The sequence below is a fragment of the Prionailurus viverrinus genome, chromosome X, assembly GCF_022837055.1.
Source record: "Prionailurus viverrinus isolate Anna chromosome X, UM_Priviv_1.0, whole genome shotgun sequence".
In the NCBI taxonomy this organism is placed as follows: Eukaryota; Metazoa; Chordata; class Mammalia; order Carnivora; family Felidae; genus Prionailurus; species Prionailurus viverrinus.
In genome coordinates, this window is record NC_062579.1 from 93,285,266 (window position 1) to 93,429,444 (window position 144,179).

General features: G+C 36.9%; 1 non-coding gene across 1 annotated transcript; it reads right to left on the reverse strand.

Annotated features, from left to right (window-relative positions):
- Positions 1-48,746: 48,746 nt before the first annotated feature.
- TRNAL-UAG (transfer RNA leucine (anticodon UAG)) lies at positions 48,747-48,831 on the reverse strand. Its single transcript has one exon. It is a non-coding gene; the product is annotated as a tRNA-Leu (tRNA).
- Between the last annotated feature and the right edge of the window lie 95,348 nt (positions 48,832-144,179).

A 144,179-nucleotide genomic window follows, 5' to 3' on the forward strand; every position in this document is an offset into this window, starting at 1 on the left:
TGCTATAACACTGGATGGAATATGTTTTATAGTGGGTCTAGAAATTGGGTAGTACAAATCCTAAGGGTTTTTTTTTCAAAGTTGTTTTAGCAATTCTAGTTCCTTTGCATTTTCATATGCATTTTAGAATTATCTTGCTGTTTTCTGCAGTAGTTCTTTTGGAATTCTCTTTAAGATTTTATTCAACGTATAAATGCATTTGGATAGAGTGGGCCATTGTAACAACACTAATTCTTGAAATTCATAACCAGACCATATCTTTATTTATTTAGGTCCTCTGGATTTCATTAATTATTATTTTGTATGTTTTTGCCTACAGATGGTACACATATTTTGTTAGATTATTACCTGAGTATTTGGGGTTTTTTTGTGTGATACTATAAACTGTACTTAAAAAAATAGATTTCTATAGGCGCCTGGGTGACTCGGTCAGTTAAGCGTCTGACTCGGGATTTTGGATCAGGTCATGATATTATGGTTCGTACTTTGAGCCCCACATCAGGCTCCACTCTGGCAGTGTGGAGCCTGCTTAGGATTTCCTCTCTCTCTCTCTCTCTCTCTCTCTCTCTCTGTCCCTCCCCAGCTCACACACACACACACTCTCTCTCTCTCAAAATGAATAAACACACAAATAAATAAAACGGATTTCTAACTTTTCATTACTAGATCTTATAGATAGATATAATGGATTCTTTTCTATATGAACCTGTATCTTTGACCATAATAATTCTAGTAGTGTGTTTTTGTTTTTGTTGATTCTTTGAAATTTTCTCCTTGTCTGTATGAATAGAGTTTGTTTTATTTATTCCCTTCTAATCCGTATGCCATTTATTATTTATTTATTTATTTATTTATTGCATTATGGCACTGATTAGAACCTCCAGTAGGATATTGAGTTGAGTGGAGAGAGCAGATAGTGTCTGTTTTACAACCTTAGAAGAAAGGCATCCAGCCTCTCACCATTCAGTGTGATTGAAGGTGATTTATTGAAGATGAACTTTATTAACTTAAAGTTCCTTTCCTTTCCTTTCCTTTCCTTTCCTTTCCTCTCCTCTCCTCTCCTCTCCTCTCCTCTCCTCTCCTTTCCTTTCCTTTCCTTTCTAATTTGCTGAGCATTTTACCATGAATGAATGCTGAATTTTGTCAAATGGTTTTTCTCCATTTATTAAGACTACCGGGTACTTTTTCTTTTGTAGTCTATTGATATGATGAATTACATTGTTTGATTTCTGAGTGTTGAATGATCCTTGCATACCTAGAAAAGCCCCCTATTGATCATGATAGATTATTTACTTTATATATGTAGGATTGCATAGGCTGAAATATTTTTTTAAGTTAATTTATTTTTTTAGCAATCTGTACCCCCAATGTGAGGCTTGAATTTAGAACCTAGAGATCAAGAGTCACTAGCTCTTCCAACTGAGCCAGCTAGGTGCTAAAACATTTTTAAGAATATTTGGATCTGGGGCGCCTGGGTGGCACAGTCGGTTAAGCTTCCGACTTCAGCCAGGTCACGATCTCGCGGTCCGGGAGTTCGAGCCCCGCGTCAGGCTCTGGGCTGATGGCTCGGAGCCTGGAGCCTGTTTCCGATTCTGTGTCTCCCTCTCTCTCTGCCCCTCCCCCGTTCATGCTCTGTCTCTCTCTGTCCCAAAAATAAATAAAAAAACGTTGAAAAAAAATTTAAAAAAAAAGAATATTTGGATCTATGTTCATGAAGGAATAATGATCTGTAGTTATAGTTTCTTTAATTTTTTTATCATCATTTTCTAAGTAAGCTCTATGCCCAATGTGAGCCTTTAAATCATGACCCCAAGATCAAGGGTTGTGTGCTCCACCGACTGAGCCAGCCTGCTGCCCCTGTAGCCATATTTTCTTGTAATGAAATTATCTATTAATACTGCCCTCATAGAATGAGTTTTGAACTCTAGTTTCTTCTTCAGATCTCAGAAAGAGTTTTTTGTATAACTGATATTATTTTTTCTTTAAATGAATGATAGAATTCCATGGAAAAATCATCTGGGGTTTGAGGAGGTGGTGCGTGTGTGTGTGTGTGTGTGTGTGTGTGTGTGTATGTGATAGTTTTAAAACACAAATTGATTTTTTATGCATACAATGCAATGTATGTTATTTGTTTTTTTTTGAGTGATCCTTGGTATTTTGTGCCTTTTAAGAAATTTGTTTCACCTATGTAGTCAACTGTATTTGCATAAAATTATTTATAATTCTCATTTATTATCTTTCTCTTTGGTGTCGATAGTGATGTCCCCTCTCATATTCTTAATATTGATAATTTGGGATTTTCTTTTTTTTAACTGGTTGATCGGGCTAGAGTTTTCTAAAGGTTACTGATCTTCTCAAATAATCAGTTTTTGGTTTCATTTATTTAATCCGTTGATATTTAATCTTGATATTATGTTTTCTATTTCATTTTTCAAATTCTTTGCTTTCCTTTTTGATTTAGTTTGCTTTTTGCTTTTAGTCTTTTTTTCTAGTTTTGAAAGCTTTTTTCTTTACTAATGTAGATACATAGTAGTATTATTTCCCTCCTAACATTGCATTAGCTGCATTACAAAAATTGTGCTATGCTGTGTTTTTATTTTCATTTTATTCAAAATTCATTCTAAACCTCTCTTTGGTTACTACTTAGGCTCATGGAAGTGTTATTCAGAAGTAGTACCTCAGTTTCTAAATATTAAGTGATTTTCTGGGTATTTGTATATAGATTTCTAATGTAAATCCATTGTGTTCAGATAACAGACTTTGAGTTATTTAATAATTTTAAGTGTAATGTCATTCATATCTTTGTTCTTTTGTACTCATGTGTTTTTTCACTGGCTGCTTTTAAGGGTGTTTTAAATAACATTTAAAAACAATTTTTTTTATTATGTGATTTGATATAATACTGTTCAGAATTCCTTTCCTTTGTGTTCCTTGGTCTTGTTTCTCTATGAGTTTGCAATTGTTGTTAAATTTTATAAATTCGTTACTTATTAAAGTTTTATTATTTATTTAAAAAATTTCTTGGTAGCCTGGGTGGCTCAGTCATGATGCATCTGGCTTCACCTCAGGTCATGATCTCATGGTTTGTGAGTTCGAGCCCCACATTGGTGAGCTCAAGCCCCACTCCGGTTGAACACAGGCCCTGCTTCAAATGAGCCCCGCTTCTCTCTCTCTCTCTCTTTCTGCCACTCATTCACTTGCACCCCCCCCTCAAAAAACCAAAAAACAAAAACAAAAAAATAAAATTTTCTCTTATTTCTTTCTTCTCCTTCAATGACTTCAATGACATGTATATCATGTCACTGGAAATTATGATAGGTCATTGATACTCTGTTCATTTTTTCCATGTATTTTTTCACTTGTTTCATTTTGTGTCATTTCTATTGCTTTACCTTCAGATTTACAAAAAGTTTACTAATTTTTTTATTCTGAAATGTCTAATCTACTATTAATTCCATTTTAAGAATTTTTCTTCTCAGATTTTGTATTTTTCATGTGTAAGTTCAATTGAGGTCTTTTTAATATAATTTCCATGACTTTTTGTAACATTTTTGTTTCTTTATGCCTTCTTAAATATAGAAATATAATTATAGTAACTGGTTTAATGTCTCTATTTACTAATTCTATCATCATCTTTATCATTTCTGTGTTGATTTCAATTGATTAATCTTTTCCTCTCATTCTGTCATATTTTCCTGCATCTTTGAATATCTGGTAAGTGGATGCCAAACGTTACCTTTTTGCATGCTGAATATTATTGCATTTCTGTAAATATCATTTGAAATTTGGGGGGGAGAAATGTCAACTTACTTGCATACAGATTCAACCAAGGCCTCTGTCCTGATGGCACAGCTTCTTTTTCTTTTTTATTGGGCTCTTTATTTCTCATTGTCTTCACAACTGCATGTCATATCTCTGCTTTGCTTTGTGTACCTCCCACCCACATTTTTTCCTACTGTACATAGACCTATTGATAGTGTATTGATTTTGAATACCAGAGCCTCCAGCTTAGCAACTCCACTTAACCTAGAAAGCTTATTTCACCCAATGTATTTATATCAGCCACAGGAATGATTCTGATTTACCTTCTGAAATCATGTAACTATTATTTGAGTTCATCATTGTTGCTCAGAAGAAGAACTGTTATGATTGACCTGGTCTAATCAGAAGAGACAGGATAGGAAATAGTAGTGAGTAGACAATACAACAAAACAAAATATAGTTCTCCAACTGTACTATGTCAGAGTAAGATTATATGCTCATCTATTACTGGAGGATAATTAGGTTGTAATATTCTTTGATAGGAACTCTCCAATATGTATCAGTAACTTTAAAAAAGTTTATATTTATCACCTATAAATTCCATTTCTTGGAGCTCATCTTAAGGAAATAGACAGATATACAAATATATAAAAGGGGCGCCTGGGTGGCTCAGTCAGTTAAGTGACTTCGGCTCAGGTCACGATATTACTGTTCATGAGTTGGAGCTTTGCTGACAGTGCGGAGCCTGCTTAGGATTCCATGCTGACAGTGTGGAGCCTGCTTAGGATTCTTTCTCTCCCTCGCTCTCTGCCCCTCCCCTGATCTCTGCCCCTCCCCTGGTCAGCTGTGTGTGTGTGTGTCTCTCTCTCTCAAAATAAATAAATGAAAAGCTTAAAAAAAGAAAAGAAATATTTATATAAAAGAATGTTTAGTACAGTATAATATAACAAAGGAAAATTGAAAACAATCTTAATGTCCAAGATTAAGACAATGTTTAAATAATATATGGAATAAATATAAAAAACATAATACAATATAATGGGCCATTAAATACTATTTGCATTTAATAATTTCTAATTTATTCATATTACATGAAAACTTGGATTTAAGCAGTAAAACTATAACTAGACTGTGATAACTTATGTGAGTTTACTATGTGTGTTGTACGTACACACATAAAAAACTTTAAAAAAAAGACTAGATGGCAATACACTGACAAATTAATGGTTAATGTTACATGGCAATATACTTATGAGGGAATTTTATTTTTTTAAGTACTTTGGAATAATCCAAATTTTCAACAATGAACATCTGTTACCTTTTTCCCCTGATGTATATGAAACTTAACTATGACTGAATATCAGTTATTTCTATGGTTAAGAACAGAGGCCAAGGAAGACTGATTGGTTTAAGAAGTGAGAACATTACTCCAGCAGGCTCAATCAGACTCTTTCGCTGGCATTGATACACTGTCTATAGACCTTCATTCTACTCAGGTCTATGTCTTTATTGCTCCCCAACATTTCTGCACATGGTTTTCTTTGATTAGAAGAGAGACTTGGGGAAAATTGGATTAATTCAGTATAATTTTGTTCCGAGGCTAGAAATAGCTTCATATGTTGATGATCATTTTAGGCTTATATCTTCCTCAACATGTGACTATGTATTTATCTAGTAAATTTCCTCATGCAGATCAAACTGCATGAATTACTTCTTTTTAATTTTTTTTAAAAAATTCAAACATGCACAGGGGCACCTGGCTGGTTCAGTCAGTACAACATGCAACTCTTGATCTTGGAGTTGTGAGATTGAGCCCCACTTTGGAGGTAGAGATTACTTAAAAAAAAAGACAAACAAACATATACAAATATGGATAAATGAGCCTCCAGATACCAACATCCACTTTCTAGAATTATCAAGTTTTGATAATTGCTTCATCTAGTTGCCCCATTATTTTAGTGAGGGACTTCAAAGAAAATTCCAGACATCTTGTAATTCCACTCCAAAACACTTCAGTGTGCATTTTCAAAACCATGAATATTTATTTAGATAAGCAAAATGTCATTATCACACATTTGAAAGTTGACAGAATTTTGTTTTATACCAAAGGTAGTGGCAGAAAACAAATAACACTTTTCCAAAAGGGATAAAATGAACTTTAATAGAGGGATTATTTATAAAGTCATGGGAAATGTTAGGAAAAACAACAAGGGATAGGATGGTACTCTGCTGCTGGTGGCACCAAGGACCCATTACTGCTACACCTAAAAGACCAAGGAGAGAAAAACAATTGGCGATCTTAAGAATCTAGCTAAATGGAGAGGTTCAAAATGTGACCAACCATCCCTATTTTCCTAGGATTGAGAAATTTATTGAAATGTGGGATTTGGGGTGCTAAAAATGGGTCAGTCCTAGGAAAACTGGGATAGCTTTGCCCCCTAGGTTCACTAGACAGGAGTTACCTTTGGTAGAGAGATGCAACCAACATGCCAATCCTCTGGTCGTTTAGCACATCCAGTGGATAAACCAAACTAGAAACTGAGAGCAGCAGCACCCTTTTATGTAGGTCCCTCAGGTCTGTCTCCATGTGCAGAAAATGAGTGGAGAGTGGATTAGGAGAGATAAGCACAGTTGTATTCACCTTATATCGGTCATTCCTCAAATACCTGATTGCCCAACATATCTACCTGAATTTGTTTTGTAGAATAAGAATCCAAAACATGGTATTTAGTTTAATTTCTTTCAAAGCTTTTAAAAAATCTCTGTAAGTAAACTCTCCTTCTCACGTGGGGCTCATACTCATGACCCTGAGACCAAGAGTTGCATGCTCTACCAAGGAGGCTAGCTAGGTACGCCTTTAAATTTTTTTTAAATGTCTTTTACATTTTAATCCAGAACATTCCTCCTTTGCCCCCCCCTTCTTTATTCTACTGACTTATTGAAGAATCAAGCTTACTTGTTTTATAACTCATAATCAAGATGTGTTTACTTCCCCATGATGTTTTTTAGCTTGTTCCTCTATACCTTTATTTCCTGTAAATAAGAAATTAAGACTTGACTTGCTATAGATTCAATTTTTTTTTGATAAGAATACATCATAGGTGGTAGTTTACAAGTCATAGTGTATCACATCATGAGGCAGGTAATGCTTTGTTTTCCTATACTTACTTATATAAAGTATTCAGTGCATTCAGATATCAGTATAATCCCTTTATTATGGCATTCCCCCCCAAATCTTTCATCTAATGGTTTTATACACTGATGAATACCATTTAAATAAATTAATCCATAAAGGATTATAACATAATTATTTTTCTAAATCTAGCATTTCTTCTACATGTATGAGCAAGGAATCTACTGAGAGGAAGAACTTTTAGTCATAAATGAGGACTATGCAGTTAACCTGAAAGATAGTTTGTACTGTTAAAAGTCAGGAATAAGTTCTTAATTTTTTCTTTGTCTCTCTTGAAAGTAAAATATTGGATACCTACCTACAATAATAACTAATTTTTGTTTGCTTTCTTTCTTTGAGTATTGTTAAGATTGTGGTTTTCTTTTTTATTAATATAATACATTTTTTATTTTCATAGTCTTTGTTGCTTTTGGTTTCTAGATTATATCTTGGAAATACCGTGAATTAGATTTTCTTGTTTTGTAAACTGAGATTTTACATTTAAAATTTGTTAATGTTTATTTTTTATTATTTTTAATATAATTTATTGTCAAATTGGTTTCCATACAACAATTGTGGTTTTCAATATATTCAATAGAATTTGTTCCTGTTCATGAGTTTTAGTTATGTACTTGCTGTAAGTTCAAGTGTTTAGCTAATTAGATATCATAGATGGTAACTTGAATCTTCTTCTCTAGCATACAAACTATACATTCTGGTTCGTCCATGACAATTCCAGTTTATTCCAATTTTCCTATCATAATTATCAATAGCTCTTTCTTTCTTTCTTTCTTTCTTCCTTCTCTCCCTCCCTCCCTCTGTTCGTTCTTTCTTTCTTTCTTTCTTTCTTTCTTTCTTGAATATGTCCCAATTTCAACTATAAATTATATGGTTACTTTATGGTATGGGCAGCACTACTTTAGCTCTGTATCTTACAGTTCTCTTATACCAGAATTGTTCATATACATTAGACCCTGAAAGAGACAGCCAAGAAGGTAGAGGTAGAAGGGTTCTGTACCGTGTTTTTAGGTAGGTACTCTGGGATCCCGGCAGCCTCTGGAATCTCAAGCATTTTTAGCACTGCTTGCATGGTACGTTCATCCATCAGATACTGGAGAAGATTTGTTGATACTGTCTGTATGATACTTGCTATTAGAACTGCTACATTTCTCAAATGCCCAGCTACTCATTAAATTTAGTTCATTTTGTTCTTGCTCTACTGATAGCCTAATGATCAGTGTGTGCCCATGGAAAGTCACTTCAATTGCCTCAGTGCATAACAAGGGGAAAGACAGGCACAGTGTTCTTTCCTTTAAATTACAGGCCATTTTAATACCTTATCTCCAGAAAGGAAGAAAGTTCAGAACTGGTAAATAGCAACTTACATAATGTTTAAGTTGTTAAGGAGTATTTTATTAAGATGCTGCCTTCAGAGAACTGATTTTTTTAAAATGTTCTTTAGATTTTTTTGAAATTCTCTAGAGATCTTGAGTTACTTTCATAAAGAGTTGCAATATATGATAATGCTCATCGAAGCAGGGTGAGGTTGATTTAGGGCCTAAACGACATAGCAGCTCAGTTTTATTTTTGCACCCCTTCCATAAAAAATTCTTAAGTGACCCAATACCTCTAACCTCCTTCCTTCTAAATTGAGCACCACGAAAGGACCACTTTTTAGTGTCATGAGGAGGGAAACAGCATCATTAAATGAGCTAAGATCTTGAGAGGTTCTAAAACCTGTATTTCCATAGTTGCAACTTTCTAGAAGAAAGTCAATGGAAGAAAAGAAAAATACACATTAATTAGCTAATTAATACATTCAACAAATACATATTGAGAACTCATTATTTGCTGAGCACTGTTCTTGGCACTGTGAATTCAGCAGTGTATATGAGAACATACCTAGACATTCCATTTTAATCAGAGACAAAATAATAAGTACAACAGAATGAATAAAGAAGATAGACTTCTGGTGCTAGCTAAGATGGAGTAAGTCACCACAGTCTATTTCACCAATTAAATTACAACTAAAACTACTGTGTGGAATACAAAAAGCAACTGCGTGAAGATGCTGAAGAGTAAATAATGGCAGAGAGGCTGGTTTTTTTTTTTCTCTTCTTTATCACTTGGCTTTAACTCAAATGTGAACCAAATTCCAGAACTGCACTTTGAGTTCACAAAGCAAAATTCTTGTGAGAAGCCATCTTTTTCTAGCCAGAAGACTAGGAAAAGGGGACCCTGCAGGTCAAAGAGTATATGAAAAATTGTGCGTTTCTTTCCTTCCCTCCTCCCTCCTTCCTTTTTTCCTTCCTTCCTTCCTTCCTTCCTTCCTTCCTTCCTTTCTTTTTTCTTTTTTCTTCTCTCTTCTCTTTCTGTCTGCCTATCTGTCCCTCTCTCTTCCCCTTTCTTTTCCTTATTTCTACCAAGGTCTTGCCCTGAGGCAAATTCTAGACCGAAGCTACACAGTTTCAGTGACATTAGAGGAGGCAAAATGGACACCTAATGTCCTGAGGAAAAAACCTGCTTCTCTCTGGCTGAAGGAATCTGGAAAAGGAACCTCTGTGATCTGAAGAGGTGAGAAGTGGTATCCTGATGGAAGAAAGAATGAAAGAAGGGATCTCCAGATTCTTTGTATGAATCACTTAAGTCCCAGGCTCATCCCCAACCTATGCATACATAGAACAGACCCAAAGAAAACAAAGGCTTTAAGAATGGAACTGGAATACACAGTGCCACCCAAGTCCCAAACTAATAGCTGAAATGTTCTGTTCATGTACAGGATTGATAGGAAGAGTATGGTGAAGGCTTTGAAAACCAAATAGACATCTAAACTACTGTCTTCATAAAATGAGAAACAACTTGCAATCTACACATAACCAGATTGATTGCCTGCTAAAAAAAAAAAAAAAGACCAAAATCAACATTCTCAAGAGAATTTTAATAGGACCCAGACTCTTAACAACATAATATTCAAAATCTAAGGTAGAGTCCCAAATTACTCATCATATAAAAATCCAGGAAAATGTGGCCAGTTCTCAAGGGAAAAAGGAAATCAATACACGCTAACACTAAAATGACCTTGATGATAAAATTGTAAAATAAAGCCTTCAAAGCAGCTATTTTAACCATGCTTCATGAGAAAAAGGTGAATACTCTTCAAATGAATGGAAAGGGGACAGTTGTCAGTAGAGACTTACAAACTTATGAAAAAAAAGGAAATTCCACGGTTTGAGTTTCTTGGCAATGTGCTTCAAAAACTATTTTATGGTAAATTACATTTTCAAAATTTTTAATGTTTATAGAACAACATTGTAGTAATTTAGCCATCAACACTATGGAGGGGAACAGTGAGAAGAAATATAATGCAAGATTCAGAGAGCTCTTCTGAGTTAAGCTTTAGTTTTAATTTGAAGTGGCCTGGGTAATCACTGGACTAGAAATGCCAAGCATGGAGTTTTATGTAAAGGTATGGTATCCAGGGATGAAGATATGTAAGGAAGAGTCATTGGCATAGAGTTATATTTAGAGCCATTGTGTTTGTTGAAATCACATAATATGAAAGTATAGACATAATGAATGGACATTCCAGGAATAAGTGTGAGGCACTCAATTAGAGGAGGCAGGGCAAGGAAAATAAACATTTGGAGGAGAAGCTAGAGAACTAGGAAGAAAGCCAGAAGTGTGTGGTGTCATGGAGAGCAAATGAAGACTGAATTTTGAGAGTGGGATAATAATCAACTCTTTTTATGCTGCTGAAGAATGAGAAGATAAGAACTGGAAGGTAGTCACTGGATTTAACTAAATGAAGGTCATTGTTAATATTGAGAGGAATAGTTTCCTCGGGTTGGTAAAAGATGGGGAGGTGAGAAATATTAGCTGCCATTTTAAGAAAATAAATGAGTAGTAGCCCAGTTTTGAGAAAATTTGCTTGGAAGCAGAGGAATGAGGAAGTAGCTGGAAAGGAACCTGCAGTAAAGAGAGGTATCACAGGGTGCTGAAACTGGCTGGACCCAAACAGAGAAACTGAAGTTGAGTCAGGGAAAGTGACAAGCCACCTCAAAATTGGATGGTGGCAGCCAACTCTATTATTTACTATTGATTTTCTTCCTACTTGTTTCTTAAAATTTAAAAGTTAATGTGTTTACCTGTTTATTTTTCTGCATACTGAAAGAAACCAATTCAGAAGATTAAGCTGTAAAGAGGAAAACAGTCTCCTGTGAACTTCTCCTAAGAGCATACGATTAGAGTGCAGTTTACACTCTAATTTTTACAGTGTGAAAGGCACTGTTGGAAATCTAAAACATGTAGAATACCCATCTTCTGTCCTCAAAGGGTATAAAGTGACTATAGTCTTTATGGAGTAAATGAGATGTACATAAATAACTACCTCAAAAGAGAAGTTAATCCTATGTTATTTCTTATTCTTTTATAGCATTTCTTTCATTCTGCATTTTCTGTAATGGTGAGTTGGCTGTCTCTTTCAATAGGCCACGAGCCCCTGGAGGGCAAAACGATGTCTTATCATCTATGTTAGTTTTCTTTCACCCACTCTCAGTACTCAGTACATATTTGTACATAAGAGGAACTTACATTATTGACTTACATTTAATTGGTGAATTAAAATTATGGTGAACATACAATGAAGCTGTGTTGTTGGCTAGATTAATATAATGTTCTCCCACGAACACTTTTTATGATGAATATAGAATTTACCTGTAAATAATTTTCTTAATACATTAACAAGGAATACATTTTTTTTCTATTAGTAGCAGATCCATAACAAATGTCACTTTGACTCCAGTTAGAAACTTAGACTATGGCTTAAGAATTTCCATCATTTCAGGTGCTCAGTAGATTAAGCGTCCGACTTCGGCTCAGGTCATGAACTCGAAGTTCATCAGTTCGAGCCCCGCTTTGGGCTCTGTGCTGACAGCTCAGAGCCTGGAGCCTGCTTTGGATTCTGTGTCTCCCTCTCTCTCTGCCCCCCCCCCCACTCATGCTCTGTCTATCTCTCTCTCTCTCTCTGTCTCAAAAATAAATAAACAGTAAAAAAGATAAAAAATAAAATAATAAGAAAAGAATTTCCATTATTTAGATGTCTCCCCACCAGAACCACCAGACCTAATTTAAAAGTCTCTGCATAGAGTCACATACCCACACTGTCCTTGTGACTTAGGTGGACACAGATTTCCTAGTTTAACATAGGAAGTTTCTCCAATTAAGAATCTCAGATAATAATGCTGTGCTCTACTGTACAATGAAAAATCTGTCAAGAGAGTAGACATCATATTGAGTGTTCTTAGTACAATAAAATACAGGTTTTACGAAAAGAATCTGTTACTAAGCAGATTGGTTGGAAATATAAGTATTACTTTTGTTTTTTTTAACCATTCCTCTAAACTCTCACCTACTTCCATTCATCTTACATTTCTCATATAAAATTTCCAAGGCACAGAGATTTGTGTCACTCATTATTTTCTATCAACTGACTGGTTGGCATTGTGTATAAAGCAATCAGTGAATGTACTGATTTTTTTCTCTATTTTTGGCCAGTTGAAGTGTGGTGTCACATGAAAATAGCCAACAATTCATCTCTAAGTTTAGTGAAAGTTCTTGGTCCACGAAGAAATTGGAAATTGATAATCAGGTTCTCCCTTAAGGAATGAGACAGGATTTACTAAAACTTCCTTAGTCTGTGCTATAGATTAAGTACCAAAAGGGTTAAAGCTACATGACTTGAATAAAATAAATATTATTTGGCCATTGTTGAAATGAATTGATAAAAGGGCAAAAAGAATGAATTTATTTGAAAATTTGAGGTGAATCTTCCCCATGACTTTTAACTGCTCTGAGACAAAATGTGAAGATTTCCTAATCCTCTTACACAAGTTTATCTGTGAAACAGCAGGCTTATTCATGGTGCTCTCAGATAAGTGAATTTAAAGACATATGTTAGAAGGTGGGCAGGAGAATAGATTTGGAATCATAAGAATTCTGTTTCAAGATGGAATCTGATGAGTTGCTATTTACATAAGTGCTTCCTGGTGCTTATTTGAGTCTTTCATGGGGGAGGGGTAAGAATGTCAGGACAAACTCCAAGTGCACGAGAGCTAAAAACTTCTGCAGGATGCTAGCAGAAGGATTGGGACTGGAGGCAAAGGTGGTTTCCAGATGGGACTACTATTCGGTATGAATGAATCTGCTGCCTTTATCAAGCAAAACCAGGTTGGGGATTTTATGTCTTTCTGAGGGATTAGTGAATAGAGATGACTAGGAAGATTCCCACTTTGTATTTAGCAACTTTTACATTGAAATGTTCAAATAGAGTCATGTTTGATATCCTTGAGTTTTCCATGTCTTTGAACTTCACTAAGGTCAGAAAGAGCTTTTAGGCCCACTTTTTTATGTTTGTTTATTTTTGGGAGAGAGAGAGACAGAGACAGAGAGAGTGAGAGAGAGAGAGAGAGAGACAGAGAGAGACACACCATGAGTGGGGGGAGGGGCAGAGAGAGAGGGAGACACAGAATCTGAAACAGGCTCCAGGCTCCGAGCTGTCAGCACAGAGCCGACACAGAGCTGGGATTCACAAACCGTGAGATCATGACCTGAGCCGAAGTCAGATGCTTAACCGACTGAGCTACCCAGCTGCCCCTAGGCCCATTTTTTTAATGGTATGTTAAAAAATTTATTCTTGAGACAGAGAGAGACAGAGCATGAGCAGAGGGGCAGAGAGAGAGGGAGACACAGAATCCGAAGCAGGCTCCAGGCTTTGAGCTGTCAGCACAGAGCCTGACGCGGGGCTCGAACTCACGGACTGTTGAGATCATGACCTGAGCTGAAGTGGGACGTTTAACCGACTGAGCCACCTCGGCACCACCCCCCACCCCAGGCCCATTTTTAAAAAAGGGCCCTCATTGCCCTCCCTGTAGCACAAACCATTTCTCCATTTTGTTACCCAGGGGTAAGTACTTCCTCTTTCTTCAAATACCATAAAGTCATTCTCTGTTTAGAAATGAAGCTGTGCTAAAGAAATGCAGTATAGGAAAGGGACCAGTATGGAAACATTTCATCAAAATATCTGGGTGGGAAATGGTTATAATGTAATGGTTGATAGCAGCACAGTCTTCATTCAGAATAAATTGGTTTAATCTTGGTCTTGCAAAGATAGCAAAATTTTAATTACTCAGAGTGCAATTAATAGGACATTTTAGTTAAGTGAATTTGAGAGGATTTTTTATACTTTGAAAGGAGGAGGCAAAGCATAATATAACAAACTCATGGTACACTGTACAGAACACTACTGAGCATTTGCCCAGGCTTAGTGGTAATGTGTGCTCTTGGAAAAATGTAGTCGTATTAGAAATAGTGATATTTAATTTCCTTTCCAAAAATCAGAGTGGTGACATTTTGCATAAACAAGCGTTTAATACCTAACTTACAAATGACTTGTGCTCCAAAAATTCATTTGTAATAGAGTGGTTTGTTTCTATGGCAAAATGAGTTTTGAGTTTTAATGTTCTCAGTGCTTGGTGCTTAGGCCTTTAAGATTTAACCAACAATATACTTGAAATGTCTGCTAATAGCAGTAATTCAATAATACCTAACTGCCAGTGTGATTTATTTCTATAGCTAAAGCCAGTTTGAGTTACGATTTAGGATATCACAAATGCTTGTGGTCAGCTCTTGAAATACCAAGTAGTCCAGCCTGATAAGTGCCATGGCTTGCACAAGATAGTGGTGGGAAAACAAATTTAGCCATATAGAATTGGGTGAAATTTTGGCAAGTCTCCAAGCTGAGACCAAGATATTTGCTAGTAAATTCATCTAAAAAGTCCAAACACTACCCTGTGGATGTCTGTGGCAAACCTTCTCCAATTTTTGTTTCTGTAAGTCAGGGGGAATAACTGCGTGTGTCTCCCAAATATATGGGATAAGCGAGATCTCATGGAGGGCACAGAAGCGTCTAGAGTAGAATGATGGTAGAGAGTATGACTGTAGGGACAGGATACTTCAGGAGACCAGGATTTTGCATATCTTGTTCACTACCAAAAGCCCAGCATCCAGCACAGCATTCAGCAGATAATCTATGCGCAAACCAACTTGAAGAATGATTACATTGGAGACCTGTGGCGAAGAGAGGATCAAAGGGAGATTCCGGAGTTCTGAGCCACGATGACTTTAACTCAGTTGATGGTTTAGGTCTCATTTCTGGGAATGACTCCTACTGGGGAATAGAGCATGATCTGTCACCCTGGGTTGAGAGCAACACCAACACCTAACCCCCATGTAAAATTTACGTAGATTAGTTGAGCTGTCATTTGTGGAACCTGGCACTCTCTGTTCATAAACTCACGATGTTCTTCTCATCTGGTGACATAATATGTTACTGTTTTAGTTTCTGTGAATTCAATATAAGATGATACCAAGTACTTCAGAGATTTGTCTCTATGATAAAATGCATAAAACTCCGAAATAGCTGGTGATTTGAGTAAAATGCATATGAAATTTAATAATGCTGACTATGTGGGGTGGTATAGACAAAACATTCAAGCAGTTAATTAAAATTTGGTTAAAAATTAACAGGTGACTCAGCATCAAATATAATGCAGATATCTCTATTTGGAATTGTCATTATCAAGAAGCAAATTAGAAAGTTTTAGTGTCCTTTACATGCTATAATAGGAAAGGAAACAAGATTCCCAAAATTTTAAGTAGAAACCTCATTTTGAGGGTAGACTCTACAACATATTCAATTTGTTTCTTTGGTATATTTTTTCCTTTACTGAAATATGTTTATCAGGTTGCTTATAGCTGCAATTACAAAAAAAAATAAGTAGCTAAAATAATAGGAACATTTTACTGTCTCTCTTAAAACATGTGAAACTCTGAGGCACCAAGTTTTGGTTAAGAGATTCTATAATGTCATTAAAGATCCAGGTTCATTCCTTCTCTTCTGCTAATCTTAGCAATTTGACTATTCATGTTTGCAAAATGATTGTAGCATTTTGTGACCCAGCCATCACATTCTCACATATTCTATTTCACAAATCTTTTTTTTTTTTTTTTTTTTTTTTGTGAGCAAGTAAATCTGTCCTGGAAATGTGAGAGAAATACTCTCATATTTCTCTGGGAAGAGAAATGAGATTACCTTGATTGGTGTAGACTCATCATGATTTCTCTCCTCAAGACTGGAGAGAGCAAATCCCTGAATATTTGGCCATGTAATAGCCAAACAAAATTGGGATATGAGTCGCAAGGAATAAGGAGTAAATGTTTGCTGAGTAGGCAGACAATTGGATAACTAGTAGTACATGAGATTGTCTATTATATTAGTTACTTGAATGTTTTTTTGTAGCCTTTGGTTCTGTTTTTAAAGAAAGACCTGGGGGGTACTTGGGTGGCTCAGTTGGTTAAGTGTCCAACTTCGTCTCAGGTTATGATCTCATGGTTCTTGAGTTTGAGCCCCGTGTCGGGCTCTGTGCTGACAGCTCAGAGCCTGAAGTGTGCTTCAGATTCTGCATCTCTCTCTCTCTCTCTCTCTCTGTCCCTCCCCTCTTGCACTCTGTCTCTCTCTTTCAAAAATAAAGAAACAGTAAAAAAAAAAAATTAAAGCGGGGCGCCTGGGTGGCTCAGTCGGTTGAGCGTCTGACTTTGGCTCAGGTCATGATCTCACTGTCATGAGTTCAAGCCCCGAGTCAGGCTCTGTGCTGACAGCTCAGAGCCTACAGCCTGTTTCAGATTCTGTGTCTCTGCAACTCTCTGCCCCTCTCCCACTCATGCTCTGTCTCTGTCTGTCAAAAATAAATAAACATTAAAAAAAATTTTTTTTTAATGAAAGGAAGACCTGGGGCCAGCATAGCATTTAAATTTGTGTGGTTATGCCTGAAAAACTTTGAAGCCACAAGTTCATCAGTTATTAAAGCAGAGTACCTAAGCTAAAGAAAAAAACTGACCTCTATAAATATCTTAAAAGGAATCCTCCATTTTAATGAATGCAGATACTGGCATTTAGAATTGATGAAGGATGAAATGCAATGGTTTATATGACTTAACCTTGGTGATGTCTGTCAATTCCCGGGAGAACTTTTTTTTTTTTTTTTTACCGTTCTCTTTTGATATATTGATCAATTTATTGATGGGATTAAAATAGTCTTGATTGTATTTTTAGTATAAATGAAATCACTGTGATGTTAAAATTTTTAAATGTGAGCAGTGGATTTGGCATCAGGTCAAGAGCATGATTTGTGCATAAGCAGTTGAAATAGAAATACAGAAAAAAGGCAAAAAGTGCTGTATCATTGTTTATTCCTGTATTCTCTTTTCTTGTTCTCACCACTACCAAATCTTTTTTAAAAAATAATAAACTACCTATTTAACAGTGGTGTAGCCGCTCAATACTGACTTCTAATGTTAAACATGTAGGCTGTGAGAGGAGAAAATGAAATTTCCCTTTTGTTGAGAATGTTAACACAAGCTCTATCAAGGATGGCCTCACATAGAAATTGTAAACATCTTCGTATATGTGTGACCTCTATAAATCCCCATATTCTTCCTCACAGGCCTTCGATGACACTACACTTCTCCTTTTGTCTCAATTTTTTGCAACTAGAGGCTTCTTTATACAGAGGTCTATTGCATTTTGTTCCCTCAGAAGATAAAGGATCTAAAACTGAAAAGAAATGAGTCAAAAAGGAATGGAGATTGAAAGGATTCAAGCCAGAGAAAAAAAGAAGAGAATCCTGGAGTAAAAAAGTAAGAGAAGTTGTAGGAATGATGTGGTTGACTCCAAATCTTTTAGTTTACAGACGGTATGTGTGTGCCGGGGTGGGAGGGGTGATACTTCAAAGGGGCAAATGGCTTAACAAGGCTCACAAGGCTCATTTGCAAAAGATCTGGTACAAGAACTCAGGTCTTCCTGACTCTCTCTCTACATCACTTTCTTCACTGTCTTATCAAGGACTTCCTGAGTCCCACTGTCTTACAAAGGACTTCCTGAGTCCCCTCTACCTACTGCCACTGCAGGAGCCTCTGAGCTTTTATAGAGGCGGCCCCTCTGCTGGAGAGGACAGCTGCAGGAATCTGACACCAGCTAGCAAGAACGCACTGCAGCAACTGAGCCCAGAAGGAGTCCTTTCTCCAGCAAACTTCTTGGCAGGCTGCACAATGAGTCATCGATTGACATCGGTGAATAAAGTAGTTGCACCCATAGATTTTCTTTTCTCTTTCCCCATTTTCTTTCCCTTTTAGCAGATTCACTCGCTTTTCATATACATAGTGAGGTAGTGACAGTAATATCTGCCTTATTAAGGTCTTTTTCACACCTGAAGTGTCAAGATCATCACAAATAAGTTTCTGTTATTCCCAGAAAAGATTTAGAAAAACTAGGAAGCAAAATCTTAAGTGAAAGTCTGAATGACATGGAGATTTCATGCTTTCCTTTTATTTTTTTCATGTCTTTGTAATTTATTTATTTATTTAGTTTTTTAAATTTTTTAAATTTATTTTTAAGTTTACATCCAAATTAGCGTATAGTGCAATGATTTCAGTAGATTCCTTAATGCCCCTGACCCATTTAGCCCATCCCCCCTCCCACACCCCCTCCAGCAACCCTCAGTTTGTTCTCCATGTTTATGAGTCTCTTCTGTTTTGTCCCCTTCCCTGTTTTTATTTTTGTTTCCCTTCTCTTATGTTCATCTGTTTTGTCTCTTAACATTCTCATATGAGTGAAGTTATATGATATTTGTCTTTCTCTGCCTGACTAATTTCACTTAGCATAATACCCTCCAGTTCCATTCACGTAGTTGCAAGTGGCAAGATTTCATTCTTTTTAAAAAAAATTTTTTTACATTTATTTATTTTTGATAGAGTGAGACAGAGCATGAGTGGGGGAGGGGAAAAGAGAGGGAGACACAGAATCCGAAGCAGGCTCCAGGCTCTGAGCTGTCAGCACAGAGCCCGACATGGGGCTTGAACCCACAAACCGTGAGATCATGACCTGAGCCGAAGTCAGACACTTAACTGACTGAGCCACCCAGGCGCCCCAAGATTTCATTCTTTTTGATTGCCGAGTAAGATATACCACATCTTCTTTATCCATTCATCCATCGATGGACATTTGGGCTCTTTCCATACTTTGGCTATTGTCGATAGTGCTGCTATAAACACTGGGGTGCATGTGTCCCTTCTAAACAGCACACCTGTATCCCTTGGATAAATACCTAGTAGTGCAATTGCTGGGTCGTAGGGTAGTTCTATTTTTAGTTTTTTGAGGAACCTCCATACTGTTTTCCAGAGTGGCTGCACCAGCTTGCATTCCCATTTAATGTTTTTTTTTAATGTTTATTTTTGATAGAGAAAGAAAGAGACACAGAGCATGAGTGGGGGAGAGGCAGAGAGAGACAGAGACACAGAATCTGAAGCAGGCTCTAGTCCGTGAGCTGTCAATACAGAGCCTGATGCAGGACGTGAACCCACGAACCATGATATCATGACCTGAGCCGAAGTCGGATGCTTAACAAACTGAGCCACCCAGGCATCCCTTATTCTTAAACAACATTGCATGATGACTACAATATAAGTGGCACTACCCATGTATTTTAAATTGGCAGGTGCTGGGGAAAAAAGAAATTCTTACATAAATTTTAAGGCAACAATAATAAAAATGTCTCTCATTTAATTTTTTTCTGTAAGACTTGCCATTGATCTTGTTTCTTTTTCATTTGTTTACTAAAATTATTGGTGAAACTTCACTCTGTTAATCATTATTAGCTCCAAATTGGAGTTTTATTTTACACATTGTGTTGCTTCATTTGCCAAGCCAAAGAAGCTGGCCTTTATACGGATGAGTATGCATTTTCCTTAGAGTTTTAATTTTTTTAATGTTTATTTATTTTTGAAAGAGAGAGAGTGTGAGTGGGGGAGGGGCAGAGAGAGAGGGAGACACAGAATCTAAAGCAGAATCCAGGCTCTGAGCTGGATGTCAGCATAGAGCCCGACATGAGGCTCAAACCCACGAACCATGAGATCATGACTTAAGCCGAAGTCGGATGACGTAACTGAGCCACCCAGCCACCCCTTCCTTAGGGTTTTAATGGCCATTAAAACTCTGGACCCTGAGGGTTGATGGGGGTGGGAAAAATTGGTGATGGGCATTAAGGAGCACACTTGTTGGGATGAGCACTGGGTGTTATAAGTAAGGAATGAATCACTGGATTCTACTCCTGAAGCCAAGACTACACTGTATGTTAACTAACTTGAGAATAAACCAAACAAACAAAACAAAACAAAACTCAGGCCTCTGAAGTTTCTATGTGGGTAATGCTTATTTGTAGATCCAGATCCATAGTTTGGAAACCAAAGCTCATACTATGCAAGGTCTGAGAATTACTTTTTTCATACCTTCTATCAATTATCTGAAAATTTCCAAGGTAGTTTCAGTGGGCTAGCCAATATTGTAGGAGTTAATTGCCATTACTTAAGCCAGATTTCTAAGAAGCCATGCTGTTTTAAAGAAACAAAGAATACAGACAACTAAAGACGGGGAGAGTTTTGATAAACATAATTGAATTCTTTTAAGTACAAGTTGTTGGAACTAGTTTAGATGTGAAACATGTTGGCAAGATCTCTATCTCACATGAAGTTTATAAAACACCAAATGTATTGAAAATTTATAAAAAATTATTGTATAAAATATTGAGTCTACACTTGAATAAGAAGTAATTTCAAGACAAATAAGTAAGTATAGGACACCATGGATTGAAACTCAGTTAATGCATGTCTCTTAAGAAATGGCACTGGCTGAAAATCCACTTTGCCCATTATGGTATTAATCCTAAGCTTGTGATTTATTGACAAAGGCTATGAACTACCACATCATATCTTTTAGAACAACTGTGTGCAAAAAAGTTATCTGGGCTGAATGAACCATGACTCAGATTTAATACCACAAGCAAGACCTTCATTTCATGTGTTAAGTCACATCTGTAGAAATCTATGCATTGTGAGATAGCTTTGCCCTGCTTTAAATGACTGGATGGATTCTGCATAAATCCAAAGAATAATTCACTATTACTTTAATGCCAGTTTATCTGAAATTTGATCACAGGAAAATAAAGCAGTGAACCCATTAGAGGGATTACATTGGATATGAACTTTGCGGAGTTGATTTTGAAAGCCAGAACTGGTTTTCATTTGGCTGTGTCTACATTCTGCTTAGCTAGAGCCTCAGGTTAATTGTTAATCCATTGACTATTAGCACACTTTTATAAAGCATTGGACACTGTGGTTCATTTTGGATGGGTCTAAATGATGTTCCATGGTTGCGCTAACTCTTTCTGGTGATCTATAGATAGCAGCACCTGTTTGCATAGATGCAGGTCTTTGCAGACAGGTCATGAGAAATACCTTTTTAATACATAGTGAAAAGCATAGAGATACAAATTAAATGATAGGCTCTTGTATGGGAGAAAACATTCACAAACAACAACTAGAAGGATCAGCACTTTTTAATGGGTTCCCTTTCTTTGGTTCCTTGGAGAGAAAGTATTTCAGTCAGATATTACCAGCATTAAAATCATTACCCAGTATACGGGCAGATGGCTGGCCGATAATTGTTTATAGGGACAGATGGCAGTTCCTTGTACCCTCTTTCTAGTTTCTGTGTTTTTAAAGCTCAGCAGTTGCAATGTGAAGCCTTCATAGGACCATAAAATACAAACCACTTTAAATAACTCTGAACCAGGATTTTGACTGATGTGCTTAAAAGAAATAGTCACAGTTTGAAACTCAATCTGCAGAGAGAATCTAGGTATATGGCCCTGCAGGTTATAATTTATAGGAATAGCAGGGAAATTTGGGCTAGGTCTACACACAGACACATAAATTGGCATCAATAAAAGAAAGAATACAAACAAGTATTTTTACCCTAAACCAGACAAAGGCAAATTTTAGTAAATACTCAATAATCCAGGGTCCCTGGGTGGCTCAGTCAGTTCAGTGTCCCAACTCTTGATTTTGGCTCAGGTCATGATCCTGGGGTCATGGGATTGAGTCCCACATCAGGCTCTTCACTGAGCGTGGAGCCTGCTTGGGATTCATTCTCTCTCTTTCTGTCTCTCTCTCTCTCCTCTCTCCTTCTCTCTCGTGCTCTCTCCCTCTACCCCTCCCCCACTCACACTCTTTCTCTCTCTAAAATAATAAATAAATTAATTAATTAAATACTCAATAGTCAAACACCAGCATCTGTTGTGCACTTGGCTAGTGTTCACAAGGGCTACAAAAGACGAAACAGGCCTTGTCCTGATCTTAGCTGACAATCCAAGTAGGAAGTGAAATGATACCCAGAGAGAGAACATTTCAATACAAGACAGAGGGTGCTACATGCAAGTAAGTCGCATGGACTGTAGAGCTAGAGAAGTTCAAATAGAGTAATCACTTGGACGTGAGCACTTACTAGAGATGAGTCTGCATATGCTGGGCAAAGGAAGGTTCAGTGATATTTTTCCAGGTGGAGAGAATGATATATGCAAAGTCACAGGCACAGAGGCACAGACCTAGCCTGAAAATCTTGTATTATTTATTTTATTATGTTTATTAATTTCTCCTGTTTTGTCTCATAATGTGGTAAGGGACAGTAAATAATATGCCTCATTGATTAACGTGGAAGAAAAAAAGACTAATAGCTGAGTCTGAAATATGTAGTAACTGGAATTCTGGACTACAGATTTCGACATTGTCCTTAAAATAATTGGCAGTGCCATTGAAGGTTTTGAGACAATATGTGTACGAGTATTATTTTCATAGTATTTTGTCTGGCAGTGCTTTGTGAAGTAGATTGGAAAGGAAAAAAACTGGAAAGAGACCATTTGTGAGATTACTGCCATACTTAAGACTAAAGATGATAAATATCTAAAATAGAGTAAAAACTGGGGGGCCCCTGAGTGGCTCAGTCAGTTAAGTGGCGGACTCGTGATTTCAGCTCAGGTCATGATCTCGTGTTTCGTGGGTTCCTGCTCCGTGTTGGGCTCTGCACTTACTGTGCGGAACCTATTTGGGTTTTTCTCTCTCCCCCTCTCTCTCTGGCCCTCCCATGCATGCTCTCTTTCTCTCTCTCTCTCTCAAAACAAACAAACAAACAAACAAATAAATAAATAAATAGAGTAAAAACCATGGGCAACAGAAGAAAGATGATAGCCACTGTGCAGGAAGCATCAGCTTACATGATGATTGGCTACATGTGTACAGCCAAAATGAAGGGCAATTGTCAGATCAGATGTTTACAACTTGAGTGACAGGAAAACAATTTTCCTTTTCAGTAATAGAAATAAGGGAGACTGAGAGGAAAAGGAGAAACCATACATTTGAATTTGTTTCATATGCTACTGAGAAGTCAGGGTGGCGATGTATTGAAGTCAGCTAGAGAGGATTTGGAGAAAAGACAGATATAGAGGTAAAAATGACAGGGTCAGTTACTGGGAGTAATGGTTGAAATGGTATGTGGATGAGATCACAAAGGGAGAAGTGTATAAAGCAAATAGTGTTATAATGAAAACTAAAGCTTGGAAGCAATATCCAGATTTTAAAACTAGATTAAATGTCTGTTTCAGAGCAGATATTAATTCTTTCTGTGTGTGTGTGTGTGTGTGTGTGGTGTGTGTGTGTGTGTGTGTGTGAGAGAGAGAGAGAGAGAGAGAGAGAGACAATCTTGTGATGTCTGCACATGAAAGCTTATATTTGTGTGTTTTTAGTGAATATAGAATCTTCATTTCTTTCTCCTTTTTATTATCCTACTGGAAATCATGGTATAAAGTCTGCAGGAAAAGCATTCCCTTGACTGGCTGTTACATTAAGAAAAGGCTGCCAAAAACAAAAACAATAACAACAAACCACAACAAATAAAAGTATATAAGTAGATGCTTACATCAACAGAAAAATGTAGTTTTGATTCCACTGAAATTTTTTTCTGCATTTCAAGTGAAGCAAATGCAGTAGTAGTAATGTTATATCAAGGAGTTTCTTTTCCCTAAATGGTTCTCATCAGGGTCTAAAATAATAAATTTTACAGTGAATTTTCTGCAACTCTTATTGTTTTCATCATAGTTTAATTCCATTTCAAATCCCCAGAATCCTTGGCAGATACCAAATTCTGGGTATATAAACAACTCCTCCCATGCCCTCCCCCAAAACACCCACAGACAGATTTTGATATACTTTATGCTTGGGACTGAGCACACTGGAGGAGAAATAGTCTAATGGCTATTTGTTCTCTGGCCCTGACCCAAGACAGTATGCACTGCTTGAACAGGAGGAAGGAGGAAGACATAGAGTGGCTTTGTGGTATTTTATTTAAATTCAGTCATTATATAGAGTTTGCAGGGGCATTAGCATATAGTCCAGTCTCCACAGTGCTTAGGATCTAAGCAAGCAGACAGAAACCTATATTTGATTATTCAAAGTGATAGGGAATCACAGCTATCCAAGTTAGTCCATTCTTTTTCCAAAAACTGAGCAGGAGAAAGTTCTGGACTACATTGAGCTGAAATCACTGCTTGCACTATGAGTGACAGTTTGACATTATATAGAGAAAAAATATTAAGAAGTATTTTGTGCTTTTTTGGTTGTATTTTTTAATGTTTATTTTATTTTTGAGAGAGAGAGCATGAGCAGGGGAGGGACAGAGAGAGGGACACAGAGGATCTGAAGCAGGCTCTGCGCTGACAGCAGAGAGCCCGATGTGGGGCTTGAACTCCAGAACCGTGAGATCATGACCTGAGCTGAAATCAAGAGTTGGATGCTTAACCAACTGAGCCACCCAGGTGCCCCTTCGGTTGTGTTTTTAATTTGGGTTATGAGTTGCTTCTCTGTCTCCTCTTACCAACCAGTGCTTCTTGCTGTAATAAACTTTCCTAACACTCAGTTAATAGAGCTGGTTAGGAGGTGCATGGACAGTAGACTCTGAATTCTCTTGAGTGCAGAGATTATAAATTACTCTTTGTTGTTTCCCCCATAGGTAGCAGCTAGCACAGTGCCTGGCACATGGCAAGTGCTCAGTGAATGTGTAGTGAAAGCCAAAATGGAGGAAGAAAGGAGGAGAAAAAAAGGAAAAAATATATAGGAGAGTATTCATATATCTGCCAATTCTAACTTTTAATTCAGCACAATCATTGAGTGCAGAGTGTTGACACTTGGTTGACACACTTTACATATTTATATAAGTATACCTAAATATGTAATAGTGAAATGTAATATTTAAATATATGCTTAGGGGCGCCTGGGTGGCGCAGTCGGTTAAGCGTCCGACTTCAGCCAGGTCACGATCTCGCGGTCCATGAGTTCGAGCCCCGCGTCGGGCTCTGGGCTGATGGCTCAGAGCCTGGAGCCTGTTTCCGATTCTGTGTCTCCCTCTCTCTCTGCCCCTCCCCCGTTCATGCTCTGTCTCTCTCTGTCCCAAAAATAAATAAACGTTGAAAAAAAAAATTTTTAAATATATGCTTAAATGTCATAAACATGGTTATTCCTACAATTATATTTATATTAAACACATATTAAATATAAGTGTTAATATATAATCATAAATATATGCATTTCCATATTTTATATTTAGTTTGTATAATTTAATTTTTAATCATTTACTATTTAAATGAATATCAATTTATATATCAAATATATATAATATATAATTGTATAAATGTAAATATGAATTTGGTGGAAGTATTCATATAGGGTTTCTAGTATAAACTTATTTTGATCTTTTGTACTCAAGGATGTATTTTCTTTGACAGGTCTTCCTTTTATTTTTTTAAATTTTTTTTTTTCAACGTTTATTTATTTTGGGGACAGAGAAAGTCAGAGCATGAATGGGGGAGGGGCAGAGAGAGGGAGACACAGAATCGGAAACAGGCTCCAGGCTCTGAGCCATCAGCCCAGAGGACAGGTCTTCCTTTTAAAATAATCCCTTGAAATTCCTCAAACTTACCTTTGGGGTTTTATCACTGAATCTTACTACCATTATTCTACCTAAGCACATCAATTCCGAAATGGTATGACCTGAGGGAGTTGTGAGAAACCCTAACAATTCATCACAGCTAAAAATAATCTGAAGGAGTATGGGAATGCTTCCCTGGGTTGGTGGAACTTTGCCATATCTTGTATAGATGGAGAGGGCTATGGGCAGGAAGGTAATTCTTACATAATTATCATGGCTGCTTTGAATTTCATTTGGACATTTTCATGTATAAATCCCAACACAGCGGAAATGCTTATTAGATTTATACCTTGCTCCCATTTGAAATCCTGATGAATAGGGAAAGTAACTGGGAAGTCTGGTGGAGAACCAGATTAGCAGGCAAGAGACGATATTAAAAGCCCCTATTTGCTATATGTCAGCCAGCACAGTAGACAGAGGTATCTTGAGGACATTGTGCTAGTTGAGAAAAATCAACTAGGAAGCCAGCCGCTTTTAGGAGATTTTAAATTTTAGTACATAGTGAAGAGAGCAGGCAGTCTCTTTTATAGCAAATGCTTTTGGGTCACACAAAATGACAAGGATGTTACAGTACAAGGATGAGGAGTACCAGAAAGAGGAATCAAGTAGGTGGAATAGGTGGCAGGTGGATGTCCTGGTAAAGATATTGCAAAAAAAAAAAAAAAAAGTTTATTGAAGCAGGAATATTAAGCAAAACCATGCAATATTCAGTTGTGTCCAAGTGCGATATGACTGTGTACCAAGTATACATACCCTTCCCTCCTACAAATGGATATGGACATTAGCCCCCTCCCTGCCCATGTATACATACATGCCCCCATACTGCCATCAACTCAACTGTAGTATAAAGTCTGCCCTTGTCCATGCTTATCCAAGTGTGACAGACATGTTTGAAATCGCTTCTGAGAAGAAAACCATAACAAAAAAGGTCTAATTTCGTCTTCAGTCGGCAGGATTCTTTTTCCTTTTTTGTGGTTGTTGTCTTTGGTGGTGTTGTTCCACAAAAACTGTATTGTGCTTATTGTATACCAGACACACTTTCATATATGAACTCATTTCATCCTCACAAAAGTCCTACGAAGGGAATATCGTGATCCATTTAAGAGATGAACAAAACATCATTTTACCTCCACCTTTATCTCTCAGGTGTTTTTCTGCCACTCCCGTACTTCATTTACTGTGATATAAACTCTCGGGATGTTTAGGGTGCTCTTTGGGGCCTTGCCTGGAGGAGAGGCCTACTCAATCAAGAGGGATGGGGTGAACCTAGCCATTGGCTAACCTTGTGTCTTCTTTCCTTTGACAAGTACTGTTGACTTTCCATCAAATATTTGAGGAAGTCGAGTTCACTTCCTGCTTTAGTGACGTCGAACCTGCCTATTTTTATCTTTCCTCTTTCTTCTGTCATAGTCCAAAGTATATAAAAAATGCTCTCTTTTGTGTGCAGGTTGGTGTAGTATACATCTTTACACACTGAAACACCTAAATTAAGGGATAGTTCTCCACAGGTTAACCTTTTCTTCTAGCTGGCACATCTCCAACCATCATCTTAGCAAGTAGTCCTTGCTTTGTGAAGCCCCGTAGGTTTTAAGAAGGTAGTAAACCGTACTGTCAAGACAATGCCCTTATTCAGGTAGAAGATGACCTTTCATGGGCACCTGGGGGGCTCAGCTGGACTCTTGATCTCAGCTCAGGTCTTGATCTCAGGGTCATGAGTTTAAACCCTGCATTGGGCTCCAAGCTGGGCATGAAGCCTACTTAAAACAAAAAAAAATATATATTAAAAAAAAAAAAAAGAAGGTGACCTTTCAGACTTGGAACTCAGAGAAACCACTCATCCTATATCTCCGCTGAGACAGGTATAGGTGTCTAGAGGAGCCCACATTTGGGAAAGTGCTAACTGCTGCCTTTCCCGTTACATTTCAATTGTGACGGATCATTGGGAATAATAGGGCAACCACAAAATACTAAATTTTGAACATATAATGATTAACATAGGTGAAACATAAGGCATGGTTAAATCAAAGATTTTCTGGATTGAAAAGAGCCTTAAAGATCACATAGTCCAATGACTTCAACGTCCTTACTTGTGTAATAAAAGAGAAGGATCATGTCTTATTTATCTTTGTCACTTAACACCTGGCATAATGCCTTCCACAGTTGGTATTCAATACATGTTTGTGGAGCTGTTTTATACAGAGAAATGTGAATGGCCGGCCCAAGAATACACAGCTAGTAATGGAAAAGACTGGATCAGAACTCTCGTTTTATGCCCGTGGCTTGTGTTTCTACCACTTACAACAGGATAGGACCTATTGTAAGAGTCACATCTTGAACTCCTGGAACATTACCCCATAGAGCAAGGGTCTGCTCAGTCCTAGATGGCTACTAAGGTGATATTAGCCCTACCCTCTGAAAACTGCCATGGTAAGAGAATTTGGGGCATTTACTTCTAGCCACTCTTTGTAACCTTTGTTTTCAAAATGGAAAGGCCTCATGACTCTCTGATGCATAGCTGTGAGACTGAATTTCTTTTCTTCAGGGATAAGCAGTTTTAAAAATGTATAAACATAAGCAAATTCATCCGGAGAGGACAATGTCCTCATATTCCGGTTCCCTAGGAGTTCAGGCTGGGAAAATACAGCTCTTCATTTTAGCCATAATTAATTACTTTGAGAGTATTACCTATTTCACCTGAGGGACCACAAAGACAGGGTAGAAAGCAGGCCAAGTTAAAACAAGGCATCGTTCCCAGCATATTGCAAGAGCAAGTGACACTTAAGGGAATAGCCACACAGCCTCAGTCAAACAGCGCATTCTCTCAGGTTAATATTATTGGAATTATTAACTTCTGAATTGCTTCTAGGAGGAGCTACTTTGTGCATGACAGGACCCCTGTGGTTAAGTGGAAAGAGAAGCCGATAAATTACCAAGCCGCACACATGATTAAGGAGTGGAGCAGGGAAAGAAAAGGCTTGAGGAAGTTTGAAAGTGTGGTCAGCACACAGATAAGTTAAGCAATAAAGAAAGATAACCAAAAGCCCTTGCGTCCCAGTCTTTGCCTGCCCCAAGCCCTGTCAGGTGTAGTCTTGAGAATGTTCCACCAACCACAGGATCGGCAGTGCTCAGTTCTTGAGGCAGTTCTGACAAAAGCCTCCAGAACATCATTAATAATAGCGAGAGCGATTGGTGCCAGGCATTGTTCAAAAATCTTCTAAAGATGAAGCCTTTCTTTTAATAAAAAAAAAAAAAAGTTTATTTTTGAGATAGAGAGCATAAGCAGGGAAGGGGCAGAAAGAGAGAGGGGGACAGAGGATCTGAAGTGGGCTCTGGGCTGACAGCAGCAAGCCAGATGTGGGGTGGAACTCCCGAACCCTGACATCATGACCTGAGGCAAAGTCGGATGCTTAACCGACTGAGCCACCCAGGTGCCCCTCTTTCTTTTCCTTAATCTCTATGCCCAGCATGGGGCTTGAACTCCTGACCCTCAGATCCAGAGTCACATGCTCTACTGACTAAGACAGCCAGGCACCCAAAGATGAACTCTTTTAATCCTCACAATAACCCTATGAGGTAGATACTATTACCGATTTTACAGAAAGAAGAGTAAACCAAAACACAAAGATGTTAAATAATTTGCCCAAATGTATCAGTTAAGATAATTCTAAAGGCTATAATATTAATTAGTCTCCCCTAAAGCTCAGGACTTAACAGAAGTTTATTTTTCACACACGAAACTTTGCACAGCTTGTAAATGGCAAAGTACCTAACTCAAAATCAGTTGCCTCATGATTGAATTAATTTTCCAACTATTATTTAACCCCTATATTGTAGGGCAAAGACAACTTACATACCTGAAACAAAGAATGAATATATTGCCTGTATGGTTGTGATAATGGTGAGATAACAAATGTGTTTAAGTTGGTATGATAACTACGTAGATTTAAAAATTACTTTTTGGATCAGAATAAAATGTGCCCTAGTTAGTAATAGAGCCCTAGTTATGTGAGGCATACCTAAGTACTTTATTATAATCTCCCAGTTAAGGTAGTTCTTCTATTATTGCTATTTAAAAAGTAGTATGAATGCAGGGCATCTGGCTGGCTCAGTGGGTAGAACGTGCAAGTCTTGATCTCGAAGTTGTGGGTTTGATCCCACATTGGGTGTAGAGATTACTTAAAACTAAAACCTTGAAAAAAATATTGTGAATGTATGCCTCTCTCTAATCAATTAACTTTTTAATGTTTGTACTGTAAAATAAAAAACACAGATTGTAAAAACACACTGAACAAATACATGGCATAATGAGTTATTTACCATAAGGCAAACTCACATGTACCCAACTCAGGTCAGGAAACAGAATTACACCAGCCACCCCAGAAGCCCTTCCATTTTTCCTCCTATTAAAACCTCTTTCATTCCCTTCTAAAGTAATTTCTATGTTTGTTTTATAATAATCGTTTCCTTGTATTTATTTACAGTTTCATCCATTTTTATGACACTTTTTTTATTGAAGTATAGTTGACACACAATGTTATGTTAGTTTCAGAAAACTTATGTTTTAAATGTTTTTTTTTAATCTGTAGATTTTCCTTCATTATTACTCTTTACTTTAAAAATTTATTATGGGGGGGCACCTAGGTGGCTCAGTCAGTTGAGCGACCGGCTTTGGCTCAGGTCATGATCTCGTGGTTTTTGGGTTCGAACCCCGCGTTGGGCTCTGTGCTGACAGCTCAGAGGCTGGGGCCTGCTTTGGATTCTGTGTCTCCCTCTCTCTCTGCCCCTCCCCATCTTGTGCTCTCTCTCTCTCTCAGAAATAAATAAACATAAATAAAAAAATAAAATAAATAAATTTATTATGGGATGAAGAACCCAAGGAATATGTTGCATATTCCTGGTGTAATTATGTTCTTCTGTCTTAGTATTTCCTGTGAATTGGCAGCTGGACCTGAAGCCTGCATCAGACTCAACTTTGGTCTTTTTACTAAAATTCTAGGCAATATTCATGAGGCACCGGGGCACCTGGGTGGCTCAATTGGTTGAGCATCTGATTTTTGATTTTGGCTCAGGTCATGTTCCCAGGGTCCTGGGATCCATCTCCATTTAAGATTCTTTGTCCCTCCTCCTACTTGCTCGCTCTCTCTAAAATAAACAAAGAAAAATTAAAATTAAATAAAAAGTAAAAAATAAATCATGAGGCACCAAATGTTTGCTTCTATATCTTTTTATAATGTTAGCAGCTGTTACTGCTCAGTGTCTAGATTGAGTAATTAACTAGGGATTGGACATGGTAAATATTTGAATTCAGTTTTTACCTATACGTAGTTCACTTATAAGTGGACGCATCCTCTCATCTTCCAATAAATTAGTGAGGGGTAAAATTCACATAGAAGGGGCAGGATTAATACTTTATCTTTCCTTTTATTTACCCATCTTAAAAATTCATTTATTTACTTACTTATTTATTTATTTATTTATTGATGAAAGAGAGAGCACAAGCAGGGGAGGGGCAGAGAGAGAGAAAGGGAGAGAATCCCAAGCAGGCTCTGTAATATCAGCACAGAGGCCGAAGTAGGGCTCGGTCATGACGTGAGCCGAAATCAAGAGTCTGACGCTTAACCCACTGAGCTCCCCAGGCGCCCCTACCCATTTTGATATAAAGAAAGGTGAACTTCCACAGGTGAACAATTTACTTATTATTTAATATCATTTGGTACTCATAGATTTAACATATTTAATAGATTTCAACCCATTGTAATCTTCTTTTTGAAATTTTTGAGATTATATATGTATCACGTAAGATTTATAATTTTAAGCATTTTTAAGTGTACAATTCAATTCAGTGGCATTACATATCATCGTTATGTACTTTCTAGTCTTATGTGTTTTTTTCTTTGTATTAGGCCAGTGTTGGATTATGTCAAATGTTTGTTTTTGTTTTTGTTTTTGTTTTTTTATCAATTGAGAAAATCGTGGGTTTTTTCTTTATTGTATAATGTAGTGTATTACATTGATTTTCTTATGTTGAACCACCCTTGTATTCCTGTGAGAAATCCTATTTGGTAATGTGTAATCTGTTAGAATCAGTGTGCTGGTATTTTGAGGATTTTTGCATTTTTATTCACAGGGAATATTGTTCTGTAACTTTGTGTGTGTGTGTATGATGTCTTTTTTTTGGCTTTAGTATCATAGAATGAATCACTAAGTGGTCTCGTTTATTTTTAAAATTTTGGTGGAAATTACCTATGAAGCCACCTGGTGCAGTTATTTTCTTTGCTGGGAGATTTTCAGTTATTGATTCTTGTTAAAGAACTGTTCTGTTTTTGTATTTCTTCTTGCATCAATTTAGGTAATTTTTGTGTTTTCGGATATTGGTCCACTTTATGCAGAAGATCTAATTTTGGTTTACAATTGTTTACAATATTCTCATATAATCCTTTTTAATTTGTATGGTTGGAAATAACATTTTTTCTACTTTCATTTCTGATTTTAATTATGTGTGTTATCTTTCTTTTTTCGTTGTCAGTCTAGCTCAAAGTTTGTCAATTTTGCTGATTTTTCAAAGAATTAACTTTTGTATTTAAAACCTCTATATTTTTCTTTTCTCTATTTTATTTATTTCTGCTCTAATTTTCATTATTCTTTTCTTCTAACTTTAGTTTTAAATCGCTCTACAGTTTTTTACTTCCTTAAGTTTATCTAGTTCCTCAGTTCATCTATTTAAGATCCTTTTATTTTAACAACAGCATTTACAGCTATAAATTTCCCTCTGAACACTGCCTTTGCTGTATTCCATGTATTTTCATGTTGGTTTGTCCCTAAGTATTATCTAATATCCCTGTGATTTCTCCTTTGACACATGGATTGTTTACGAATGTTTTGTTTATTCTTCACATATCTGTGAATGTGCCAGTTGTCCATCTGTTATTGATTTAGCTTCATTCCATTGTGGTCAGAAAAGATACTTTTTATGATTTCAATTTTAAATTTATTAAGACTTGTGGCTTAACAGAGGGTCTATCCTGTAGAATGTTTCATGTGAACTTTAGAAGAATGTGTATTCTACTGTTGCTGGGATAGCATGTTTTTTTAATTTTATTTATTTTGAGAAAGAGAGAGAGAGTGAGAGAGAGTGAGCAGGGCAGAGCAAAAAGAGAGGGAGACAGAATCCCAAGCAGGCTCCCTGCTGTCAGCACAGAGGCCTCCCTATGCAGGGCTCGAACCCATGAACCAAGAGATCATGACCTGAGTTGAAATCAAGAGTCAGATGCTTAACCTACTAAGCCACCCAGGCACCCCTGGGATAGCATGTTTTTTATGTGATTAATACATGTCATTGGTTTATAGTGTTTTTCAAGACCTCTATTTCCTTATTCTTCTGTATCTTGTCATTCTGTTATTGTATGTGGTATATTAAGGTCTCCTACTGATATTGTACAGCTATCTATTTTTCACTTCAGTTCTCTCAATGTTTGCTTCATATATTTTGGTGCTCTTCTTTGGTACGTATCTGTTTATAATGGTTATATCTTTTTAATTAATTGAGCCTTTTATAAATATATGATGTCTTTCTTTGTCTCTTATAACAGTTTTAGACTTGAAGTCTATTTGTCTGATATTAGTATAGGCCCCCTGTACTCTTCCTTTTGGTTACTATTTACATGGAAAGTCTTTTTTCATTCTTTCACTTTTAAGATGTTTATGTCTTTAGATCTCTTGTAGCAGTCTATAGTTGGATAATGGTTCCTGTTTTCATTCTCTTACTCTTTGTTTTTTGAGTTTAAACCATTTACATTTTGAGTAATTACTGAAAGAACAGACATACTTCTGCCATTTTACTATTTGTTTTGTGCATGTCTCAGTCATCATTGTTACTCATATCCTTCCATACTGCCTTTCTAGGTGTTTAGTTATTTTGTGTTGTTTATCCTCGTATATATGTATTTTTGTATATATTTTTAACATACTTTCTTTGTGGTTACCAATGGGATTATATTGAACATCCTAAATTTATAGCAATTTAGTTTGAATTAAAAATAATATAGCTTTGGGGCGCCTGGGTGGCTCAGCCGGTTAAGTGTCCGACTTCAGCTCAGGTCACGATCTCGCGGTCCGTGGGTTTGAGCCCCGCGTCGGGCTCTGGGCTGATGGCTCAGAACCTGGAGCCTGCTTCTGATTCTGTGTCTCCCTCTCTCTCTGCCCCTCCCCCGTTCATGCTCTGTCTCTCTCTGTCTCAAAAATAAATAAACGTTAAAAATAATAATAATATAGCTTCAACAGAATGAAAAGACTTTGCTCCTATAAAGTTCAATTTTCCCCCCTTTATGTTACAAACCACATCTTTATATGTAATGTACACGCTAACATGGATTCATAATTATTTTATGCTTATGTTTTTAAATCCTCTAGGATACAATGGAGTTACAATCTCAAAATACAATAATGCTGACTTCCATATTCACCCATGTATTTACCTTTACCATAGTTCTATTTCTTCATGCAGCTTTGATTTACTGTCTAGTGTCCCTTTTTCTCATCCTAAAGGAATCTTTTTAGTATTTCTTGTAGAGCACATCTAGTGGTAGGAAATTCCATCTTTTGTGTATCTTGGAATGTCTTATTATTTTCTCCTTCATTTTTTTAAGTTTTGTTTTTTTTTTTAATTTTTTTTAATGTTTTTATTTATTTTTGAGACAGAGAGAGACAGCATGAACAGGGTAGGGTCAGCGGGAGGGAGACACAGAATCTGAAACAGGCTCCAGGCTCTGAGCTGTCAGCACAGAGCCCAACGCGGGGCTCGAACTCATGGACCACGAGATCATGACCTGAGCCGAAGTCGGCCGCTTAACCGACTGAGCCACCCAGGTGCCCCTAAGTTTTGTTTTTATTTAAGTAATCTCTACCCCTAGCATGGGCCTCAAACTCATGACCCAGAGATCAAGAATTGCATGCTCTAGTGACTGAGCCAGCCAGGCACCCCTATTTCCTCCTTCATTTTTGAAGGACAGTGTTGCCAGATGTGTAATTCTTGGTTGACATTTTTTTCTTTCTGCATATTAAGTATGTCATCCCTGTCTTCCTGCCTCCATTGCTTCACATGAGAAATAGACTGTTCTCTTATGGAGAATCCCTTGTGTGTGATGAGTCACCTCTTTCTTGCTGCATTCAAGATTCTCTTTTTTTTTTCCTCTGGCCTTCAATAGTTAGATTGTAATATATTGGTGGGGGTCTCTTTGATTTATCCTACTTGAAGTTCATTGATATTCCTGGGTTTGTAGAGACATATCTCTCATGAAATTTGGGAACTTTTTGTCCATTATTTCTTCCTATATTCTTTCTTTCCTTCCCCCCCCCCTTTTTTTTTCCTGTATTCTCCCTCTGGTACTCCCATGATGTATGTGTTGTTCTGTTTGATGGTATTCTATAGGTCCCTTAAGTTTGGTTCACTTTTCTTTATTTTATCATTCTCCTTTTCAGATTCTATAATTTCAATTGTCCTATCTTCAAGTTCTTTGATTGTTTCTTCTGTCTGCTCAATTCTTCTGTTGAGCCCTTTTAAATTTTTCATTTCAGTTATTGTTTCAGGTATTATTTTTCTACTCTGGAATCTTTGTTTGGTTTATTTTTATAATTTCTATCCCTTTACAAATGTTCTCATTTTGTTTATATTTTGTCTTCCTTGTTTCCTTTAGTTCTTTTTTTCATGTTTTATTTAGCTCTTTGAGCATATTTAATGTAGTTGTTTTAAAAGCTTTTTCTAGGAACTCCAACGTCTGGACTTCCTCAGATATGGTTTGTGTTACTTTGTTGTTTGTTTGAATTGGACATACTTTCCTGTTTGTTTGTATGCCTTTTAATTTGTTGTTGTTGCAAATGGGAAACTTGAATATTATAATGTAGTAACTCTGGAAATCAAATTCTTTCCTTACCCCAGGGTTTGCTTTTGTTGTGGTTGTTGAGGGCTATAGTAGTTCTTTTTTTTAGTGACATTCTTCAACTATTTTTTTGTAGATAGTAGATACTATATTCATTGTTGTATGTAATCACTATTTTTTTCTTCCTTAGTATGTGTTCAGGTGGTATTTTGTTGTTGTTGAAGTATAATTGACATACAATGTTACATTAGTTTCAGGTGTACAACATAGTGATTTGTCTTTTCTATATATTATCCTATGTTCACCAGAAGTGTAGCTACCAGGTATCCCCATGTGACACTATTACAGTATCACTGACTATATTCCCTCTGCTGTTCCTTTTATCCTATAGCTTATTCATTCCATAATTGGAAGCTTGTACCTCTCACTCGTCCTCACCCATTTTGCTCATGCCCCTACTATTCTTACTTCTGGCAACACCATGTGCTCTCTGTATTTATGAATCTATTTCTGAATTGTTTATTCATTTGTATTGCTCTTGTTGTTGTTTTTAGATTCCACATATGAGTGAAATCATATGGTATTTGCCTTTCTCTTTCTGACTTATTTCACTTAGCATAATACCCTCATCCATGTTTTCACAAAGGGCAAGTTCTCATTCTTTTTTCATGGTTGATTAATATTCCATTGTATGAATTTATATTGTCATATAAATTTCTTTGAATGCCAGGACCTAAAAATATATGGGGCATATAAAAACCTAACCCCACACAAACACAAAACACTTCTTCCAGTCTGAAGATTTTCTCTGTGTAGCAACATTCCTTCTACACTTAGCCAGGGTTGAACTGAACTTAGGGATCAGCCTTAGTTGAAAGCTTGGTCTTCTTGGGTCTCTACTATATATGCGTGTGGCTTTCCAAATTTCCATGTGTATACAGATCCTTTTAAATGTACTGATTTCCCAAAGACACTCCCCAGTTTTGTGTACTGGACCTTAGGCGGACTATTGTATATTTTGTCCCCAGGCATCTGTGTGTTGATACTTAGTTTGCAACATTTTTGAGTAAAGCCTACCACTTCCTAGCCTGACTTCTGAGTTAGGTGAAACTGAGATAATTGCCTTATATTTATTTTTCAGGTGTCCTCCAGGTAGGTGAGAACAGACATACACAATAATTTGTGAATAAGGTCTATTCTGCTCCATTTGGATCCAGAGAGCAGAATCCTACACTAGGAATTCAGATTTCGGTTTTGAAGACTGCCACAATGTTCTGGGGAGGGAATGAGTCAAGGACTAGTAAAAATTCCATTAAGCTTTCCTAGTTTTTCAAAGTTGCCCTTTTTCTTTCAGTCTGTGTCAGTTGGTTGCTCTAAATCTTTGTTTTCCACAGTTCTAACAAAGTTGGTTCTGACAATTTCTGGTTGTTTTGTGATGTTTCTTTAGTAGAGGCAGCTTGGAGCTATATACTGTGCCATTTTGCTGACATTACCCCCCATTGCAATCCTTTTTGAATCTCAAACTTTCCCGTATTCAGCCAGTAAGATCCTTTTCACATTGGCCCATGAGTTCTTTTAACGTGATGGCAATAGTTTTTTGATAGCATTTTCACTATCTGGTATGATCAGATGTGGCTGACCTAGAATCTTAGATGCTGCACTATCTTTTGATGGAACACTGTATTTTAAGTCCACAATCTGGGTGTTAGACAACTTATTACTACTTGTTTATCCAATGTTTCTAGGCCTTTTCTATGTATAAAGCTGGTGAAGATAGAAAAATGATTGATAGGTAGGAAAGAAAGGAAGGAAGGAAGGAGGAAAGGAAGGGAGGAAGGAAGAAGGGAAGGAAGGAAGGAAGAGATAAAGATGAAGGAAGGAAGGGAGGGAGGAAGAAAGAAAACTTGATTTCGTATGTATACTTCCAATTCCAATTCATTGCTCCAAGGTTTTTACTTAACCTCTTTTATATTACATCTTTATGTCCTTTCTTCTATTTCCCATCCAGTTTCAGGTTGTGTTCTCAATTTAGTCTGCTCTGTTTCCACTGAACACTTTCAGGCTAGTTTGGGACTCTTATGTTCTAAGATACATCAGATCTGTTGCTTCCCTCTGTTTTATTCTACATATCTCCTAATATCATGCTGGTCTTGCCATATTAACATTTGTCCTGTTTATCTGCTGGTATTTAGAGGTTGCGAGGATATCTTGTCAGTTTCTCTTGTTATAAATGTTGCTCATGGGTTTTTAAAAGTTTTTATGTGTTTACTTTTTAATGTAATCTCTACCCCCAGCATGGGGCTTGAACTCATGACCCTTGAGGTTAAGAGTCACATGATTTACTGACTAAACCAGCCAGGTGCCCCTGTTGCTCATAAGTTTGAACTTTGATACCTAGTTTTTCTGTGTGCTTTTATCAGAGGATTCAGAGAGACTCAAGACTATTTTGCTGTTTTTGCTGTTGCCACAACTTCCCCAAATCTGTTCTTGTTATTACCATTTTACATAAGGGCAAGTTGACATGCAGAGAATAAGTGACTTTTTCAATGTTCCAGAATAATTAGCAAAGCCGGAATTCAAGTACTTGCAATTTAAGTGGAGCCCATACACTTTAACCTCAAGTCTTTGCTGCCAAGTTAAGAAAGTTCATATTTATCATTATCTGGGGATGGGAGACTTTTTCACTTATCCCATGGTTGCTGCATAGTACTTTATATAAGGGGACTTGTACTGCATAGTACTTTATATAAGGGGACTTCTACTTCTTTTTGTGGGGAAGATATGGAGAGTTATTTTGGAGACAGTATTTCTGGTTTCTCTTTTAAACTCTACATACTCTTTCTCAAGGGACTCCCCAAGAGTTTTAACCAGAAGACAGAATGAATGTATTTAAAAGGCAAGGCAGGCTTATCTCAATCTCTTTCTGTCTCTGTATCTCTCTCTTTCCTTCCCCTTGGACTCCCTCTGCTCAAACAAGGTGAATTTCATAAATGCTTGTAGTCTTTATGGGATAAACAGATCAGTTCTAGTGGCTTTCAACTACTGTTCTGCTCTCTCTTCTCTAACTTATCCATCTGTATTGATAAATCATGCCTCCCCTTTAGTGGGGACCATTATCTTAAGATTGGGAGTATTGAGTATGTAGGAAGCCCAATTTTAGCTTTAGAACTAAATCCAGTTTTCAAATCTAGTTTGACCATCAATAAAGCTGATTATTTGAATGCCATTTGACTTCTTGTGCCCATTTTCATTTCAGAATGATAAATATTTGTTATCTGAAATTGCACCATTACCAAATACAGCATTATAGAGTTTTAGTCATTGAGAGTAATCTTGTCCAGCCAGTTTTTTGATAATCAAGTGCCTGTACATGAAATTTCAGTAAGTAACCTCTTTTGAACACTTGCAATTATACAGCTATTAACTTGGGTCAAAATGACTAGTTTTACCTTGCCAAGCATTTTTTTCTTTGGCCTGTTTTCTTTTTTTTAATGTTTATTTGTTTATTTTGAGAGAGAGAGAGAGAAAGGGAGAGCAGTAGAGGGGCAGAGAGAGAGGGAGAGAGAGAGAGAATCCCAAGCAGACTCCCCGCTGTCAGTGCAGAGTTGGACGTGGGGCTCCATCTCGCGAATCATGACATCATGACCTGAGCTGAAATCCAGAGTCAGACGCTTAACTGACTGAGCCAACCAGGTGCCCTGGCCTATTTTCTTAATAAGTGTAGAGGTACTATGATGTAACGATTAAGAACAAAAGAGACAAACCAAAATATAGACTGTTAAAGAGAACAAACTGATGGTTACCAGAAGGGAGGTGAATGGTGGATGGGTGAAATATGTGAAGGGGATTAAGAGTGCACTTATCATGATGAGCACTGAGTAATGTATAGAATTGTTGAATTACTGTACTGTGCACTTGAAACTAACACAACACTATGTTAATTATACTAGAATTAAAAGGAAACATTTTTTAAAGGAAATATAAATACATACATACCTACATACGTACAGCATTATATCAGACACATCTGTAGCTTTCAAACCTCGGACAAAGTACCTATCGTATATTAACCCTTTGTCCTTATCATGAAAATGGGACTAATATTAGCTTCCTAATAATGTCGCTGTGAGGTTTAAATTAGATCATATATGGAAATCTCATAGCAGTTCCCAAAGTAAGGATACAAAAATATGTTGATTTCCCTTCATTTCCCTTCATATCCCTTTCACTTTCATTTGGTTGGCTTATTTAATACACAAATCTGCATATTAGATATTAATCTTCCCATGGACCAGGATCATCAGCATTATGTAGGAGCATATTAGAAATAGGGACTTTCAGGCCCCACCCTAGCTTTCTATATTAGAATCTGCATGTTAAGATCTCCCCCCCCCCAACCCCATCACCACCAACAACAAAAAAAGAAGATCCCCTGGTGATACTTATGCATATTGAAGTGTGAGAAACACTGCCTTTAATGATTATCATACACTGCTTCACCCTTTAAGGAGACACCAATCTTTAATTGAATAAATTGAATCTGTGGAATAGTAAAAGGGCCAGAGGCTGGTGAAAATATGCAACACCTGAAGGAAGCTAGTAGTTGGAGAAAGCAGCTGAAATGAAACCACAATTGGGAGGCAACACCAGAGAAGAATGTAGCTGAGGCTTCGTTTCGCAGTGTGGTGATGGCTTTACCATGAACATGGATGTAGAATCAGAAGCAGTTCTAGGTCCTTGCTCGACCAGAACACAGGTAGGTTAAGGACTGCTATGTATCAACTGGGGGCTCTGTTGCCTTGTAGGTCACCTAGATAGCTCAGCTGGATATTGATTGACTTTGACGGGATATCCCTCAGAAACATCAGGGCAAGGCAGAGGCTGTTTTGTGGTTGTATATTTATTTCCTTTTCACTCTGACCATGGGACTTATTACCAGGCATCAGAGGAGAGAAGAGGAGGGAGGTCTGATAATGTAAGAAACCCCAGAAATGTGGAGAGCTTAATCCTAATAGATTAGGATTACCCTGGCTCTTATTTTCTAGGTACTAGAAAATGAATGTTATATAAATGTATATTGCTTGAAACAAGTGGGCCATCTCTCAAGACTTAGAAATATTTGTTAAACAACAATTTCCATCACAATATTATTTAAGCTATGGTTACTGTGACATAAGAGCTCTAACGGCTACACTTCACGGTGATGAAGAGTACTGATGTATGAGGTATATGGGCAACTACCATTGAATCACAGTAGTCTGTAGTCTGTATTTGTAAATGTTTGCAGCAGGCCAGCCTTCCATGTAGGCTAAGTATTTGTTAGAGAATATTATGAATTTACAGCTATGCTTAGAAGGGCCCTTGTAACAAAAGATGCTGTACTCATCTGCTTTGCTGATGACACAATCTTTAGCTGAAGATAAAACATCTTGTTCCTTGATGAGAGAAATGCTGTGAAATGAAATAACAAACAAGGAAGGAAGAAAATAAATAGAGGAGAAAGTCAGACGGCCCAGGTTGTGGGTGTTCAATGATGGACAAGGGATTGAGTGTTCCTGTTCAGTTGGAAATAAGAGGGAGGCCTAGAGTGTGCACGTGTACAAACACACTCACACACCCTTCATCTGCTGACCTTGAGGTACACCTATGTGTTGTTGTTCCATTTGTATGCCAAGGCAGAGTCCACTGTAATCTCTAAGTAAACAAGATCAAGCACCCACTGAGCCTGTACCTGTAGTACAGATGTTTTCCAACTTCCAAACAAAAGATATTTGCCCTTACAGACAAACCTCAACCTGGCACGCAACCTATGTTCCGACACTTTAAGTGATGTCTGGCTTCCCCAGCCAGTCCACAAGAGCTGATTTGATTGCTAAGCAGTAAAACTAATAGCATAAGCTTGAGAGCTGAAATCCAAGGGCAGTGGACCATTTAGAGTAGAGGAAGGCAAGGAAAAAGGGAAAGTAGGCCGAAAAGTAGGGAGTATGGAAGAAGAAAAATGATGAATAAAATTGAGGGGAGACAGAAGCTATTCCAAAGGCCCCCTAAGACTGCCCATGTAAAGTATGGCCTCCTGCCCTTTCATCTATTCTCTACTTTCTTTCTGGAGTGATAGAATAAAACTGTAAGTGAAATCATGATGCCCCATTGCTTATAAATTGCTTCTAAATAATTATTGTTGCAATAAAATCGTAGAGCATTCAAGGTCTAGTCTGATTTGGACCCTACCTATATATTCAATCTAATGATTCTATGTTTCTTTTGCTAAGGAATCACTTTTCTTTGAATACTTTGCAGATGCCAAGTTCTTATCCCCAGGCAAGAATAGGAATTGGAAAAAGAGCGATTGATACAAACTATCCACCCTTCAGGCCTTAGTTTAAATGTCCTTTATCTATGTGGCCAGTACTGATTCCCTACACCCCACCACTCCATTCTAGATTAGGATTTCTTGATATATACTTGCAGAATATCCTGTGGTTTTCTTTTTTTGTTGCTTATCAGAATTATAACTTCTTGTGAGTATATCTTTAATTCTCGTTTTCCCCCACTAAACTATAGTTTCCGTGGGAAGAGAAACCAAGTTCTGATTATTCACTACTGCATTCTCAACATCCATTCTAGTACCTGACTCAAAAATGTAAAATGAATGAATGAATGAATGAATTAATTAATATAGGGACTAGAGAAGAGTTATTTACTTCCTATTTGCTGTGTATGAGTCAGGAAGTTTCTAGTAAAGATTTCAGAATAAATAAGCATTAGGAAACCTGTCATGCTCCAAAAACTCCTCTCTTCCAAGGTCCTAAATGTCCTCGTACTAACTTGAACTTTTCTAACTTTTCCCTCTTTTCAATTCAACCTTACAACTTAAGTCTTCTATATTCTAGAGGGTTTTTTTTTTAATTTTCTATTCTATCCTTTTTTCCATTTACTGAAAGTTCCTTAAAAGCTTCACTTTAGTTTTTTTAAATTATGTAAATTCAACTTAGTTAACATATAGGGTACTAATGATTTCAAGAGTAGAATTTAGTGACTCATCACTTACATATGACACCCAGTGTTCATCCCAACAAGTGCCCTCCTTAATGCCCATCATCCATCTAGCCCATCCCCCACCCAACAGCCCGCCAGCAACCCTCAGTTTGTTCTCTGTATTTAAGAGTCTCCTATGGTTTGCCTCCTTCTCTGTTTTTATCTTATTTTTCCTTCCCTTCCCCCATGTTCATCTGTTGTGTTTCTTAAATTCCACATATGAGTAAAATCATATACTATTTGTCTTTCTCTGACTGACTTATTACTCTTAGCATTATACCCTCTAGTTGCATCCATGTCATTGCAAATGGCAGGATTTCATTCTTTTTGATAGCTGAGTATTATTCCATTGTATATATATATATATACCATCTTCTTTATCCATTCATCAGTTGGTGGACATTTGGGATCTTTCCCTCATTTGGCTATTGTTGATAGCGCTGTAAACATTGGGGTGCATTTGCCCCTTCAAATAAGCACTTTTGTATCCTTTGGATAAATAGTAGTGCAATTGCTGGGTCATAGGGTAATTCTATTTTTAATTTTTTGATGAACCTCCATACTGTTCTCCAGAGTGGCTACACTGGTTTGCATTCCCATCAATGCAAAAGTGTTCCCCTTTCTCTGCATCCTCACCAACATCTGTTGTTTCCTGAGTTGTTAATTTTCACCATTCTGACAGATATGATGTGGTACCTCATTGTGGTTTTGATTTTTATTTTTTTCATGATGAGTGATATTGAACTTCACTTTAGTTTTTGTAGGGCATCTGCCTTCTGAGATCTCCAGTGAAGATGGATGGAGAACAAGAGGGTGGAAGGGAGCAGAAGGCACCTGATGGACATTTGCATGGGTTAATTTTGTGTTCATTGACATTTTACAAGTCAAATGCTACTATAGGCCAAGGGTTGAGAAACTTTTTCTATGAAGAACCACATAGTAAACAGTTTTGTCTGTGTGGGCTATATGGTCTCTGGTACAACAACTCTATTCTGCTACTGTAATGGCAAAGCAGTCATAGGCAATATCTAAATGAATAGGTGTGGCTGTGTTCCAATAAAGCTTTGTTTACAAAAACAGATGGCAGTCTGGATTTGGCCCACAGGCCATAGTTTACCCACTCTTGTGTCTAGAGAGCTATTAGCCAGAGGCAGGGTGCCTTTTCTCATCACATTAGACTTGACTTGGTCACTCCTCAGATTAGAGGATATCCCCTGAGAAAGAATTGCTTAGTTGTGGAACTAAGAATTCCTTAGTCCTAAGAATTCCTTAGGACACAGATGTCAGGCCTTTCTTCTCCTTTCATACCAGTATTATAAATGAGTAGTATGTGAGAGGAGTGGATAATCTACTTGCACCATTTCAAACCCTGACCTTTCTACAGCTAGTGTAATTAATTATTAACATGGTGCTCCATTAATACAGCAAGAGGTTTGATCTTTTCTCTTTTCTCTCTCTCCCTCTCTCTTTCTTTTTTTTCTTTTTTTTTTTTTGTGAATTGGATTTCTAGAGAACCAAACAGTACTTAAAACTCCTCAGGTATATCACAAGCTTGAGAACAAATATATGCAATTTATTACTGCATTTATTTCCTGAAGAATTCAGGAGGAGAGGAAGATATGGAATTGTTCGTTTACAGGAGAGCTCCATGAGGAATGAAAAAGCATGCTAGGGAAGGTTACAGAAGATGAACCAGTTCAGAAGAAGCTGGTGACTTTATCTGGGACCACGTGGCATAAATTGGTGGAGAGTCCACAACATTACCTTGGGCTCAGGCCACCTACTGCCCCTTCAAATCAGGCCCTGCGTGCTGCAGGAGATAGCTCTTTACCAAGTGGCATTATCCAGGAACAAAATTCTGTCTACTTCTCTTCGTTAGTTACTGCAGTATCTTCTCATGGAGTGTTAAGACTAAACACAATACAACAAATTTAAAATATGAATACAACATGGGTATTTATATCCTAGTTGGATGAAGAACTCTGGACATTCTGACTTTGAGTGCCCAAGATCAGGTTAGGATATATGGTATGCCTCTATTCAAATATAGCATAGTACTTTAGAAAGTACACTCTGAAATTAAGGAGTCTACATTCAAATCCTGGTTCCTCCATTTACTATGTGACTTGGACATGTTACCTAAGCTTCCCGGACCTTGTTTTCTGTAACTTTAAGTAGAGATAATGTGTGCGAAGTGCTTGGTTCACTGCATAACACATAGACTCAACATTTTAGCTGTTATTATTTCCTCTTTACTTTTCTGAGCTTTTGCCAAAATGAATGTGAGAGTGTGTGGAAGAGTGAAAAGGGAGCAGTTTTGGAATCAGACAAATCTCAGTTTAAATACTGATTCAAAAACTTATTCACTGTGTGAGTAAGAATAGGTTACATACATTAGCTTAGTCAATCTCATTGAACTTAAGTTTCCTTCTCTGTAAAAATGGGGATGATTTCATAAATATGATAATAATAGTAATAAGGATAATGATTGTGAAGATTTAATCTTATTAAATGTTAATTCTTCCCCCAACACTCACCTCAAAATAGTTTAAACAGTAAAATATATTTTGTGTGTATTTTCTGTGTTTTCCATATGATCCTGCATGTATTATAATGCCTCCTTGTCCATGTGGATTCTTACTATAGTTTCTTACCTTAATTCCTCCATCCACAGTATTCTGGGTTTCAGAACTCTGCAGGTCCTGGACCCTAGGTGATAAGAATCCAAGGATGGTGACACACTCCCATCTTGGAATGGAAGGCTAGACTATAGACATAGAGGAAAATCACTGTAAATGAACAGAGCTATAGATTACATCCACTATGACTCAGTACCAAAGCGATATCTTCCTTAGGGTTTCTTTTTTTTTTAATGTTTATTTATTTATTTTGAGAAGTGGGTGGGGCAGAGAAAGGGGGAGAGAGAGAGAATCCCCAGAAGGCTCTGTGCTGTCAGTGCAGAGCCCTATGCAGAGCTTGAACCCATGAACCGTGAGATCCTGACTTGAACTGAAATCAAGAGTCGGATACCTAACTGACGGAGCCACCCAGGTGCCCCTTCCTTGGGGGTTCTACTGGGAAATACACAGCCCTATATTTCTCAGACCCAGTACAGGAGATACTTCCGTTTTCCAAACCTGTACAACTGTTGGCAGGATATTCTCCAAGGATTTCCCAAAACCCTATCACACTTTTTCCTGTACTAGCTTAGAGTATCACCTGATAAGAAATTGTTTTCTTTGGCAATGCCTGACTGGGTACTTCTAGGCTCAACGTTTCTGAACATATAATCTAGTTAAGGATGGGTGTTTCTATAGATGACCCTTGGACCCTACCTGTAAGATCCTAAAGAGCTTTGTGATTCATCAAACAAAGGTAAACTGAATTGAATTGAAAGAATTTAAGCACACGAGTTTTGAGCTCTTAATCTGTATTCAATGACTTGGATTGTGCTCACATTTTGTAACTGTTGCTAAACCCTCTGTGTTTGCATGGCGAGTGTACAGAACATTCAATTAACCGAAACAGTCCATTACTGCTGGACTGCTGGAAGACCAAGAATGGGCTGAATTAGATTGTTCTACTGTAACAATCTGTTACTAAATAACATTGGACTTGATAGCAACCTGCTGTTACACTGTATACTAAATAGAAGAATGCCTTCTCAGGAACAGAAGGTGGACCCCCTTTACATGTGTTATTAAAAGGATATATTTACTCAGTGGCTTTTAATATCTCCGTGGGTAAAATTAAGGTTTTTAAATAATGTTCTATTGCAGCTTCCCTTATAAAGGAAGCCTGCTACATAAGTATATACACAGGCAGCTGTTATGTGTTGGGCTATATCTAAAACCTGTGCCCTCCACGCCATTATCTGATCCAGTCTGCCTCTTCAGTTTAATTCCCCATTGCTACCCAACAAAGAGTCTAGATTTCATTAAGGTTCACTGACACTGGCACGTTATGTTTATTCCTATTTTTACTTATTGTTCTTTCTGCCTGCAGTGTCCTTTCATTTCTTTTTCTCTATGCAGGCAAATACCGGTAATATTTTTTTTAATGTTTGTTTATTTATTTTGAGAGAGAGCATGTGAGCAGGGAAGGGGCAGAGAGTGAGGGAGAGAGAGAGAGAGTCCCAAGCAGGTTCTGTGCTGTCAGCACAGAGCTTGATGCAGGGCTCCATCTCATGAACCGTGAAATCATGACCTGAGCCAAAAGCAAGAGTCAGACGCCCAGCTGACTGAGCCACTCAGGTGTCCCCCATCTTGGTAATCTTTGAAAGCCCATTTCAAGACCCCTCCTTCAAGAAGCCTTTCCTGACTTCTGTAGCCTTCACACATATTATTACTTATATGTGGAACATGTTTTTTACTGCCCTTCTTGTCTAATTCCCACATCTGGCATGGATTTTTCTACCTCAGGAGGCCTTCTTGACACATCAGACAACATCAGTGTTTGGGTTTTTTAAGGCACATTCTTACAAACATTTGTGGATTTCCCTGGCTATCATTGTGTTGTTAAATTTCAGTTTAATTCCACGGTGGTCAGTGAACATATTAAGTATGATTTTAATCATTTAAAATTTGTTGAGACTTGCTTTATGATGCAGCATATGGTCTATTTTGATAAATGTTTCATGTGCACTTAGAAACAATGTGTATGGGATAGTTTTTCAGTTCAGTGTCCTATAAATGTCAATGAGGTCATTTTTGTTCATTGTTGTAGCAGATGCCATGAGTACCTCACACGTATTCTTGGGACACTGCCATGTGCCCTGGCTTACTTGGAATTGCCAGCGACTTGCAGCTCTGTGACCAAGGGCTTTTTCCAAAATGGTGGAAGGTCTTGCTGCCCACATGCACGTTGTAGGCCCTAAGTGCTAGAGATTGATACCCCTGGAGAGCAGCCCTCAACTGATTACTCTTGGGAGTAGGTGTATAAATATGCCAGGTCTGCTACCCCTCGGTTGGGATAATGCTGAGGGATATTTTTTTTAACCGCTTCTCAGTGATGACTCATAACAATTAGTCCCGTTGCCCACAGTACAATGTAGCAGTAACCGGCTTTTCTTTTCTTTAACAATTCCCCAGTCCACTACCAGTATTCCCTGAACCTCATGAGTCAGTTACTAGCACTTGAATCCTTATATCCAGATCTGCTTCTGGGAAAGCCTCAACTGAGACAACTTGTTTATATCTTCTATATCCTCACTATTTTATTTTGTTTTGTTTTGTTTTGGTCTGGTTGTCGTGTCATTTAGGGAGAGAGATGTGTTAATATCTCCTAATCTGATTGTGGATTTGTACATTTTTTTCCCTTTTGCCAACATACGGTTAATACATTTTCAAACTATGTTATTGGTTATATGCAGATTTAGAATTGTTCCTTCCTGTTGAGGTGACATTTTGTCATTGTGAAATTTGCCTCTTTGTCTCCTTTCCTGTCTATTTTCTTACTTTAAAGTCTGATATTAATACAGCTACATTAGCTCCCTTTGAGTTAATTGTATCCAATGGGATATCTTTTATACTCTTTATTTTCAACTTTTATATTTTCCTTATATTTAAGGTATGTCTTTGGTAAGCAAAACATGTTTGGGTTTTGTTTTCATTGTTAGTCTGGCAATATTTGTCTTTTATTTAGAGTCTTTAGTGATTTTTATTTAGTGTCATTATTGATGTATGGGTTTTTTTATCTACCAATTTACCATGTACTTTCTTTTGGGCATGTCTTGGCTGTGTTCCTCTCTTTACCTTGCCTTGGATTCTTCTGAATTAAGTGTTATTTTAAAAAAAATTGTTAATGTTTGTTTATTTTTGAGACAGAGAGAGAGACAGAGTGAGAGCGGGGGAGGGGCAGAGAGAGAGAGAGGGAGACACAGAATCCAAAGCAGGCTCCAGGCTTCGAGCTGTCAGCACAGAGCCCAACGTGGGGCTTGAACCCACAAACCTTGAGATCATGACCTGAGCCTAAGTCAGATGCTTAACCAACTAAGCCACCCAGGCACCCCATAACTGTTTTTTTTATTCTATTTCTTTTATTATCTTGTTAGTAATAAATCATTCATATTGTTTAGTGGTTACCCTAGAGATTACAACATGCATCCTTGTCTCATTAAAGTATAATATAAATTACTGCTTTTATTACTTCCCAAAGATACAAGGACCTCTTAATACTTTACCTCTATTCATTTTCCTCTTATATTTTGTGACATTGTTGCCAAGAATCTTGATTTTATGCATATTTAAAGCCACATAATATAGAATTACTCTTACTTTAAATGGTCAATATCCATTTAAGTTTACCTTTTCATGAGTTGACATTTTTTTTTTTTTTTTAGTTTTTTCAATGTTTATTTATTTTTGAGAGAGAAGGAGACAGCATGAACAGGGGAGGGGCAGAGAAAGAGGGAGACACAGAATCCTTAACAGGGTCCACACTCTGAGCTGTTAGCACAGAGCCTGACTTGGGGCTTGAACCTACAAACCGCGAGATCATGACCTGAGCTGAAGTCAAACGCTTACCCAACTGAGCCACCCAGGCGCCCCAGGAGTTGTCATTCTTTGCTGCATTGCTGTACTTCTATCTTAGATTGTTTCTGTCCCATAAATATTTCCTTTTTAGTATGTATTTTAGTGCAAATTTGCTAGTAATTCTTTGAGCTTTTGTTTGTCTGAAGATGTTTTATTTTGCTTGCATGTGTGAAGATATTTTCATTGTAAATTGTATGGTGAGTTTGTAGGTATTTGCTTTCAGTCCCTTAAAGAACTATATTATTCTTCCTTTAGGCTTTCCTAGAAAATAAAAAATAATTAAAAAAAAACAGCTGTTAGTCTTATTGGTGCTCTTTGGAATGTAATGGAACTTTAAAAACAATCCTTTGGCTAATTTTAAACATTGTCTTTGATTTATAGAAGTTTTACTGTCATGTGCTGTGTGTGTGTGTGTGTGTGTGTGTGTGTACATGTATATAGATATATATACTGCTTGTGTTCATAGATACCCTCTTATCTATGGTTGATTGTGTTAATCACCTTTGGAAAACTATCAGAAAGCTGTTGGCTGATATCATTCTAAATATTCTTTTGATCCATTCTCTCTCTTCTCTTCTTAGATTCCATTTACACATATAATAGACCTTTTATATTTTATTTTTTTTCCTTCCTATGCTTTACTCTGTACCTTTTTTACTAACCTGTCATCCAGTTTAGTATTTGTCGATTCTGCTATGTATGATCTGCTGTTAAATCAATCAAATTCTTAATTGGGTTATTTTAATTTTTATTCATTTTAAAGCTTATTTCTAAGATTTTCATCTGATTATTTTTGTTATTTATTTGTGAAAATTTCCATCTTTTTGTCCATATAGTTGAAGATTCTCATCATAGTTCTTCATAAATCTGAATCTGATAGCTTCAGTATCTGGTTTACCAGTGGTTGTGTTTCTATTGACCATCTTTTCTCTTGGATTTCAGTCATTGGTCCTGTTTCATGCCATGCCTGTCAATTTTATGTTGAATAGTAGACATTATACAAGTAAAAATTAAGAGGCTCTGGATCCTATTGTCTTCCCTTAGAGAAGATACACCTTTATTCTTGCAGGAAGATAGAGTATGGTCAAATTACCTAGATCATATTGAGACTGGCCTGTTTACATTGATCTTTCTCTAGGATATATCTTTTTTAGAGTATTAGCAAAAAGCCTTGGTCATTTACCATGCTACTTTTTCCTTTGTAGGCCCTGAACTCTGTATTTTATCTCCTCTTACAGGTACTTTTTGTTTGGTTTTTCAGAATAACCCTCTTCACAAGTGCAGCTTATGACTCATAAAATTGTTTCAAGGGAAAAGTATGCATAGTATGTTAGACTTACTTCTCTGTAATTCCCTTTTCTCTGAACTGTTGTGCCTTAGATTATGGCTTTTTTAGTAGCCCTAAATGCAAATATTTGTGTTATAAGCCCAGAGAGACTGCTGCAAGCTCAAGAAATCTGCATTCTGTTAGCTTTCATGTTCCTTGCAAGAAATGGCAAATGTCCTAAGAAGTAAAATAGCCATAATTTTAGAGTTTCCTTCAATGTGTCTTCATTCTCCCTTGAGCTTGATGCCTCAAGTACTAGCTGCCTTTGCTGAACTCTGAACATTATAATGTTTTCTTGGGGTTGTTTGATACCTGCTATTCCATCTAGGTCAGAAGGAGACTTTTAAACCTACATTTTAAAGTCTCTTCTTGCTACTTATAGAAATATAGGTTAACAACTATTTTCTTTTAGAACGTTGGACATGTCATTACACTGTTTCAGTTAATAAGTTATCTATAGTCATTTTGTTAGTCCTGTGAAGCCAACATGTCTTTTCTCTGGCTAGATTTAATATATTCCCTTTGTCTTTGATTGTTACTAGTTTCCTTATGATGTGTCTATGTATCATTTTATTTGTATTCATATTCCTGTGATTTATAGTACTTCTTGAATTTGTGGCTTAATGTCTTTTATCTGTTTGGGATATTTTCAGACGTTACATCTTCATTGTTATTTTTGTCCACTTTTCTTTCTCCTTTCCAATCATACATATTTATGATTGTTATATGTCTATCTATGTATTGTTGTGGTATTGGGTATATGTATGTTATATATTGTTATATATCATGGTTTATATATCTATACGATTATATGTATGTGTGTGTGTATATATATACATATATATGCTTTTTGTTTATTCATTTGTTTCATTTAGATTACACTTGTGAGTGAAATTATATGGTATTTGTCTTTCTCAATCTGACTTATTTCACTTAGTATAGTACCTTCTGTGTCCATTTATGTTGTCTCAAATAACATGATCTCATCTTTTCTATAGCTGCATAAACATTTATCTATTGATGGACATTCAAGTTGCTTCTATATCTTGGCTATTATACATAATGCTTTAATAAACATAGGGGTGCATATATCTTTTTGAGTTCCTGTTCTCATTTTCTTCAGGTAAATACACAATAGTGGAATTATTGGATCACATGGTATTTCTATTTTTTAATGTTTATTTTGAGAGAGTGTGAACAAGGGAGGGGCAGAGAGAGGGGGACAGAGAATCTGAAGCTGGCTTCGTGCTGACAGCAGCGAGCGAGTCTGATGTGAGGCTCAAACTCACAAACCGCAAGATCATGACCTGAGCTGAAGTCGGATGCTCAACCAACTGAGCCACCCAGGCACCCGGTGGTATTTCTATTTTTAATTTTTTGAGGAACCTCCATACTGTTTTGCACAGTGGCTGCACCAATTTACATTCGTACACCAATCGGGGGTTTCTTTTTCTCCACATCTTTGTCAACACTTGTTACTTCTTGTCTTTTTGATTTTAGCCATTCTAACATGCATAAGGTGGTATCTGATTGTTGATTTGATTTACATTCCATGATGATGAGTAATGTTGAACATCTTTTCATGTGTCTGTTGGTCATCTGTGTGTCTTCTTTGGAAAAATGTCTGTTCAGGTCCTCTGCCCATTTTTTAGTTGGATTGTCTGGGTTTTTTGGGGGGTTGAGTTGTGTAATTATTTTTCATTATATATTTTGGAAACTAACCCCTGATTAGATATATAATTTAAATATATTGACCCATTCCACAGGTTGCCTTTTTCTGTTGTTGATTGTTTCCTTTGCTGTGAAAAAGCTTTTTATTTTTCCTATATATTTTTATTAAAACATTTTTTTCAAAAGCTTTTTATTTTGATGTAGTCTCAATAATTTAGTTTTGCTATTGTTTCCCTTGCCTTAGGAGCCACATCTAGGAAAATGTTGCTACAACCAGTGTCAGAGAAATTACTGCCTGTGCTCTTTTGTACAATTTTTATGGTTTCAGGGCTCACATTTTGGTCTTTAATCCATTTTGAGTTTGTTTTTGTGTATGGTGTTAAAAGGTGGTCCAGTTTCATTGTTTTACATGTAGCTGTCCAGTTTTTCCAGCACCATTTATTGAAGAAATTATCTTTTCACCATTGTATATTCTTGCCTCTGTTGTCATATATTAATTGACCAAATAATTGTAAGTTTCTTTCTGGACTCTCTATTCTTTTATATTGATATATGTGTCTACTTTTATGCCAGTACCATACTGTTTTAATTACAACAGCTTTGTAATGTATCTTGAAATCTAAAATTGTGATGCCTCCAGCTTGTTTTTTTTTTTTTTCAAGATTGCTTTAGCTATTAGAGGTATTTTGGAGTTCCATACAAATTTTAGTATTATTCTAGCTTTGTGAAAATGCTGTTGATATTTTAATAGGGATTTCATTGAATCTGTAGATTGCTTTGGGTAATATCAGCATTTTAACATTATTAATTTTTCTAGTTCATCAACATGGAATATCTTTCCATTTATTTGTGTCATCTTCAATTTCTTTCATGTTTTATAGTTTACAGAGGACAGGTCTTTGACCTAATTGGTTAAGTTTACTCCTAAATATTTTATTCTTTTTGGTGCACTTATAAATGGTGTTGTTTTTCTAATTTCTCTTTCTGCTACTTTGTTATTAGTGTATAGAAACACTACTGATTTCTGGGTATTAGTTTTGTATGCTACAACTTTACTGAGTTCGTTTTTTATTTCTACTAGCTTTTTGGTGGTCTTTAGGATTTTCTATGTATAGTATCCTTAAACCTATTTTTTGAGTTCTTACTTGAATTAGTGTATCTCTAAATTCCAGAATTTCCATATGATTCTTAGTTTTTAGTTTTAGCTTTCTGCCAGTTTTTTTTCCTTCTGCCAATTTCTAAATTTTTTCTTTATATTCCTTAACTATAGAAGTCATAATTGATAATTCCAATATATAAATCTCCTATTTGTCTATTGGCAGGGTGTATTTTTTCTTTAATTTCTCAAATTTTTTATTTGTGTATAGTTGCTTATATTTTGCTTAAAGCCAAAGAATTGTGTATAAAATGTTAGATAAATTTGAGGTTTGGCACAGTGTTCTCATCCTCCAAAAATGACTTAATTTTCATTCTGGCAAATAGTTAAGTGAAGGCACTAACAATCCCAGATTTCTTTGAGTCCCCTTGTGAGGGCTTGTCTGGTCTATACCCTGGAATGTAGCCCTTCGAATTCCCTACTGAAAATCTTAGGTGTTTACTGGAATCCTCTTTTATTCATCCTGAACTAAAATTTGTAGTTTTTATGGAAAAATTAAATATACATTCTGTATTTAATTTACATTACATTATATTATTTTATATCAAAGTGTTATTTTTATGTTTTATCTAGATTTTCTTGGTGTCCTCAGTAGATGGATTGTTCTGAAAGTCAGTAGGCTGCCAATGTTAGAAACATAAGTCTACGAAGACTAATGAAGTAAAGCTGGAGAGAGCCTGCAGAACTACCAACAAATCTGGACTTGAAGAAAACTTCAAGGTGAGTGAAAAATAAATTTCACAAGGCCTACTTTATTACAGTTATTTTAGTCAAATGTTTATATATAACGTATTTCATTATATGAAGGTGTTTATATTTTGAAAATACTGGCTGATGAATGAATGCTATAAACTTTTTAAAAACAAATTTTTAAAAAATATTTCCATTTGGCTTTTTTTATATAATGACATTTTTTTCAGTGCATGTGTGGGTGAGAAAATATGCTTATCCATCAGTGAATTATGGAGCACCTCTTATATGGAACATGTAATGCTGACTGTTATATAAGTTGACTATTCCTATAGGACATCCTGCTGTTTACACCATGAGCCCAAAGGCCAGGAGCCACTGTAGACCTACTGGCCAACAGTTAAAATAAGTTGCTTAATACCTAGGAAAGAATACAAAGACGTATAACTACTATCATAAAAACCCAATCATAAAAGTAATAGTAAATGGCATAGCTGATCAAAGATTAGGATATTATTTTATTTTCATGTAGTAGTTCTAAGGAAGATTCTTTTCCTGAGGATTTGACTGATTATTGTAGCCTCATTAGTCCAGTGCTATACCAGCTAGCCCTTTTCAGATATGCTATTCGTAACGCCAATATGAGAACTGGAAGGAGAAAATTTAGCATACAGTAGGTAATCACCCTGTCATAATTCCCTTATTCTACATATATGTATTGAGTACCCCTTATAACCCAGATTTTTATGTGAGGTGCTTTGGCTACAAACCTATGACTCTGTTTTCATATTGTTTAAATATGTATATAAAAGTCATAGAAACAGATGAGATTTTTCATGGAGTTTAGGTGGAGTAGAAAAGAAAGTGAGGCCAGAATTAGTTTGATTATCTGGAAGAAAACATGTAAGTCAAGAAACAGAAAGTAACTGTGAATGAGACTGAAGTTAGTTAGGCAGGAATGATGGCACGATAGTTGCAATAGAAGGAAATTTTGGTATATGAGTGGTATTGGAGCTTTAGTTTTTTTTAAGAGCTGGAATCCTTCCTGAGGAGCACCTGGGTGGCTCAGTCATTTGAGTATCTGACTCTTGATTTCAGTTCAAGTCATAATCTCATCAAGGTTTCTGGGTTTGATGAGCTCTGTGCTGTCAACATGAAGCCTGCTTGGGGTTCTCTCTCTCTCCCTCTCCCTGCTCTTCCCTGGCTCATGCTTGCTTGCTCGCTCTCTCTCTCTATCAAAATAAATAAAAAAAACATTAAATATATATGTATAACAGGTGGAATACTTCCTGATAATCATTTTCTATCCAATAAAGGGTCACAAGAATGATTGGCTTATGTGGGTTGATTGTGAGTTTAAAGAGTCAAGAAAGCCGAAGCCAGGGATTTGGATGTGTGCACAACACAAATGTTGAGTTCCTATAGTCTGAAGCTGAATTGTGTGCTCGTAGCTATTATACAGGTAGGAAAGAACAGATGAGGATAACCGAGCAGGTAGCATAGGCCACACAGGGACAGGAGTGCTTACGTGAAGATGTATGAGTAATTGTGTGTAAGTGGCAATGTTAGCAGTAGACTTTCAGAAGATAGCAATTGATTTCTGTCATATTCTTATTATAGTATATCTAATTTAAGATCAGGTTCAAGGGGCGCCTGGGTGGCACAGTCGGTTGAGCGTCTGACTTCAGCCAGGTCACGATCTCGCGGTCCGGGAGTTCGAGCCCCGCGTCAGGCTCTGGGCTGATGGCTCAGAGCCTGGAGCCTGTTTCCGATTCTGTGTCTCCCTCTCTCTCTGCCCCTCCCCCGTTCATGCTCTGTCTCTCTCTGTCGCAAAAATAAATAAACGTTGAAAAGATCAGGTTCAAAAGAGCACCAATAATCAGCAGACCATAATTTTTTTTAATATATGAAATTTATTGTCAAATTGGTTTCCATACAACACCCAGTGCTCATCCCAAAAGATGCCCTCTTCAATGCCCATCACCTACCCTTCCCTCCCTCCTACCCCCCCATCAACCCTCAGTTTGTTCTCAGTTTTTAAGAGTCTCTTACACTTTGGCTCTCTCCCACTCTAACCTCTTTTTTTTTTCCTTCCCCTCCCCCATGGGTTCCTGTTAAATTTCTCAGGATCCACATAAGAGTGAAAACATATGGTTTCTGTCTTTCTCTGTATGGCTTATTTCACTTAGCATCACACTCTCCAGTTCCATCCACGTTGCTACAAAAGGCCATATTTCATTCTTTCTCATTGCCACGTAGTACTCCATTGTGTATATAAACCACAATTTCTTTATCCATTCATCAGTTGATGGACATTTAGGCTCTTTCCACAATTTGGCTATTGTTGAGAGTGCTGCTATAAACATTGGGGTACAAGTGCCCCTATGCATCAGCACTCCTGTATCCCTTGGGGAAATTCCTAGCAGTGCTACTGCTGGGTCATAGGGCAGGCCTATTTTTAATTTTTTCAGGAACCTCCACACTGTTTTCCAGAGTGGCTGCACCAGTTGGCATTCCCACCAACAGTGCAAGAGGGTTCCCGTTTCTCCACATCCTCTCTAGCATCTATAGTCTCCTGATTTGTTCATTTTGGCCACTCTGACTGGCGTGAGGTGATATCTGAGTGTGGTTTTGATTTGTATTTCCCTGATGAGGACCGATGTTGAGCATCTTTTCATGTGCCTGTTGGCCATCTGGATGTCTTCTTTAGAGAAGTGTCTATTCATGTTTTTTGCCCATTTCTTCACTGGATTATTTGTTTTTCGGGTGTGGAGTTTGGTGAGCTCTTTATAGATTTTGGATACTAGCCCTTTGTCTGATATGTCATTTGCAAATATCTTTTCCCATTCCGTTGGTTGCCTTTTAGTTTTGCTGATTGTTTCCTTTGCTGTGCAGAAGCTTTTTATCTTCATGAGGTCCCAATATCTCATTTTTGCTTTTAATTCCCTTGTCTTTGGGGATGTGTCAAGTAAGAAATTGCTGCGGCTGAGGTCAGAGAGGTCTTTTCCTGCTTTCTCCTCTAGGGTTTTGATGGTTTCTTGTCTCACATTCAGGTCCTTTATCCATTTTGAGTTTATTTTTGTGAATGGTGTGAGAAAGTGGTCTAGTTTCAACCTTCTGCATGTTACTGTCCAGTTCTCCCAGCACCATTTGTTAAAGAGACTGTCTTTTTTCCATTGGATATTCTTTCCTGCTTTGTCAAAGATTAGTTGGCCATCCTTTTGTGGGTCTAGTTCTGGGGTTTCTATTCTATTCCATTGGAGCAGACCATAATTTTAATCTCAGGTTTGCCATCTACTACTGTGATAATTGAGGTGACTATATAATTTATAATCCAAATTGGGGATCTTGGAGAATGAAAAAGGATATCATTCAAAACTACATCAAACGAACAGGTGTAAGTTCAGACTGTCCAGGGCCAAAAGGTATATATTGTTATCATATGGGCAGTTCACATCGCGTCACCTGTAAAATGTGGACAATGTCCACGTTAAATGCTTGATCGATTGATTGAGTGAATTACACTGTGTGAATGTACCAAATCCCTTAGTGAATGAGTGCTCAACAAATTGGAATATTGTATGCTATCTTGGTTCAGGAACTTCAAGTTCATTGAAATCAGAGGTTGCACCTACTTTTTTCTTTATATCTCCATAATAATTAGTACAAAACTGTGCATTCAGTGGGTATCCAATAAGTGTAACTTTTTCTGTCTTTGTAACTTTATTTGTAGCAGACTGTAATATGCTTTCATGCCTTGCTTATTTTGAATATAAAACTTATGTTAATATAGATAAGGAACTAGGAGTGGGAAAGTTTTATAAATTAGCAAACGTATGTAAACTGTTATGAAAACAAGGTTTTGAAATGACATTTAGGTTTGTATCAGTGCCTCAGGATCTGGAGTTCACCCAGTTCTTTTTCATTCAATCTCGTGAAGGGCTGTTCTGCCCTGTGGGCACTAAAACTGATTGGTCCCAGACAGATGGGACTATTTTGGGCATGACTCTGACTTCCATTTTGCCCATTCCTGGTGATACGTAACCCAAATACTATGTGTCAAGGACAAGCTTAAAGTTTCTCTCTTGGATGGTACAGAAATTTGGCACAGGCAAACTTAGGGTTAATACTTGTCACTGATCTTGTCTGGATACTTGGCATTTCAGTCACCCTGGTGACTTAAACACTTTTCTTGAGGCACAGAGGAATAGGCATATTTTTTGTCATCCTTTTGGTAAACATGTAAGAATTAATTTAATGCTTGAATTACTTTACCATCCTCAGCGACTGTTTCTCATTCTCTTCTAAAATGGTCTTTCTTCATCCATGGCTGATCTCTTATCCGAGGCTGCTTCAAAAGTGACTTGACAGCTTACATCACTTGTTACACTAACCTCAGATTAATTTTGGTTTCTCTCCTGCCATATGGCTCTCCTTATTTTGCTATTTTAAAATTCTTCTATTACTTTTTTGATAATGAATGTAAGATTTTCAAACTTCCTCATATCAAAATATTTTATGACCCTACAGAATCATAGACATTAAAAACAGAATTGGAAGGGACCCTAAAGGCCATATCATCCAAACCCTTTCTCGTACTTCAAAAATTTGAAACCTCTCCACAACATTTACGATATATCTTTACACAGAATGCTTTGCGTTATTTGGGGATTTTCATCAAAGTCTACTTCTTGTTTTATCCCATTCCATCTTTAGGCTGGTATGACTTTAAATAGTTTTTTCTTATATTAAACCTAAATGTGTACTGTTACCTATTGATCCTTGTAACTTCCCATGGCTATACAGAAGAAAATGAAAGCAAGTCTTTAAGTATACTCAGAAGAATTTATCATGCCTTCTCCAGAATCTTCTCCAGGATAAATTGCTGAAACCCTTTAGCATTTCTTTCTAAAACATGGCTTCAAGTTCTCCCCAGGGTTACCAACTTCTTTTGGTTTGATTTTTTGGTGTTAGTACTAAAAGTCCTGTATCCTGGGAACTCCCTTAATCCCCGGCAAACTGGCAATAGGTCACTTTAGTTTTCTCACTATCTTGGTCACTCTGTTTGGAACATACTCTAGTGTAGTGCTACTCTTTTCAAATGTAATACCCAGAGGTAGATACAGTACAACTCACCATTGAACAAAATTCAGTATTATCTGAGACATTTATCCAATGCATTGCCTAAAGAAACATTATTTTTTCATCCAAGTCCAATGGTACCTGGTGAGTTATAAATTATCTTTTTTAAGCATACCAGAGTATGAGATACCTACTAAAATCTATCTAGGCAGCAGAATTTATATTTGTTTCAGCAGAATAATTGACATACACTATCGAATTCATTTCAGGTGTACAACATAGTGATTTGATACTTATATGCATTATAAAATGTTTACCACAGTAAGTGTAGTTACCATCTGTCGCCATACAAAGTTGTTATAATATTATTGACTATATTCCCTAAGCTGCACTGTACATTCCCCAACCATTTTTACTAAGCTTCCTATGTCTCTATATCTTCACACACTCTTTATTTCCTTACAGTACTGGGAAAGATCAAACTGAGTGGTTTACCAAAACACTAGCTATTTTTGGGTAGATAGTCGGTGCTACTATGTAGGGTTACTTTGACTGAACTTCCTAATTTGTGTCTTCTGCATCAAGCTTAGTCTTTTCTTTAACGACTTCTTTTCAGCACTGTATGTATGCATATTTAGGGAAAACCCTATATTTCCATGGAAACCAACATATATGGGAAATACTTACTAGAAGGAGAGATCAGGTCTTATGTCAGATTTTCATTAAGCCTATAGTAATTTGAATTAGGTTTTGGCCAGATTGAACCTTCCTAAATTGTGTATTTGCATGGTCATCATGAAACCAAAAGAAATACCTAGATACAAATATAGTATAATTGAAAGATGAAAATTCTTGAATTATGTGTTAATTTCCAACTCACTGCCATGTTAGTTATTTGTGATGTAGTGAAATTGAAATTAAAAACCATCTATCCTGTGTACTCCCATGTTCATATCAGCATTAGTCATAGTGGCTAGGTTATGGAAACAACATAAGGCTTCTTTGACAAATCAGTGGATAAAGAAACTGTGAGCCTGGAGAGCATTATGCTAAGTGACATAAGCCAGACAAAGAAAAACCAATACCACATGATACCACTTATATGTAGAATCTTTTTTTAAAAAGAAAAGTCAATGGGGCACCTGGGTGGCTCTGTCGGTTAAGCGTCCAACTTTCAGCTCAGGTCATGATCTCACGGTTCATGGGTTCCAGCCCTGCATCAGGCTCTGTGCTGACAGCTCAGAGCCTGGAACCTGCTTCAGATTCTGTGTCTCCCTCTCTCTCTGCCCCTCCCCTCTTGCACTCTGTCTCTTAAAAATGAATAAACGTTAAAAAAAAGGAGTATAAACTTTCAGTTATGAATAAGAACCGAGAATCTAATGTATAACATGGTGACTATAGTTGACAACATTGTATTATATAATTAAAATTTGTTAAGAGTAGAACTCATATGTTCCTACCCAAATTTTCAAAACTAGGTAAGTATGGGAGGTGATGAATATGAGATGTTTTATCAAACTCAATTGGCAAGAATCTTTTCACCATCAAAACATTGCACTGGCCACTTTAAACATCTCACAATTTTATTTGTCAGTTATACTTCAATAAAGATGGAAAAAAATTTAAATCCTCTGTATACAAAGGTCTAAAGCAAACATCACAAACTGGCAGCCTATGGGTCAGATCCAGCTTGTGCTCGTGGACATTTGTGTGTGTGTGTGTGAATCCAGATAGTAATGGTCTTCTCAGCATTTTGTTTGTTTTATTTTTCATTGAGTTGCTTTCAAATAATTAAAAAGCCAGAGATTTCACATAAGAATCTGGATTTGCAGGTTCTTTAAAACAATTGGAACATCTGGCAACACTTTGCCCGTATTTATGATAATGATCTGCTGGAACTGAGAGTAGCTGCTTTTATATATATATATATATATATATATATATATATATATATATATATATGATGCCTTACAACTCCCGACAATCCCTAGCACAGCCAGGTATCTTCACCCACACTGGCTTCATTAATTCATTATATTGCCTTTCTGACCTCTAAAGGCATTGGATACTGAAAATCCATCTAAGTTTTCATCCCTTTGAACTATTTCTCGGTTTTCCATATGTTCCACTCCAAAAAATATGTGTTTTTTAAAAAATATTTATTTTTGAGAGAGCACAAGCAGGGGAGGGGCAGAGAGAGGGGGAGAGAGGATCTGAAGTGGGCTCTGTGCTGACAGGCTGACAGCAGCGAGTCCAATGTGGGGCTCGAACTCACGAACTGTGAGATTATGACCTGAGCCGAAGTCGGACACTCAACTGACTGAGCCACCCAGGTGCCCCTGTGGTTTCTTTTAGCCATTCTTAGTGAAAACAAAAAAGTCATAGGAATTTCTTTTCCTGGAGATGTCTGTCATAATGCCAGGATAAAGTATGTTAACACGTTTGAGGCAATTATATAACAAGTATTTTAGACTGAATTAATGGCCCCAACTTTTCATGTCTCCCTGTGTCAATATCATCTGGCAGTGCCTTCTCATATTAACTCTGAGTTTGACCATGAAACTTGTTTTGGCCAATGAAATGTTAGAAAATTTGACATAATCAGTGACTTGAAAAAGTATGTGGTGTTTCCACTTCTCTTTTTTCTTGGCCTTTACCATGATAAAACTCCCAGACTAACCTACCAGATAAGGTGAGACACATGGCCCAGTCATGGCTTTTACCCTGGTTGACAGTCAGCCAGCTTTCAAACCTGTGAGTGAGTTCAACCAAGACCAGAAGAATGACCCAAATAAGTCCATTCTAAATCATTAACTCACGGACTTGTATGCTAAATAAATGCTTAGTGACTTAAATCTCTGAGTTGGAGTTGTTTTGTTATATGGCATTATTATAGTAGTAGATAACAAATACAGAAATTTGTTTTTAGAAACAAAGTGTTATAATAAAGATATAAATATGTGTCGATTGCTTTGTGAAAGGCAGTGGGGAGAGACTGGAAAAACAGCATTGAAAGAGAGGAGGCTGGAAAAATAGTGAGGAATCTGCTATAGCAGCGTAGATAAGTGGCAAACTATGTTATCTACTGGTGAAGCATTTGGTAAAATGTGGTAACTTAGAATATAGAAAATATACCAACTTAACCTTTATACTTTAGTAAAGATATTTCTAGACAGAATGTTAAAATATCACCTGCTCTTACTAGCTGCATGTGATAAGGTGCAAATAGAAAAAGATGCATTAAAGAAAGAACTGAACAGTTTGTGAGTAAAATTTAGAGAATACAAGAACTTAATGGATTAGAAAAAACTATTTTTTTCTTATTTCTACCCTCTTAGTCTAGATCAAATCCAAGGAGCTGCCAGAAACATGTGGTCTTAGTATTAAAGACCGAAAGAGGTTTGTCAGACTGTGTTAAGACTTTTGAATAAATTAAGGTGTTGCTAAGTAGGCCCTCTCAACTAGACAAAAGTGTTTCCAGAAGTTTTAAGGGCATTATCTTACAGCACCCCAAGAAGCCCAAAGAAACACTGATAAAATCGAGAGAGAGCCTTACTTCAAAAGGAATTATGGTTGTGGCTTTTGCCAATGGAGTGGACTTAAACTTTATTTTTATGACACTCAAGAGGTTTTAAGGGAGTTGTATGGGCAAAAGTACTACCATACTGGATTAAAGGAGAATGAAATTGTATGAAACTCAGAAAAGCACTTGGTCTTCAGTATTTTATGAGCAAGAAGCAGGCTAAAAAGTTGCTCAGAAAGCATATTTTTAAATGCCCTCTTCAAAAGTGACCAAGGATAATGGAAAAAGAATAATATTTTGAATAAAGTTAAGGGCCATGGAGAACAATGGACTGGTGGTCCACTCTTAGGAAGCATGATGGGGTATAGTTAAGAAACATCCCCTACCCCTACCTTGTAGGGTTCTGGCCACATTTGTCCAGTGGAAATTGTTATACATGTATACTAGGGCTAGGTGCTTCCTATATTATTCCCTTTCTGAAAGAGAGCATTTTTGTAATTATCTGGTCCCTCTGTCATCACTGAATGTTGGGTATGTGAGTGGCCAATAAATTATCATTTTAGTTCATTGGGCTTTGAATCCTCATCTGAGGAGCCATATCAGTACCTGATTGTAGATCACAAGATAATGGATTTTTGACTGGATGGTGTGACTAAATGGGATGTTTGAGATCTTTTGAGGGAAGCATGTTTTGCATGTAGGAAGGATGTGAATAATTAATTGTGAAAAGAGTGGAATATGATGCATAGTTTAGACTGCTGCTACATGTGGCCTTGACACTCCTATCATGCAACTACCAACCACCAACCACTAGACATAAGAATAAACCCACCTAAGACCAGGAGAACCATCTGTCTGAGTTCAGCTTAAATTGCCAGACACCTGACCTAAATAAAAGCTTATTATCTTAAAGCCCCTGTGGTTTGTTACACAGCATTATCATGGCAATAAATAACTGATAAAAACAAGTTACTGTATAATAAAGGGAGGGATGGAGGGAATAATCTGTATCTTTTGTCATTTGATGCCCATAGATAATGAGGAAGCCTCCTTTTTCTGAGCTACTACATCTTATATCAGTATATTTCAATAATCCAGCTATTTACAAATAGAGCAAACTATGGCTTGGATTTTATTACAATGACTGATTCAGTTCATTTAGCAAAAATTAAATTTGACACACCCAAAGCCTAACCAAAAGCAGGATTTCATAATTCTGCCTTTATTCTAATAATTTTGAAAAGGGCTTTACAAAGTGAAAATTATTATGACAAAAGCTGCTTCAGAAAAGGAAATGGTTGGGGAAAAGGACGTAAGCACCAAAATGCCTCCAGTTGCTAAACCACCAAAGTAGGCATTAAGACTCTTTGGAATATAGGGACTCGGATTCCAGTTCTATAACCATTTTTCTGAGCTTTAGTTTTCCCATCTATTAAATGGCAATGGTACTATATAACTTGAAGGGCTGTCCTAAAAATAAGAAGTACTATGTGTAAAGTACTTGACATATAGCAGACACAAATCAATTATTAATATCTTTTCAGAATTCTATAACTTTGCACCCTTTTCTCTTGAAACCCTGAAAGCAAAAGATGTCTGTAGATAAAATATAGCATATACAAAATGTCAGAAGAAACTGCTTTCTTCACCATATAAATGCAGAGCTCAGCTCACTTATTTCAAGGGTCCATCACATTTCTACCTGTTTCAGGGGTTAGGCTCCATTCCTGGATGGGACTCAAATGCACTGGGATGGTAGAGCAGACACTTTGAGTTCAAATTCCTTCTTGGCCATCTTGTTAATTGGGTAACCAAAGGCAAATTACCTAACCTCTCTAAGCCTCAGTGTCTACATTTATATAGGCTTCTGTGAATATTAATTGAGGTAATCAATGTAAAGTACTAGCAAGCCATAGGCAACAAAACATGACTGCTAATATTGATAATTATTCTTTGTCATCTTATAATAATATTACCACAGTATTATGGTTTGAGTGATATTTTCAGCTTTGTTGTTGTTGTTATATTAGCCATGGCCCAGCCCGCATTCTTTTATGGCTTTCTGAGAATTGGAGCTCCCACTGAAAAATTTTCAAGCTTTCAAAAATCTTTCTGCCTTCTGAATGCTAGTTCCTGTGAATGTTTCCAAAGGCAAAATGGCATTTCAGGAGCAATGATAAGTGTACTTCCAAAATAGAATACACACTAGGCAGTTTCCTAGGACAGAATAATGTCCTGGTGAGAGCAGCTGGGCTGGTTAGGGGAACAAATGGTCAAATGTAATTCCTGAGGATGTTCTGTGAGGCTGAGGGCAATAGCAACCTCATGAGCTTTTTTCTTTGATACTTTTTTAGTTTCCCAAAGTGCTTGGCCCCTTTCTCCTGAATGTGGAAGCTTTGTGCTCAAAAGTGAGGGCAATTTCCTGAAGATTATTAGTAATACTTTATGATCATTCAGCATCAGTGACTACTTCCACTGTTTGGAAAGAGTCTACAGAAATTTTGAAAATATCCCAGAGAGGAGAAATACACTCTCACAATGAATTCCTCTGGTTTTTTTTTTTTTTTGAAATTTATTAATTTGTGTGTGTGTGTGAACCCCCTGTACTTTCTTTCCTGTCAGCTTTATTTCCCCATGTTGCTCAGCAAAAGGATACTCATTATAAAGATGGTTGTCCTCTATGATCAGCCTATATGAATCATTCACATCATATGTCCAGAGCCTTTCTTCTCCTTATTGGTTGGGGCCAGTGGCCAGAAACTGAGAAAAATATTTTACTTTCAGTTGGCTCCACCCTGGAACTGGGTGCACATCCAAGTACTGAGAAGAGGAATTGCTGAGTTGGGAACCTGAAATCGGTGCTTCTTCTATGCATGTGGTAGTGACATGGGAGCTTTGCTTCAGGTGTTTACCTTTGTTCCCAAACCATTACATAGGTCTCTGAAAGATAGAGACCATGAATATGTTTTGTAACCTCCTTTCCCAGTCTAGAGCTAGATACATATAAAGGTATATTCAAAGAATATTTAAAAATGTACTTTCCTTTTATGTGAAAAAGGAGTTACATGTCTATCTTGTCCTCTAAAACCATAACATCTCCAGTTTGTCCACGCTATTATATAATGGCCGTAAGTAAATGCACCTTTTATGTTCCAGGTACTAGGTGAGAAACTTTGGTATCTCATTTAATTCCCTAAACAGTTCACAAAGTAGCTGTTGTTATCCTCATTTTACTGATGTGGATATTCAAATAAGGCATGTGACAGAAGAAAGGTTGTAATCTAGACTTTTCTGATTCCAGACCAATGGTTCCACCCTAAAATATCATCTTGCTCAGCTATAAGCTAGTGCTTCCATGAAACCAAGGCACCCAGATCAACCGTCTTTCAAGTCACTTCCAAAGCATCAGTCAGAGGTATACTGCTGTGGGGTGAAAGGCAGTCTCAAGTGACTCCTCAGTGGTAATAGAATTTTCCAGGATATGAGAAGTTAGAGAATATGATGAGTTTCTGCAACTTTGGTTCTACCCCAGGACAATAGCAATGGTTGTTCCAGACTAATTTTTTGAGTGTACAACTCTAAAGCGTACCTTTCTGACCATGAGAATGCAGATACAGGGCATAGGATATGTATGGTAAGTAGTGGTCGATGAGGCTGAACATGTAGGCAGGTGGCATATCCTCTTTCTTTGCCATGCTAAAGATTTTGAACATCATTCTGAAGATAACAGGAAGCCATTGAACAATTATAAGTAAAGCAGTTACTGGGTCAGATATATGTGCTAAAAGATTACTGTCTCTGATGGCAGTGACAGATATAAATTTAAAATGGAAGTTCATGGGGTGCCGGCATGGCTCAGTGAGTTAAGCGTCCAACTTCGACTCAGGTCATGATCTCATGGTTTGTGAGTTCGAACCCTTCATTGGGCTGTCTGCTGTCAGCACGGAGCCTATTTCAGATCCTCTGTCCCCTTCTCGTGCTTGCTCTAGCTCTTTCTCTCTCTCAAAAATGAATAAACATTTTTTAAAAAAGTAAAATAAAATGGAAGTTCCTATAGCCATATAATTGAGAAGAAGGCTGTGTAATAGTTATGGGGAGAAATAAATAGGTGTCAGTGAGGATGGAATGTACGGGGCCAATAACTCAGGTTTTTATGTTGTTGAACTGACTAGAGTTAGTGATCACCTGACTATAGGTTATAAAAGAAAGAAAGGAGTGTAGGACAAACATTTAGATTCTTATGTGGATTCCCAAGCGTATGGGGATACATTTATCATGATTATAAATACAAGAGGAGTAGATTTAGACTGTCTGGGGGTGGAGGAAATGATTATAAATTTAGTTTTCAAAATGTTGAGATTGAGTTATGTATGGGACATAGTGAAAATGTTGTTAAACAGTGTGGTGCAAAAATCTAGTTTCATGAAGTGGGTTGGACTAGAAATGAAGCTCTCAGAGTCATCGTGCATAGGTGATGATAGAATTCTTAGCAATGAATGAATGAGATGGCTGAGGGGAGAGAGTGAGGAGTGAGAAGGGTGGTTAGGAGGAGCCAAAGAGAGAAGTCTGGGGATGATCTGTCGTTACAGTGTGAGTGTTTCAGTCAATCAGTGGGCATCTTCATGAACCAACAGCATGTTAACATAATACAAGGCATAATAAGGGTGGAGGAGGAATAATACAGTAATAAAAGATATAGCTGTGATCATGAACTGCCTTGGTAAATCCTTTTATGTTAGATATTATGTGTCCTACAAGAAAAGAAGTGTTATCATGGAAACCAAGAGAGCACCAATATTAAGAAGGACTGGTGAGCACTATGCAAAGTCAAAGAGAGATGGGGATGGAAACACATTATTGGAATACACCTTAGGTGTTTGAGGGGAGCACTTGGTTCTACTTTAAGAAGGTATGGGGAATGTTCAGTAAGAGATTAAAGCTGTGATTGTTTATTACCTAACAGTTGTCCTAGAGATTCCAGTGAAAAGACTGGGAGTCACGTAGGCAGTGAGAAAATGCAGAGTAGTAAGAGGAAAAGTGTATGAGTAGAAAGTTGTGTGAAGTTCCATTTTACCTAATATGATACTATTCTTATAGAGGTATAAGTTCATGTTTCTAGTAAGATTAAGGGCAGAATGAAGTTTGTGATCTTTTGAGACAGCTGATCTAGCTTAAGGGCGTAGTATGAGACAGAGGAATAGATTTTCTCTGGTAATTAACCCACATGAAGGTTGATTTTGTCTTTTTTTTCCATCCAGGGTTACCTAAATGTGATGGCCAGCCCTAAGTATTTGTTCTGAGACAGTCAACACCATTCCTTAAGCACACACTATGTTGATCTCAAAATTAGCTAAGGTAAAGGGGTAGAGAGCTTTAAAAAAAAGAAGCATGGAAGCTGTAGCTATATTAGGGAATACATTGGTGTGTGCTTTTCTGTTAGATACCTCATGTCCATCAAGGGTATATGTCCATATGCACAGAACATATATGAGTATGAATTGAAGAAAGTTTGAGACTGGAATAGAAATTTGGCATTAGATGATTAAGGTGTCCTAGTTTAGAGTAAAAAGGGAAGGATTCAGGAAAAATGATTCAAGAGAAGCAAGATTTTAACAGAAGAAGTACAGGCAAAAGAAAGCTTACTGAGATAGGCCTAGAAAGACTGAGAGAAAAGAATCACCTCAGTGAGTTTGATTGAATTAGGAGATTCATCTAGCCCAGTGTTTGTTAACATTTAGGCATACTCAACAGTTAGAGGGCTTTTACTACACATGATACTGCCACTTTCAGGTAAGTATAAAAAGTAATTAAAATTTGTAAATAACAACAAAATAATATTTTTAATTAATTTATTGCTTGTAAACTTTCACAGATATGACTATAGCCTGTTCAGTTACAGCCTGACCTATTGAGTCATCTTTTCTTAGACTTTATTTCTATGAAGTTTAAAAAATTTTAATTTTCTTGCAGTATTCCCCTATGAAATATAATTATGTGTCATGACTCCATCAAATACTGGTACATATTTGTATCAAACTTAGATCCCAAAACTATTAAAAAGATATTTCTCATTTAAGAATGCTTTCAGCACTTTGTCAGTAGCTAAATTGATGAACATATCATATGTAAAAGTCGGATGGTTACATGTTCACACTGTCTGATAGATATAAATGGATTGCTAATCTGCTTTCTGGTTTTTTTCAAGTCTACAAAATGTGTCTTAATCTTTTGCGAAATTTAGATATGGTTTTTAAATACAGCCAAAGAAGTGTCATTGATTTCTTTCTCTGATGAGTAAAGAATATTACAAAATGCTCCAAAAGATTCAAACTCTTGGTAATCAAGCTCTTTGTATCATAGTTGAGTTTTTTTAATACAGTCCTGCTATTTTATTTTCAACATCTAAGTAAGCAAGTTATCTGATCTCTGAAATGATAGGCTATATATAGGAAATTCATGATAATGGATCACTGTTGAGGTATGCCAATTGAGCAAACTGTTTGAAATCATAGAAATTCATCTTCAACCCACCTCATCATTTTTGTCTGTTTCCTTAAAGTCATCATATATGCAAAGGCATGTGTGCTATATATATATATATATATATATATATATATATATATATAAAACCATGATTTGCATTTATGCCTGTTCTGAGCTACAGTATTTATATCAGTATTTTTACCATTACTTTCATGTTTTGATGTACAAATTTTGCACCATTGATCCACTTTTGTCATTTGGGGATTTAACAAAATAATAAGAATTCAAAAGGAAAATATAATAAAGGAAAATAGTAATACATTATTTGAATACATATTAATGTATATGAAATGAATCATGTTAAATGTTAGCCAAAAAAAGTAGTTATAATTCTAACACATTTCTCTTTTTAAAAAATTTACTTATTCTGAGAGAGAGAGAGAGAGAGAGTGTGAGCAGGGGAGGGGCAGAGAGGGAGGGAGACACAGAATCCTAAGCAGTCTTTGTGATGTTAGTGCAGAGCCCCACATGGGGCTCAGTTCAAGAAACCATGAGATCATGACCCCAGCCAAAAATCAAGAGTCAGACATTCAACCGACTAAACCACCTGGGCGCCCCTCACATTTCTAACCTTTAAGAATGCAAGAATTTCTAAGACTGTAGATTTCTCTGTGGGGCGCCTGGGTGACTCAGTCAGTTAAGTGTCTGACTCTTGATTTTGGCTCTGGTCATGATCCCAGGCTTGTGGGATCAAGCCCCATGTCTGGCTCTGTGCTGACAGTGTGGAACCTGCTTGGGATTATCTCTCACCCTCTCTCTCTCACCCTGCCTCTGCTCATGCTCTCTCTTTCTCACTCAAAATGAATAAACTTAACAAAAAAAAATTTCTCTGAAAATCACATGTATCTTCTATTTTACATTTATAAAATGTATATCTACAAACAATACATAGATACTAAGTAATTCACTCACTTATTACTGTACTCAATGCTATGGTAGTAATAAAGGCAGTGATGGCAAGAACACATGACTGTGAGTCACCCCAAGGAGCACACAGTCCTCTGAATAAGATATATACTTTCATATGAAATGAATCATATTCAGCAGTTGAATGTTTCGTCATCTCCCTTTACCGTCTTTGCAACATTGTGGACTTAAATTAGATCATTTGTTTTAAGAGGAATAAAGCCAGATATAGGAGCATCCACATGGGGAGACATAATTCCCCCTTCACTTTTCCATACCTTTCAGTGGGGAAAACAAAGCGTGTGGTATAGTGGAAAGGGTACTAAACTAGAAATCACTCTAGATTTTAGGCCTGACTTTACCACTTAGCAACTATGCAATTCAGAAATCCCTTCACCTTGTAGAGATAATTGTCCTTATATGTGAAGTGTAGTTGGTAGATTTGACCAGATGCACTATCTATAGCTTAAGCTATTGACAATTCTGTGATCCATGGATCCCTTGCTATTCCATATGGAAGTTTTGGTGAAAATCTCTACCTAGAGTAACTTTTTTTTTTGTATTGAGAATTTTCCTTGGAAAAAAATATTCTCCTTTTTCTCTTGGTGTGTAAACAGAAAATGATTTCCATCCTGTGAACTAGGGGGTGTAAAATTGTAACTTCTCCCTTCATTTGTTTCAGGAGGTAGTTATTCCTCTTTATTAAGCAACCTCATTACTTAATTGCCAGCTGTGGGGGCCTTTCTGTTCCCCAGCCTCTCATTTTGTTTGACATATGTCAGCTTGTTTTTCTTTTATAAGACACATGACAGATAATGAGAATTATTTCTTATTCCTGAAATTTGTGAGCTAAATTCTTTCCCATTCATTCCATCAGAGAATCTGCCTAATTTGTAATGAGTCCCTGTGTTGAGGCTAGCAACAATGTCAGTGAATTAAAATGAAACAATCAGGAAATGACAGCTGAACAGATGTCCACTAATAAACGTGCATAATGGGCCAGACCCCAAATCCCCACCTTGCTCTGGGGCACCACCAAAGTGCCATTGGCTCAATATTTGGACTGCCCTGAGAGTCACCAAATCCCCATTTCCAGGAGTATAACTTGAGAAGGATTTCCCTGGATGAGAATTGAAAAAAGAAATGCCCGGATGTATTCCATCTGTCAGCTCATTAACATGCAGAAATGGTTGAATATTGCCTTACCTCACTGCCACTCCCTCCCCTGGCACACCCAGAATCAGCGGAAAAGGAAAAGGTAGGGAAAGAACAAGTTGTTCATTAAAAAGGAAACATAAATGGAGCAAGAGACAAAAGTATAATCTTTCTAACTTCTCATAAAATTGACAGAAGATTATAAGGGAAAAAAGGTGTCTATTCTTTGCATTTTTCAGAGTAATAATTCTTTACAGACATGGAGCATGTGTAGAAAATGAATCTCAAGCAACATGCAGTGACCTGCTTAATGTCCATAATATATAAGTACAAAGTTAGGTTTATGACTCAAGTCCTTTGAATTCCAGTCCAGGGCTTTTCATTAGACCTCACTCATGCATTGATGTTATTTTAAGTTTATTTATTTATTTATTTTGAGAGAGAGAGAGAGCGAACTGGGGAGGGGCAGAGAGACAGAGAATCCCAAGTAGGCTCCATGCTGTCAGCTCTTCAAGAGACAGTCGCCCAACTGACTGAGTCACCTAGGTGCCCTGCATTGATGTTTTCTTTTTGCTAAAGACCAAGGAACCTTACCTGGACTACAGCACACAACGGCTACCATCTGCTCTTTTAAAATTGGGTTAACATTGACCTACAAGCCACCACAACTTTCCTGGAGCCCAAATAAACTAAGCTGTTAAACAATATATTTTAATCATGTAGAATAACCCAGTATCCAAAGACATAGTTTGCCTAACAAGGGAAAACTTTACCCTGCCCCCATTCTCTGTGAGACATGAAGGTTATTTGAACAAATCCTAGCATCATGCTTAAGAATTTAGACTTCAGTGTTACTAAGATCAAGATTAGAATCCTAACTCTGTCACATGTTGTTAAACTTTGGGCAGATTACTTTGCCTCTCTGAACATCAATTTCTTCATCTGTAAAATAGGGATAAATAATGTGTCCTTCAGAGAGTTATTTATGAGGACTAAGGAAATGGGATAATAAATGCTAAGCATTTAGCATTTACGGTATCTGGCATACACGATTCACAACATGCTAGTCACTATTATCAGTATCCTTCATTCAAGTCTGGTAAAAATGTGTGTGTGTGTGTGTGTGTGTGTGTGTGTGTGTGTGTGTAAAACTTGTTTCTTTTTTTATCTCCCTTGTTAGAAGATAGAATTCATAAGAACAGGAATTGTGTTTATATTGTTTATTGTTGTATGACAACATCTAGATGAGTACTTTCTGATAGCCTAGGAGATCAGCATATAATTGTTTAATAGGTGAGTGTGTCAGGTGGCTCCTATCACGTAAAGATCCACTGGGCTAGAGTATGAATTAACATAAAGGGAACTAATTTTTTTCAAACTTGTTTTTTGGCTGTGGGTAAATCATAATATTGCTACTCCTCTCTAATATTTAACATCCACTCCTCTTCTATGGGGAACATCTTCTTTCGTGATAGAAGGCAATTAATCCTGCCCTGCCATGTTTTCAAAGATTCATTCTCTTCTTAATTCCTTCTCCTCATGAAATGTACTCTTTTGCCATATGTTGAAATAATTTGTAAATTAAATTGAGCAAGACCATCAGGTTTCGTTATGATGGGTAGTCGTTATTCACCTTTTTATTCAATCATATTATTGATGATGAGGAGGAGGATGAATGGCCTGTCTTTAAAAATTGTAATCAAAGGATTAATGGAGACAATAGAATATATTCATATCAAATATCTGTATTTTTGCTGTCAATCTAGACAAAGAAAGTCTGTCTGATGCCTTGCCACTTTCCTTCATCACCCTCCTTACTCCCACCATATAGACACATACACACACAGCCTTCCTCCATAGTCTTCCCTGCTCTGTTAGGTTCCCATGCATCTGGAATGAGAATGACCAAAGAATATAGGAAGGGTGTGAATCCTAAGGAAGAATTGCACTAAATCACAGAGTTTAGACAAAGACTAATAGACTGCACAAGGGAAGCCTGTTATCCAAATCTCTTTTCCACAGTTACACACATTGGAGTTGTTTCCTTGCTGGTCTGTTTGTTTTCATGGTTATCCATATTCTAGTTCTTTTTTTTTGGGGGGGTGGTACAAGTAAATGAGGGGCAGAGAGAGAGAGAATCCCAGGAGGGGTAGAGAGAGTTAGAAAGAGAGAGAGAGAGGGAGGTAGTATGAGAGGGAGGGAGGGAGAGAGAGAGAAGCAAGGCTCACCTGATGTGGGGCTTGAGCTCACCCAATGTGGGACTCAAACTCATGAACTGTGAGATCATGACCAGAGCCAAAGTCAGATGCTTAACGACTGAGTCACCCATGTGCCCCATATTCTGTTTCAATAGCTCTCATTTCACAATGACCCCACTTAGGCTAATTTTTTAAAAAGTCCTATTTAATACTGACTTTTTTTTTTAAGCTGAGCTTAAGAGTCAGAAAGCCATGTATGTCCGCTCCACTACAGGAAAAGTGCATAATACAAAAATATTAAACAGTTAAATCTACTACCTACCCACCTAATCAAATAACACATCCCAAAGCAATGTAATGATGTATTAGCTCTTATTTCAGATTGCTTATGACTCCACCCAAAGTCTTTGAATATGCAAGCACTGTTAAATAACATTCGTGGCCGCAGTCTATACTTTATATCATAGTAAGAGCAATGTTTACCTACCCCACCCCAATACCTTAAAATAGCTATCTTATAATGGTCAGAAGTTGTATGATATACCAAAGTGAGCTGGATATCAAGCAGCCTGGGTTCTAGTCCTATGTCCACTACTAATTTATGTCACCGTAGACCTGTTATTTCCTCCCTAGATCTAGGTTACATAATTTATAAATGGGGAAGATGACTTTTAATGCTCAATTTCTTTTTCATAGTCTATGATTCTCTGAGATTCTTTGGTAACTTAAAAAGGAGTACAAGTTAGTTTTCCCTTGGCTAATTCTATTCTATAGCAAACCTTTTACAAAACTCGTGGAGTAGTTTAATTTGAATGCTTGCAATACAGTATCTGGCAAAGATAGTTGTCCCCCCGTTTGAAACATCTCAAGTCTTTAAGTAATGTTTTACTAATTTTACTATTATTTAATATCTTTAATATTTTTAGTAATGTGTGCAAAATTATTATTTATAATCTGATTAAGTGCAGCACACATGCACATTAAGGCCTTAAAATATGTCTGTGCTGTTGACTACTTTAAAAGGTAATGGAAGAATTAGCGTGACATTTGCAATTCATCTCAGATAACTTTTTTTTAATGCAACAAGTAACATTTGTTAGGAAAACAAACAGGAGGCTTAAAAGTGTTTTCTTTGATCCAGGAAGAAGTATTGTCAGATGATTGGTATTAAAGACATGCATGTGCTTAGACCAGTTCTCTTCTTTTTTTAAAAAAAAATTTTTTTTTCAAAGTTTATTCATTTTTGGGACAGAGAGAGAGACAGAACATGAACGGGGGAGGGGCAGAGAGAGAGGGAGACACAGAATCGGAAACAGGCTCCAGGCTCTGAGCCATCAGCCCAGAGCCCTACTCAGGGCTCGAACTCCCGGACCGCGAGATCGTGACCTGGCTGAAGTCGGACGCTTAACCGACTGCGCCACCCAGGCGCCCCTAGACCAGTTCTCTTCTTAAAAAATCTTCTACAGAAGAACTCTTGGGAACCCAGGATACTGGTGCAGAGACCACATACTTTTTTCTCTGCTTGTCTGTTACTCAAGGCTGCTTCAGGAGTTTTCCTCCAAACTAGCAAGTAGGATATGGATATAGTTCTCACATGGCTACCATCCACAGGACAAAGACATTGAGGGAAACAGAGCCCTGGGAGGCACGATGTCATTTATTTGATCTGATACCTTGATGAAGATGGCGACTGCTAGTTTTCTCACTTCACTTTTGCTTTTGGGTGTTGACGCCTGGTTTTATGTTTGCCTCAAGTGAAAAGGCAATTCTTGTGGCGTAGTGAATCCCCAATTCTCTAGACCTCTCCTAGAGATGACCGAAACTTTTTCTCAGTTGTCAGTTTCTTAAATCAAATGCCCTTGTATAGCAACCTATTTTTCACCAGATGCTAGGTCTATAACTGCCAGAGGTCTTTTCTTAAAAGATTAAAAATAAATTTAAGTGATCTCTTCACCCAACATGGGGCTCGAATTCATAACCCCAAGATTGAGTTGCATGCTCTACTGACTGAGCCAGCCAGGTGCCCCTCACAGCCAGAAATCTTAATGTTGCTTTTAGCCCACTATTCTTTCAAGATTTTACTAAAATTCTATTTTTCTCTGTATTGACTTCCTGCTTACTTTCCACACAGCTTCTATTAACTTCTAACATACATTATAATATGCCTATTATGCTTATTGTCCCTCTCACCACACTTGAAGATAAGCTTTGGAAGGACAGAGATTTTTGCCTTTATGCTTCTCTGACATATTCCCTGAACCTAGAAGGCTACCTGGTATATAGAAAGTGCTCAATAAACATTTGTTGAATTAATGAATCTAGCCCAATCTCTTTCATATCAGATTTTTCAGATATTGACAACTACCTGAATTAAATAGCCTGGTCCATACCTTCTTCAATTTGTGATTTCAAGTTTTAATCCTGCCTCCTACAGATGAGACCATCTCCATTCCTATTCATTTTCTTTATGCCCTGCTAACAGAGATCTAACCTGGGATTCCTATTATCTTGTCAAAAGTATCTCAAATATTTCATGGATCACTCTAGTGGAGGGGAATCCGGGAAGGACCACCTTAACGATTCACATATTTTACATCTCACAAAACCTGGCATTAAAGTCATCCCTCCCATGAAGCTTTTACAATTTTATCCACTAAACTCCTTTGCCTGCTCTCTGTACTACATCTTCTCTCCCATTGTGTGCATTTGCACACACATACTTGTACCCATAGGTGCATGTGAACCTTTTCTCCCTTCATGAACGTTCAGATAGCAGGTTTACTTGAAAGGATTGCTCAGATCCTACCGGGACCATCCCACTCCCGCCTTGTATGCCCACATAAGTCTCCTTCTCTTTAGATATACAAAGTAATTTTAATAGGGGCACCTGGATGGCTCAGTCGGTTGAGCTTCCAACTTCGGCTCAGGTCATGATCTCGATTCATGAGATGGATCTCCACACTGGGCTTTGCACTGACAGCTCAGAGCCTGGAGCCTGCTTTGGATTCTGTGTCTCCCTCTCTCACTGTCCCTCCCCTGCTTGTACTGTCTCTCTCTCTCTCTCTCTCTCTCTCTCTCTCTCTCTCTCTATCTCAAAAATAAACATTAAAAAGTTAAAAAAACAAAGTAATTTTAATAAATCAAGATCATTTTCCTTGGTAAAGGTGAACATGCAATTTTGCTTCTTAGAAACAATGTTTACCACATAATTTTCTTAAGAAATAAGAGCTGGAGAGCTGGAGAATTTGCTCTTCAAAGATCAGGATCAAAAGAGATTCTTCAGGATGTTAGGAGAATGTGAATCCCAGTCTCATTTCTCCTTGTGCTGTTTATTTGAGTCTTGGTGGCAATTTTTGGCTCCATCTGTGCAGACGAGGTCAGCACATGCAAGTACAGTACGTGCTTTCTCAGATGAGTGGCTTTTTGATGCTACGTTTGCCGCAATGATTCTGCTTAAGGTAAGACCTTGGAAAAGACGAGAAGCAGAGAAAGGACAAAACATATGACATGTTACTTTGTGGCCTCATCTAAGATACCCTAATTCAGAAGGGAAATTACAAGTACAAAAATCAGCGATTTGTATTCTTTCAAAGGAAGTAATGGAAAGCTTACACAAATACTTTCCTATTCAGTGATATTCTGCAGACATAGAATTCAGGTTTAAAACAGTTTTTTAATTAAGTTTATTTATTTATTTTGAGAGGGGGGAGGGGTAGAGAGAGACGGGGAGAGAGAGAACCCCAAGCAGGCTCTGCACTGTCAGCACAGAGCCCGATGTGGGGCTCAAACTCACAAACCACACCATTATGACCTGAGCCCAAATCAAAAGCCAGATCCTCAACTGACTGAGCCACCCAGGGGCCTCAGTAAAATTCAGGTTTAAATATCATCTGAAGCTAAAAACAAAGAAGAAAGGGTATGTTGAGGGTACAGAGTATGGGAGTAAACAAAGTACAATAAATAGAAATAAAGCTTGTAATACGGATTTAAACTGATTCCTTTTCAGGGCGCCTGGGTGGCTCAGTCAGGTAAGCATCTGACTTCAGTTCAGGTCATGATCTCATGGGTTTGCGAGTTCAAGCCCAGCATCAGGCTCTGAGCTGACCGCGCCTGTGTCTCTGTCTCTCTCTGCCCCCTCCCCTGCTTGTGCTCTCTCTCTCAAAAATAGGTAAACATTAAATAAATAAATTGATTCCTTCTCCCTTGACAAGAATCCCTTGTGGTTTATTTGTTCTCTTCCAGAGAGGGTGACCCTCTTACAAATGGAGATTTTCTTTATAATTGTAAATGCCCCTTACGAAAGTGTAAATTCTACTTTGTTTTCATAGCTTCTTCTGTGTCACTGTTTCCTAAAATATTCGGCTCAAAATTATCTTTATGCTAAAGAGGCATCTTCTGGAGTGGCATATTTTACCACCCTTTATTTCTTGGCTTTGTACCTTACTTAAAAAGTTTCATAGTTCAGAAAGTGAGTTGGTAGACTGCTCCATATCTCATTGAAGTAGTCTCTTTGTCCTAAGAATAGATCACTTCAGTTAAACAGTTGTCTCTTATTTCTGGAGAGGAGGTTGCTGGTACACTCCCAAAGTTAGGCATGTGTATGCTGTAAGTAACCTGGCATTTCTATGAAAAGGAAAAAAAAAAGAGAAAAAACAAAGGTTAATAGTTGGAAACCTAGTTTGTAAATCTGAAGAGCAGCCAGTGGAGATTTCTAGATTTCGGCTCAAAGCATCTTTTGTGACTTGCATGGCTTTGATGGTGTCATCTGGTGTTTCAGTGAATTTTATGCATGCCTCCTGCAGCAGCAGGGGTGAGAGTTGTCCATACATGGACTGTTGTGATTTCTCTGAAGTGTATGTCAAGTCACCCAGCTTCAGCTTGCAGAGTTTTAGGGAAAAGGCACTTTTGTTTTTAGTGAGTCCAACCGAAAGGAGCACAAGAAAATCTGAGCTACTAGTTTGTGTGGTGTCTGCCTCTATTGGATGGGGCCCCCAGATGTGGGGCCACCTGATCAGGTGGCAGCCAGCAGCATAGGTGGTGAAAGAATTCATCCGAGGCAGAACAAAGGAGATAGGAATTCATTGAATACACCACAAGGGAGTGGTGAGCAGGACAGCAAAGGGGAGACTGTGCACTGAGGCAGTGGGTGGGGGCTGTATTTAAAAGGAGGAAGATGAGGAAGTATGGGGACATAGGGAATTTTCCCATTTTTGGAAACTGTGCCTGTTGGAAGTAGACCATTGGTTAGTTAGGACCTGTGATACTCTGCGGTGGGTTTGTATTCAGCCAGGTGGTCCCTGTGGGCCTTTCTACCTTACTCAGGTTTCCCTTGCTCAAGCCTATTATCTAAAAGCTGCCTCTACAGTTTGGAGGTTGTAATCAGGTATTTGAGGAAACTAGAAGAAGGTCCCCAATTGTGTAGCTATTACAAGTGAACACATTCTTACTGAAATTATGCAAATAATGACATTGCTATAAAAATAAGAATAGTCAATAACAGCTTCTAAATTGTGGAAGGAACTGGTACAGTGAGGAAAGTTTCCATTCTGTTTGCCAAGGTATAATTTACCACATAGCTGTAAATTATAAATACCTTGACAAAAAGGGTTTCTTTATATTTGGAACACAAAATATTAAATAACCAATAATTTTCAAACAACATTTCATAACAATTATAATCCTCTCATCAATTCATTTAGTTTCAATTTGATTAAATTTGGTTTTCCTTGATCTTGGATTAGCAGTTTTGAGTGCATTTTTTTATTATTGTAAATTCTTACCCAGTTCAATGGTATCATCTTTTTTCAAAAAAATTTTTAATGTTTATTTATTTTTGAGAGAGAGAGAGCACAAGCCTGGAGGGCAGAGAGAGGGAGACACAGAATCTGAGACAGTCTCCAGGCTGTCAGCACAGAGCCCGATGCGGGGCTTGAACTCACCAACCAAGACATCAGACCTGAGCCAAAGTCAGAAGCTTAACCTGAGCCACCCAGGTGCCCCTCAATGGTATCATCATAAAGTGATCTGAATCCTATACCTGTCAAAGTCTTTTCCATCCATCTCTCTTTGAGGATGAGCTCTTCTGTTTGTAGTTGATAGCAATAGCTTTTAGGGAAGCATCAGAGTAAACAATAACTGTTTGTGAATGTCAAAAGACTTAAAAATGGCCTTGGGTAAGGATCTAATGAGAGTTAATTACAATGTAACTGACAAGGAGACTTGGTTATTTCTGTGACATACAACATTTTAAGAAAATATTTGGAATTATGACTGGTTATCTGAACAATAAAGATGTTGGCAGATAGCTTAGGAATTTTATACAATTTCTGCAACACATGTTAATATAAATATGACCATACAAATATAACCTAAAGAAGGTTGAACATCACTCCTTATTTGAAAATACTTCGTATGCAATTTAACATAGCATCTCTTCTTTCTATAAGGAGAGAGAACAGATTCCTTTGAGATTGCCCAAAGACTCTCTTTGAAATCCAAATGTTAGTCCAAACTCTAAAAAAATTAATATAGAAGTTGGTTTTGAGAAGTTATTTAAAATGTCAAAAGGTTTAAAATACTTGATTAAATAGGATCACAAATTACTATGAAAACATAGTTATCTGATTAATCAAAGTGACAATTAAAAGCTTTCACAGACAAACGCAGTTACATAGTCAAAGAAACTTTAGCTTTTTTTTAATAGGAAAACACAGTTTTCTTAAGTAATCAAAGACCTGATAAAGACAATATGAAACACAGGAAATTATTTTGATAAGACATAAAATCTTTGTTTTCTAAGCTAATCACTTAATAGATTTAAAAAAATCTTGTATAATAATCCAAGAAAACTTCTCTCTTTCTCTCTCTCCATCCCGCTTTCTATTTACATTTAGTGCTTCTTCTCTATTCTCCTTTCTCTCATTTAGGAACATTCAATTGTTCTGCTCTAAGAAAAATTATTCTCTTTTCCCTTAACAAAACTACATCTTTCATACCTTATGGCTTAAAAAAAACCCTTCCATACCTTATAGCTTTCCTTACCAAAAACACTTCTGGCTTTCCTGGTATACTTTGCATACACATATGTGTCCCTTATTATTTCTAGTCATTTTAATTACATACATTACTTAGAATTTTTTTTTTTAATTTTAGAGAGAGAGCAGGGGAGAGGGGCAGATAGAGAGAATGGATGTTAAGCAGGCTCCACACTCAGTGCAGAGCCCAATGTGGGGTCCTATCCCATGACCCTGGGCTCATGACCTGAGACCCTCAACTGACTGAGCCACCCAGGCACCCCACACATTAATTGGAATTCTTAATCCTTAGTAATCTTAATTTCTAGAGAAAAATAGGAGGTAAGCAACGGTGAACTGTCACACCAGCATTTTGTAGACTGGCAAACATGAATGCACTGTTTCCTAATTTCTGTAGTGTATGCTTCCTCATAGTGATGAGGAAGCGTGGGGCAAACTGAGCACAAAAAACAGGCTGGCACACACATACACCCCACCCCCTCAAGGTGGAATATGTGTCATATTCCTTGTGTTACGGAACCTGGTCTGGATCACCTGGTGGAAGAACCAAGGGGCACTCTTAGATCTTGGAAGGCAGGAGGATTATTTCAGGCTCAGAGGAGATCACTTTCTAGAGGGCTGAGCTCCAAGGGTAAGCAGAGGGAACAATTTATAGTCTGTGACTACCACATTCACCTTCCACATTAGTAGTAATTTGGTGCCTGCGGCAAGTGGGGTAGGAAGAGGAACCCAGAAGGGGAGTCTTCGATCGGGGACAGGAATGTCCCTATCAGTCCTGTCAGCCATCTTATAAATAGATTTTTCCCTATTACTTGGACACTCCTGGCTACCCAAGAACAAAGGAACAGGGTTTAAGTGCTTGTCATGGTAATGTGGAAAACTAAGGCAAATGAAAAATGAAATTCCCTTACTGCCTACAGCTCATTGACAAGTCCTTGAAACTGGCAGAGCGACCTCCCTCTAGGAGCTCAGCTGCCTCGATGATGACACTTTACTAGGGGCAAAAGAGAACCTTGGCCTACCATTTTCCCAACCTCAAGGATCCTGTAAGTCTACTTCCTTTACCTCAACTGCCCCAAGATATATGCTGGCAATCATACTCCAAGCTTATGGCTCCCCAATATGCATCTGAAGGGTTTCATGACTGTGGCTTTATTAAACGGTGATAAATGGCATTTCTCTAGCAACAGTTAACCCCTCAAGGTCCTGAAAACCTTGATTCCAAAATTCCTTAGAGACATACTCTATCCCTGACCCCTTCCCAACCTGAGCGTACATAATGAGTTACCTTTCACAACCCCAGTGCAGCTCTTCCTGCCCATGGGTCCTGTCCCCATGCTTTAATAAAATCACCTTTTTTGCACCAAAGACATCTTCAAGAATTCTTTCTTCGCCGTCAGCTCTGGACCCCACAAACCCGCATCACCCCAAAACTTCATCAATAGCATTATTTTTAAATGTGGCACAGGACATGTTTACTAACAGACCCAAAGGTCTACTAATAAATAACCTAAGTATCTTTAGTCTCTCTGTAAAAATTTAGAAGCAAAAAGTAGATAAATATAAACTTATATTTAGCAATTAATGCTTCACTATTTTATCTTATTTGAAAAAGATCTAGATAATCAATAAATATTCACCATTTAACTTTAACTTAGCAAAACTCTAAGGGTTTATGTTACCAAAGAAATTTCAGAATTATTAAAAAATGTTTTTAATTTTTTTATTTATTTTTGAGACAGAGAGACAGAGCGTGAGCAGGGGAAGGGCAGAGAGAGAGGGAGACACAGAATCTGAAGCAGGCTCCAGGCTCTGAGCTGTCAGTGCAGAGCCCGATGTGGGGCTTGAACTCACAGACCATGAGATCATGACCTGAGCTGAAGTTGGACGCTTAACCGACTGAGCCACCTAGGCGCCCCTAGAATTATTTTTAAGTAGACATATTATAAAGATCTTATAAAACATAATTGTTGAAAAGTTCATTTATAACTAATTTTATCCCACTTAAATCTTTTTAATTCAGCTTTTTAAACAAGTTTGCTTGTATTAATCATGATACTTTCATGAAACATTAAACAGCTAGCTATCATCTTAAGTTGATTTCCTTGCTGACAAATTTGGTAACACAGAGACAGCTTTTTTCTAGTAAACTTCGGTAGATTAAATGTTATTTGTGTAGGGGCCACGGACAAGCTACCCCAAAGTGGGCCTCTTTGGCATGAATATTATTTTGAGTTAAAAGTAATCAAAACCCAACAGATGTAGCCAAAGCTCTCTTCTTGGTCTTCAATTGCCTAAATTTACACAGGAAAAGAGAGTCTATAACAGGAAGAGAACTATTAACAGAGATTCCCTTTTACCTAAGGAACTCCTTTGCATAATAGAGCAAACTTATTTATTTTTCAAACATCTTTCACCTTCTTGCTAAAGAGCTTTCTCCCCTTTGAATCCTCAGGGGCCTACCCCTCTCCTAGGCTCTTATAAGCTTCATGTTGCTTCATTGTTTTTGTAATTTCACGTCTACATGGATTCCCCAGACATACACCTATTAAATTTAATTTTCTCCTGTTAATTGGTCTCATATCAATTTGATTCTAAGTCCAGCTAGAAGGACCTTTTAGGGAACAGAAATTCTTGCTCTTTGACATACGTGTGCATATGTTTAATGCTAACAGATAGGAAGGTATACTCATTTTTTGTGTGTTATTTTTTGTTTTGTTTTATTAAACTATTAGTGTTCTCATTTCCCAAAGATTACCAAAGCCATGTGAACTTGAAAAGCATTTAGATTAGTTCCCACTTTTCTAAGAGAATATTTAATTTATTTAAGTGTTTATTTTTCTTTTTGAGCTCTTTTACAAATTAATTTTGGCAATACCAAAAAGAGGTTGAAAAATATCACCTATGTGTGTGTGTGTATACACACATACACACACATGAACCCTACAGACAGGCACAAACAGAGGTCTTATGGCTTTCATTTAAAAATTTTAGGCATGTATCAGGTATAATAACACAAAACTCACTAGTTTATAAAAGAGTAAGTGAAACCCAAATTGTGTTTCTTGCAGAAGGAATAAGTTAAATTTCCCCACCCAGATAACTAAAACTTTTTAATAATATTTTTAGAGAAGACCTTTAAGATTTTTTATGTGTACATTTTGTTTCCAATTATCTCTTCTTTTCCCCATTCTGGTGAGTCATCTCCCTGAAGTTCACATTACAAAGGGATTCCTCTTGGGTCCCAGAGAATACCGGGGGAGAAAATTTACATCTCAACTGTGACAAGAAAGGATATAACTTTTCTCCCAGAAGGAGTTGTGGGTCCTAATTGCCTATTATCACAGATCTGGGGCAATTAAGTTTACCTTTTAATTTTTTTCTTAATTGTAGGACAGTTCTGTTTCAAATGTGGTGATCTTTTACAATATCTGCAAGCATTTTGAGATTAATAGGGGAGGTCTGGGGTTGGTAAGAAAGATAGGTAGTCTTTGAATTGTTTCTAGAGCTACATTTCTGTTCTCGTAAAGATTGTTAGAAAAGGACAGTTGTTGTTTAATTCCCCAAAGAATTGGATCTGCAGCCAGAATGTTAAAGAGCAGAACCACCCATCCAACTATATCATCTTCAGTTTACTTCTTTATATCAGGCAGAAGATTTCCAGCTAAGGTGGAAATGAAAAGATTTCTATGTTCTAGATTTAGAGCTATGTGTCTTGGTAATGTTTTAATAAATTGTTCCACAAAGGATTAAAGAGGTTTCTTTCCCTTTGAGTACATTGTTCCATTTTAGCATATGAGAGAATACCTTTAAAAAAATAGTTGCAGAGTGATGTCAGCAAGATGGTGGAGTGGGAGATCCTCACACTCATTACCCTACATAAAACAACTAGGCAGCTATCTATTGGGACCTGTGGTCAGATATATGTAGATTTGAATCTAGTTCTGCAATTCAGAACCATATGACCTTGGGTAAATCACTAATTCATTGTGAGTGTCAAATTCAATATTTGTATAAGGAACATGATGATACATGTCTTACAGGATCACTCCGGTGATTAAATGTAATTGTGTATGTCATGCTCCTAATCAATGCTATAACATTATAAATAATAAAAAATGATTAAACCTGTTGTTATTGTTTTTCCTAGACTCTAAGAGTCTACCTTCGGAACCATATCTGTTTTTTTAACCCCCAATCACCTAGTACAGGATTTATCATTTGCCAAAGGACTGGATTAATCCGCTAATCAGTGTCCTTATCCTGTAAATTTTGGTTGAGTATTTCTATTATATTTTGAAGATATTTTAGGTACAACCGTAGCCTTTCGCTTAGAAGTAAGTTACAAATGACTTACTCCATCACTCTAACATTTACCTTGAGGATTTGCCTCTCTCCAACAATATCACAGCAAGTAGTTCCAGGAGAACTCAAAGGATTTACTTCTGTGTGCTCAAGTTATTTGTGAGAGAAAAAGAAATTGTGAGTGAATGCTGCCTTACCAAAACACAGAAAAAACCTTGTGCTTTCTCTTTTAAATACTAGTCCTTTCTATGCCTCAGCCGTCAATACTGAAATAATTTTCCTTGAAGACGAAGGGCAATATGAAGCATTGCCATGCTCTCAGACACCTTCAGCAGATGGCTGGAGCACATGCTGTGATTCCCTAGGCTGGCAGTTTACACTTTCTGACCCTTCCAGAGAGTAACCATGCAATGATTAATATTCAAACATCAAAGGTATCTCTGTTTCTTTTTATGAAACTCAGTAGCTGTTAAGATTCCTCTTTTAATGCCTCTGATTCATTTCCATCTTTCTTGATAACTGACCACACCTGAGCTTTTAAGCCTACTTAGTACAAAATGAGTGTTAGCAACTTGACAAACTTTTATTCTGGCTTTGTTACTAGGACCCTTAGGCTGTGGAGCACTCTTTAAAGCATGGATTTGTTTCTAGCAGATGTAGACACTTGACTTGTTTACAAAAAGGAATCTGTGTCAGCTTGCCAAGGAGTACATGAGTCCCTCTGAATGTATGAGCAGTGTCATCATTGTCCTTGAGGGAGAACACCTGCTGTGGTGCCATCACCAATTAGCTCTTCTCTTTCTCCCTCTCTCCCTCTCCAGGAGGCACACTCTTTAGTTACTTCTGTTCTCAAGTTTCACAGGATTGTTTTCTGTGGGGAATTATGTGAATCAATACTACATGGTCTTTCTAAAATGTCTGTGACTCCTTGGATACAGAGACTACGTGGTCTTCTGTGGCAATGTCTATGAAACCAAAATGATGTTGTTTTTTTTAAAGAAATCTAACTGAGGACTTTACAGGTCGTTTATTAAAATAGTAAAATATGTGACTGATTATTAGATTATTCTTTATAATTAAACATTGAAATTTACCTTGGTCTAGTGAAAAAAAACTGGTTTGAAAGCAGCTATATAAAGAGTAGTTTATTTCCCCTAAAGCAGGCCTTGATGAGTATCAGGATATTTTCCCCGATACAGGGTTCTCAAAGTCTCATCTGTAGATTGCGGACTAGCTGTAGCATAAACAATCAAAACAGCTGGTTGAGGTGTGTTTTGCATGGTCCATACTGCTGAGTTGGTCTATGTGATGTTTTAACTTTTATTTAGTTACAGATATTTAAAATCAGGAAGTTTCACATAATAACTGCATAAATTGCTTCTTTTGAACATTAAAAATATAGGATCTGGTACATTGGGCCTGCATTCCTACATAACAACGTTTGGCTGGGACTGAGTGACGGATGGCCTGTGGAGAGGCATGCAGTTTACATTCTTCCACTATCTTCATCACTTTCTGTTGTCTCTTCGACTATAAAGCTTGGTGTTCATTGCCATTTATCATCTTAAATATGGCCTTTGAGCATGAAACCCTTGGTATGCTTTTAAGGTGCCTTTGATGTATTGTGTATCTAAGTTTCAAAAAAATAAATGTCTAGATTTGTGGATCTTTGGATAGAGAAAATATAGGGCATCAATATAGCCATATGTATTAGTTTCCTATTGCTGTTATAACAAACACATTAGTATAAACTTACTGATGTATAACAACACAAATTTATTCTCTTATAGTTCTAAATGTCAGATATCTTAAATGAATCTTAGAGGTAAAAACCAAGGTGCATACAGGGCTGATTCTTTCTCCAAACCAGGCTTAGTCTTTAAGATTCCAGAGGAAGAATCCATTTCCTTGCCTTTTGCATCTTTTACACAGTGTTCCTTGGCTCGTAGTCTATGCCTGACATCGCTCCAATCTCTTATTTCCATTGTAACACTTTGTTCTCTGACTTTGATTCTCCTACCTCCCTTTTATAAAAATACCCATGTGATTATTATTCATCTCCTCAGGAAAATCCAGGGTAACTTCCCAATATCAAGATACTTAACTTCATCATACCTATAACATTCCTTTTGCCATGTAAGATAATTTACAGGTTCTAGGGATTCGGATGTAGACACCTTTGTGAGCCATCATTTAGCCAGCCATATTGTGTCATCACTCAGGCCAGCCATTCATGGAGGTAAAGTTATTACTGGGGGATGTTTATTCAGCCGAGATTTTTCAACTTAAAGAGAAGTCCATAATAAAGAAATGGTACAGAATTCAGGAAGATACAGTCAGCTATCTGTAGCTACCCAGCAAAAAATTACAGAGGCACATTTGTCCAGACAATTTGCAACCTAAAAATTATTCAAGGGGCTCTTGGGTGGCTTAGTCGGTTAAGCATCTGACTTCGGCTCAGGTCATGATCTCGCAGTTTGTGGGTTCAATCCCTGCATCAGGCTCTGTGCTGACAGCTCAGAGCCTGGAGCCTGCTTTGGATTCTGTGTTTTCATCTCTCTCTGCCCCTCCTCCACTCACACTCTGTCTCTCAAAAAACAAACATTAAAAAATTTATTTTAAACGATGAATTTGTTAGAAATTTTACCTTGTCCATCACAAACCTAAACTTTTTCAATATTTTATTCACACAAATGTCTCTGTTTAGGAATTTTCAGTCAATGAGACATTTGTAGGTTGACCTTTGACTTCCTTCCTTATCTGTAGGATATCTGCAGCAATGAAAAATGCTTCTTTAAACAAAAATGATGCTCATAAATAAGCTAACCATTCCTGTAGATCAGAAATTGAAAAGGAATACACAGATGTAAACAAAGGTTAACATTATGGCCCACTGAACTTAAGGACTGGAAGTATGTTGAAATGTCCCAGAGATCAATTACTGTGGAAGACAAAAGTACTGCTCCTAGGACTAGACAAATGATCAATGAGTGAAATCAAAGACCTGAAGTGGTGTTCTCCCTACCATGAATAGAACCTGAAAAATTCTGTTACTGGTGTCCTGTGCAACAGATACTATAAAGTTTAATAACTGGACTGATGGGTAGAAGCAGAAAAAGTCACAGAAAAGAAGGACCTGGACTAGCCAAATGACATGCTTAGTGACTTTGTCTTACTCTGGATTTGCAGAAAACAGATCATGAGGCAGAGTGCTATTTTTTTTTTAATTATGGAGTCCTATCTCAGGAGTGGAAAGGAAGAAAAGAAAAGAAAGAAAGAAAAGAAGGAAAGAAGAAAGAAAGAAAGAAAGAAAGAAAGAAAGAAAGAAAGAAAGAAAGAAAGAAAAAGAAAAGAAAAGAAAAAAAAAGAAAAGAAAAGAAGACTAAGGCAGAGAAAAAGGAAAAGTCAATATCGGGTTGAGATACCCAACCTGCCCCCACTAAATTCAACTAGTTTCTCAATCTTATAGAATCTTCTTGCAGGAGTCCAAATACTTGTTTCTTGGCCAAGCCCACTGTGGGGAGAAAATAAGAAGAATTTATATGACAGCTCCTATCTTTCATTGGTGAAAGGTTTATCCCTGAGATTTTAATTCCAACACTTTGGTGGAGCATGTGCTAATATAAGCTTCAGTGTCAAGCCTTAGCAAAGAAAATGAAGGATCTTAATGCATACTGAGGTGAGATCTATTCAGATAGTTCGAATTTGAAGTTGGGTACTCAGTGACAGCTTGTGCTGGAATCAATGGCCAAAGACCCTGACAACAAATGAGGCTTAGGAATCTAAAAAGAAAACACATGAAAGCCATTTGACACATTGGAATTGTTATATTTTGTATATTGCCATGGCTTCATGGGTCCCAAGTCACTAATATAAGATGTCACTCTGGGATAGAGTGAAAAGAAAACTGCACTCAAGATGACCCTTCTTAGTAAAATTTCAAAGTATAAAAGAACAGATAACATTAAGAAATGCAATTACTTAACTGATGAGAAATAAATGTATTTACCCATAACAAAGGACAAATAATAGATCAAATTCAAATCACACCAACAAATCATATGTTTAATATCTTCTAAGATGGGTTAAACTCTAACTCACTAAATATTTTTATACAGCCAGAAAACTGAAAACAATTTATACATTTTGAAATACCTAAAATAATCAAAATAATAATATTTTGTGACACATGAAAATTATATGAAATTCAAATTTCAGTGTCTGTAAATAAAGTTCTTTTGAAACATAGCCATTATTTTTATCTATTATATATGATCGCTTTCACATTATAAAGGTAGAGTTAAGTACTTGCAGTAGAGAACATACAGCCTGAAAAGTCTCATATATTTACAATTTGGTTCTTTACAGAAAAAGTTTGGTGATCTCAGATCTAAGACATAAAGAAGGAAATAAAATCCAAGAAGAAGAATATTAAGTTATGAAATAAAAGCATGCAACTATGAATCATGAACAGATGGACATGAAAAATAAGTAATTGGAAACTCAATAAAGGAAACAGACAGTCATTTAAATGGAAAAAAGAGACTAAAAAATGGAACTGGCTCTGTTTTCAACAAAGATGAAAAAACAATTCATGAATGGTAAACTAGTACTGGGGAATTAGAACACATGGCAGACAAAGAGAAGAAAATATGGAAGAAAAAATAACCTTGAAAAACTCATGAGCCTGCAGAAAATTCAAAATAATCAAGAACAAACTCCTAGAATTAATAACCAATTATAGCAAGGTTGTAGGATGAAGGTTAAAATAGAAAAGTCAGTCAATAGTTTTCCTATATACTAGCAATGAACAAGTGGAATTTGAATTTAAAAACATGATACCAGTTACATTAGCACTCCAAAAATGAAATGCTTCAGTATAAATCAAACAAAAGTACATGTAATATCTGTAATGAGGAAAACTAAAAAAGTCTGGTGAACAAAATCAAAGAAGTAAATAAATGGAAAGGTACTCCATTTTCAAGGATAAGAAGATTCAATATGGTCAAGATGTCAACTCATCCCAATTTGATCTATATATTCAATGTAAGCCCAATGAAAATCCCAGGAAGATAGTTTATAGATACTAACAAATTGCCTCTAAAGTATATACGGAAAGGTGAAATACCCAGAATATTCAACACAGTATTGAAGGAGAAGAAAGGTGGAAGACTGACACTACCTGACCTCAACACTTGCTATGAATCTATAGTAACCAAGACAATGTGGTATTGGTGAAATAATAGACAAGTAGATCAGTAGAACAGAATAGACAGCCTACAGATAGACTCATTACATACTCAATTGATCTTTGATAAAGGAACAAAGGCAGTACAATAAATGAAGATATCCTTTTCAACCAAAGGTGCTGGAACAACTGGACACCCACATGCAAAAAAGGAATCTGTACACAGACCTTACACCCTTTACAAAGACTAAATCAAAATGGATCCTACACCTAAATGTAGAACAAAACTATAAAATTCCTGGACAAAACCCTAGGAGAAAACCTAGATGGCCTTGGGCATGGTAATGACTTTTTAGGTACAACACAAAAAGCTTGATCTATGAAAGAGATGATTGATAGGCTGGACTTTATTAAAATGTACAAAGTCTGCTCTGTGAAACACAGTGTCAAAAGAATAAGAAAACAAGCCACATAGTGGAAGAAAATATTTGCAGAAGACATATCTGATAAAGGACGGTTACTCAAAATATATGGAGAACTCTGAAAACTCAACAACAACGACAAAAATCTCAAATAACTCACTTTAAAAATGGGCCAAAGATCTTATCAGACACCTCACCAAAGAGGATACCCAGATGGCAAATAAACATATGAAGAGATGCTCTGCATCATAGGTCTTCAGGGAAATACAAATTAAAACAACAAACACACACCTATTAGAATGGCCCAGATCCAGAATACTGGCACTGCCAAATGCTGGCAAGGATCTAGAGCAAGGAAAACTCTCATTCATTGCTAGTGGGAATGCAAAATGGCACAGTTGCTTTAGAAGACTGTTCGGTGGTCTCTTACAAACTAAACATACTTTTACCATACAATCCAATAGTCATATTCATTGGTATTTACCCACAGGTGTTGAAAACATATGTCCACATGGAAACCTGGACATGAAAGTTTATAGCAGCTTCCTTGATAATTGCCCAAACATGGAAGCAACCAAAATATTCTTCAGTAAGTGAATTCATAGTTATATATTTAAACAATGGAATATTATCCATTACTAAAAGGAAAGGAACTATTAAGTCATGAAAAGTTATGGAGGAAGTTTCACTGCATACTACTAAGTGCAAGAAACAAATCTGAAAATTCTACATACTGTATGATTCCAACTACATAGAAAAGGCACAACTATGGAGGCAATAAAAAGATCCTTTGTTGCATGGCTTAGGGTGTTCTGCAGGATGAATAGGTGGAGCACATGGAATTCCTAGGACAGTGAAACTACTCTGGATGATACTATAATGGTGGATATATGTCATTATATATTTGTCTAAACCTGTAGAAAGTTCATTATATATTTGTCTAAACCTATAGAAAGTACAGTCTCAAGAGTGAACCCGAAGGTAAACTATGGACTTCAGGTGATTATCATTTTTCAGTGTAGGTTCATGAATTGTAAGAAGTATAGCCTTCTATGAGACCTGTGAGATGTTATCAAACCTACCAGTATTCAAATTATGTGAGTCCAATGAGAGGAGGAGAGAGAGCAAGGGGCAGAAAGAATTTTTGATGAGATAATAGACCAAATCTTTTAAAAGTTTGATAATTTGGTACAATACATAAATTTACACATCCTAACTTTGGTTTCTTTTTCTTTTATTATAAAGACACCAGTCAGATTGGGTTAAGGCCCCACCCTTATGACCTCATTTAAAATTAATTACTTCTTTAAGGGCCATATCTCCTAATACAGCCCCATTGGGGGTTAGGGCTTAAACATGAATTTTGAGGGGCCACAATTCAGTCCCTAACACTTGGGTAGTCCAAGAACACAATTACAAAATTATTGACTGTCCTATCTGATCTACTTTTTTATTATATTTATGTCACTTTTTATTTTTTTAATGTTTATTTATTTATTTTTGAGCAAGAGAGCAGGTGAGTGACAGAGAGAGAGGGAAAGACAGAAACCCAAGCTCCACATCCGCGATGTGGGGCTTGATCTCAGGAACTGTGAGATCATGACCTGAGCCAAATCAAGTGTTGGATGCTTAACTGATTGAGCCACCCAGGCACCCCTGTCGCTTTTTCTTTTCTTGAATAATTATATTAGCCAAAGTTCCAGGAAACATTTAAGTGATAATAATGGTGCTTAGTCCTCCTGCCTAATTCTGGTCTTTAATACAAAGCAATTGTAGTTCTCCACCATATGCATATAAGCATGTGTTACTTATATGTGTATATATAATATGTGTGTGTGTGTATATATATACACATACAATTAAAAATACCTATTACTACTTTACTGTTTACTAAAGATATTCTTCCTTTTATCTGCTTGCTCATCTGCTTCCTTCCTTTATTTTTTTCATTCTACTCATGAAGTTTAGCTATTATTGAATGGCTTTTTTGAATTTATTGAAATAAGTGTGCTCTTTCCTGCTTTATGCTTAAGATGGTGAATTATATTAATATGTTTTATAATACTGAACTATTTTTACATTTCTATAATGCAAACAAAATCACTTGGTTTTGGTGAATTATTATTTTACTACAGTTTTTGAATTATATTTTTATTTTATACATGATTTCTTCTATGTGCAAATTAGACTCTCCATTCTGTTTTTTTACAGATATGGATAAAAATAAAGATATCATTTAGCTACTTTTCCTATTTTTCTCTGCTCTCTTAAAATTTAATTATATTGGGATTTTCTGCTCCTTGAAAAGTTTGACAGAATGTGCTTATGAAATTCATTGGCACTTTAAAACGTGGGGAGATGGACATACTAGCCCTTAGAAAATCATAAAAGACCAGTTAGTATAGATATAATAGGGAAGATTTGGAAACCTTCTTCAGTCAACAGTTTTTGATAAAATACACTTTCCAATAAAAACCATCTGTTTTATTCTGTTTTTCAAATTTCTATTTGTCTTGTTTATGCCATAATGTTTATCATAGCTAGTTCTTCATCATGGATTTTAATTTCTTACTTTATTCATTCTTTGGTAGTTTATTGTTTCAACAAATATATATTGAGGATTAATTGAAATGAGATGGTTTCTGTCAATTTAATTTGTTCCTTTCACTGAGCCATAGTCACTTTTTTTCTGTGTATAGCTTAAGATTTTTGTTGAAAATTAGAATTTGGCTATTTTAATGGATAATTCTGAAAATCAGATTCTCTCCCTTCCCCAGGGTTTGCTGTTTTCTTTTTCTTCTTTCTTGCTTGCTTTCTTCCATTCTTTCTTTTTATGTATTTATTAGTTTTTTTAATTTATTTTGAGAGAGAGAGAGAGAGAGAGAATCCCAAGCAGGCTCCACCCTGTCAGCACAGAGCCTGATGCAGGACTCGATCCCAAAACAATGAGACCATGACCTGAGCCTGAATCAAGTGTCGGACACTCAACCAACTGAGCCACTCATGTGCCCCCCTTTATTGCTTTTGACTATTGAAAGCATTAGTAGTCCATTTGCTTTATGGTTTTCCAAATTATTTTGAAAAACTATTCCTTGTTGTATTTGATCCTCAAAGTCTCTCTTCCTTTACCTCATGTTCAGCTAATCTTTTGACAGAGATTTCCTTGAATAGCAGGAGATAAAACAAACAACACACCAAAATTTAAAAAAAAAAAAGATAGAAAAAAAAAGGAAGAAAGAAGCCAACAAACAAAAAGAAGAAAAATAACCTCTCCCAGTCTTTTCAGATTGGCTCTGTGCTGATACACTCTTTTAGAGCTTACCTAGGCTTGCTCATCTGGGGATCTGCCCAAGGTGAAAGCTGAAGGCTTTCTCAGGTCTTTTCTGAGCATGTATATTGTCGGAGATGTATGTGACTTTCTAAATTTCCTCCTATACACTGTTGCTTTTGATCTAATTTCCCAGAGTCTCACTCCAGCATCTTCCTCATGCCTTAAACGATCTGTGTCATGTATTCACCAATAATCTCTTGTCCCAAGCATCACGGGGCAGGGCAGAGTGGTCTATAACTCACCTAACAGCTTTTTTTTAACGTTTATTTATTTTTGAGAGAGAGAGAGAGAGAATGCGCACGCCTGAGCAGGGGAAGGGCAAAGAGAGGGAGACAGAGGATCCAAAGCAGGGTCCACGCTGATGGCAGAGAGCCTGATATGGGGCAGAACTCATGGGAAGGTGAGATTATCACCTGGCCCAAAGTCCTCAGCAGGTTTTATTGACAGTGCCCACTGCTTTTCCTGCCTGACTTCTGAGGTACTTTCAGAGTCAAGCACCGCACATCAGTTTTTCAGGTATCCTTCATATAGTTTAATACAGATATACACAATAAACCTTTGTTTTCCAAAAAGATCCAGACAGTTGTGTTTGTTTGTTTGCTTCAGCGTTGTTGAGAAGAGAGCTTAGAGCTTCCCAGTCCACTGTATGGCTCCGTATGGTCCACGTCTAGCTTATAAAATGTATTGGTTATCAGTTTTTGTCTTTTTGAATTGTTTTGACGATCTTGATGAGAACTTAGTAAAAAGCCTACCAAAAACTTATAACCTGTTACCAAGTTGCTTTGGACTTTCAAATACCTCATTTTTAATGTATACAAAAATAAATTCATCAATTTTCCTTCCAACTGGTGACTTTTGTTTTTAGCTTTCTTGGTTCCACAAGGAGAACAAATGAAAATCCAGTTATTCTAGTTGGAAAATGTCTTGTCAATGTTGACCCTTCTTATAGCCTTATATGATATTTTGCTAAGACCTGCTGTATTCATTGTACCTACCAAAATATGAAATAAAATATTTGAAACCTCTAGCTCTAATCTCCCATTCCCTTGTCCCTCCCCTGGTCCAATACTGTTTATACCCCAGCATAGAATATTGCTTCATTGAATGATTACCCTATCCCTTGGAACTCTCTTATCTCTAAATTTCTATCACACTTACATTATAAACATAGATTATAATACTAATACTCAACCGTCTCATGTTGTTATCTTTGGAATGAAAAGACAGAGGGAAGAGAGAAGGAAAATAACATGAATTGAGAATTTCCTACCTCTCAGTTTTAGACATATGAGAGTTTAGATAACTTGTACAAAGTTACATAATTGTTAGGTAGGTGAACAGAACTGGGTCTGACAGACTGCAGTATCCAACATGTTTCCCAATACACAGGCTATCTCAGAATAGGTAGTATCTTACAAGAGCTTTAACATCTTTACCACTGTTTCACCTCTAAGCTTACCTTTCTATTTTTGCCACCATCAGCTCCAGGTTTACATCACTTCACCCCTCAATAGTCTCATAATTTTCCTATTTTTCCCACCTACTTCCTGCCTTATACACAGAGTCAAAACTATATAATAAAACAAAACAACTAAATACCAACATCTCAATATTTCACATTTTCTCAGAACTGTTTATTGTGCATTGACTCCAGGTTATGGTGTACATCCCTTAGTCTAGAATTCAACGCTCTCTATGATTTTGAGCCCTCTTAATGATCCCATTTATAAATCCCGTATGACATATAAACCAAAATGCTTACTATTACTGATACTTCCACTGCATCCTATACAATTTTACTGTTTCAGTCTTTTAGAAAGTTTTGTGTGGCTGTGCTTGCCGGAAGAGAATACCTACAGTCTCTTCTCCGCATGTTCAGATCCTCCTCAGTGCTTTAGTTTATGTACATCAGAAAGATAGAAAAGACTATAGCAGAATATAGAAAATGATAAATCCTATCTTATGTTACCTGATAAATGGTACGCTTTCTAAAAATTTATCTTCCCAAATCTCCGTATGCAACTGGCACAGCAATAGGTATCCAACAATTGCATATTGAATGAATGTACCAATGCCGCAGTTAGGTGACTGAAACGTAATTTAAAGCAAAATCACCTCTCTCCCCTTTTCCTTGTATCACATTTAAAAAATGAGAGAATCACTCTTGAATATGAAATATAAATGTAAAATATAAGACTGCTCCCTAACATGCAACCCAGTGTAGTGTTTAAGAACACGGACGTGGAAGTCAGACAACCAACATTTAAATCCTTATTATAATAGTTACTAGGTGTAAGACCTCGGATTTAACCTCTTTTTTCATTGTAGTTTCCTCATCTGTAAAATAAGGATAGACATAATTCTCACTGCATGGGGTAGTTATAAGGCCTGAAATGTCTTTATTTCTAGAGCTTACTCTGCTCTAGAACTCAGACACAATGTCCAGACTGAAATGAACCTTTGAAGGGGTAGAAAATTTTTTTTCTGTTATTCCAATAGGAACCACAATAACCATTCTATCACATCTGGGAATTCCATTTTTTCCCTAGATTGAAGCTGGGTTGCTCTGTTTTCCTATAATCATTCTGTCATGAACTGAGTCTCATCTAAGGCTACTGTGGACAATGTTTCCTATCCTCAACATTTTCACTGTTTATGTTAGAAATGCCACTAATTAACAAGCACTGATTTAAGCTTATAATCATAACTTGTCCTTTAGTGATACAAAGAAGCCCCATTAGTTTCATTGAGCTATGAGGAGTGTATATGTACACTTAATGCTATAAAATATCCTACTTTTTAAAAAATTTTCCTGAAGCTGCATCAATAGCACTGAATGGCATCTTTACTAGGGAAGTAACTCATATTAAATATAACTTGTCTCCTCTGCAAGGCATACTTCTTTTTTTTTTAAGTGTATTTATTTTGAGAGAGAGAGATTGAGAGCAGGGGAAGGGCAGAGAGGGAGAGAGAGGATCCCAAGCAGACTCTCCTCACCTGCTGTGGGGCTTGACCTCACAACTGTGAGATCATGACCTGAGCAGATATCAAGAGTCGGATGCTTAACCGACTGAGCCACCCAGTTGCCCCACTGCAATGCATAGTTCTTCGTGCTGCCCTCCGTATGACTCCATTAGAGCTGGAATTATTCCAAGAATAAAACAAGTGAAATGAAGTGGGTGCTAACAAGCAGGATGGTGAAAGGCCCCTTCCTAACAAATTACCAACACATCCTTCTGATCTCAAATTTCTTAATTCTATATGGAGGTGTATGGGGAGGGAGAGAGGCTTACTCATCAGATATCAAAATATTGGAAGAATGAATCCTCCTAGGAACTAGAGTATATTAAATTATAGCTGAATAAAAACCAGTCCAAATAAGCAGAGGCCAATATAATAAATACACCAAAATAGAAGAGGTTATATTATATTGTAGAATATCCAAAAGGGAAATAATCTCAATTTACTTTGAACTTATTTATGAATGGGTGTTCTTTAAATGGTCATTAAAGGAAGTCAGTTGCTTTCCCCATATTAACATTGATATTTACCATGACCCCCAAGTGTGCTTTGTTCAAAAAATAATCTTGGATAAATGCAATATAAAACTAGCTGGGTAAGATTTCTGAAGTCCCCCTTTAAGAAACTTAGAAGTCACTCCCCAATTCTATGCATCTAATCAACTACTAAATCCTTTAATTCTGCCTCCTGAATGTTTTTTTCTTCTCTCTCCTTTTATATACATTCCCAGAGTTACTTCCTTAGACCAGGCCAATACTTTCTCTTTATTGAAGCTTTGCAATACCCATGTCTACCTGTAGCCTAACCCGCAGCAATTAGTACCTCATATTGCCAATGGACTGACCTTTGTAAAACATAAATATGATCATTTTCTTCTACTTAAAACTCCTTATTAAATGCCTATTGCCTCCTCTAGAAAACATGCTCTTTTTCTCCTCACTCTCCCACCTACTGTCCGCATAACATAATACGTTTAACCCTAGTCTTCTACTTAAAAAGTAGATGGGAGATAATAGCCTGTGATTCTTTTGAGTACACAGATTATGTCATTATTTCATCACCAGTGCCCAGCTCATTTTCTATCACATATGAAGCATTAAGAAAGTTTCTGTTGAATGATTAAATGGAATTTTTCTAATATATGGGCTAGAGATCAGGATAAATGAGGATTTGGGATTTACAAGCATAATGACCAGAAGCTTCCACTCCCCCCACCCCCACCGATAATGATCATAAACTTTTGAAATTTCTCTTAACACTAGCTGTAATCTGTTGACTCCATACCCTATCCTAGACTCTGGTGTTAGAAAACAAAGAAAACCCTTGCAGTGAGCCTGTGTCATTACAATGTCAATGTGCTCAATAAAGGGGCTAAATATCCAATCATTCTGCTTGGTCTTTGGTCTACACAGTTCCATATAACTACTTGTAATTATGTGGTTTTATCCAGCCTCCTTTACACTAAAATAATATATTTTTTAAATTTTATTCTTAAGTAATCTCTACACCCAACATGGGACTCGAACTCACAACCCTGAAAGCAAGAGTTGTATACTCTTACAACTGAGCCAGCCAAGTACCCTAAAATTTAGCTTTCGATCGTATTTAACATTTGGTGTGAAGAGAGGGGGTATGGGTAAAGTATCACAGGAGTGTGAAAAGTCTCACTGAGATAACTTAAATATTTTCCCTCTTGGTACATCTTGAAATTGGTGTGGAAGAGATTATTGGCTTTCTTTGTAACTGTTTAGATGAGCAATATTGGGAAGGCAAGATGATAATTATCCTTGTAATAGAATAGAGTTACAATGGCCTCTAAGGAGCCTATTCAATTCTGCCAGCCTATTTCTCCTGGAGATCATGTTATTTTGCTAGTTGACATTTTGTAGAAATTAATAGCCAGGTCATACTTACTGGCCTTTAAGAAATGTTCCAATTGCTTTTGTAGTGCTCAAGCATTTATTTTTGTTGCAAACAGAAATCTCAGCCCACTTCCCATGGTGTCATGTTCTCTAACTTTGCAGCTTTGTGTGATATTGTGCCATAATTTGCGGTGGATTATTGTTATTATTGGAATGAAGAGCAATTTTCAGAACATTTTTAGCAAAGATGTGGGTTCAAAAGCAAATTCCTTTCTTCTGTTTATATAAATTTAATAGCTAATTGAAAAAAGATGTCTTTGACATTTCAGAGAAGCAACCTGACTACATGTGAGTTGTTAAAAATGCTATAAATATAGTCTGCATTGCCGTTGACTTTAACATATCAAACTGAGTTCTAGAATTACTTGCTCCTAATAAGATGGTAATAAATATAAACAGTTCAGCTGGTAATAGTTATTATCACCATCATTATTTATTGAAATGTCTACGCTATTCTTTGAATATAATATTTAGATATATTCTTTTTTAAGTTAATTAATTTATTTATTTAGAGAGAGAGATAGAGCACAAGCAGGGGAGGGGCAGAGAGAGAGAGAGAGAGAATCCGAAGCAGGCTCCCCACTGTCAGCACAGAGCCCAATGTAGGAATGGAACTCACAAACAATGAGATCATGACCTGAGCCTAAATCAAGAGTCAGACACTTAATCAACTGAGTCACCTAGGCACTCCTAAAAATCTTCTTTAGTAATATGCAGAATTTTATAATAATTACTTTTTAATCACATTATGTTAAGAAGATTCCCCTAAGAGGTGGTCCAAATATCTCCTAGGAAAATAGAACTTTCAAGGCAATTTCTGTTATCCAGCATTTCTTCAGGTATAATAGTTATCCATGATAAATTCATTAGGCAGAATTTCTTTTATGGCAAGACTCATCTTAAGCTGTTGGATGTGAAGTCCAAATCCTAATTGTTTAATGTCCCCTATTGACTGAATTACTTTATTCTACCGACTGGCAAGAAATGGATGCCAGGGGGTCTACCTGCAGATAGATAGATTTTATATATATATTCTATCTATCTATCTATCTATCTATCTATCTATCTATCTATGAGAGTAAGTATGATATATTCTATATATATAAGTATGATATATTCTATTTATATATAAGAGTAAGTATGATATATATATGATATAAGCATGATATATTCATGTAAGTATGATATATTCTATCTATATATCTATCTATATATGAGAGTAAGCATGATATATATCATATATCAAGTATGATCAAGTATGCTATATATCATACTTACTCTCATAAAACATAATTTAGTGAAGGAGATGGATACACAATTGACTATATAGGACAATGTATGAAAATCTATAACAATATACTCAAATTGAAGTTCTGCTAGCCTTGTTTACTGTTCTTGCTCTTCCTGATTTTTATCATGAAGAAAGATCAGGGCAGGAAATAAACTAAATGATGTATGAAAAAAAGCATAGTAAACAATAGTGTGTAAAAATATACTTCAGAAAAAGGGTTACTCCAGGAATTCAGAAATATTTGGCAGAAGACTCAGATCAAGAGTGTGTGAAGAACTTTTATAAGTCAATACGGAGATAAACAGCCCAGTTAAAAACTGGCAAACAATTTGAACACATACTTCACAAAGTAGTCCTATAAATGATAAGTAAGCGCATTAAAAGAATCTCACCATCATTCATAATGAAGGAAATCCAAATCAATGCCACAATATGATACCAGTGCACTTCTAGTCTAATAGCTAACATTTAGAAGACTCGAAATACCAAGTATTGGCAAGGATGTGGAACAGCTGGAACTCTCATGCATTACTGGTAGAAATGTAAAAAGGTACAGCAATCTTTGAAAATAATTTGGCAGTTTTTTTAGAGTTAGGCATATACTTACTATATGACCCAGAATTCTACTTTTAGGTACTTACTTAAGAGAAATGAAAGTGTGTGTCCAGACTGACTTATCTACAGATGTTCATAGCAGATTTATTCCTAATAGTCAAAAACTGGAAACAAAATAAATGATCATCAACAGATTTGATAAACAGATTGCAATAAATCTTTAAAATGGAATACTACTTGGTCTCCTAGGTGGCTCAGTCGGTTAAGCGACAACTTCAGCTCATATCATGATCTCCTGATCGGTAGGTTCGAGCCCCGTGTCTGGCTCTGAACTGACAGTTCAGAGCCTGAAGCCTCCTTCAGATTTTGTCTCCCTCTCTTTCTCTCTCAGCCCCTCCCCTGCTTGTGTTCACACTCTCTCTCTTTCTCAAAGATAAATAAGTATTAAAAAAATGGAATGCTACTCAGAAAAAAAGAAACATACTGTTGATAAATGTAATAATACAACTAAATCTCAAACAGAGTATACAAATGAAAGAAACCAGATACAAAAGAATGCAAACTGTATGGTTCTACTTATATAAAACTATAAGTAGAATAATCTGTAGTGACAGGAAGATCAGTTTGCCTGGGACAGGAGCTGAGAACAAGAACTAACTGGGAAGGACACAATGAAAGCTTTTAGAGATGATGGAAATTATCTGTCTTGATTGTGGTAGTGTTTACATGTGTGTATGAATTTATTAAAACTCAATGAACTGTGCACTCATTATATTTGTACATTTTATGTAAATTATATCATACACATACACATACACATTCTTTTATCCTCACTAAAACACACCAAAACCAGTAAATAATGGAAGGTAGAAGAGAAAACTCTGTAATAAAATTATGTAACAGCTAAAACCTGAAACTAGAGATATGAAAGAAATGTAACAGTAAAATCTGGACCAAACTGAGAAGCTAATATTCAATACATATATATTTCTGTAGGTGTCACAAAAGTAATGTTTTCTCTAAAGTAGGTTATGGATCCTAAAACAAGTAATTAATGATTCTTTACTTTCTTAGGCAAGGACTATGGCAATGGATGTCATTCAAGGAAAATGGAGTCTATCCCCATAAAAATTCAGGTCTACACAGAATGGTGGTGGGATAAAAATGACTGAAGGACTCAAGTATTTGTATGGACACACCATATATATTTCCTTTAAGCTCTTGTCTATGATAAGTGTTGTGGAGAATCTGTGATATCTGCAGCTTTACTGTGAGTTGTGTTTCCCTGCTACAGGAATAACTTATTTATTCCAAAGAGGGAAATGACAAAATCAAGTAGAAGATATTTACCTACAGATGCTATGAAAATCTATTGTTTTGAGACAACATACTCCAATTGAATTTGTGGCTGACTGGGTTTGCTCCTCTTGTTCATCCTCATTTCATTTTAATTTTAATTACTCTTCCCCATTTTTATCTTGAACAAATAGCAGAGCAGGAAATGGGAGGTGTTAAGGGAAGGAGCATAGTAAACAAGAGTATGTGAAAAATATATCTGACAAAAAAAATTTTAAGTCATTAAATAGAAGATTGAGACTAATGAATAAAATTATATCTATCTATCTACCATCTATCATCTCTATCTATCTATCAGTCTAGATATGAGGTCAGTAGTGATATAAAGAAACAAATACATGAACGTTAAGTAATTACTCATTTCTTATGGGAAACATGAAGAAAAAATTAACCATCAAAAATAAAAGCTATCTTAGACACATCAATAATTAGAATATATTCTGCTACTAAAAGAACCATTGAATCAATTAAAGGACCTGAGAAAATCAAGCAGATTTGTGAGTAAAATAAGATCAAAGCAATTTGAAATGTTCAAAATTCATGTTATATTCCTAAGATAAAATATAAAAACATTCATGTATGTGATAGAAGAAAAACTTAGACTTCAATTTCCAGATCAAAAGGTGATGCTTTGCAGTTAAAAAGTCATGGTCAGTCTTAGCTTAGACACATAAAGAACTTAGAAGTCATCATTTCAATCCTCACAGCAAGAGAAAAGCTGAACAAACCGAAAATAAACTACTTTTCTTGGACCCATCAGAGAATTGAAGTAACAGGGTAAACTGCCACTCTCAAATCTGTAGAAGTAGACAAATACAGAGATCAGCCTACCTGGAGAAGAAGAAGCTACCGCAATCATAATCTGGTAGGAAAACTAAAGGGGTAATTTTGAGAAATAGCCAATGGCCATGATCTTGCTTGAGAGTGAGAAATTTCTTGAGGTCCAGTCTTAAGGATGTCCCTGCATTTTTTAGGGGTTTTATCTTCAGGAATTCTACTGGGTTCTCATGGTAGAAGCCCAAGAAAAATACCATCTCATTTCAGGCATGTGGAGGAAAAAAGTAACCATTTTGAAATACACTGATTTTGTTCTCCATAACAAAGGCCAACTCTCCAAGGGAAATAAATCTTTACAAAGATTTTTATCTGATCCATGGAAAGGGCAGCTAGCCAACTCAAGCCCCTTGGAGCCTTCTTGTTTCACATAAGGCCAGAGAATAATGGCTAAGAAACACTTCAAAATGCCACCTTCTGAGGACTCAGGCCCACTAAGAGATTTGATAATAAGAATGATTCCCCACCCTCACACCTTGCCACCATATTAACAGGGCTTCAGAATAATAACAGTGGGTTATAGTGAAAAGAGTAAAAGACAGACTCTATTTAAGAAGGGGTTCTTACGGACACCCAAAGACTAGAAAAGAGAGAAAAATAAGGACTCTTGAGGAATTTGAGCCCTCTGGAACTTAAAGCTATAGGAAACATTAAATATAGCCCAACTCATAGGTAGATTAATATAGAACTTCACACTAAGGTTCTTTTATCTCAGTTCTAATTACCCAGTGCATCATATCTGGCTTTCAACAGTACAACACATGGGAAATGCAAAGAAAAAAACACAGTCTGAAGAGACAAAAACAAGCCTAAGTACCAGACTCATACATGAAATGATTTTTTTTAATTATCAGGTAATTTTAAATAATTATAGTTAACATGATAGGGACTCTAATGGAAACAATATGCAAGATCAAAGGAGTAATGTAAGAAGAGATATGGAAACAATTAGAAATTATGAAAAAGGAATACTCTTTGTTAAGCTCATGGGTAGAATAGACAACTGAGAAACTATTTAGTAAGCCTAAAAATTTCTCAATAGAAACTTCCCAAACTGAAAGAGAAGACAGAATGAAAAACAATGACAGAATATTCAGTTATGGTGGAAGAACTTCAAAATGTTCAATATATGAGTAATTTGGGGAAAAAAGGACAAAGAAGGAAGAAAGAATGGATCAGAAGAAACATTTGAAGTAATAATAGCTAAGCATTTTCCAAAATTAATGTCAGACATGAAACCTTACATCCAGAGTTCAACTTAGAGAAAAAAAAACCATATAAGTAAATTTTCGTGAACTTTTACTTGGCAATGTATTCTTAAATGGGAAACTAAAATCTCATACAACAAAGGAAGAAATAGACAGACTTCTCTGAAATTAAACTTTTGTGCATGGAAGAACACTATTAATAATATGAAAAGACAATTTACAGAATGGGAAAAAATACTTGCAAATCAAATATCTGTTAAGATTCTAGTTCTAGAACATATAAAGAACTCTTAAAACAACAAAGAAAGTCAAACAACCCAATTTGAAGATCAGTAAAAGACTTGAATAGACATTCTCTAAAGACATACAAATGGCCAACAAGCACATGAAATAATGTTCAACATCATTGGTCATTAGGAAAACGCAAAGAAAACCACAGTGAGGTGCCTCTTTATACCGACATACTTGGCTATAATTTTTTTAAAAAGGGAGATAACCAATGATGTTGAGGAAATGGAGAAATTGGAGCCCCTATATATTGCTAGTGGAAAGGTAAAATGGTGCAGCAGCCAAGGAAAACAGTTTGGTTGGTGTTTCCTCAAAAAGTTAGACATAGAATTACCATAAGACCCAGCAATTCCACTTCTAGATATACACCCAAAAGATTTGAAAACAGGTATTCAAGCAAACACATGTATATGCATATTCATGACAGCAACATTCACAATAGCCAAAAGGTGGAAACAACACATATGTCCTTCAACTGGTGAATGGATAAACACAGTGTGGTATACTCATACAAATGGATTATTATTCAGCTATAAAAAGGAATGGGGTACAAGTATATCCTATAACACTGATGAACCTTGGAAACATTATGCTAATTAAAAAAGACAAAAGATAATACATTGTATAATTCCATGTACATAGCATATCCAAATTATACAAATCTTTGGAGACAGAAAGCAGATTATTCATTGCCAGTGCCTGAGGGGAGGAGGGAATCTGCTTAATGGCTATAGATTTTCTTTTTAGAAGTGATGAAATATCTTAGAGCTAGATAGAGGTAATGGTTTGCAACATTTTTAATGTACCAAATATCACTGTTTTTTTTCCTTTAAATGGTTAATTTTATATAAAACTTATCTCAATTAAAAAGCATGGTCCATGAAAGAAAAAAAAAATTAATAAGTTGGGCTTTATTCAAATTAAAAACTTCTGCTCTCCAAGAGACCATTTTTTTAATATTTGTAAATGTTTTTATTCATTTTTGAGAGGAGCATGCGCAAGAGTGTGCGTGTGAGCAGGGGAGGGTCAGAGAGAGAGAGGAAATAGAGGATCCTAAGCGAGCTCTGAGCTGACTGCAGCGAGCCTGATGTAGGGCTTGAACTCACAGACTGCGAGATCGTGAACTGAGCTGAAATCGGGAGTTAGACACTTAACCAACTGAGTCACCCAGGTGCCCCTCCAAGAAACTATTAAGTGAATGAAAAGACAAGCCACAGACTAGTAGAAAATATTTGTAAAACATACATCTAATAAAGGACTTGTATCCAAAATGTACAAAGCAAACTTAAAATTTAGCAATAAACAAACAAAAACCCAACTAAAAATGCTAAAAAGGTCTGATAATACCTAATGCTCTCTCTGAAGTATTAGATAGAAATTCATTGTTGGTGGAAATACAAAATAATAAACTATCTTTTCACTTGGCAAGATACTTTATTAGTTTCTTACAATACTGAACATAGTCCTACATATGATTCTGCAATCCTGCTCCTAGATATTTATCAACCAATTTGGAAATTTATGCCCACAAAAACTTACATGTGAATATTTATAGCAATTTTACTTATGATCACCAAAACCCACAAATAACCAAGATGTCTTTAAATAGATGAATGGATAAATAAGTTGTGGTACCATCACACAATGAAATACTACTGAGCATTAAAAAGATACAAGCGGGGCACCTGTGTGACTCAAGTCATGATCTCATAGTTTGTGGGTTCGAGCCCTATGTCGGCTCTGTGCTGACAGCTCAGAGCCTGGAGCCTGCTTTGGATTCTGTCTCCTTCTATCACTCTCTCAGCACCTCCCCCACTTGTCCTCTCTCTCGAAAATAAATAAATAAGCATTAAAAAAAAAAAAAGAAAGAAGCTGTTTGGTACTGATTGCTTATGTGACCTTGAGCAAGTGACTTAACTTCAATGAACTTTGGCTTTTTTCATCTGGAAAATGTGGCATATTATAAATGCTCAACGAACATTAACAATTATTATTATTATTATTATTATTAAAGCAGTCAGAAGTGCCCAAATTTTTCTTCATATAACAAATACTTAATGTGCATTTACTGCGTGTCAGCCCTTGTTAAGTACAGTTGACCCTTGAACAACACGAGTGTCAGGAGCATCAACTCCTGCACAGTCAAAAATCTGTGTATAGCTTTGGACTCCCCCACAACAGCTACTAATAGCCTACTATACACCAGAAGACTTACAAATAATATAAATAGTTAACACATATTTGGTATATATATTATTTATCGTATTCTTACAATAAACTAGAGAAAATGTTATTAAGATTATAGGAAAGAAAATGTATTTACAATACTGTACTTAGCAAAAACAATCCATGTATAAGTAGACCTGTGCAGTTCAAACCTGCATTGTTCAAGAGTCAAGTGTATTGGTAATTAAGAATCAGCACCTCTGTTGGGTCTGTATGACTATTTCTGCTTATTGACTTTACTACTTGAAAGATAAAACTTTATAGTGGTTCATTCACTTAAACAGATCAACCTATTTCCGTGTTTGAAAAGTTTAAAGGCTGGAGCACCTGGGTGGCTCAGTGTCAGTTAAGCAGCCAACTCTTGATTTCAGCTCAGGTCTTGATCTCAGGGTCGTGAGTTCAAGCCCTGAGTTGGGCTCCATGCTGGGCGTGAAGCCTACTTAAAAAAAAATAGTTTGAAAGCTAATATACTTAGGGACACTTAATTAACAACTGTGGCAGCAACACATAAAGAAATTCAACTAAGAAAAGAAAGAAAAAACCTACCAAGCCATGAAAACACATGGATAAATTTTCAATGCATATTGCTAAGTAAAAGAAGCCATTCTGAAAGCCTACATACTGTATGATTTCAATTACATGATATTCTGGAAAAAGCAAAAGTGCAGAGACAGTAAAAAGATCAGTGGTTGCCAGGGGAAAATGGGGGGGAAAGTGTTAGTAAATAGATCAAAGCACAGGAGATTTTTATGATGGCATAACTATTCTGTGTGACACTTTAATTATGTATATATGACATTATACATATGTCAAAACCTATAGAACTTTATACCACAGCATGAAGAGTGAACCCTAATGTACGAAAATTGAAAAATATATTTAGCAAGTTGGGAGATCCCAAGAGAGGATGCAAGCTATGTATTGTAAGTGTTTGAGACAACCTTACTGAAGGGTTTTCGAGGATGAGCACTGCCATAAGTAGCTTGAGAAATGAGTGGGGTCTAAAAGAAAACACAAAGGAACTTCACTCCAGTTGGTAAAATTCTTCCTCCTGGGGGTACACGTTAACCATTTTCATACTTCTTTACACTATACTGTCCTAGAATAATTTAATAAAGGATGGGTGGTGTGAACCAAGTTTTTAACTGTTAGAGTGGGAGTTCCATATCAGTAAGGGTAGGAAGCTAGAATGATTCATATGGTAATCAATTAGGTTTGGAGACATCAATATGAACTCATGTTCAGCTTAATATACATATAGACAGTTGCACACATTTATAGATATATATATAGATACACAGTTTAATACACACACGTATTTTCTTGCTCTGTCCTCTGAGAGACCCTAGAAGAAATGATATGCAAGTAGGAACAAGTACATCTAGGGCCCGGGTGTTGATTTCCATTCTCCAAGACTTTTGGAGAAATAACTGATTCTAGACCGTTACAGGAAATATACAAAATGAGTCTAGGGCATTCTGTAGTGTCATAAAACAAGCAGGTTCTCAAAAGGGAAATGACCACTTTGATGAGATTATGTCAAAGAGACATAGGAACCAATGTAAATAGCTCCCAATGACCAAAGTTGGAAGATATTTGAGTAATAAAATAAGTCATATTGGATTGTAAACCAAAGTATAAAATAAATATTCACAAATCCATGCTTCTTACGTTAATATTGAGTAAATAAATAAATGTGATAGAATATATAGATCTTCCATGCAGAATTCCAAATAATTTATGTAGCTAATCCTCCCTCAAGAAGGTGAAACATAACTCCCCACTTTTTAAGTATAGGCAAAGTGACTTCCTTCCAGAAAGTACACTGTAGGAAGAAGGAAGAAAGAGTACGCCTACATTGGATGATTCTAACAAATTACCTCAGCCAGATTATCAAAATTAACATCAACAGCATTAATTGTATGTACCCTTGATATGATGCATTGAACATGGCACTGCATCTCTGTGGGCTTCCCTGCAAGAGGACACAACCACAGTCTCATCAGGAGAAAAATATCAGATAAATTCCAGTTGAGGGACATTCTACAAAATGCCTGACCAATATTCCTCAAAACTATCAAAGTCATTCAAAACAAGCAAATTCTGAAAACTTGTCACAGCCAAGAGAATCCAAAGGGTACATGATGACTAGACTTCATGTGGCATTCAGAAAAAGGTCCTGAAACAGAGAAAGAGCATTAGGCAAATGATAAGGTAATCTGAATAAAGTATGGACTTTAGTTAATCATAATGTATTTATATATAAGAGCAATTAAATAAACACAAGTAATGTAGCTTATTCATTTTACGAATGTACCATAATAAGGCAGGTTGTTAATAATAGGGGAAACTGTAGAGTACATGGTTACTCCTTGTACAATCTTCTCAATTTTTGTGTAATCTGAAACTGTTTTAGGGGCACCTGGGTAGCTCAGTCAGTTGAGCATCCAACGCTTGATTTTGGCTCAGGTTACTATCCCGGGGTCGTAGAGTTGAGCCCCACATCGAGCTCCACCTAACATTATCTTTTAACAGAGCCTGCTTAACATTATCTTTTTCTCTCCCTCTGCCCCTCTCTCCCACTTGCGCGTGTGTAAGCTGTCTCTCTCTCTAAACTAAAAAAATAAATGAAAACTAAAAAATAAAACTTTTAAATAGAAAGTCTATTTGATAATGTGAAGATTAAATTTAGACATATTTTTCATAATCTACTGAATTTTAAGTATAAAGCAACTATCTTCATATATATCCAGGCACAGTAAAAAAGTCATCTACAAGGACAAAAATTCAGGCTGGTTTCATAACTTCATAGAAACATCTGGTGTCAAAGTAAAACTGCAGTAGAAGAAGAAGGTGGAGTGTCATGATGTATGACTCAAGAATCTCATACCTATCCAAGTTAATGTTCTAGTATAAAATGTTTGACAAAAGATACTGTGAACATAAAAAGGACTGCAGATTCATAGTATACACAAGTATGTTTTGAAATATTTTCTTGAACTAGTCAATGGATCAAAGGAGGTCAGATCTTGCAAATGTGGAGATGGGGCTAGCAGATAACCAGCAGGAATCACTGAAGAAAATAATTATAGAATTAAGTACAAAGATTTGTGGGTATTATTATTAAGGAACAGGACCTAAAGTTTTAGTGATAGGTAATGTAAATGTGTAATGCATCTAAAAAAAATTAAGAGGTTGAGGAGGAAAAGATAGATGAACTTTGAAATTGCAATTTTCCTCACTTTTTATAGCTAGAGGTTAGTTTTCTGAGGATAGGTATTTTGTTTTTTCTCACCAATACCTAATCAGCACTTAAATAGTGCCTGCTATATAGTAGGCACTCAATAAATTGTTATTGAATGAAAAACAGAGTATCAATTAATAGCATCTAAAGCTGACAAATCAATAACTAGAGATTGACAGGTATTTCACTTTTCAAGGATATAGTCCTTTCAAATGATCAGAAGTTTGCAAAAAAATCAAGTACACACAAATGTTATGTAAAAGAAAGTTCAGAAATTGTATTACTAGCAAAGGTGATTTTTAACAACACTTTCCATGATGTACAGAGTATATTCCACAATAAATTCTAGCATGCATCTTTATGCAATGAAATAACTTAGCATTAAAATACATAAAGAAAAAATCTTAAATAGAAGTAATCACTGCTGCTCACTGTTCTCCATTCCAGGTAATCCCCTTTTTTTATTTCCTCAACCTCAGCAAGATGTAATTGACATGTAACATTGTGTAACTTTAAGATGTACAATAGGATTTAATGCACTTATAGATTGCAATATATTTACCGCCACAGGGTTCCCTAAGATCTTCATCATGTCATTTAATTACCATTTCTTTTTGGGGGTGAGAAAATTTAAGATACACTCTTTTAGTAACTTTCGGGTTTATGGTTCAGTATGTGTTGTACATTAGATTCCAAAAATATACTCATCTTCTAACTGGAAGATTGTACCCTGACCAGCATCTCCCTATTACCCCCACCCCTTGCCCCTGGTAACCACCACCACCACCTTCCTTTTTGTTTGTACAAGTTCAGCTCTCATAGACTTCACACATAAGAGAAATCATACAATATTTGTCTTTGTCTAACTTACTTTACTTAACATAATGTTCTCCAGGATCATTCATGTTGTTGCAAAGGTAGGATTTCCTTCTTTATCATGCCTAAATAATATTTCATAGTATAAATGTGTGTGTATACCATATATATGTGTTTGTATGTGTATGTATATCACATCTTATTTATCCATTCATTGATCGAAGGACACTTAGGTTGTTTCCATATCTTGGTGATTCTGAATGATCTTGCAATAAGTGTGGGAATGCAGATATCTCTTCAATATCCTGTTTCCATTTCCTTTGGATATATACCCAGAGTGAGATTGCTGGAGCATATCGTAGTTCTATTTTTAATTTTTTAGTAACCTCCATTTTGTTTTCCACAATGACTGTGTCAATTTACAGTGCATAAAGTTTCCCATTTCTCCACATCCTCTGCAGTGCTTATTATCTCTTGTTTTCCTGATGATAGTTATCCTAACAGGTATGAGGTGATATTGTGGTTTTGATTTGCATTTCCTTGATAATTAGTAATGTCATCATTCCATGTACCTATTCCAGGTCATGCCCATCCCCTTAATGCATATAACCAAAATTATTAAATAGATGAATTCTTGTGAAACTTTAATAAATACAAAATATGAATACTGTATGAACTTTTTCAAGACCAAAACTAGAAAAATTTAAAATATAATCTACAACATCATAATAATGCTGATAATGACCCCTTACAAAAGGGCACCCAAAAAACCTATAAATTAGTCTCTCTGTATAATTTTGATGCAAATATCTTAAATAGAATATTAGCAAATAGAATCAGGCAGTTAATTAAGTATATATTAAACCATGAACAAGTAGAGCATTTATTTAAAAATGTAAGGGTGGGGGCGCCTAGGTGGCTCAGTCGGTTGAGCGTCTGACTTCGGCTCAGGTCATGATCTCGCGGTCCGTGAGTTTGAGCCCCGCGTCGGGCTCTGTGCTGACAGCTCAGAGCCTGGAGCCTGCTTCGGATTCTGTGTCTCCCTCTCTCTCTGCCCCTCCCCTGCTCATGCTCTGTCTCCCTCTCTGTCAAAAATAAATAAACATTAAAAAAAATTTTTTTTTAAAGTAAGGGTGGTTCTGTATTAAGAAATCATCATTACTTATCATATCAATAAGCCAAAGGGAGAAAAACATAGTTATCCCAATGAATTACAAAGTAGTATTCTAATATACTTCAATATCCGTCACTGATTTTTAAAAACAAACCTTATAGAAATTTATTTATCATCAGCAGTGATGTCCTAGAAGCTTTCCCATTAAAATCAGAAGCAGGAAGTCTATTTTCTTGCACTGTATCAATTTGATAGGTTTTGGAAATACTAGCCAAAGTAATTAGACTAAAATAAATCATTTTGGCAAATGAACAGTGGAAACAAAATTATTATTTATAAATGATAGGATTGTATGTTTTGAAAATGCAAGAAAATCAACTGAAGAATTCTTAGAAACAAAATTATTTAGGATGGTGACTGGTTGTGAAATTAATACACAAAAGCCAATTATCTTTTCTATAAATAAAAACTAGTTTCAAAAGATTATGAAAGGAAACATCTTATTTACAATAGTACAACATCAACAGTTTATGTGTATATTTAACATGGAATGTCTATGACTGATAAGAAAATATGTAAAACCTCTATTATATTACATGAAAAAAGCTACTTTGTTGTTGTCTAAGAAGATACTCTATTCCAAATATTTAGCCTCTCTAATTTAGTTATTAAATCAAATATGATTCTATTACCATATTATTAAGATTTTTACATTTTTATTGTCTTTTAGTCATGACAAAATGAGTCTAAAATTGTCATAAAAATAAATATGTGAAAATAACAAGGAAATTTAAAGAGAAATAATGAGGCAAGACTACGTCTATTATATATCAGTTAGGTAATAGTCCAAGAATAGATCAAATAATAGAAAAGAATAGAGAAAGTCAGAAACAACTTCATGGGGGCTCAGTATATTCTAAATAAGCAGGAATAAAATGGATTAGTCAATAAATTTTGTTGAGACAATTGACTAGCTTTTTTTGAAAAATTAATAAACTTGCATTTTTGTCTCAAACTTTATAGTGAGATAAATTCCATTTTGATAAATAATAATAACAAAGTTCTAAAATAAAACAGGATTCCATATGATTCCAAAAAATATTTCTTATAATCTCAGACAAGACTTTTCAAAACAAGACATGGAAACTATAAATCCAAAAAAAAAAAACTCAGTACTTTTTTGTATATCAAGTCTCCAAATATACTATAAAGTCAGAAGATAGAAAATAAACTGAATAAAAATATTTACAGTGTATTGATAAACAATTAATTTCACTAATATAGAAGGGGATCATATAAATGAGAAAATATGAAGTAGCGATAGAAAAATGGGCAGAGTATATGAACGAAAAGCACACAAAACAAATGAATGTGAGATGTTCACCCTTACAATTCAAAATTATGATATTAAAATTGGCAAATATGTGTAAAGTCTGACAGCACCCCATTTCTCAGTATTTAAGAGTGGACCCAATAAACATCACTTCTCAATCCTCTGTAATTTCTGTGCAAATTAAGAAATAAAACTAAAGATGAAGGCAGAGTTAAACAGTTACCTGACTTAACAGTGCTGGTCCAAGACAGGACTGTCCCTTGTCTCCATTAGTAGATGTTGTATTCTCTGTGAGCAGCCTAATCATAAAACAAAGGGAAATTGAATGGACCAGACCAAGTATGGCCAATTAATTCTTCCCAAAGTTACCAAATATGTAAATTATTCCAAGTCCATGAAGAAGTGGAGAAAAGGCAAACCTGTGATATGAATTACTTTCCACATAGAAGAAAGTATCAGTGCTGGAAGAAACATGTTCTTTAATTAGTCTTCTGACCTTTGTAATTTTTAGCTCATTAACCTTGGCCATTAAATCTATGTTTACCCCATGATTTGGCTATTTACCTCAGTGGAAGAGATTGGCAGTCTTTCAAGACAGTCCTGTGCCCACCTTTCCAAGGCTAACTCTCCCATACCAACCACTCATTTTTTGGTATCTTTCTGAACCTGCTGTCAGTCAGTATAGATTTTACCTGCAAAAAGTTCTGAAATAAATCAGAAGCCAGGCCAAAATTTATGCCTTATTCTATTTTCCACCTGAAGTTATGTCCAGCCATTATGTGGAACATATCCTCTCAGAGGTTCTGCACTTTGAATAAAAGGCATTATTAAAATACTCTAACAATAAAATGCCAGCCATAAGATCACCCACATTGGAATATGTTGCCCCATTATCAAATTCCCAGGGAGAAATAAAAGTTCAAGAATTAATTCTCCTAGAAAGTTAATGTCCAAGGATATTAAAGTTCAAGATACTTAAGACCCTAGATTAAATTACTTTGCTCTTGCTAGTTAAAAGTCCAAATTAAAATTTTCTCCAGTTTCTTACCCCCTAAATCTGAGACATAGAGCTCATAAATACCTGGATAGAATCAGCATTATTTTGGCAACTTCACCCTGGTCACTTGGTGAAATGGGTGTAGTTCCTTCAGATCCTCAGTACTTTCATTGCCAAGTCTTTCATGAGCCTTGATTTTTAAATAATTCAAAGAGTTCATAGGATATGCAATTATCATAATGCCAGCCACAAACATGCCACATTTAATTTTTTAAAAAGGCCATTCGATTAGCCATGATGCCAAGCAAAATCATATTCCTTGACTATAGTACTTAATTGTGTAAAACCTATAGCAAAGACTCAGTAGTGTCTGAGAGAAGGATAGAAAAAAACATTCCTAATTTTAGCTTTACTAACACATTAGTTGGAGGACAGTTGTCCCAAATCTACAACCTATAGACTTGAACTTAACTGGGAGAAATCTTCACATAAAAAGCAAATTTTGGCACTATCTAAAATACTTAGTTTCTATTTGGGGTAGGGTAATCCACTTATGCGAGTTGGGACTTCTCTCAGAAGCATTTGAGATATCCTACCTTTATTCCAAGGTTTTATTATGCAAATTTTATACATTGAAGATGAAAGAATTTTATAATGAGCAGCCAGATAACCACCCTCTAGATTCTACCATTAACATTTTACTATACTTGATTTATAACATATCTATCCATTTTTTCATTCCTCTATCCATCAATTCACTTTATATTTGTAGAATATCACTATAGTATATATAAGTGTGCAATCATTAACAAGAATCAATATTTGTTTACAGTAATTTTTCTTTTGATGTAAAATGTACATGCAAGTAAAGACACAGATATTAAGAGTACAATCACTGCATTTTGACAAGTACATTCATTTGTATAAGTCAAATCTTTGTGAAAGTATAGAATATTAATACCAGCCCAGAAGATTTTCCTGTGCCTTTCTGAGTTTATCTCCATTCCTACCACCCTAAGAGGAAACCAACATATATATCTTTGCCTGTTCTAGAACATCATATAAATAGAACCATAGAGTATATGTACTCTCTTGCTTCCTTCTCTTTTATTCAGCATAATGTTTTGAAAGCTAATGCATTTGTCTAGCTGTTATTCATTGCATTTTACTGCCATGTTAGCATACCTTTGACAACTTCAACCTGGGCTCTCAGTAGGATGGGTATAGTTCCTTCATATGGATAACACAATTTGTTAATCCATTCTTCTTTTGATATACACATGAGCTGATTACAGTTTTGACTATTTTGAATAAAGCTGCTATGAACATTCACGGACAAGCTCTTTTGTGAAATATATAATTATTTCTCTTGGAAAAAAAAACCCTAGGGTGGAATTGTTGTGTCATAAGGTAGGGGTAGGTTAGTTTTATGAGAAACTGCCAAGATAAGGATCTTATACACCCACCTACAACATATGAGGGTTTCAGTTGCTTCGCAGCCTCACCGACATTTGGTGCTTTTAGTAATTTTATTTTTAGACTGTATGTGTATAGTGTTAATTCATTGTGGCTTTAAATTGAATTTCCCTGAGGACAAATGATATTGAAGATTTTTTATTTGCTTATTGGTCAATAGTGTGCCTTATTTTGCAAAGTTCCTGCTCAAATATTTTGACCATTTTTATTATGGTTTTTCTTTTTATTATTGATATATGAGTTCTTCATATAACCTGTACAGAATTCTCTTATATGTTTTGAGAATATTTTTCACTGTTTGTCGCTTTCCTTTTCATTTGAACTGTGTCTTTTGATAAGCCAAATTTAAAATTTTTGGTGAAGTATAATTTATCATATTTTTATAGTTATTGCCTTTCTCCAATTCATCTAAAAATCTTTGCCTATACTGAAATCACAAAAGTATTCCCCTCTTTTTCTCTAAAAGCTTTATAATTTTTTAAATGTTTATTTATTTTGAGAGAGAGTGAGAGAAAGGGGGGGGGAGAGAGAACATGAATGAGGGAGGGGTAGAGAGACAGGGAGAGAGAGAGAGAATCCCAAGCAGGCTCTGTGCTATCAGTACAAAGCCAGCCATGGGACTTGATCCCATGAACCATGAACTGAACCACCCAGGTGCCTCTCAAAGCTTTATAATTTTTGAGTTTATGTTTTTCTGTAATTAATGTTGAATTAGTGAGTGTGTGTGCTGTGATGTAGAGTTTATTATGCCCATTTTTCTCCATCAATATACACTTATTTCAGCTCATTTTGTTAAAAAAAAAATTTCCTTTCTCCATTGGATTGCCTTGACACTTTTGCTAAAAACCAAAAACCAAATGACCTTATATGTGTTGGTGTAGGTCTAATCTCTCTACTCTGTTCCATTAATCTATTCTCAAACACTATTCAAATAAAACAATCTATTTCTCAAACATTATTCAAATGAAACACTGTCTTCATTTGTCTAGATTTATACTCAACCTTGAAATCAGAAAATTTTATTCCTCTGATTTTCTTCTTTTTTAAGATTGTATTGGATAATCTGTGTCCTTATTTTTTCAGTATAAATTTAGCATAACTTTGAAATTTGGGGGGACTCTAGGGGCTGCTAGGATTTTGATTGAGATTGTACTGAATCTGTTGATAATTTTGTGGAAAAACTGACCTCTTAATGAAATGGGTTCTTTTAACCCATGAGCAAATATATCTATTTCTTTAGATTTTCCTTAAGTTCTTTAAGAAATGCCTTTTACTTGTAGAAACCTTGCTAAATTGACGTATTAGTTATAGTAGTTGCTTTGTAGACTACTTAGGCTTTTCTACATAAAAAAATGTTGTCATCTTCTAATAGACAGATTTTTACTTTTGATTTAAAAAAAATTTGTTAATGTTTGTTTATTTTTGAGAGAGAGAGAGAGAGAGAGAGAGAGCACCCACAAGCAGGGGAGGGGTATAGATAGAGGGAGACACAGAATCCAAAGCAGCCTCCAGGCTCTGAGCTGTCAGGACAGAGCCCCACATGGGGCTTGAACCCACAAACTGCAAGATCATGACCTGAGCTGAAGTCAGATGCTTAACTGACTGAGCCATCCAGGCACCCCTGTACTTTTGATTTTTATGCCTTTAATTTTTTCTTGTCTCATTGTAATGGCTGAAACAATCATTACAGTGTTGAATAGGAATGGTAAGAACGGTCAGCCTTACCTTGTTCTTGATCTCACAGGAAAACTGTTTAATGTTTCACCATTAAGTATAATTGTAACTTTTTTAAAGATACCCTTTACTGGGGCGCCTGGGTGGCGCAGTCGGTTAAGCGTCCGACTTCAGCCAGGTCACGATCTCGCGGTCCGTGAGTTCGAGCCCCGCGTCGGGCTCTGGGCTGATGGCTCAGAGCCTGGAGCCTGTTTCCGATTCTGTGTCTCCCTCTCTCTCTGCCCCTCCCCCGTTCATGCTCTGTCTCTCTCTGTCCCAAAAATAAATTTAAAAAAAAAAAAAAAAAAAAAAAAAAAAGATACCCTTTACTATATTCAAGAAGTTGCCTTTTTATTCCAAGTTTAATAAGTTTCTTTTTATCATGATTGAATATGGAGTATTGTCAACTTTATTTTTCTTCTTTTATTTAAAAAAAATTTTTTTTAATGTTTATTTACTTTTGAGAGAGAGAGAGCACAAGCAGGGAAGGGACAGAGAGAGAGGGAGGCACAGAATCTGAAGCAGGCTCCAGGCTGTGAGCTATCAGCACAGAGCCTGACACAGGGCTTGAACCCATGAACTGTGAGATCATGACCTGAACTGAAGTCAGACGCTGAACTAAGCGACCCAGATGCCCCTATATTTCTTCTTTTAAAGTTATTATATGGTTTCTCTCCATTATTCTGTTAATATTGTGAAAAGCATTAATTAGTGTTTGAATATTAAGCCAACTTGCAATTTTGGAACAAACTGCACTTGGTCATGCTATATTATCCTTTTTATATACTGTTTAAGTCTATTTTCTAATATTTTATTCAGGAATTTTTCTCTCTATATATATGTTTATAAGAGATATTGATATGTATTTTTACATATGTTACTGTCAAATTTTGGTGTTAGGAGTATACTAGATTATAAAATAGAGTGAGAAGTATTTTCTTCTACTCTGTTTGCTTAATGAATTTATTCTTTTTAAATTGAAAAAATATTTACTTATTTTTGAGAGAGAGAGAGGTGAGGGAGGGGAAGAGAGAGAGGGAGATACAGAATCTGAAGCAGGATCCTGGCTCTGAGCTGTCAGCACAGAGCCTGACATGGGGCTCAAACACATGGACCATGAGATCATGACCTGAACCAAAGTCGGACGCTTAACCAACTGAGCCACCCAGGTGCCCCAATGAATTTATGTATTTCTGATATTATTTCTTCCTTAAATATTTGATAGACTTTCTCAGAGGAGGAATTTCCTCTGCCCTTAAATGTCCTTCTAGACAAAGAGTCAAATTGACACGAGACAGATAATAGGAAAATACCAAATTCAATTTTGTACATACAAGGAATCCACACAGACATGAAATTCCAGAGGCAGTCAGGTAAAATGAGATACATCATGCTGAACTAAGGGCTTCAAAGGGAGGTAATAGAATTCACAGGAAGATGAAAAAGAGTAAATATTTGGTTAACAAATGTTTGCTGGGCCACTCAGAAACAATGGGACATAGAAGACTGATCAAACAGGTCTTGCTAGGTTTCCCTCTACCATCCCTAGTTCATGTCATAATGTAGTTATCTGTGATCATAGCTCTTCCTGGAGCAGTTCCTCTACCTAAATTCTTTTTAGGCCATTGAGGAAGGAGGTGAAGAGCTTTTCCAGTATCTGCTGGATTTTGATTGCATTTTGATTTCTTTTTAGCTCAAAATAATCTTCATGCCAAACTGGCTCATCTTGGGGCAGTCTATCCCTGGCCCCTGCAACTTCATCAGTGAATCCATCTGTGCTTACAGTTTTCGTTGTGGGAAAGTTTGGTAGTAAATTCAATTCATTTTATTGATGTAGGGCTGTTTAGACTTTATGTTTTATTGTGTATTAATCTTGGTAAATTGTATTTTTTCTAGAAATTTATCTATCTATGGAAGTTGTTGAATTCTCTACAACAAAATGATGTATACATTCTTTCATTCCTGAAGTTAGTAATCTGAGTTCTTGCTCCTATTTTCTTAGTCATCTTATCTAGGGGCCTATTAATTTTGTGTCTCTTTTCCAAGACCAGTTTTTGGCTTAATCCGTGTGTTTGGCTATCTTTAATTTTATTTATTTATTGCTCATTATTATCATTTTCCTTTCACTTTCTCTTCTTTTTCCTAACTTTAGAAGGTGGAATCTTGAATCATTTGTAGATTTTAGGGCTACCTTTTTTTTCATGTAAACATTTAAAGTATAGATTTTCCTATAAGCACTGCTTAACTATATTTCATAAATTTTGTTATGTTGTATCAGTTTCATTATAATTCATTTTGAAATATTTTCTAATTTCTCTCATGATTTCTTCTTTGAGCTGTGAATTATCTAGAAGTGTTTTAATTTAAAAATACGTAGTATTTTTTAGATATCTTATTGCTATTTATTTTTAATTTCATTTTATTGTTGCAAGAGAACACAATCTGTATTTTAGTTCCTTTAAATTTATTAAGATTACTGCTGTGGCCCAGCACAGGGTCTATCCCATTTTGGTAAATGCACATACCCACTTGAAAATAATTATGTTCAGCACTACTAGATGATAGTGTACCATAAATATTAATTAGGTCATGTCAATCAATAGTGTTCAGATTATCTATATTTTTATTGATTTTTGCTAGTTCTACCATTTGCTGAGAGATAAGTGTTAAATCCTCAATTGTTGTTATGGAATTGACTGGTTTCCCCTTTATTTTGGCCAAATTTTGCTTCCTGTATTGTGAAGCTGTGTTATCAGTGATGTGGGAAACAAAGATAAAAGAAAAGACAAATAAATTAAATTTCCGGGGTCCCCGGGTGGCTCAGTGGGTTTAAGCTTCTGGCTCTGGATTTCGGCCCAGGTCATGATCTAATGACCACATGATCTCATGGGATTGGGCCCCACATCAGGGTCTGTACTGACAGTGCAGAGCCTGCTTGGGATTCTCTCTTTCCCTCTCTCTCTTCCCCTTCCCCACTTGCACGTTCTCTCTCTCTCAAAATAAGTAAACATTTTTTAAAAATTAAATTTCCTTACAAGTTACAGCCCATTGAGAAGTCCTTGAAACAGGCAGAGTGACCTTCCTCTAGGAGCTCAGCTACCTTGATGATGACACTTTGCTAAGGGCAAAAGGCAGTCTTAGTCCAACCTTCCAGGATCCTGTAAATCTACATTAACATAAAAAATTCCTTTTGAAACTTCCTTTATCTCTACCCCAACCCCAGATATATGTTGGCAGTCATACCCCAAGCTTATGGCCCACTGATACACATCTGAAGGGTCTCATGACTGAGAGAGGTTTTACTAGACAGTACTAAGTGAACGTTTCCTAACAACAACTAGCCCCTCAAGGTCCTGGAAACCTTGTTTCCACAATTTCTTGGAGACTTACACTCTCCCTAACCCCCTCCCAACTTGAAGGTATATAATCAGTCAACTGTCACAACCCCAGTGAAGCTCTTTCTGCCCATGGGTCCTGTCTACGTGCTTTAATAAAACCACCTTTTTGCACCGAAGACATCTTGAGAATTCCTTCTTGACCATCAGCTCCGAACCCCAACATTTTCCACATCAATCCAATGCATGCACATTAATGATATTTATATCTTCCTGATGAATTGATCCTTCTATTGTTACAAAGTAGCTCACTTTTTATCTCTTAATCTCTTTGTCTTGAAGATTTGTCTGATATTAAATTAGCTCCTCCAGCCTTATGTTTACATTATAACCTTTTTAGAAAGTGTATGTATCTGCAAAGCTGACAATCCTTTTCACCAGATATTATTTGAGGCTATTTTATTGCTTTTTCAATTCATCTTTATCCACCATTACATTTTAAGCCTGTATTTTTTCCACTGATTTGGACTCTTTCTTGCAAAATAGTGTGCACGTGGTTTTATAAGCAGGAATTTATTGTCCTAGGTCCCAGTGGTAACTTGTACTGTTGCTTGTTTAGTTCTCAGAACTAAACTGCATAGTTAATGAATCTAGATTCATGCTGAGACCACATGTTTGAGAGTGACTCTTGAGCCTGTGGACAATCTACATGAATCTAAATTTGTCTCCTTCACCATTGCTCTTTAGGCACCGAAGGCAGCATATATAGGGCTGCCTTTGTAAGGTTGTAACAATTTTTACATGAAAACTCTAGAACTTTATAATGTCTGAGGAATTCAGCTGTCTTTCAATTTAAAAGCAATAAATTTTGTTCTATCAGTGGCTAAAAGGCATGTACGTGGAAAGATTCTCCTTTATTTATGTTTGAATCTTTGCCTCAATTGTACCCACTTAACAGAGGCTTCAGTGACCCAGCCATGTCTGTTGAAGCATCTTCAACTCCACACACATGTGCTAAGGTCAGTGCCTTTGTAGTTTAAATTTTAGTTGTAGTCTGTATCTTAAATTCCCCACAATGTGGTAAAGTCTGTTTACTAAGTGTGAGATTTTTCTGAGGCCTACACCTTTGCTGACCCCAGTGTAGGTAGTATTTGCTTGCTAAGCCCCATATGGTCATTGTTTTCTGAGGCCAGACCATGGCTGTGGCCCCTGTAACCTCTTTCTTTGCCGAGGTCCAAAGTTCTAAAAGTTTTCACCTACACCATTGATGAGATCTGAAACCCCAGGTTTGTGCCTTACTGAAGGCCTTATATATGCAGTGCCTCTAAAGAAACATTTGTTTAAGAAAAGACTGCATAAGCTATATTCACCTGCCTAGGTCAAAGCACAACATAGCCTAAGGGCACAGCAGTTAAAAGCTATTCTTCACAACTGTTAAAAACAGCCATTTTGTGCCATACAGGCCACTGTCAACTTCAAGGTCAAAAACCCATGTGTCCTGCACTTAATATAATGCCACCAAACTTTAATGTCATCCATAAAGGGCATGTGATACACCTTAACCTCCAGAAATTATTTTGTCCTCCCAGACCTCCCAGAGGTCTCTTTATCAATATTTCTGACTGAACCAAGTGGAAATAAGACAAAAAATAAATATAGGGATTAAAATATAACCTTTATTACTGAAAATTGATGGTGTAGAATGTGGCTTGTATCTCTAAGGTTCCAAATATTATATTCCACTAAAATGTAAGAGCAAATCATTCTGATCAGGGAGCAAAATTTCAATATTAAAGATTATAGAGCTGGGGCACCTGGGTAGCTCAGTGGGTTGAGTGTCCGACTTCGGCTCAGGTCATGATCTCAAGGTTCACGAGTTCAAACCCCACGTTAGGCTCACTGCTGTCAGCCTGTCAGCGTGGAACCCACTTCAGATCCTGTCTCCCTCTCTCTCTCTGCCCCTCCCCTGCTTGTGCTCTCCCCAAAAATAAATATAAATTTTTAAAAAAGATTACAGAGCTGGAGCAATTTCTGATGTTCTATTACTGATATGCCAATTGTGATAGGCTGCCTCTGGAGGAACAGAAGAGAACATGTGCTCCTTGTAGACAATTTATTCTCAAGTGACAAAAAGGAGAAAACTGTTGGTGCTAAGAATTTTCTCTTTCCCAAAATTACTAATCATATTAAATAATTCCTCATCCCCTAAGGCAAAATGAGTAAAGAAATGGAAAGAGGCCAGGAGTGTTATGCTAATAGATGTCTCTTCACATAAAAAGAAACATTGGGAATGAGGAAGAAGCATTTCCTTTTAATTCCAGATCCAAGATATATTATTACAATGCAAAAGCAAACTGTAACTGGGTCTTGGTCTTATTTGTTTACTAAAGAAAATGCATTATAGCTAAGCCATGTGGACATGAACAGTGTCTTGAAAGATAGCAAAGTTTTGAGAAGAAGAAAGGAGGTAAATGCATGCATTCATTTTAGAGTACTTTTTCCATGTTTGACTAGGGAAGGAAAAAAAAGATATAAGAGTATCTTGAGAGCAGCACTGTTCTTTAGAATGAGGAAGATCGTCATGGTTAGTGGAGAGGACAATATTAATGCTAAGGAAGAAATTGAAGACATGAAAGGAAAAGGAAATTATCGTTGACTCCACCCATTTTCTTTTCTACAAGTTTCTTCTACTAGTCCATATGAATAATTCTGTGTAGTTTAGTTTACGAAACAATTTGGAGTATTCATTTTCTGAAACAGGTATAAAAAGTTAAGGATGAGTGGAGATGTAGGTGAGCATAAATCAAGCCCACACTGATTGTAGAAAATATTTGTCTTCTATTTGCCTTAAAACAGAGGCTAAAAGTGTTGAAAATAGTGCAACGGGAGGACTTGAGGATTGCCGTGAAGTTGGAAGAACTGTAGGGAAAATATTTTTATGATGCTTTCCTGCAAGCGCCTCTCTTTTCTCATAACTGAAACCACCCAAATCCTCTGTCGAAGCAGTTAGCTTATATTCACATGTTTGTCATATTATTTGCTGATTAGCTACTTGATCAAACTAATCAAATATGCTGCCTCTTCTCTAGGAATTTAGATTTAGGACACTGGGAGACTGTTCCAGGGAGTTGTGGGAATCTGAGAGGAAAATAATGTAAATGAACCAAGAAAAGCCAAGAAAGATCATGTGGCCTGAGAGGGAGCCAGAGACAGGGAGATTGAAAGAGACAGAGAGAATTGGAACCATAGTACATGATGGCATCCAGTTACCAACTGTGAGTCACTTTGAATCTGGATATATTAATATTCATGAGGTCTCTGTACTTTTTCAATACTTTATCCCCCATGTTTTCAACTTAATTTGAATTATCTAAAAACCAAAAGAACCTGTTTAGAAAAGGGAATACCAAGAATGTATGACACAATTGTTTAATGGTATAGAGGTCCTAGCTGAAATATTGGAAATGATGCATTTTCACTGGAGCCAATCACCATGTGTTGTATAACATTCTCTGGCAATGCTCAGAAGCCTAGAAGTAGTCAGAGAGAAACCAGACGTGTAGACTAGGGTTTTAGAATTAATTGACTAGGCAGATACTGTGTGAGGAAAAAGAAATTCAAGTTGCTGGTAAGAGTGCACTATCCATGAGTGTTTAGGTAATATAGGAAGTTATGAGAAGTGGTAACAGAGGATTGTAGGTTTTGATGAAATAAAAAACTAGGCTATTTACGATGCAAGAGTAGGAGAAATTAAATGATAGAAGGATGCAATGGGAGAAATTTCAAAGTTAAATATTATAGAAGTGGAATAGTTCTGAGTGATGGTAATTTCTAGGGAATATCATTGTGAATTAATTGCAGAATTTATGCAGGCAGGCTAAGTCCAAGGACCCAGAGAGTATCCTGCAGGACCAGCCAGTAGGATCCCTGGCTGCGTGCAGGATAGAAATCAATTGCTAGCCAGCAGGAGGTAAAAGCAGAGTTTACTGAAGGGAGAGAAAGAGAGAGAGAGAGAGAGAGCGCACCCAAGAGAGAGAGAGCACACGCAAGAGAGAGAGAGCACGTGCGAGAGAGCAAGTACAGAGTACCTGAGAGACTCAGAAAGGGGAGAGTGTCTTTGCTCAGGGCCTGGGGTTTTTCTTGAGGATTATGGTCTGGTGTACATGTCTTCTCAGGCATCTAGGAACTGGTTAAAACAAAGACAAGGATCCAGGTGTATTATTCCTTGGAGCCAGAGGGTCTTGGCATTGAGATGTCTATTGCCAGTGGTCTGGAATACACATACGATAGCTTTATCTGGTCATCTCACCTGGTCCTTCCTTAGATATTATCTATTCTAAAGAAATACAAGGAGATGGGGTGCCTGGGTGGCTTAGTTGGTTGAGCTTCCGACTTCAGCTCAGGTTATGATCTCACAGTTCATGAGTTTGAGCCCCACGTGGGGCTCCGTGTTGACAGCTCCGAGCCTGGAGCCTGCCTCAGATTCTGTGTCTCCCTCTCTCTGTCCCTCCCCAGCTTGCACTCTTTCTGTCTTTCTCAAAAATAAATAAACATTAAAAAATAATTAAAAAAAAGAAATACAAGGAGGATATACACTATCTGAATTATGAGGCATGCATAAAGTGGGGGTACAGGTCCTAGCAAGAATAGAACCAAGAAAAGGAGCAAAAGCAGGTTCTTATGGAGTCCTTCAGTTTCCCCATCTCAGAAATAGAATGTGGAAGAGGATCAAGGAAGCATAAGGGAGTCATGGATATGCCATCTATTTTTTAGCTGAAATATCATAGGATTACTGTGATGATGAAAAAACGGATGCCAACATCTTCAAAGATTGTAGAAGAGTGACTTGAAAATGAAACCAGATAGGAAATATGTAGTTTTATAAGTTTCAAGTGAGTATGGGATATTGAGCAAAGGTGATGAAACCATATCTGAAAGATAGTAAAGGGAAGTCAGAGGTATTCCAACCCATTTTCCTGGACCTAATATATGTCCACTGTGGGAGAATAAGGAAATGTCAGTTGATAGTGTCATAGGGGAATCAGTGTCCATGAAGGAGAATCTGGTTCCAGTTAAATAAAAAAAGAAAAAAAAAAGATGAATAGAGAAAGTGGTCAAGGAAAAGTTGGATATATAAACATACCTCTTTAAAACAGAATTAGGTTAGAGGTTGGGGGCATGACATTATGTTGTTAGTGCAGTTTGAAGTATTATATGTACCCTAAATTACATTTATTTGGAAGAACATACTCTTCCACTAAATCAGAGGCTTTTCTCCTCAAATTAGTCCAATTTATTGAGACTCCAGGGCACTGCTCTTTACTGTCATTCATGTAGCCATGCAGTATAAAGCAACAAATTAAATTGGCTGGAGTTAGAATCCAATTTTTCACCAACAGATTTGGAAATAAGAAATTCATCCAACTCTAATTAAAACTCATTCGGATCACATGGCTTCAGCATGCGTTGGAATCATACATTCTTAAGTCCTATTAATCACCCTAATTATGTAACCTATTTTTCAGCACCTGTACAGTTAGGCACCTTGGAGATAATTTGCAAAAATGTACAATTTGGATCCAATTTTCTTCTGTTTCTTTAAAAAGGGTAATAGAAGCAAAAGTATTGTTTTAAATAAACCTCAGATTTATGCTAACTTATAACATCGTCATTAGCATTATTCTTTTTCTTTTTGAATGATGTAATATAAAAGACCACTGAATTTCATGTCAGAATGTATAAATTATACTCCCAGCCTTATCTTCTTTGTGCTGGTCCCTTTACCTATACAGAGTTTAGTTCTTTCATCTGTCCAATGTAGAAGGTAATGTGAATAATCTTTAAGGGATTTTCCAGCTTGAAATTGTGTTGGCTCCTTTCACTCTGTGTATACGTCTCTTCTTTTTGCTTAAATACAAGGAAAAATGTAGAAGCAGACATTAGATTAGTCATGGCTCTCCAAAGAAACAGATTCAATGTTATTTATATTTATGTACATATATATAATACTATAATAATTCATATATATTATACTGTATACCATATGTAAAATATTAGATGTATAATTATATATATTATATATTATTGTGTTTTATATATTATAATTTTCTATGTATATACAGACAGTCTCCAACTTAGGATTTTGTGATTTTACAATGGCATGAAAGCAGTACGCATTCATTAGAAACCATACTTCAGGGGCGCCTGGGTGGCTTAGTCGGTTGAGCATCCAACTTCAGCTCAAGTCATGATCTCATGGTTCTTGATTTGGAGCCCCATATCAGGCTCACTGCTATCAGTGTGGAGCCTGCTTCAGATCCTCTGTCCCCCTCTCTCTCTGTCCTTCTCCTGCTTGTGCTCTCTCCCTCAAAAATAAATAAAAAACATTTAAAAAAAAAGAGGCCATACTTCAAATTTTGAATTTTGATCTTTTCCTGGGTTAGCCTTGTATGGTATGATACTCTCTCACAACACTGGCTATGCAGCTGATACACTTATAACCATTCTGTACCATACAACCATTGTTTTCCACTTTTAGTGTAATATTAAATAAATTACATGAGATATTCAATGCTTTATTGTAAAATAAGCTTTGTGTTACATGATTTTGCCCAACTGTAGTCTAATGAAAGTGTTCTGAGCACATTTAAGGTAGGCTAGGGTAAACTATGATGTTTGATACCTTAGGTGTATTTTTTTAAGTTTATTTATTTATTTTGAGAGAGAGAGCAAGAGGATGGAAGGGACAGAGAGAGTTGGAGAGAGAGAGAGAATCCCAAGCAGGCTCCATGCTGTCAGTGCAGAGCCTGACATGGGACTTGAACCCCACAAACTGTGAGATCATGACCTGAGCCGAAATCAAGAGTTGGATGCTTAACTGACTGAGCCACACTGGCACCCCAGCTAGGTGTATTATTTTTATTGGGACATAATTCTATCGTAAGTTGAGGAATATCTGTGTGTGTGTGTGTGTGTGTGTGTGTGTGTGTGTGTGTGTGCATGTGTGTGTGTATGTGTGTATGTGTGTACAATGTGATTTTTTTTTAAGGAATTGTCTCATGAGACTATAGAGGCTGCAAAGAGTCCCATGATCTGCTGTCTAAAAGCCAGATACCCAGGAAAGTGGGTGCTATAAAGTCCAGTCTGAGTCCTAAGGCCCGAGAACCAGAATTGGTACCAATGATATTTAAATCCTAGTGCAAGGACAGAAAACCTATGTTAGCTCTTTAGTCAGGCAGAGAAATAATCCAACCTTCCTTTGCCTTTTTGTTCTATTCATTCCCTCCATGGATTAGATAATGCCCACTGCACTCGGGAGGGCAGTGTGCTTTGCTCAGTCCACCAATTCAAATATAGTTATTGCTCCCAAAAACACCCTACAGACAGACCCATAAATAGTGTTTAATCAGATATGTGAGTATCCTCTGGCATAATCAAATTGGTAAAAGAAATTAGCCATCACAATTCCACTCCTGTCAAGTTGGCGTTAATGCACACCTCCTTAAATCATACTTAATCTCCTAGCAGTGCTATTGCTGGGTCATAGGGTAGGTCTAATTATGGAAAGAACCTAAATGTCCATCAACTGATGAATGGATAAAGAAATTGTGGTTTATATACACAATGGAATTCTACGTGGCAATGAGAAAAAATGAAATATGGCCTTTTGTAGCAACGTGGATGGAACTGGAGAGTGTGATGCTAAGTGAAATAAGCCATACAGAGAAAGATACCATATGGTTTCACTCTTATGTGGATCCTGAGAAACTTAACAGGAACCCATGGGGGAGGGGAAGGAAAAAAAAAAAAGAGGTTAGAGTGGGAGAGAGCCAAAGCATAAGAGACTGTTAAAAACTGAGAACAGGGGCGCCTGGGTGGCGCAGTCGGTTAAGCGTCCGACTTCAGCCAGGTCACGATCTCGCGGTCCGTGAGTTCGAGCCCCGCGAGTTCGAGCCCCGCGTCAGGCTCTGGGCTGATGGCTCGGAGCCTGGAGCCTGTTTCCGATTCTGTGTCTCCCTCTCTCTCTGCCCCTCCCCCATTCACGCTCTGTCTCTGTCCCAAAATAAATAAATAAACGTTGAAAAAAAAATTAAAAAAAAAAACTGAGAACAAACTGAGGGTTGATGGGGGGTGGGAGGGAGGAGAGGGTGGGTGATGGGTATTGAGGAGGGCACCTTTTGGGATGAGCACTGGGTGTTGTATGGAAACCAATTTGACAATAAATTTCATATTAAAAAAAAAAAAAGAAAATTTTCCCAAACATAAAAAAAAATCATACTTAATCTCCAAAGAAAGGCAATAACAAGGCCATTATTTTAACATGATACAACTATCCTGCATACAACCAAAAATGCACTAACCCCTTCTAAAACCGGAGGTAAAGTCCTTCAGTGATTACTCTTCTCTTTGATGTCCATAACTTAAATACCGTGATGTAAAATTAACAATACTTAAATACTGTGATATAAAGTCAATAATACATCTTATGTTATGTGATGAGGGAATAAGAAAAAAACAAAGATATTTAATATGCACATACATAATAAAGTATATTTAAAAATAAAATATATAACAAAATAAAATAAGGAGGAAATACTCATTGGATTTGTAGTCCTTGTTTCTGGAACTGGTCACGTGGTTATAGCTAGTATTTATAATTAGCTTTTTCCACTACCCGTTCTGTGTTTCCTTTGCCTTCAGGAAGTACCTCATCTCATTGTGGTTCTTTACATGATGGGGTGATCCAAAGTCTCATTCCTGAAGGGCCTTGGACATTAGTGATCCTGGTTAAATTGAGTGGTTGTAGTTTTCCACTGATTTTTGTCACAGGGCATGATAATACTAAGAGACACCTGAAGGGATCTTCTGTATTCCAGACATAATCTTACCTCCTTTGTGCAGTAGTAATCTGACTTCCCCTTAGCAGTCAGGATCGATTACCGCCGCCAGCACTGTCAGTCACCTGGTGATCCAGAGGCATGAAGAGCCCAAAGTGGTTGGGCAGCAGTCTTAACCTTCCAGTTTAATAGAGTCATTGTTGTGTTTCCTGGTGGAAGTATTCCTCCCCGTGGAACTAAGACCTCAAGGCCAGCAAAACATGTGAAGGAAAAATTCTTCCTCTACTGTTCAAGATTTTCCAGCTGGACTAAGAACTAAATTTACATGAAATAGATTAACAGGAGAAAAAATTCCAAAGTTTTATGATGTGTGCACAGAGTCCCAATAATGAAATTGAGAACCAAAGAAATGACCAAGGCAGGTAGTTTTTATACTTTTGAGACAGACAATATATCTGTAAGGAACTGACAGGACAAAGAAAACTTAACTTTGGGAGCTTTGATTAGGAATGAATTTCTAAATACCTTATAATTTGGGCTAAGGTAGTAAATTAGTAAAAATAACCAGGCTTGTTTATATAGCCTTCTCGGCTTTAAATTTCCTATCTCTGGTGATAAGGATGTCTCTTCACCTCCTGGTACACATAGGCCACCTTTTACATGGGAGATTTATTTCTTGCTTTCATGGGGGCGGAGGAGGGTCTGAGTTTCTTTCTTCTACAGGCTGTCTCTTAAGTAACTTTTATTTAACATAATTAATATGCAATGGGGCCCCTGGGTGGTTCAGTCAGTTAAGCATCTGACTCTTGATTTCAGCTCAGATCTTGATCTCACGGTTTGTGAGTTTGAGCCCTGCATAGGCTCTACACTAACAGTTTAGAGCTTGCTTGGGATTCTCTCTCTCTCTCTCTCTCTCTCTCTCTCTCTCTCTCTCTCTCTTTCTCTGTCTCTATGTCTCTCTCTGCCCCTACCCCACTTCTGTGTGTACATGTGCTCCCCCGCCCTCTCAAAAATAAATTTTAAAATAATCAATATGCCAAAGTGGCACATTTTGGGTTGGCCTGACCTTGGCTCTTATAGTTGCAAAAAAAGGAAACAAAAATGTTGCTAGTGGGTCACAAGAGGTAATAGTGAGTGATGCCACTCCATTTCTACCCCTTGATTCCTAGACCTGTGAATCCTATCAGAGAAACAGCACCACATATTGGCCTTGCATTCAGAGCATATATAACCTTCTAGAAAACTTCACCCTAGGCCTCCAATGTATTGCCACCTAGCTGGCACTATAACTGAGTTTTTGGAAGGCCATTCTACAGTTCTGTCAAGCCAGCTGATGGTGGAAAACAGGGTAAGACCAATGAATTTTATGAGTATAGGCCCATTGCCACACTTTGGCTATGAAGTGAGTTCTTTCCTTAGAAGTGGTGCTATACAGGAGCATCTGGGTGGCTCAGTTGGTTAAGCGCCAGACTTCAGCTCAGATCATGATCTCACAGTTCATGGGTTTGAGCCCCGCGTCAGGCTCTGTGCTGACAGCTTGGAGCCTGGAGCCTGGTTCGGTTTCTGTGTCTCCCTCTCTCTCTGCCCCTCCTCTGCTCATGCTCTGTCTCTCTCTCTCTCAAAAATAGATATACATTAAAATTAAATGAAACAAAGAAGCAGTGCTGTATAAAATACCATGGTAATGCAGAAGGCATTCTGTAAGTTCATGGATGGTAGTTTTGTCATGGAAGAAAGGCAAATCTATCTCCAGAGTGTCTATTCCAGTAAGAACAAAATGCCACCACTTCCAAGATGGAAGCAGTGCAATATAATCAGCCTGCCACCAGATAGCTGACAGATCTCTCTTGGGGATGGCACCATATCGGGAATTCAATGTTAGTCACTTCTGTAGGCAGATGGGGTGCTCAGTGGTGGTCATAGCCAGGTTAGCCTTGGTGGATGAAGGTACATGTTGATGAACTTCATCATCATAACCTTCATCCCTGTATAACCTTCATCTCTGTCACCGTGGACACTTTTTCGTGAGGCCGCTAGACAATCATAGGGGTGACTGGGGAAAGAGGCTGACTGGCATGTACAGAATAGGTCATTCTATCCATTTGATGATGAAAATTCTCCTCTGCTGAGGTCACGCTTTGGTGAGCATTAACACTGGACACAAATATCATCATGTTTTTTTGCTCATTCAGAGATGTGTCTCCATATACCTCTTCCCCAGATTTCTTTGTCATCAATTTCCAAGCATGTTCCTTCTAAGTCCCTGAACATCCAGCAAAACCACTGGCCACAGCACATGTATGGCCATTTCTCCTTCCAAGCAAAGTGCAAAGCAAAGTGCCCTGTTTCAAGTTCTGCCCACTTGAGAGGATTTAGCTTCCCCTTGGTCCGTTAGGGCCACAATCACAGAGCTCTTTGAGGATGCCAGTTACTCTCACACATTGATTTCTCACATATGTCTTCCAAACCCTCCCAGTGTGGGTGAATAAGTCTTAAATGACAAGTCCACTCTATATTTCAATAGTCCTAAGCCTTTGAATCCCTTCCTTGGGATTATAATGTGCAATTAATTCCCTCCCACTGGTGGAAAGACCAGTAAGACTGCAGGGTAGAGAGGCTGGTATCACTGGGGATGGAGATGTTGTTGCCACTAGGGGTGGAGAGGCTGTTTCTGCTTTGAGTAGGGGGATCTCTTCTACTTGCATTAGAATTTAGAGGTTCAGTGCATGTGTCCCCATCTCAATTTACAGGATCTTGTTCTTTCTCAGTCAATGACCTCACTTTAACAATAGACACTCTGAGAGGCTGGGAATTCAGCTTAAGTTGTAATTCAGCTGGTTTCCTCATGAGATTCTGCATGTGATTTTCTGCAATGTCAGCCCCATGGCTATAGGAGATAAGGCTCTCCTTCAGGACCCATGGAGACGCCCTCAGGTCATTTATGTGATACTTGAATTGGGAATTTGAATCTCTGAGCTTCTTCTTTCTTTCACCACTTTGTCCAGTGACATTAGGGGCAACTTGCCAATCTCATTATATTTGTATAATTTTTCAGATATGTTTAAAAGTATTATATACACATTCAGTCACTCAGCTCCTTGCTTCCTATGAGTGGCTGATTAGCAATATCCAATGCAGATATTTTGCATATCTCTGTTGTCAGATCATGCCATGGACCATCAGTGCTCTCTTTACTATTGGCAATAAAATCATTAGAGTCCTTACATCTACTCAGATTTGAGAGCCAATTCTAGAAACCCTAGAACCAATTCAGAAAACTCAACCTTAAAATTCTGTTGCTGTAGAGCCACTCTTGGTGCCCAAATCTGTACTAGCTAGGGTTCTCCAGAGAAACAGAACCAAATGTGTGTGTGTGTGTGTGTGTGTGTGTGTGTGTGTATAAAATCTATTAAAATATACTGATGTATATAAAAATATATATAATATATACAATACATAATATAATATATAAAATGAGATTTATTATAAGGAATTGTCTCATGTGATTGCAGAGGCTAGGTTCCACAGTGTACCATCTATATGCTGGATACCCAGGAATGCCAATGCTGTAAATTCCAGTCCTAGTCCTAAGGAGTGCCAGTGGTAGGTTTCAGTCAAGGGCAGGAGACTAGTGTCAGTTCATACAGTCAGGCAGAGGGAGAGAGAAGGAGAGAGAGAGAAAGTATTAGTTCAGCCTTCCTCAGCCTTTTTGTTCTATTCAAGCCCTTAATGGATTGGATGATGCCTACCCACATTGGGGAGGGCAATCTGTTTTACCCCGTCTGCCAATTTAAATGTTAATCTCTGCCATCTGGAAACACGCTTACAGATATACCCCAAAATAATATTTAACCAGATTTGTGGCCAGCCCTCAGCCTAGTCAAGTTGACACATAAAATTAGCCATCATAGCCATGCACAAATAACTCAGAATTATTCTTAAATAATTACTCTTAATATTTTATCTTAATGAAAGAATTACTCCTAGAATTACTCATAATCCTTTATTTAAAAATTTTTTTAATGTTTTTATTTATTTTTGACAGAGAGAGAGAGAGAGACAGAGCATGAGCAGGGGAGGGTCAGAGAGAGAGGGAGACACAGAATCCGAAGCAGGCTCCAGGCTCTGAGCCATCAGCACAGAGCCCGATGCGGGGCTCGAACTCACAGACTGCGAGATCATGACCTGAGCCGAAGTCGGACGCTCAACCGACTGAGCCACCCAGGCGCCCCCATAATAATCCTTTATTTTAAAAGCATTTTTGCTTTTAAATGAAAAGGACTATCAGTTCCAAAAACTCTTACATTTTGATCATGTGGGGCCATATCTATGTATAAATATGGAATTTATTATTTGAATTGTGTTATTTTGCCTAGGTGTGTGATTTCATGAGGTATGACCTTTATCATATTTCTAGAAATGTAGTCCATACTCAGGAGTCTTGTAAGAAAATATGTTTGTACAAAACATTGTAATAAAATGCATTTTTTTGTACAATCAAAATATAAGAAACCTCTTTCAGGGTATTTCAGCAGCAAAATAGTGATACTTGATATTAAGGTTCTGCAGGCAGGAGAGGGTCTTCTGAGTCCTCCCACAAACATGAAATGCTGGTTGGTCTACATTTAGTGTTCTTCATATTTTCCAGAAGTTTCTCATCTTTAAAAACTAATGAGTTATACAGCAGATTTAAAACTGCTTCATAGATAACTAGTGATTTCTTGTATGTGTCTCATTCACTTACTCATTCAAAATTATTACTTGAATGTCTGCTATGGACCAGGCACTATGATAAATGCAGTATGGTAGTGGGATGATTAGAGAAAGCTGGATGATAAGGACAGAAAGTTGTATATCTGCCACTGCTTTAACCAAATCAGGCCTGCTTTTGCTATTTTATATTTTGGACTTCTGCAAAAGATTTCTGTGACCAAAAAACATGAAAATCACTGGTGTGGATAATAATAAAGTACCAGAATATCCACTCCCTCATCTTGTCAGCTAAAATTTCAGTGGATTTACATACATTTTCAGTCTCTGGTGAAGTTACATTGCTTTGGATTCTTCATGTACTGTATCACATTGTGAAATTCTCAGTGTCTTCCAAAGTGAATTGCTATGGTTACCCAATTGAGGAATGATCCAAAGCATGGGTAATGAATGCATTTTGTCTCTGGTACTCAGGAAAGGTCACAAACCTGTGAACAGTTTCCTGTCTATTATCATGAACCTCACAGTTCTTTCCAAATATCCTAAGTGGTAAAAAAAAGAATAGCTCCAAATAGCCTGTGAAGATGGCTAATTCTAATTAAATTTTATGTTTATTTTTTGGTTTTCTGTAAAGCTCTGCTTTTATATCTGAGCACAAGGCTTACTGCCCTGACTGGCTACTGAAAGGGTTGTTGTTATATCAATTAATGTCATTTCTTTTTGTGGCAAGTTGACTAACAATAGTTACATGGTTATTTAAATTAAAATTTAAAGATTTTCTTTGACTTTCTAAATTTCTATTTCTTCATTTGTACATTTGTGGCATCTTCATTTTTTTGGATTTTATTTTATTTTTTAAAAATTGTTTATTTTTGAGAGAGAAAGAGAAACAGACCACGAGTGGGGGAGGGGCAGAGAGAGAGAGGGAGACACAGAATGTGAAGCAGGCTCCAGGATCTGAGCTGTCAGCACAGAGCCCAATGGAAGGCTTGAACCTGTAAACTGCAAGATCATGACCTGAGCCAAAGTTGCACGCTTAACCGACTGAGCCACCCAGGTTCCCCTTAAAAATCTTAAGTAATCTCTAGATCCAATGTGGGACTCAAACTTAAAACCTGAAATCAAGAGTTGCATGCTCTATCCACCGAGCTATCCATGCACCTCCATTTGTGGCATCTTTGACTGACTTCTAACAATGCTTGAATTTTGTTTTGGCCAAAAGGATAAGATTTGAATAGACAAGGAGAAAAAATTCTGAGCTAGCAAGGAAGACAAAAGGTATTCAAAACATCTAAATTCATCAGTAAGCTCCAGGCAGGTATAAATGGGGAAATAAACTCCCAATGTCTTTCTTAGCTGTTGGTTAAAATGATACGAGTTCACTATTTCTCCAGAGTACAGCAGCTAATTGTATCTCAACCACTAAACCCCCTAACCCCCCCCCCAAAACAACCGGCTCTTCTAAACTGACCAAAATGTTTCCCTCATTCAGTCTTGGTTATCAAAATCTAAATCTACTTTATTTTCTTAACTATTAAGTAAGTCCAACAGAAGCAGCCACCCGTAAGAACAGCATTCTATATTTTTATACATTTCATTTCATATAAAAATATGCTGCTGTGGGTCTATGGACACATACACACAAATACACACATACACATCACCCTGCCATATCTACCAGAAGAAAAATACTTAAAATTACGGGAATTCAGAAGTTTGTAGGACTTAGATCTATTTAGTGATTTTTCTTTTTTAACATCTAAATGAACTCAAATGGCCATGAACTCTTTTTTTAAGCAGCTCACATGGTCAGTCTCTTTAAGGTCATCAGGAATGAAAGAAGCCTTGTCAGTGGGAAGAGTTCAGAATATATGGCATAACCTTTTTAGGAAGGCTGAATTGGAGTTTTTCTTCCAAAAAATATGCACTCTGGGGGCACCTGGGTGGCTCACTTAAGCGTCCGACTTTGGCTCGGGTCATGATCTCACGGTTCATGGGTTCGAGCCCTGCATCGGGCTCTGTGCTGATGGCTCAGAGCCTGGAGCTGCTTTGGATTCTGTCTCCCTCTCTCTCTGTCCCTCCCCCCCTCTCAACAGTAAATACACATTAAAGAAAATTAATTTAAAAAATAAAATAAAAGTATGCACTCTGGGGGCTTCATCAACAGAGGACTCACCAGTATCTGAGCTGCCACCATAAACAATTTAGCACAGACTTGCAGAATATTTACTTAGGTTAGACTGCTAAGTGGCTTAAAAGGGTTTAGGACACAGCACTTCTTCAAATTGTGGGGCTTCTTCCCTACTTTCCAAGTAAGAGGATTGCATGTTCCTTACATCTAGGTTGTGAAGTTCCCCAAGTAGAGACCATGGTCCTGCCTCTGGGACTCAATCCCCATCACTGGAGAAAATACATTATGTTTCTAATTGTCTTCCTTCTGAACTCAGCATACTTTTTCTTAAAGTACCAGAGAGTAAATAGTTTAAGCTCTGTGGGTCGTAAGACCATTGTAACTACTCTTCAACTTTACCACCATTGCCATAAGTCAGGCATAGACAATATGTAAACAAAGGGGTGTGGCTGTGTCCTAATAAATGTTATTTGTGGGGGCCTGGGTGGCTCAGTCAGTTGAGCGTCCACCTCTTGATTTTGGCTCAGGTCATGATCCCAGGGTTTTAGGATCAAGCCCCATGTCAGGCTCTGTGCTGAGAGTGGAGCCTGCTTAAGATGCTCTCTCTCTCTCTCTCTCTCTCTCTCTCTCTCTCTCTCTCTCTCCCTCTGCCCCTCCCTCTGCTTGCATGCTCTCTCTCTCTTTAAAATAAAAAAAATAAAAATAAAAATGATATTTGAAAAAGCAGTCAGCTGACCAGATTTGGTTTATAAGCTGTAATTTGAAGACCTCTTGGCTTTTCTTTAGAGAGTTAGTGATCTCGACATAATGCTAGCCCCTAGGGGTTTATATATATATATATAATTACTACATGGTTTTCAATCTCTCTCTTTCTTTCTCTCTTGCTCTCACTCTCTTCCTTCTCTCCTCACTTTCTGCCTATCTCACTCTCAACTGGTGCCTTATCTTCCTCATGCACTATGACATGCTATTTATTCATTTGGACTGGCTCGTTTTTTATCAAAGTTTCCATGTTCCACCATTGCCTTTCCTTTTTCACTCTGTATTCTTCATCAAGCATAGCTTAGTGAGCCAGCCGTCGAATCAGGGGAGTGTTCATCTCACCCTAACCACACCTGAGGATGTCACAGTCAGAAGCCACATTCTCTTTAAATGATGTGGAGTGCCCGGCTCTTTGATTCCTAGTGATGCTCTACATGGAAGAAATAAGGAACAGTACTGAGGGCTGGGTTAGGGGCAGGGAGGCTTGGTTTCTGGAGGGATGTCTGTGTTTCGTCTATCTGACTTAGGCTGAGGGTCTTATCATTGTCTCCAGGGCCAGAATCGGAGTCATTTGACATTAGAGTGGCATAGCCAGCTACCGTGCAGTGTGATATGTTGACCAGTGCAAGACCTATGACAGACTATTATCCTACGCTGTCTACTCACTTATCATTAGCTGTAAAAAAAAAAAAAGGGAGGGGTTGCTGGACGTACATCTTCCTCAATCATGAATCTTGAAAATTTCCTCTTCCCACAACTTCATTACAATGGGCTTTTACAGTAACTTCGATTGAGTCCCTAGTAACTTAGCAGAGAGCAGAGCTCTAAGAAAATAAGACCCAGGACAGAAGAAAAAAATGATAAAGAAGGAAAATCTAGAGCATAAAGCGATGTCTAGGATGGCCCGGTGAAATTGTGGGAAGCTTCAGGCAGTCAGAGCTCAGAGTGAGGACTCTGAGTGCCTGAAGGAATAGAATAAGTCAATAGATAATTCTCTATCACAAAATTGCCTGAGGTAGGTTATATAGCGATGTTTTAAATATGAGAAATAAGGAAAGAGAGTTGCTATGTGTGACTTCAGTTTGAAAACTGCTAATCAAGATTGGCTCATCTATAGCCTAGTTGTAGCTAGACTATCTGTTAAATTGTAGAAGGCCAATTGCAAACCCTCCTATAGTAACGTCCTATTATGTACCAGGCCCCATGTCAAGTGCTCAAGACACGGAGATAAAAAGACATACTCTCTCTCCACAAGGATTTTGCCATTTACCTGTTTTTTTCCTAATAGACTATTAAAACAATGCACCGTATCCTACATGAATGTAGAGGAAGGGATGCCTCTCTTTTATAGTCAAGTAATGCTTGCTGGAATAAGCTATACTTGCCATGCGATTTAAACAAATACGTTTCAGATTATAGGAGTAGCAAGTTGACACAGCCTAAGGTTGATAGAAGCACATTCTCGGAATTGAAAGAAGTTCAGTATGGCTGCAGAGGGCAGTGAGGTGCGAGCATGCGCAAGTAGCTGTGTGAGCAGGGACAGTCAGAGATGGCAGCACTTGTGGGCTGAACGTTGACCCCGACTGATTTGCCCCCAAAAATACTGAGTCCCACTGCCATCCCAGAAACCTCTTGAAATCCTCCATGGGATCAACCACCTATCCAAGTGGAAGCGATGAGTAAGTCTAATTTGGGCATAAATGTCAATGTGACTTCATGTGCCATTATGCTCATGAGGCCTGGGGACATCCAGTTTACATAAGGTTGATTTCCAGCCAGGGCATTAGGGCATTTGTGGGTTACAAAAAAAATCCCTTACTACCCTTTCCTATTTGTGTTTGAAGGTTAAAAATACAATTAACTAGAGAGAAAAAGGGGCACCAAGAGTGTGTTTTGGCTACCAGTTAGGGGAGGGGATCTGTCAAGCCCTCCAGCAAGGACAGTCCAGCCTTTACACAGAATTTGTATTGATACACAACATAGTTGGCCCTAAGGACTCCTGGAGCTCACAGCTGAGAGCTGATAGTGATTTCCTCTTCTAGCTTATGTCCATACACACACAGGGAAAAACTCTTGTCCGTAATTTCAAACATTTTGATTACTAGAGAATTTGGTGTCTCGTATTACAAGTTTCAAAGAATAACGTATACTTGGCACGAAAAGGAGATTAAATTTCTTGGTCTGTTTACCTAGCCCCATTTTTTTCATTCAGTTGCCTCAATGTGAGTTCTTGAGAACATTTGTTTCATTTGAATCAGCTTGGGAAATACCCAGTTAAGGAACTGGTTTTGTCATTATTGTCATTTCTTTCTTATTGTACAACTTCTCAGGGGCTTCAATATGCCAATATGAATTCTGGATCTACAAGAGAGGTCTATTTTATACATCCTCTGTTCCCCGCATGACTTTAAACCTTGTGTAAGACCAGAGATTATGTCTATTGCTCATTGCTATATCCCTATATCCAGTGCCTTACCTGGCACCTAGTAGGCACTTTTAATATTTGTAAAATGAATGAATAACCATTTCAAAGGCTGATGTTCCAAGAAAAACATTACTCAAATATATTAAGCAAATCTTTCTTTAAAAGACCAGCTAGTTAATTCTATCACACTTATACTTTATATCCAATCTGTAAAGCATTTTGGTAAAATGTATATTGGTAACATCTACACTGATGCCAGAAAGTATCGAGATACCACATTGAGACAATAGTAAATTTTCAGAGACAGTTAATAGATGAGAATCCTGCATCCTTACTGTAATTTTTATTCTTCTCCTAAACATTTTTTGTTTGTTAACTGGACATATAGTACATAAGTACTATATAATCATCAAAGAACGATTGTTTTCCAAATCTCCCTGGGAATATTGAGAAAGTAAGTTTGGTTGCTTGTTTTTGATTTTAGTAGCCTCTCAAACAAAAATAAATAAGATCTCTTGGGAATGAAGATATTTTATAAATAAATTGGATATGCATCCTGGATATCCATGCATTCTGGATGACAGATGCTGAGTTCAGAAACCTTTTGTCACTTTTTATTGGGAGCACCATCTTGCAATGCACAATATGCTAATATGTCCTCCTATGATTAGAAGAGTCACTGCCAGTTACTGATGTGAACAGACAGCAACTGCTAATCCCAAAGCTCAGTTGTTTAGATCATGAAATGAAAACCCCTTAATTAAACCCCATAGCCAATTTATAATCACCCATGCAGAGGGCATTCCTAATAATTTTTGCTTTAAGCATGCAGTAAGTCCTTGGCATCTGTTCTTCTGTGATGATTCAGTTTAGGAACTGTACCACCGTGTGTGAAACTGTATGGTGGAGCCGGGGGGTGGGGGTGGAGGTGCGGAGAGCAGGTAAAGGAAGGGATTCTTGCTTTTTTTCTCCGACTGTTAATCTTGAGCAGATCTTTGCACCGTATAGTATGTTCTGCTGGTGAAGTCAATAAATTTACTTCTCTTCTTCTCGGAAAGTATTCAAAGATGCAAATATTTGTGTCTGCTTGCCTGTTTCTTTAGGTGATGCAGGCTAAGAGAAAGTAAAGTAGTGGCAGTAAGAATTGAGAAGAGGTTGACATTTGTGCTGTGCCTAAGACGTTATAGCTGAATGTGACCTTGAAGAATTTCCTGGCCCGTGAAGGATACATGGCTTTAACTGGGGTGCCAGTTCTGATTGTTTGTAGCTGCCTGAAAAAGTGTGTTAGGCAAGATTCTAGCATGGTCTTGAGATAGATGGGAAAGGTTGCCTTGATTAAAGTGCGTGTCGTGGGGGAATGCTAGTGTAATGATTCCAAATCTATGATCTTTAGTTATTGCAAGTACTTCACATGGGGGAAGTTATGCACTGAACCATATTATAAGTGTGAAACTTGTCAGAATTCTGGAGCAGTGTATGTCTCCAAAGCAACATCAGCGTACTGATAAGCGTTATCTCTTTTACACTTCTAGACTTATTGCAGGTAAATGCTCTGCTACAAGAGCAATATGGTTGTGTGCATGTGGATGATGAATTATAAGCTATAGCTGTATCTTTCAGACTCCTTGGTATGCGGGACTCCCATCGGCCACAGGCTATGCGAAGCAAGGTTCAAAAGGCTTCCTTGCATAGAAGTTTTCAAACTTTCTTACTCATCTATTTGAGTAATTCTGTGGAGCTCTGGGAATCTACCAAAGTGTCTCAAGGGCAAGGGCTGACAGGTATGGTTCCAGGCTCTTCACCCATGCCAATATGTGTGCTTTGAAACTTCAATGAGAAACATCTGAGCACATTGTTGTTCTTTTAGCAGCAGAATTTGTTTAAAAAATATATTTAAATCATTGATTTAGACTCTGGTTTGTTTTCTGATTATGTTTTGTGAATTATGCCCTAGAACCTTTCATGAAATTATTTTATTTATTTATTTATTTATTTATTTATTTATTTATTTACTTATTTATTATTAAGTAACCTTTACACTCAATGTGGGGCTCGAATTCACAGCCCTGACATTGATCCGCATGCTCTATTGACGGAGCCAGCCCGGTGCCCCATGAGATCACTATTTTAAGTATTAATCTCTACGAATACATTGAGTTACCAATTCCCAAACGATACATCAAAACAGACTTCCTATTTGGATAGTCTAATTTATATTTTACTTTTTCTCCTGAAGCTCTCCTTCTGAAAATGAGAATGGGCTGCTCAATATTGAGAGTGAAGGAAATGGTCTCGCTAAGGAAGACTACCTATCTCCTCCATACCCAAATGTAATACTATGTTTATTTAATTTCACTAGCCCTGCTCTATTGACTGTAACCAGTGGTTTGCTAGTATTTTTTTGTATGAGTTTGGGAGAGGCTATGGTTAAATTTTTAATAATTTCACAAGCCAAGTATGAAACAGCCATTATTGTAAAATATAAATTATGTAAATTTACAACTAAATAAATTATATTAAAAACAAAGACAATAAGGGTGCCTGGTTGGCCCAGTCTGTAAGGCATGCAACTCTTGATCTCGGGGTCATGAGTTCAAGCCCCACGTTGGATATGGAGCCTACTTTTTAAAGAAAATAAAAAATAATAAAAAGAAAATAAATACTCAAAACTCACAACTTCCTAATTATTCTGCAAAAGTTTTACTGTTATCTATGCTCTTGAGGTTATGTACATCTCTTGCATGTGTGTGGTGGAAATACCTATAATGGTGTGATGCTCTGTATCTCTTCCCAACCCCTCCTTCAGTTAGGTCATGTTCACTGCATGAAATTGGAAAGCAGCAAATGCTACAAATTATAGTTATCCCCTTCCTTAATTTAAAATGATGTTTCTACTTTCCCTTTATCTAGACTTATCTGCTTTCTCTTCCATTTCCACAGTGTATTTTTTTCCTTGATTAGACAAATTATTCTGTGGTAACGAGTAAAAGAAAAATAAAGTCGTCCTGTGTTATTTCTGTTTGGATAGTTTTCTCCCAGTACAAACCATTGTTCAGTGTGTGTCTCTCTTCTCACCTAATGGGATTTTTTTTCACAGGGATGATAGGCTGCACTGACTGACCCCTCTAGAACTATATGGTTCAGTTTGTGAAATGAATGACACAAAGAAATTGTTCACATCATAATGGTAACTAACCGAACTAACTAGATTTTCACCTTGAAGCTGAAATCTTGGTTTACCATCCTGTTCTTGGTTTTAAACCCTGATCCTTTTAGGTGTTCATCCTAGGGTAATTAATATCTGGTAGGAAAAATTTTATCTGAAGTTATCAAGACAGTTTCTTTAAAATGCGTACTTGTTCAGAGAATACTTTGTAGTAACCAGACTATTTCTAGGAGGACCTATGATAACATGTTAATCCTTTGTATTTCTCTAGCGCTCTCCTGTATAGCAGCTATTTCTAGATGATATAAAGTAAGAAATCAGGGTAGATGATGCTGCTTAGGCATAGACACCTTCATTTCCCAGGTCAAGGTTGAGTCTAGTAGTCAGAATTGGTGAAAGAAGTAATACCAACAGAACGTGTAGTTCAGTGCAATGATTGTTTCACTGTCAGCAAGTTAATCATGGTTCAGGGGTGTTTTCTAAGGCCTCCTTCAGATCTTGATACAGCAAAAATAAGCACAGCAAAATATGTTGTGCCATCATGGAATTTTTATCAGTTTCTCTCTGATAGCTTATCAGCTTGGTAGTACTTATTAAGCTATCATTTTAAGGCAGGTGGCCTGGTCAATGGAAATAACATTCTTGTATCTTCAGAAAATCAAGCTTTTTGTTTGTTTGTAATCAACATTTTCCTCATCCTTATGGGTCCTTGTTTGGAGGGGATAGAGTGTTCATAATTATTGCTGTAATAACTTGCCAAATAAGCTTTCATAATTCAGTAGAAACATTAATAAATGATGATATGAGAAGAATAATACTGATAGAATAAAGCCAAAACAGATGGTTAGATGCCAGTTAGTTCTTAGTTACTCAACAGTAACAGGAAAATATTTGACCATAAAACTCCAACTTCAATCTGGAAATTGGAGGCTCATGTTCCTAAATGTCCAAATAAGAAAGGCCTCCAGAGTGATAGGAACTCATTACTTTGGTAGGTGGCTGATCACTCACTTTTTAGCCTCCTCCTTTAGCCTACTGAGAGGGCCATTAGTGCTTGTTTTTCCCTGGTTTTGGAGGATGAGTTTCCTAATGTCATAGTGCATGAGCAACATAGATGTGTAAAGACACCAATAAGCAGCTGATTTCCCAATAAGTTTCATTCAAACTTGAAGTATAGATATTGGCTCCTCCCCTTCCTATCACAAATTTATCCACATCATACTGAGTTTCTAGATGTAGGAGAGTTCCAGAGTGTTCCTCTAGTCTCTTCTAAATAACTGCTAGCTTTTCTTTCCTTTTAAAAAAAAGTATTTATTTATTTATTTGTTTGTTTGTTTGTTTATTTATTTACAGTGCTCGTGAGCAGGGGAGGGTCAGGGAGAGAGGGTGAGAGAGAGAGAATCCCAAACAGGTTCCGTGCCGACATGTCAGCACAGAGCCTGATGTGGGGCTCAGACCCACGAACTGTGAGATCATAACCTGAGCTGAAACCAAGAGTTGGTCACTCAACCCACTGAGCCACACAGGTG